The sequence below is a fragment of the Ixodes scapularis genome, unplaced genomic scaffold, assembly GCF_016920785.2.
Source record: "Ixodes scapularis isolate PalLabHiFi unplaced genomic scaffold, ASM1692078v2 PGA_scaffold1__304_contigs__length_218370807, whole genome shotgun sequence".
NCBI classification, from domain to species: Eukaryota; Metazoa; Arthropoda; class Arachnida; order Ixodida; family Ixodidae; genus Ixodes; species Ixodes scapularis.
The window spans coordinates 11,850,802-11,994,980 of record NW_024609846.1 but is presented as its reverse complement, the minus strand read 5'-3'; the positions used below and the strand labels follow the sequence as shown (position 1 = coordinate 11,994,980).

Sequence of the window (144,179 nt, the reverse complement as noted above, 5' to 3'; positions counted from 1 at the left end):
TAATTCGGGCAACCACACCACTTTCCGTCTGACTTTACACAAGACGCAAACATACTGTGATTGTATCACAACATTGAAACGTTTCCAGATTGGCACAAGCAAAGCTGTGTCCTTCAAGATGGCGGCAGATGGTGCTCTTTCATTTAAAGGGTCTATGCACATTTGCAAGTATGGCCACCATCTTGCTCAGTTGGGGTGCGCTTGGGTGCACGACTCAGCAAGGCGTTGTAATTGGATTATGACGTGCCCAAGCACACCTCAACTGAGCAAGATGGCAGTGCCCTGAGGCCATACTTGCAAATGTGTGCAAAACAAACTGAAAACCTATGTTACTAAAACACTCAGTTGGGAAACTCACCCTTGAAACTCGGACCACTCGCATCTACCGAGAAACTAAATACAATAACAGCACCACCCTTTAGCGACGAGTCACATTATGAACGTTCATATTTATTGCTACTGCAAAATGGCACTGCGAGATGGTGCCACCGGCCATTGCGCAACTCGACCTGAACCGATACATGCAGACGTGCAGTTCTTAGGAGTGGTCACTGCGGGAGAAATGGCAGCGCTGCGATAGCCTTTAGTTTAAAGCCCCTCTATCCTGGGAAAGGTGGCACCATTCACTGATGTGTATATGCTCTAGACACGTGCTGCACGCCACTTCTGGGAAGAACATGCCGTCTGAAATCTAGCTCAATGCTGCGCTGTGCTGGCACAATCTTCCCAAGGGCTGCACGCTGCACCAGCCTCTTGCATTGATGCACCTTGCGCTACTTTTAAAACATAAAGGGGCTTTACTTTAGTTTGCTTCTCGAGTATGGAACGAAGCCACTTTTTCAAAGCAGGCTCTACGGCAGTTTCCCAACCGAGTTGTCTCAGTAACGTTTAAAAACTAGAGCGCCTAACTCGATTTATGGGGTGGAAGCCTAATGAGAAAAAGAAATCAATACAAAAAGCATGCGGTTCCAAAAACAAATTACTTGCGAAAATAGCAGCATAAGCTCCTCCAACAAAGCCCTTTACTCTTTCCTGTAGAGCAGAATGAATGCTGGAGAGGAGGCAAGTGAAGAGCAAATAACTTTTATGAGGAGCTCCTCTTGCTCTTGTGTTGACAACTTGCTGTGTCAGTCAACTCGATGCTAAATTTTCGATAAGATAGTTTCTGGTTAAAAGAGGTTCATAGACCCAAATGCGCGAAGGAAGTAAAAATACGGGAAGAACATTACGAAAGCGAGACTAGGGTAAAATAAGGGACAGGACAAACACAAAGTCTCAATGTCTGCCTTGTCCTTTATTTCACCATAGTCTCGATGTTTTTCGAAATTATGCTCAATTTAGACCAGCTCGCTTGCGCACTTCCTTTTTGTTCTAGAAATACATTCCATCAACGAACCATCACTGATCACAGTCTGAAAGCAATATCGTGCGGAGGCTCTCGGACCCGTAAAGGATCAACCGTTTTCTCCCTTTAGCGATATGGCGCAACATCTGAGCCTTCAAATTCACCGTCTATTTACTTCGCAAACCCCGTCTCGAACAAGGTCATCGTGGCAACATGTCTACATGACGCGAGCTTTGTCGGCAACGTCAGACGGTCAGACAGCACCCAGACACTCGCAGAACGACGGATATCGTGCCAAATGAACACTAACCATGTTGAAGATGATCCACCTTACGATGGTGCTCTATATGACACGCGTCAATTTGTAAATGTTCTATGGTTCACAGCACGCTGCGAATCACACGCACGTAAACGTTTCGCGCCATGTTATTCTAGTACACCATAGCCATGTCGTCTTTCGGTGGATGGATGGCTAAAAGATCGTGTGGCTACGGTGCTGTGCTCTTTTTTTTAGTAGACGGTAGCTTGCGCCACCTAGTGAAATATTTTAGTAATCCTCCCTTGACCCTGCGGTCGAGGAGGAAAGACGACGAAGTGATCTGAGCCGGAACGCAAAAGCTTCTTTCTCTGGAATTTTCTATTCTACGCGACTTCGTCGGTCCCTTGGACTTTGGGGTCCACTCGGCCGGCAGGAGCTAGGGCAGCTCCCTGCACAGCAAGAGAAGGGATGCATGCTGGTATGTCTCTTTCTGAAAACGACATATCCATCACGGCAGCACAACACCAGGCCAGCAGCGCACTCGATGAATCCCAGGGGTGCTATGTTGCGATTTTTGCACTCCCAGGAGACTGGGGAGAGGGAAGTGACGTCAACGACACAGCAAACGCAGATTGGGTGTTGATTTCGTTTTCTTCTGTCAACATCCAATCTGCATTTGCTGTGTCGTTGACGTCACTTCCCTCTTCCAAGTCTCCTGGGAGTGCAAAAAGCGCAAGATAGCACCCCAGGACTACAGTCGATCTGTCTGCTCAGAGACCGCCAACATGGAGAGCGAAGATTCCGGGGGCGAATGGCGCAGATCCGGCAGAAAGCGCTGTCGTCCAAAGAACAGCGACTCGTCTCCAGACGTTCCGCAACAACCAAAGAAGCATGATAACACCAGCCTCACCGTCATCTTCGTTCCTGTGAAAGAGGAGACCAGACTTACAGCGCTCAACAGCCTGAAAATTTCCGAAGCCCTTGAGAAGCTCTGCCAAGAGTGCATCATCCAAGTGCGCCCTAACGATCGGCTGAACCTGATCGCTGTTGATGTTCGCAACGGGCAGGCAGCGAAAACTCTACTGAACACTGCAATGCTCTGCGGTGTTCCAGTAAGAGCCTACTCCCCACTGTTAGGGCCCATTTCGTATGGTGTCATCCAAGGCGTCGACGCTGAAATCACAGAAGACGAGATTGCGCGCAATCTTCGCTGAAGACACATGCTGCAAGATTGCCAACGTTCGGAGACTTGGACGCTCCCGCGTCGTGAAGGTCGCCTTCACCAGCACTAAGCTGCCAAGCTACGTGCTTCTAGGGTACGTTCGTTGTCCAGTCTCGCCGTTCACAGACAGACCGTTACAATGCCACAATTGTAACGGATTTGGCCATAAGAAAATCGCCTGCCAACGCCCGAAGGCCTGCTGCCGTTGTGGGCAGCACCATGACGGTACAGGTGCTGAATGTCAGTCCACGACAGTGAAATGCGCCAACTGCAGTGGAAAGCACCAAGCCACATCACATGACTGTCCAAAATGGATTAAAGAGCGTGACATTATAGTGTACTCCAAGAAGAATTCAGTGGGATTCCGCGAAGCGAAGTCAGCCTTAGATCCCCAAAAGAGACAAAAAACTGGCACCGCTGAGATCATAATCCAAGACGAGTCAGAGCCAACGATCTCTAATGCAGCTAGGTGCCAAAAGCTACGCTTCTGTCGTCGCTGAGGACTGTCAGAAAAACATCGTTATCAACCAAGTACCACCGAATGATGTCCCAAGTGATGAAAGGCCAACGTCGTCCACGCAGCAACCTTCCTCGCAGGCGCTTCCAAGGCGTCAGGCAACAAAACAAAGCACTGAAAGGAAAGAAAGCAACGAGACTTCAGGCTTACCCATCGCAACAACACCCGCCTGGGTCTCCATTATCAAGACAGTTGCAAACATATCCCTGGCCATATTGTCTAAATTTGAAGCCTCGTGGGCCCGGGCAATTGCTACAATTTTGCAGGGAATGCTTCCCCTTCTGGTGGCATGCTAGGGGGACCATGGTAACGCAAATGCGCGACACCGTGGGCAGAAGACCTTGAACAAACAAAGAGCTCCAATATCTCGCCAAAAGAATAGCACTCGTCAACAAAGGCGCAGTCCAGTGTTTCATTCCATTCTTCAATGGAACGTAAATGGGCTGCGCACGCGCCTACCAGGGATGCGCGAATCTTTGAAAACTGAGCGTGCTGATGTCCTGGCTCTTCAAGAAACGAATATCGTACCTGGAGAAGAGCGCCTTTCTCCATATGCATGTTCTACCACAGTGCCCCCATAAATCCAAATGATAGGTCACGAGTGGCGATACTTGTACGTGACGATGTATATCATAACCCCATAGACCTTTCAGACTTGAATTCGGCCATGGAGGAGTACTCCGGCGTAATTGTTAGAATAAAAGGATGCGAAACAACGATTGTTTCAGCTTACATCACGCCACACGGTGTCTGGAACACAAAAGTGCTGGAAGAGATTAAAAAGAGAAGCCGCGGTCAGCTTATCATCTGCGGAGATTTTAATGCTCACAACGAGGCTTGGGGTGGTAGACGAACGGACGCCAGAAAACGACAGCTAGAGGCCACCATGGCAGAGATTCAACTTCGAGCTCTAAACGATGGGTCCTCCACATTTCGTAGGAAGGGGCTCAGCCCCACTACTATCGACCTGACTTTGGTGTCCTCCGAAATATTTGGGTTATGGACGGCTCGACCCGACACAGAGGGAAGTGACCACGTGCCTATCAGAGTGACACATCCAACTACAAGCCCCAAAAAAGTGAAAACCTGTAAGGTGACGAACTGGGATTTATTTCGTCAGTATGTTGCTACCGGCATTGAGAGTGGCAACTATGAAGATCTAACATCTTGTATTGCGGAGTGCCTGCGACTTGCCACGCGCTCCGTCACGGTGCCCGTTACATGCCCTGCACCTGACTTGGAATGGCTAAATCTCCGTACAGCCCGAAGACAGGCACAGCGAAGAGCACTTAGCACGGACGCCTTATGGGACTGGACGCGCTACAACCGGATCGACGCTAAATTTAGACGACATACGAAAAAAACTTCAAAGATGGCAATGGAGACGCGGATGCGCATCGCTCGGCGGTGCTGGTGGTGGTAGACGTGCTTGGAGACTCGCTCGAGCCCTCGCCGGCGCGAAAATTCCGCGTCATCCTATTGCAGCTCTTGCAATCGAGTCCGGTTGGCCCATGACAGTGGTGGCGAAGGTATTAGCGGACGAATTTTCGCGGCAGTCATCCACTCCGTTACAGTACCGGGAACAGTTAGGACGACTACCTCCAGTTCCACTCACCGAAGATCAAAATAACGAGGCAATGTTGGCGAGCCAATCCGATTTCACTCATGGCGGAGCTCACTGAAGCCCTTCACAAGTGTAACAAAAAGAGTGCTCCAGGACCGGATGGTATAACCTACCAAGCGCTCCGAAACGTCGGTCCTGCCTACCACCTTGATGTTCTTGAAAAACTGAACCTCGTATGGACAACTGGCATCATTCCTGACGCATGGAAGGAGTCAACTATCGTCCCAATACTCAAACAAGGAAAACCTGCCGCGCTGCCGTCGTCTTACAGACCAGTGTCACTTACAAGTTGTGTAGGCAAACTACTTGAACGGATGGTCCTTCGCCGTCTCACCTGGTTATTGGATAGGATGAAAGTGTTTCCACCAGAACTAGCAGGCTTTCGAGCAAAAAGGTGCACCGGCGATGCCATTGGAGATATTGCGTCAACCCTCGAGGAGGCAAAAGCAACAGGGAAGATGGTACACTGTGTGTTTTTAGACATCAGTCGTGCATTTGACACTCTCCCTCACTTCACCATCATCCACCGGCTGAAGCAACTCGGAATTGGTGGACGGATTCTTTCCTTTATCAAGGCGTTCCTTTCTGGACGAACCACCCGCGTCAAAGTGCCTGAAGCTGTCAGCTCACCACGTCCAACAGACCGAGCAGTTCCTCAAGGCAGCGTGTTGAGCCCCATGCTTTTCAACATAGCGATGGCTACCCTCCCTGGTTGCTTACCAACAGGACACTCCAATCTTCGTACAAGAATGGCCATATACGCGGATGATGTTGCAATTTGGTGCGTCGAACCCTCGAAAAACGCGATCGCAATTCGCAATCGCCTTCAAGTGGCCGTTGATGCCACGGCGCTAATGATATCGAGATTGGGCCTTACCCTCTCAGCTGAAAAAACAGCTTCACTTCTATACCGGCCTGCAGGTCGAGCACCACAAAACGCACTGCAGCTGAAACTTGCTGGGATGCCACTCAGAAGGGTTAGACAGCACACCTATCTCGGAGTTGTCTTGGATGACCGTGTGACTTGGAGGCCAGAAGTTCGTAGGACACTGGGTCGGTGCCGACGGCTCTTGCGAGTCATACGACAACTTGGAGGATGCTCTTGGGGCGCTCCACAACGCGCTCTTCTCCAACTTTATAAGGGTCTCATAATGTCCAGGCTCCTGTACTCGCTCCCTCTTTTAGCCATCGGAAGAGCCCAAATTAGAGAACTCGACACATTCCACCGAATTGCTCTTCGCAGCTGCTTGGGGCTCCCCCCTTCGGCGGAAAATATTGCGACACTTGTGTCTTCCGAGAAATGGCCGCTTTCCCTAAGACTGGAGGAGAGAGCCATGCGCAACATTAGTCGCATGAGTGCTGTACCATATGAGTCTAGCATCCGATCTCACCTTCGGGCTAGACGAAACTCTCACCTGGGGCATTTGATAGTGCAATTCGATCGACAGATTGGAGGACCTGGAGAGTTCCTTCCTTCTTTGCCTCCGCATTCGACACGTCCACCACTGGTGATATGCGAAAGTCTACCTCTTCCGCAGCGAAAAGCAAATGTACTGACAACTGTTGCAAAGTCAGCTGCTCTAGAACGCCTAGATGACGACTACAAGGACTGGCTTCAGGTATATACAGACGCATCCATCAGCAAGGCCAAGAAGACAGCAACAGTTGCAATCACAATTCCAGAAACGGACTTTGATGTTGCTGGACGACTCAACTTTGTGACATCATTAACAACGGCAGAGCTGGTGGCAATTTGGGGAGCACTGGAGTCTATCAAGAACATTACGTTGCCCACTAAGGCTGTAATTTTAACCGACTCTAAATGTGCACTCCAACAGCTCCAACGAACAGATAAACGCACGCCACTACTGGCAAGAGTTGCATTAGAGGCTCGAACAGTGGAGGATCTAGGGTGGACCCTCGCCATGCAGTGGATCCCCTCTCACGTTGGAATTTCCGGCAATGAGCGAGCAGACACACTGGCTGCAAGGGCCCATGACGATCAGGCGCCGACGTTTCTCTTGGACCGATTCAACGAGGCGCATCGATTAATTCATAATGAGCTTCAGCAATTTCATCCGCATCCTGGAGTGGCGATTGGCAAGCCGCCTCCAACGATTCCTCGGAACCTTCTACGTGCCGACGCCTCACTGCTACACAGACTCCGGGCTGGGTGTCCATACACGGGAAAGCGGCTTCACATGATGGGCCGCAAAAAAGACCCCAACTGCCCAGACTGTAAGGATCCAGAAGATTCAGAGCACGCGCTCCTGTTGTGCCCTGCTCATGAAAAACCCAGAAGAACGCTTCTTCAGAGTTACGCCCAAGCAGGACTTGTACATGCCACTGTCAGCGACATATTGAATCCTGAGGGTCACCGGGGGGCGACAGAAAGAGCGTTCCGTGCACTTCTAAGATTTCTTCGAGAAACAGGTCTTGAAGACAGACTTTAACTTTACTAGGGAGTCGGCCAGATGCCGGTAATTGATCACGTTTCCAGCGAATCAGTGACTAGAGAGTTTTAACATAGCGGTGCCGCGTTGCCGTTTCTGTTGCTGCGTTGCCGGGGCAGGGCTGGGGCCGCACCGGGGAAGGAGGAGGGGCGACGTTTTGGCCGGCCGTCATGTGGGTACCGAGCTGGAACAAAAACTCCCGGGCAGTAGGGCACGGAGGAAGGATGGAGCGTTTCCTTGCGGTCGGTTCAAGGTCTGCTCCCGGCGTGGCGGGGACGGTGACATTATTGCGGTGGCGCTTTGCTGAACATTTTATGTCCCTTCTTGAGCCTCTCTGCATAGCACTCACAGTATGCGAAGATTGCCCTTTTTCTCATTCTTTTACTCTCTCCTATTCCCCTTTTCATCCCCTTCCCTAATCCACCAGGTAGTGACTCGCCCCATCAACGGAGGCCCACAATCTCCTGGTGTCCACCCTTTCCCGTCACCCCAGAAATAAACAAACAACCTGCGGTCGATTTAAAGAGCCTGGCCGCTCCTTGAATCACCCAGTACTTAATACCGAAGAATCAAGCAGAATGCAGGGAATGGTGTGCCACGCGCCGCACGTGCCGGCGTCTGCAGCAGTAGCGTTCTAAAGCAAAAGCTAGTGCCACTAGCAAAAGCCTAAAACAAATGGCATCTTGAATGCGCGTTCGTCAACGCTTTATTTCGGTTATTTGCTTTTAATTTTTTTATACGGGGAAGTCGTGCACGTGCGGCGGTGTGAGCGTAGTGTTTTTGTTGACGCACATGAAAAATCCACGGAACCCTAGCCATAAACAGCTTCGCCTGTAAAATCCATCCACACTTCTCCCGCGGAGCGAACGCTGAAGAGGCGAGTGGAGAGGAGGAAATCGCTAATCATAGCGAGCAAAATTAAAGGAGCTGTGCAACGATATTCAATTGAAATGTTTTTCTCTCTACACGAGCTTACTGGCACACCTGGGACTCAAGGATACTCACACGCAACGCCATTGGCCAAGAAACTCCTTTGTTGCGGTGTAATTTCAAGGACAAAAGCGATCATTTTCATTCAACCTCTCCTTTGCAAAATTTGATGACGTAACTCGGGGATCGCAGAGCACCCAAGTGACGATATTTAAATGCGGTTCATAGATTGGACCCGAGCATTGCGTGGGCACTCGACTTAGGCTCGTGAGAATTGCTAGCAGGGACCATGAAATGACCTTTTTACTTTTTCCAGATAACTTTTACATTAAACCGTCAATGTTCACTGAATGCCGAACAGGCATCCGTTTTCGTCTCGGTTTATTAACTTTTACACAAAAAATTATTGAAATATCGACTTTTTCATTCTCTCCAACTGACCGCAAAAGAAGCCGTGACGTAGACCGTTTCCGGAACCGGAAGTTCTCTCGGCAGTAGGAGAATGGGAGTGTTAGCGGCAACGAGTTGGGGTGCGCCGGTAGGTTTTACTGCGCTGATGTCACCGACGTATTTCCTGAATCGGCGCCTCTCATCGCCACATCGCAGCTGAGCGAAATTCAATGAGATATGTTGCGCTACAGCGACAGCATGGGACTAGTCCCATACGCCGGTATGCCTGTTGGGAAGTGCAGCGAGTCTTGTCACCACCCCGTCATTGTTGGCAGAAGGGCCGGCCCGTGTCAGTCGTTTGCAAAGCGACGTAGATGGCGTTTTTCGCGGCCTCGGAGATGCAGGAGCGAGCCGACGTTAAAAAAGATACGTTTGAACTACGAGTGTCAGCAAGAGCCACGTAAATACCTGCTTACACTCGGAGCGGACGCGCGCGCTTGATGGAAGTCTTGTATTCGCGCTGTTGGTAAGCGCTTCGGGACCGTTCTTTTACGATTGCAACTCGATACTGACGCGACACTCGGCAAAGAAAGGTTGGACCGGGGTCGACAGTGACGTGCAGTCTGTCAGAATAAAAATGGCATACCAATAACAAAGTGTACATACCGTGTTACGAAGGCAATCCATACGGCGTTTATTTCAGCTCTATATCACACAAAACAAGAAGATAGAATCGACGAGAGTCCCTTTTCGACGAGTGTTCGTCAACACTGCATCGGAAAACAAGGGGAAGAGATTGACCTCCTCACCTCTTAATCTAGAATTGAGGTCAGTGATCAAACTATAATACGGGAAGGGTCCACAAGGGTCGCGCGGGCGTATTCCATTTAGCACGCCAGCCGGTCGTAGGCAGACGGTCTTGCGACGAAGCAACGCAGCGCCGAGTCGGAATGCCTGCTAGGCCTATACGCTTCGTCGGAGTCGGTGAATCCAGCGTTCTTGTTCGTCGTGGTCTGTTTTAAGTACTGTTTTCTTGCTGCTTGAAGTCGGCACGCGCGGGAAGAACACGTAGAAAAATAAACGTTCAGTCAGTCAGAGTTTTGAGAGGAAGGAAAACAAAGAAAATAAATGTTCGTCGGTCGCCGTCACCCAAGTAACTGGCGGCCCTGCCCTACTGCGCACGCGCAGTAGTTGCTTCGTTTACCACACGATAGATGGCGCTTGGCTCTCAGCATTATCAAATTTGGCAATTTTCGCCACACATCTCTAATTATGCTACAAAATGTGGATCTGAATATTATTTAACAAAACTTTTAGGAAACATTCGCCGGCTATTTATTGTTTACGATCGCGGTGCTGGTGAGGTAGGCTCTTACCCAATAGGCGATGTGGATTCGGCTGACGTGCACCGATTCTGCGTATGCATCGTAGTGAACAGGCGAAGGAAGGAAGGCGCAAAAGAGTCCAGTTTTCTTTTAAAAGTTCTATAGCAAATAATTTTTTTGGGCTCCCTATTTTTGTGTTTTTGTGTTTCTTTTCACACCTTTTACGACGTGCGGTGGATGAAACTCGATTTTAAAATCATTTCATGGTCCCTTTAAATGCGGTTCATAGATTGGACCCGAGCATTGCGTGGGCACTCGACTTAGGCTCGTGAGAATTGCTAGCGCGAGAAGCATTCGGGTAGTGACCCGTGTCCAATCGCTGCAACGACGACAACAGCCGAGCCATAACAATGTCTGGAACTCAGCGCGTGTCCTGCGCTTTGCCAACCCCAGCGCGTGGGAATGATCAACACTGGCGGCATATAATCGGCTCCAGATCACGTGGCCGCTTGTTCTGGCAGCGAGTTGAGGGGGTGAACGCTGCTCGTTTTTCTTAAATTTTTTTCTGGGACTTCTATTGCGTGGGGTGAGAAACGAACGCGTGTTTCATAGGTCATTAACGTTAGGGATCCGTTTTAAGAGGTATTTGTGCACATAACAAAAATTGTTGCACAGCTCCTTTAAGCTCTGGGCACGAGCAATGGTTTATTCAGCAACCACTGCCCAGAGCAAAGACCTCTGGAGCTGTGGTTCATTCACCCCCCCTCCAACACCTCCTAACGTATCCGCAGGCCGGGTTCATCAAGATCCAACACCAACCTAGAATTCCCTGCAGAAAGTAAACAAACCTATAATCCCCAGGCTCCGGAACCGCTCCGAGAAATTTGTAACAACCCCTCATGTTGACAATAATGGATAAACCCCTTCTCTGAAGGATCAGGCAAACAAGAAAACAGAAAACGCGTCCCTAATGTACCCTTCAGTGGCTCTAATGTACCTTCCTCCTCCCGTCTTGAAGATTCTTTAAAAAAAGACAAAAAACACACGTAAGTTTGTTGTTGTTTTTGTTGTTTTTAATGCATTTTATTGGGCAGTGAAGTTGGAATTTGTGTAGCAGTAACCAAAGTCACCAGGGCCTTTTCCCCGTCCGTCATTTTTGAATCTACTTTTTCTCCACCAGCTCTGCGTCACGTGAAGGTCACAACGCTCACCTCATGCGCCACCTGTAAACAAGAGTGACAAGAACAAAAAGGAAGAGGACACGTCCTATCTTCTAGTGACGACTAGTGACGACACGTTTGGGATTAAAAAATTGCGAATGAACAAATTGCGTCTTAACTAATGCCGTAGTATCAGCTAGTAGTATAGAGTAACAACAAAAGAAAACAATAAAACTCGTTTCAATCAATAAATAAATTCTTTTCGGAAGCACAGACGTTTGTCTGCATGCGGGACTTTTTTTTTTTTTTTTAGTTTTATTTTGCTTTGTTTTAGATTTGACGAAAGAGGGCTATGAGAAATTTCTTTGTTTTACCAATTCCGTTCATTTTGCGAGTCTAATTTTTACTCGCATTTTCATAATTTTTCGGAAGACCTCCATTGCTGAACGACCCACTATGAAGTACGTCAACGCGAACCGGCAGGAGCGGTCGTGCCGGCAGAGAGTAACGAAAAGCATTACAAAAATTTCAAAATTAGTTTTTATTTATTTATTTATTCAATTAAAAATTGATTTTTTTTTTCTTTTTAATGAAGGATATTGAAGGTGGCACTTTGTTAGCTGTGGAGTAAAGTTTGGTTTCCCAGGTACTTCGAACTAGCTTGCAAATGGGTCTTGTTCAGGCACGGCCGTGGTTCAGTATCCTTTAAGGCCTGTTCACACATACAGCGGAGCACTAAGTTAGCGCTACGTGAGCGCTCGAAGGAGCGCTCATGTGGCGCTTCATAGCGCGTGGCTTCGTTCTAATATAGCGCGTGATTAGCGCTTCAGTAGCGCTCCAGTAGCGCTTCAGTTGCGCTCCAGTAGCGCCGTGTTAGCGCTTCAGGAGCGCTTCTTGTACCGCGGTGCTGCGGATTAGCGCGTGCACTGCGGTTCCGGTTCCTGTGGTTGGGTGTGCATCAGCAGCACCAATGAGGACATGTGGGATGCTGAAATAGAAATGCGACAAATGATCTTACATACGCGATTAGTGCAGATGTGTGCGGACGGCTTAACGCCAAGAAGAGCCTTCTGGGTGCGCGAAATCTTTCGCCACCAGGATACCGACGGGTACCCGGCGAACCTTGTTCCTAGGCTGAGGGACCGAGACACAGAGCTCTTATGAAGACGATTACTTTTACCTGTGTGTCTTTGAAACCAAAGTCACGCATATGGAATAGAAAGCGATGAGGTCGTACCCAATCGATTAGTTGCTCATAGTCCATGACTCTGAATCGCCTGCCCGACCCTTTGCTTGGAGAGGGGCTCTTTTACTTCCTCTTCTTTCAGTGCCAAAGGAAAAATAACAACAAAGGAATCGCCGTGCACGCGCTAACAAAGCCCTAACAAAGCGCCTCTGTAGCGCTAACAGAGCGCTAACAAAGCGCTTCTGAAGCGCTAACAGTGCGCTACGGAAGCGCTAACCGAGCGCTACATCACGCGCTAGGAAGCGCCACATGAGCGCTCCTTGGAGCGCCCACGTAGCGCTAACTTAGCGCTCCGCTGTATGTGTGAACCGGCCTTTAGTGTTGTGCGAATATTCGAAATTTCGAATGGTCGCTTTAAACATATTACACTATTTGATATCACTTCGAGATGAACGGCGATATTCGTGTTTTTTTAAGTGTTGATCGAGGCGTGTTAGCCCCGTTGAGCGCACTTCTTACCGAGCACAGGTGCACTGCGGAGAAGTAACACCCACGAAAGCGAGCTCCGCGGTTGTGCTTCTCCGCGGTGCACCTGTGCTCGGTAAAAAGCGCACTCAACGGGGTGCGCTGGCCGGCCACTGCGATTGGAAAAAATCACACTTTCAAAGTGGTACGGCGCACGCGCGCGCCTACTATATTTAAAAATAAACTAAAACTTTTTGAATGTGAATGTGAATTTACATTGCAGTAAAATTTTCAAAATTAAACTGTGGCTGTTATGCAAAAGTGCATGTTAGGCAGAGGTGCCCTGATAACTTGCGTCCATAATTTGTGATTATTCTTCTATTCTTTTTTTTTTTTTTTAGATTACAGAAGTAATATTTGCATATATTCACCCCTAGGCTGAGACTGTGGTGGATTCCACGTCCTCGTTGGACCAGTCTCAGGTCTTCCTTTCGCCGTGTGATCAGACTCCAGCCCATACCCACACGCAGAGAGTCAGGTCAGCTGACAAAAGGGAGGCGGCTGATTGTTCCAGCGGGCACGCAGCTCCCACTGCAGTCTCAGCTTAGCGGTGAACGGAGTATAGAAAGATTTGGGGGTAAATCCACTCAATTAGGTATAGCTGGGCATCAATATAGGTTTAATTTTATGCCATATCCTTAAGCAGGGTGTCACATGAGCGATGAAAACGGGGGCCGCGCGGCAGTATCATAGCAACCAGTACTGGTGGTGCTACCATAACAACCAGTACTGGTGGTGCTATTATAGCAACCAGTACTGGCGTCCCTACGTCACTTCCGCGCGGTGCACGCCGCATCACTCGGATCTAGTCAATAGACTTATTGCTATATTACCCAAGCATCGAGGAGAACGCTGGGATTGGTGGTCCACGCGCCACAAGCGCACGCCTTCCCCTAATAAAAGATTCGAAGTGACTAACCAAATTAAAGCGTTGACGAACGCGCGTGCAAGATGAAATTTGTTTTAGGTATTTTCTTTAGAAAAGTTTATACTGCTGAGGCGAGCACGTGCGGTGCGTGGAACACCAATCCCTGCATTCTCCTTGATGCTTAGGTAATATAGCAATAGGAGGTATTCACTGGACGTTATATTTGCGGGGCTTGTTTAGAGCGCATGTTCAGAGGGAAACTCCGCTTCATTTTTTTGATATTTAGAAAAATATGTAGCCCTCTTCAGTATCATATAGAAAGACCCCATGTCAAATATTACGATCTAATTCCGTCTATATATTCAATAAACTGGCCAGCAAACCTTCAAGTGAGCCAAGTCGCCGAAATCTGCCAACTCTAGCGTGCGACGTGAGGCGCAATCGTCAGCGCAGTCAATGCAACGGAGTTGGAGCGGCCAACGTTGAGCCACTACGTCAGAGGTATGACTACGTCATTCTCCCGTTTTGTTTGTTTTTACTTCTCAGAGCAAAATTGAACGATGATGTCATGAGTTTCTCCTCCCGGTGTTGGCTGAACGGCGTCCACGTGATCATCGTAACGCGGATACGCTAGTTTGCGCTGCCCTGCGCGCTTATCGGTCTGTTTCTCCGCTCCCCCTCTCCCCTTCCCCCTCTCCCCCGCGTCATCACCGTCCACGCTATGCGAAGCGACCTGCCCGCGTCGCGTGTCCTGTCCCTCGCCCCCCGAACGTCAGAAGACCACGTGGTTTGACGTGACGTGGCCATGACTCTGACGACACGAGATCAATGTTGCCTGACGCAACCGAAGTTTCGGTTTCGATATCAGCTGATGTTTAAATTAAGATTACACAAATAATATTTCACATTTCGTGAATCCGAAGACGTAGAGTTGTTTAGTAGTGCTTTGCGAAATGGAATCACATGTAAGCCTAAATTTTTCGGAATTTCGGAATTGAGCGGAGTTGCCCTTTAATAGCCTGCTAAGACCGGCAACTCTGATGGTGCTAAATGCACGCTCCAGAAGGACTGCGGAAGCTCGCCGTCAGCACGCGCTCAGCAGCAGCGCACACGGATATGGCCGCCAGTGAATACTCCCTATAGGTCTGTTTAGATAAAGCCGCGCGGTGCGCCTGTGGTGGGCCATTTCGGCGAGCGGCGAATGGCGCGCGGCGCCCAGTTTCACCGCTCATGTGTTCCATGTTTTACTTGTCATATCAATTAAGACATCGGACTTTCTGAGTCGCAGTCAGTATAAATATAGTTAGATTAAAATTAGCTTATAAATGGCAAATGGAAGCTTAGGAACAACCTTCACGAGTGTACTTTAAAGGGACACTGACACCCCCCCCCCCCCCCCAAAAAAAAAAATAATTTTTATTTTTTTGCCAGGCGATCTGTTCTGATGTCAGAAGACTACCCAATCAATATTTTGTTAAGAGGGCGCGGTACCTCTATTTATTCGTCCGTTTCAGCCACCAGATGGCGCGCGGCTCGAAACGTGGTTGAACGCGCAACTTCTAGATGGCGCCAGTATCGAGGTGTGAAAAGGCCCGCGTTATCCGCTGCGTGAAATAAATCCCGAAATGTGCCGTGTTCTCCCGGCGGAGGAAGTTTCTCCTTCCCTCGCGCGCGCTTGGTATGTACGCGCGTCGCGCGGTGGCCGAGTCCGGCCTCTGCGCTGTGTGATGCAGTGGGTGGCGCTCGTTTCTGTTCGGACGTAGGAATAAAAATGCCGGTCCCCTTTTTTACGACGCTCGTTTCTATAGCTTGTTTTTCTTTTTTTATCTCAAGTGACCTACAGTACCGCCTGTTCGAAATCGCCCTTTGCGGTGAGCGATTAAGAGTCAGGTTAGCATTTTATTTGGGTCAGCACTACACGTTCAATGGAGACCTCGGGCGGCGATGTAAATATGCATTGCTCCCCAAAGTGTGTCCAAGGTGCGCAATGACAATTGGAAAGAGTATTGAAGGCGCGCGACCGTCGGTTGGTAAAATACGTGCGTTAGATTCACTTATTCAGTCTAATCATTTTTGCCAACGTCTTTTATCCGTTTCGACAAATGACATGGTCGAGTCTATTGATAACCTTAGCTAGATTGGACGTACGAAGTGTCCGGGCTTTAAATAAATTTGCTTCGTTTATGTGAATGAATAACTGTTTTCTCTATTCCGTGCTCGGTGCTATGCAAAAATCGCTGACATGTCATGGTAGCTCAGTGTGGCGGCGTTTTGCACGCTGACTCGCTATTGCATTCGCTGTGCACAATATGTGTTCAGATGGAATGTGCTAAATCGTATTTCCGATCCATATGATAGGTTTACTTTGCTACAGTGTTAATTATATTTTCCCGATTTAAACTGGTTCGTCCCTGATCTGAGCCTAAGTTCAAATTCGAAGGGCAGACAGACTTAGCGTCGTAACAGCCATAATGCCGCCCACAAAGAAATTAGTAGCATGAAAGAAAAACAAAAGGATACGAGGTGGCTCAGTGTTATAGAAGTAATCAGTGTGCAAGGGATGCCATCGTACGTGTTTTCTTTTTTTTTTTTTTTTAACTCTCCGCATTGCTGGTAAACGCTCAAGGTACCAGCAAAGACAGCGAGCTGGCGTGAAATTTCCATCGAGCGGAAAACGAGTGTCAATTTTATTTCATCATGCGCTTTCATTTTGATATGGCTCAAAATGGGCGCCAAATAGTAACAGGTAAGGCAACAAAATTTAGATGTTAGGTCTGGAGCACCGCCATACTCAGCCGTGTTGGGGGCATCTCTCGCGAGTCAATACGGCAAAGGTATTGCGCGTCGAACTGTACGTGAGAGTTATCCATTTCAGCGAAACCTTGGTTTCGCAAAACTATTGTGGCTCGAGTCGTGGCTTCCAGTACTTGGAAGCCACGAGCGAGAAATAAATGACAGTTGATTTTGAAGGACAATCGCGACGTGGAAACCCATAAAAGAGAGTTCCAATAAGACGAGAGCTTCCCCTTCTCTTCAAGTGCGTGGGTTACGCTCTCAATCCTGCACCTGTGGTAACACTGCAGGCTCCTAAAATCGCTTTGAAAACGTTTCTGATCGCAACAACTTTTTTTTTTTTTTTTTTTTTGTCGAGGCGCTATTTCATTTTTTTTTTCTTTTTGTCTATTTTGATACCCCATGAGCGCTAAAACTACCATAAACTAAAAAAAAAAAAAAAATAGTGGGCATACAATGACAACGCACCCACTGGGACCCGAGTCAAGGCAAGAACAACTAACTGCTAAAAGGGGAAAAAAATCATGTTCGCATACACAGACAGAACGCCTCCATCGAAAGAAATGAATCATGCGCTTGTTCTGCCAGTCTCGTTGTGCGTCTGTCAAAAGCCACAAAGGAGGAAGACAATCAGCGCCTACACCACTCCCCTCCCCCCCCCCTCCCCCTCCCCCCCACCACCACCACCCCTAAAAAGAAAAAAAGAAAGGTTTCTTGGGCGCGCGCGCGGTCGCCCAAGCGATGACCTTGGAAGGGTATGCGATTGTAGCACGTTTGTCCCCCGGTTGTGCCCCTGTCTCAAATGCCACGGTCCGTTTCTCCCAAGTGCCCGTCTTATCTTCCCGAGTATCAACTCCGCAGTGATTCTGAATCATTCCGATGCTTTCCAACGTTGCAAAACTGTTAGACGAATATTTGCACAGAAGTATACACTATTCGCAGAACTATCTAAGGCGCTAAAATTCAAAAGCGCCGTGTTGGATTCGGGAACTCGTGTAGGTTTAGCTCATTGTTGGAACATTCTTATTCGCTCGATGAACTCCACAAAACGTGTAAATATTAGACTGAACTTTCAAGAGAACGATAGTTGTTGTCGGGGTTCCAGGCGACCGGACAGGTCGCAATTATTGGCTGATTAAAAATTTTATTTCATAATCACAATCGTATCATCAAGGGCACGCCATTTCCTCATCACTTCTTCTACGAAAAGAGTTGCTGTATTCGTAGCACACACAGACGGAAACGGTTGAGACTGTGCCCAAATAATATCTTCTTTTGGCAGGTACTGCGCAGCGATTACACACAATGCCTCTAACATAAACATGCTGCTCCACATGTCTATTCACAAGATGCAATACATCGTTCTACCAACTTTGTCGAAATGGGCATGAAAGCGCGTAACCGTCACTTTTTTGAAGTTCTACTTAGAGGTGAAGTGTTTACCGTAAAAAGTCGTTAATTATTTATTTTTTCCGTTCCACTACAAAGCTCGATTCAATTAAATTTTTGTTTTTATATCGTCTCTACAGCGCTTTTACGTCGGTACTTTCGTGTTAAAGGACATCACATAATGTGCGAAAAAAAAGAAAAACGGTAGGATCGATGCTGCATAGCCTTTTTTTTTTTTTTTGTGGACATCAAGAAAAAAAAAAAGATAGTAGTTGTCTTCACTTCGCACTGCATGTTTTAGCACGGAAGTTCCTATTTGGTTATGATGTCTTTACTTTCTTAAAAATTGTATACAGTAATTTAAATTACCGAATTACAAAAACATCGAAATTGTATAATTGCTTTTCGTTGGGACGCCATGACGACAACGACACTCGTGTTCCCTCGTGGTTTTCGCCAGCATTTCTACGATGAATTGCCAGGATCGCGAGATGCAACAGCGTGACACTCCGTCTTCTGTGACGTCATTTGTTGCACTTCGGGACCACTTTTGATGTATGGCCAGCATAAGACGCTAAACACACCAGTCGGAGACGCGCTGCAGGCGCCATAGTACAGCTCCTAAAAATAGCTGTCACGTGCTTTGCTCCGCGACTGTGATTCCCTCACAACAGCTCTGACTGAGGGTTGCCAAATTACGGTGAAACGGAGTATAGACAAAACAGACCGGAAACGAGCTGCCAGCATACGACAGTCAAACTCCAACAAAAAGGATTAGTTTCTTCCCAAGCTGGACGACATTTACCGGGCATCTTTAAAGCTGCGAAGCTCAAAATCACGCGTACTCATAAGATTTTTTTTTTCTCGCGTGTTTGTGATTTTTATGATGTCCTGCAAGCAAGAAAAAAATATACGTATATGGTGAAGTCACTCCGAGGGGGTACCGATAACTGCGAGCCACGAACATGAAGGATTCGCTAACATCCGTCAGGAGTGTGAACGGTAAATCGTCACGCAAACATATTCTCACAAGCTGCAAATATTTATTTGGCTTAGCAAGTAGAATACTAGTATACTAACGACATGTGATTATTGTACACAAGATACCATTTCTCGGTTCTTCAAAACCATTTCCCTAGTCTGAACGGTCGCGCTACGGGCCGCGGCTAGCCGTGCCCTCGATAGACTACGGAGCTGCGTTGTGTCGTCTGCTACTGTACCGCCAACAGGAGAGCGATAGCTCTGTGTGCTCCACAGATGCGTGTTGCGGTATAACTCTGTACGTCTGTCCTAGAGGAAGACAAAAAGATAGGCTCTGTGACCCCCTCCTAAGCTAACAAAAACAAACAGAAGTATACTCGTTTGGACTGAAAGGTTTACAAAATAGTGACCAGGCATTGGAAAAGCATATGTCACAGAACTTGGTTTATGAAATGGCATCATTGTTTCGAGCAAGAAATCACCTGCTCACCACTGGGACGATGAAATCGTCACTATTTATTGCGTCAGGTATATTTGCGCTCATGAAGAAAAATCTGAACACATCCTTCTCCCAAAGTCCTGTGTCGAATAATAAACACTTTTTTAAACATCTATGCACCAATAACTCATTTTTTTTCTACACTTGTATATACACGTTAATTAAACGACGTCAAACCGCATTTTTGATTAGATCTTGATGTCTACACCAACTACATTCATATTTTTTAGGGCTTTATTGAACAATAACTTCAACTATAGTTAATGGAACACGATGGCTCGATCTCAACAAAAACCTCAACGTGCGAAGCTTCCACAGACGGTCGCTTGCGAGTATTCTCAATGTGAGACTTCAGAAGCTTTCGCTTGCCATAGGGAGCTTGCTTTCGACTACAGCACTGCACGGGCCCGGAAAGCGCGGAGCGCGCTGCTGTAGGGAGAGGTTGACTTACAAGATGACGTGTTACGTGGTCACGTAAGATGGCGTCATTTCGTGCAGCGTGATCACGTAAGATCACGTCATTTCGTGTAGCGAGATCATGTAAGATGACGTGTTTGTGTCACGTGATCACGTAAGATGACGTCAGTTCGTATGAACTGACGTCACCTTACGACAACGCCAACATTAGTGCCGTCCGGAACCATTGACCTTAGAAACGCGCCTCTTCGCTTGAAGAGCTGATATGCGTTGATTGTTATTTGTTTCTTTTGCCTACTACAGACCATTCAAAAACTCGCCTTCTGGGTGCCACCAACTTCGTCTACTGGGCTGTAAAGCGCGTTCGAGCGTGCGCAATACCTCTCTAGGCCGAAAGATTGTACACTGAGTATGCGTTCACAGCTCAATGACTTAGGCATTTTTCGTCAAGATAGATGCTCCCACGAGAAGAGCGTAATGAATATGTGAATAGAATTGGAAATTTGAAATGTTCTTGTCCAATCGCATTTTTCTTTGGTTATCAACGCTTTTTAGCGTCATCACAAGACGTTCAACCCATAATACACTGGTGATTAAAAAATAAGCACCGAAAAACATGCACCGATTTTCGCTCAAAAATAAACACCGGAAAAAACATACCGTAATCATTACCCATGTCACCTTTTTGGGTGATATGTGAATTTCCAGAAGAACAGCGAGTTATCACCCTCCCCTAGGAATACCCTGACTACAGAGCAGGCGACCCGTTTTTCCCCGCGTTAGATTGCGGTGACCACGAACCGTACGGAGGTCACAGGACGTCCGTGAAAAATAAAAAGGAGGCGAACAACGATCTACTCTGTGCACGCTTCATTTCCGATTTCCACGACCCCAAGGCCGAAGGACGTTTGTGTGAAGGATAACGATAAAATAAAACTTTGCGTAAAAAAAAAAAGCCCGTTTTTAAAAGAAAAAAAAAAGTAGAAACAAGCACAACGCGTTGACGGACCGCGAAGTTGTGGAACACCTCGCGGTCCGCTTGCCACAGGACGGTTGTCTTCGACCCATAGCTCCAAGGTGAATTTGCCACTTGCGAAAACACGGAGACCTACCCAGCGAGAACCAGGAAGGCAAGACACGCACACTGACGCCTCGGCGTGCAGAATGAAACAGGATACGGGCGCGGAATACGGCCGCGGAAGAACACCTCGCACAGTGCCGATCCGGCCGATCTCCGAACGGACGATTTCGCATTTCGTGGACAGCGAGCGCCACCGCACGGAAGAGAGAGGTACCTTAAAAACGACGAAAACAAGCACCGACACCTTGGTTCTTTATATTTGCTGTAGTTACGGAACAAATCGACTTACATGAATAATTTGAATATTATTCGATTCCGTAATAAATTTAGAAGACACTAAGCGCAATACCTGTTATGTTTGAATTTATATAATTTTGTAAATTCGCTCCGAACGCAAGAGTGCCGAATTAGCCAATTTTGACCATTTTCATGATTTTTTAAAGAATATAATTAAATTTATGATGAAACATTTGTTGCGCTTAGTGTCTCGATAATGACTCAATGTCTTTAAAGCCGAAATTTTCAAGAAGATCCGCGCAGCCTTTATTATGTGAGAATTTGTTTAATTTGGTGAAAAACCTCATGTATTCTCTATGGGGCTCTGAGGTGCGCCCCCTCTCAAGGCGTCACGTATATTTTTTAATAAAGTAAGAAAACGCAACTGATCGAAACCGAAACTGAAACAGGACTGGGGTGGAAGAAGAAATATAGAGGAGGAGAGAGTTGTCGGAAGTCACGTGGCTGTGCAATTTTTTTCTTCTTCAATCAACGTATTTCCAGCTTTTTAGAAGCTGAAGAAAAATGGGCATCATACGTTTGTTTATTTTTAGTATTCAGTGCGTGCTTTCAATGACCCACGACTTTGATTATATTGGTGGTTGTGTCTAAACCATAGACAACGTCACGTGACCACGGAGACGAGAGTGAGCGCGACTCAAATCGGCCAGTTCTCGATCGGCGGTTTTCGGGCGAAAGAAAACGAATTTCGAGCCGCTAATTGGGTTCTGGGTAGTTGGGCTCTCATATATCATGTACAAATAAAAACCTTGGCGAGCATAAATACCCTGTCAGTGTCCCTTTAAGTGCGTCTCCAGGTGGCATTAAAAGTTGTACTTTGCTTGAAGTACATTCTTTGAGTACGCACTTGTACTTTACCTAAAACAATTTTTTTGGTGCTTTTCGAGAAAAAAAACGGGACATCCTCTCAGATTGGTCTTGATAAATTTGTATAACCAAATGATGCTTTGTCAACTCTGAAGAAATACTAAAATTCTACTCTCACCAGGAACGTGATCATATGGCACATTTATTTATTGATTTACCTATTTATTTATTCATACATACTGCAGCCCCGTCGGGGCTATTGCAGGAGCGGGGGGGGGGGGGGGAGGGGAAACTCGTTATGCAATGGGGGCGGCTCTCCCACAGCATATCACTCTCGCTACTTCTCGCTCGGTCAGCGCAAGCGAGGAGGATCCCCTTGGCTTTCCCACGCTCACCATGCGCTCTCGTCCTTGGCTTTCCCAAATCTTCTCAGCTCGAGTATAAGAGTTCACCAACCTCTAGCAAAAAATGTTGTCTCGTCATGTAAAAACGCATTATCGTCTTTCGAGACATCTTCTGGTTATTTCTCCGATTTAGGTAATTGCGGAAACAAATAAGTGCCTTATGAGTTGATTGTGTTAAATACTTCGTCAGCGAGAGCCAAACAACTACTCTGTGGCCACTTGACTTTATCCAATATTCGCCACCATTTTCGAATATACTTGATGCACACCCCCACACCTCGGGCAATGCCTACCAGCTAGTTTAAAAAGAACACTGTAACGGGAATCAAACGGCACCATGAAAGATTGCGTTAAAAAGTACTTGTACAATGTACTTTGAAAGTGCATTGTATTTATAGTACATTACTCAAGTACATTGCACCCAGTGTACTTACTATTTCACTTGCAGTATATATCCTCTCATGTACTTAGTACTTTACTTTAAGTACTTTTAGATGTACTTTGCCCAGAATTGGCAACAGTAATGACAGGCTTGGATAAACTATTTGATATGAACATTCGGCCAAAACCACTATTCGCTTCGAATTCGCTTCAAACTTCTCAAAAATGTGTTATACTAAGCGAAATAAATTTCTCACCTTTAGGTGGTATATTTATTATAGTCAAATTTATGAGTAGGTTTCAGAAGAACTTTTCAAATCTAAAGAAGCCTGATTTTTTTTTTCTTGTATAGTTAGTGAAACAGAAAAACCGTCAGGTTGATGACGCTGCTTCTCACAAATGGCAAAACATAAAGCAAAATGTGAAAGCTTCTTCGAGATGAATATACGAAAGCAAATCTAGCAGATTCCAGCGTGCGTGGCACCATCTGTGAGTAGCAGCATCAACTGAACGGTTTTGGCCGTTTCCTTCCTTTATTAAACATAACCCTCCAGCCCTAATTTGTCATAGGACTTTCTCAGCAATTTGAAGTTCAAACTCCTTCCGCCCATTAGACCCTCAGCACGTCAAACATTTCAGCCCTTCCAACCCTTCAGCCCTACGGACCCTTCAGCCCTTGAAACCATTCAGCTCTTCAGAATTTAGATGCCCGAATGATTGTCAAATAAAGAGTAAAATGCAGTTTAAAAAGTCATTAGAAGTTTATTTTAGACATTGTAGTTTACATGCATGCTGAAACTTAGGAAGAAAATAAGAACCAATGTGAACTGAAATCTGGGTGCAATGCAGCTATAGACAGAAGCAATCAGAAAAATAGTGGCGACCGAATTCTTTGTCGACAAAAACATATTTTCATCTACTCACAATGCCGCTGAGTAACTTCCCGAGATTAACGGTAGTTCAACTCTTAAAGGCGAGCGGGTGCATTACACATATACACACACACACTGTCAGTAACACGTTTAGCAAAAACCACGAACGCGATACCAACACCCGCCATTATGGGCGTCCGGAGGAAAGTTCAAGGGGGGGGGGGGGGGGCACTTGCTCCCACCCCCCTTTCTTGGGATCTCAGGGGCATTGGTGACGAGATACGAGATGTTTCGGTGGAGTACGCTTATTGTTCCTACTTGTGACGAAACGGCCAGGATTGTCAGATGCGAATGGAGAGTTCAATGGTGTGTGTAACAAGCACGGTAGCAGCCCAATACCACCTAGTAGACAAGGCCTGCGCATGACGTTTAGTTAGTAGATCCCCGACCCGCCCCAAGCGGAGAACACCTTGAAGCTTAACGATAGTAGGGGCCATGTCCGAACTACGTCGCAACGGTCGCATTCACTGGCGACCATAGCTGCATCCGCGACTGCCGAGCGCGAGCTGGTAAAGAACTACCACAGTTCATTTGCAACCTGCAAGCGACGCCATCCAGATTGCCGGTCCTAGCAACGTGAGCTCGTTCCAACGTTGGCTGGTTCTGAGCATGATTACTGAAGCAGGCGATGGAGCAGACGATGTCGCAGACGATGTAGCAGACGATGGTGCTCATCCGGGCCACCTAAGGGGCGCTGAGGGGATCTACTAGTGATGACGTTTAGAGGAGGAAACGCGCAGGCCTTATCTTCTAGGTTGTATTGGGCGGCTCCTAATCACCGCGTTCAAAAAGCAACACCATCAAATATGACTATCTGGCATTACTCTTCTTTTCGTCGATGAACGAAGAGTAATACAGATGACTCCGATCGGCCAATATCGGCTCCAACAATAACGCTTTTGAGCCGCAAATTAAAATTGTTCCAATCTAAAAAAATTGCCCCTCCAGCCCACCCTAGTGCCACTAAATAAGCTACGCTTCAGAGTAACGACACTTGGCCATATTGTGTCGTAAAATCATGGTTGCCAGTTATCTGAAGCTTTATCTGAAATCACAGGAAATGCTTTTCCGCCCTCCACAAATGTTTAAACCTTCCGCGACAGAGCAAAGCAATAATACATGACCTTCCTATCACCGAATCTAATGCTGAGGAAGTCGCACTTCTGAATCATGAGGATCGGCCGTAGCGTCTGTTCTGCATACGAGCCAAAATGGCGGCGCCCACAACAATGTCGGGGAACGGAGTGCCGATACTCTAAGCGCAGCTTATTTAGTGGCTCTAGCCCACCCTTTCCCGAGAAAAAATTTCGCGGACGCCCATGCCCGCCACCGCTGAGGAAATCCTGAGCACAGTCATGGTGTCATGTCATGCCTGGTGCCGTCACGATGGCGTCCCCGGCGTTTTTTCACTCGCTGGTCGGGCGTCTGATGAAAGACCTTTCTTATTCGCAAACTCAGCTCCTCTAGGAGATAGATCCCACAAGTGGGTGTGTAGCCGACACTGAGTGACCGTTCGTGGCGGACGTCCGATACAAAAATCGCCAAGCGGCTTCCCCTGCGTATAGATCCTGAAGGGTCATGTGACCTCTCCCACAGACCCGTAGACACTGCTTTGGTAGATCATGTACTTTTTCAGAAAAAATAGTGACAGACCCCACAGGCCACCCAGGAAAGTATGACGGACCTCTCAGATCCTTCAGAAATTCTCGAATAGCACGTCAAGGCCTTTCAGAAATCCAGGTCGGTCCCATAAACAGTTTTTGAATAGCAAAACAAAAAAGCTTTTTCGTTTTAAGTTTTTTTTTCGCTAAAACGTACACTTATAAAATTTGAACATGATAAATGCATCACATAAAGACATCATTGTGAAAAGGTTTACCGCACTCCAAAATATAAACTAGTTTAAAAGGTTTCTTTTCTTTTTTTTTTTTACTTCCAGGTAGCGTTCGAGAACACCCTGTATGTCGGAGACAACAAACATGATTATAAAAAGGTAAAACAACGCTAAGAAAACGAAGGACACGGGGAAGAGATGTACACAGTACAGATACAAGGCGTGTGGACATCTCTTTCTTGCGTCCTTGGTCTTCTTAGCGCTGTTTTACTTAACTATGTATGTACCGAAACTAGCCCAACTTAATCACGCGAATGCCTGTGTTTGTATGCCCACGCACACGGCCCATAAAATGCACACACACACGGATCGCTGGTGTCCTTATTACACCATCGGGTGCCGGCTAAGTGTGAAGTGACGGCAGTACGGCTGTTTTGACAGGAAGGTTCCCAGAGATGCCAGTGAAAAGGGTCGCGCGGTGTCTCGTCGTCGTGAGTTGCCCGTCGATTGAGTCCGTCCGTGCTTGATCCGCCTGACCAGGACTACGCAATAAGCGCTGCTTTTGCAGAGACGCGATCGGCAGAGAGGACGGCGATCGCCGCTTGCAAAAGGGCAGCAGTCTCGCGGAGAGACCCCGATGGTTACCGCTTTATACACCGCTGCTCGTGCGTCATACCAAAAAAGAAACGGTGTCGTTGCAGACATTATATATGACGACTCATTTATCTGCGGGCACGTCTCAAGTCCGTCCCTGTTTGCTTCATACATGCTCCGAACATGTCTGCAGGCAGTTTTTGTATGGACAACGTGGTAGAGGGCAGTCATACAAGGAAAGAAGAAACACGCCTCAGAAAGGTCTCTGCAGGCTGTCTTTTGTAGAATGCAATAGCGGTGTTACCGCGGCTTTAAAGCTGGCAGGGCGGTGGAAGCTACGTGCTAGCCGGACCAATCAACCGCCTCCCTTCCTGACCCCGCTCTATACTTCATCTCACCCTACGATGGACTAAAGGCAGAAGCTACGAACCGCCAGATCCAATCACGAGACAATAAGACATTACGTGGTATTTCGCTTCGATGCACGTATCGGTGCCCGAGTCTTGGATCACTGAGGGGAATGGGCGGACAGGGGTTAGGATCGAGCAATTACTGACTCAACAATTTTACATTGCAAAGAAAGCCACGACGTACTGGGTCTTTGTAGTGTCGAAGCTATAAAGATGACCCAGCGTTTTTTGGATTCGGAGCGTTATTCGTCCAAACCTAATCAGTGCTAAGCGAGTCACAGTTTTGCGTGGAACGTGATTGGACCTGACGGCCCGTTGCTTTGTCTTTAGTCCATCGTAAGAGCGTCTGTGCAGGCGTGACCACATGACAGAAGGTAGACGATTGGTTCAACGAGCACGGTATAGTTTCCACCGCACTATCAGCGTGGGTGAGACTTCTATCTTGCTTGACATTCAAATTGAGGAATGTTGTTTTATTTTGTTTTTCTGAACTCTTTTTTTTTTTGTGTGTGTGTGCACAGTTTGTATTTCTAAAATGTAATTCCTTGTTTGTTCTATTGCTTTTTGTTTTAATTTCACGGGGGAAAATGGGGAGGGGGATTATGAGATTGAGTTAATTTACGGAAAACGAAATTGATGCGGAAGTAACTCAGGGTCATTACGGAGGGTGCGAAATTAATCTTGAATTGAAATAAATTTTCACTGGTTTTAAAAAGCCGCCTCCTTCCCACACACAGGCTCGCATGTTTTTGAGAAAATCGCTTGCTTGTTTGTTTCCGGGGAAAAAAAAAAAGATTTAGTAAGATTTTGATTTAGTAAAGCGAAAACTAAATATTTAGTAAGATTTTGACTTATTAAAGCAAAAACAAAAATATTTAGTAAGATTTAGCAGGTTTGTAATGAAAAATTAGGTAATTTATCTTTCCATTGTTGTAGTATTCATTCTTCTGAAATTGTGAGCGTAGACGGGAAAACGTTCAAAGCGCAACAAAGTTAGTGCCCCATGACGACATCACCTCTTCTTCACAACTGGTTAGGGTGCATAGTGCTTTTTAAAATGCCAGGTGAACGTTTGAAGGACACACACACAGAGACGAACAAAAAGGCAGACACACCGCTGGACTAACAACTATTTTAATGAAATCGTTCTATTTAGTCTACATATTGCGCTAAACGGATTCTTTCTCTTTGCCTCTATATCTGAACCTTCGTCTTCCACTCTTCCTCTTCTTTCATGTGCCTGTCAAGTGTGCGGCTTTTCGCAGGTATACCAGTTCCTTGTGGTGCAGCGCGATTGACGGTGCACTCACGCAATGATCTCCCTTCGAGTCAATAGCAAGGGCCTCGAGGATTTCTCGAGCAATCCTGGTGCGATTTTTCGCCAGGATGCCAATCTTGGCAAGGTTTGGCGCACACAGGAAGGCGCACCCGACAATGGGCCGCGAGGTGCACTGCTGCTGTGATGGCCTTCACCGACGCTGCGTGTTCTCTCGTTCTGTCATTAAAGCACCTTCCTGTTTGTCCAATGTAGCATTTCCTACATGGCAAAGGAATCTGGTACACTTCTTCTTTTGCGCATTCGGTGTATCTGGTCTTATGAGATGTGCTGCAACCTGTTTCTTCGTTGTTGTCCTCCCTGTTGACCTTCCGGCACACGGAGTATACCTTTTGGGGGGCACAGCATATCACCTGTACGCCCTGTCGGCCAGCAATCTTTTTTAGTCGATGGGTGAGCCGGTGGATATAAGGAGGTGCTCGCTTTGTTGTTATTGTTCCACCTCCTTCAGGTTGGCGCTTGATGTTTGCACATATGTTTTCAGAAATCGAAACAAGGAGTGTCCTAGGGTAGCCAGCATCTTGGAGACTGGAGATTTTCGTCGCGAAACTCCGCCGCACTTTATGCTCACATGCATGACCTCCTAAGGGCGGAATTGAGCGCTGTGGTCGCAACTGCTCTTTTCACTTTTCTGTTTTTTTTTTTTTTGTATGTTCGGAGCTAAAAGGAAGAAACCCTTTGCAGGATTTTGGATCTCCAGCACATATGTCTTTTCTTAAGCTCTAAGGAGAGATCCAGGAATTTTATGCAGTTGTTAACGGTGAGTTCATGGGGTGAAGGTAAGATCGGCGCGGCTTTGATCGAAACACGTCATGACTGCTTCTTTACATCCGTTGGTTGCTTCATTAACCTCACAAGGTAGAAAATCATAAACATACCTAAAAATGGCCACTTCTCGGGGATCTTTTAAGTTGTCTTGGATAGCAGAGCCGCATGCTGCGAGCTAGAGATCACAGAGGCAGGGAGCTACCCGGGATCCTATGCAGATACCGCTTCGTTTTACGTACTGCTTATTTTGATGTACTACTGCCGTCGCCTTAAGGTAGATGCTTAGAAGCTCTAAAAAGCTATCTAAAGTTGATGCCGGCCTCATTTTGAAATGATGGAGTGCCCTGCCCCTCGATGGTGTTTTGGACGATGTTCAGGAAGCTTGCAAGCTTCCTGAACATCGTCCAAAACACCATCCTGCAGAAATTTCAAAGCTTAGCTCCCTTCACATGAAAAATAAGACCAAGAAACTGGCCGGTGTCAATAGAAGTCATGTCTGCAGATGATGGAGTTAGCGATGGTTGTAGCTCCCGGTAGGCACAACGAGCAGATGAGATCGCCTTCTGCTTTCTCTGCTTAGAACAAAATGACGTCGCAGTTTACAAGCTAACGCTGCAAGCATGTCCACCGTAGGCCCTGGCAATTTGGTCTCATTTTTCACAGGAAGGAGGCGAAATTCCTTACAATTTCAACAGGTAACATGCACATTCAGTGAATGCTTACACTTTTAGTGTGCAGGCACAAATTTTTCGGGCTCGTTCCGCTGCACTAAGAGCCATTGTAGATGCCTATATATATGCTAGTCATGTAAAATTTCGGCAAATTCTTCAGTGCCAAGATGGTAGTATTTTCTTGTATACCTTCTTGGGATGTGCAATTGTTTTAATTTTCAGTGTTGTGTAGTTCTAGAATAAATACATTTCCACAATGAAAGTGCTAATTTTGTTTCTACAGATAGCTGGTGCAACGTGTTTCGTAAAATGGTGATGTTAGCTGTTAAAGCCTGCCTGAAAGTTCTACGAGTGTTGTTCGCATATCCAGTCTTCGCAGCTTCTTTAACAACAAAGGCTTGCTTTTTTCAAATAAAGGTGTGCGACTTTTCAGATGTACTAAAATATTTAGCTGTGAATGGGAGTGAAAGGTCTGCGGTATTGAACACCTCCCTGCTCTGAAACGACACTTTGCGCAACTTTTCAGAAGAGATACTTTTTCAAACATTTTGCACAATCTGCCTTTTCTGAATAGGAAGCTGTTCAATCCCGCAAACCTTTCGCTCCTATTCACAGCTGAAGGATCTCATTACTAGTAATTTCGGCTCTAAAAGTGTCAAAATTCGTCCACAAAAGGACGAAAATTACTCTTTCGTTACTATAAAATTCATCTCTAAAAGGGTCAAAACTGATTCTCAAAAGGATGAAATTTACTCCCTGATTACTGTAAAATTCATCCCTAAAAGGGTCAAAATTGATCCTCAAAGGGACGAAATGACTCCCCCGTCATTATAAATATCATCCCTATATGTGGCAATTTCGCCCCAAAGGGACGAAATTTAGTCCCCAATAAAAGAAGTTAGTCCCCCAATCACCATTGTTGATCCCCAAAGGGATCAAAGTTACTCCCCCAATTATAAGCACGACGGCGCTCAAGGGACCATAAAGGCCGATTCACACATGCAGCGAAGCGATGATGTAGCGCTGCTCACGTGTCGTCAGCTATTTAATAGGGAGTTTTAGCAGGTCGTTTCCACACGAACGGTTCGCCCTCGAACGCATCCGCGACGCCACTGCGCATGCGCGCGCGAGTCGTTCGGGAAGTCGGGAGGCTCTTCTCGTTCGTTTCTCCCATTCCGGCCGCTGGAGTCGTCACCGGAACGCAGCCAGCACCGTTCACGACTCGGGTAAAAAAAAGATGGCGGTCGGTTCGGCGACCGCCTTTGCCGACCCAGCCGAGCGTTAGGCCTAGGGACAGCGGGAGGCGATTTGCCGTCCTGTTAGTCTGCTTCATTTGAGAGGTTGAACCAAATCATTTCGAGAACTGCTCACAATCGTAAGCGATTGTGAATTCTGTAAACTGCGCATGCTAGTAAATTTTAGCGATCTGCGGGCAGACTAGCTGCCGTGGCGACCGCGAGCAGACGAAATGATTTGGTTCGATGGCACACAACGTTCACGATCGCTCAAGTTCAAGATGAAGGAGACACACCACATACCTTTACGGTCGTTCAGACATTTTTTACTCTATCTAGCTTCGCAGTTCTTGAAATTCCGACCGGCAAATGTTACGTCGGCTGTCTTGTTTACATCAGTCGTACGCCGGAAACACGAGCCGCCACCACGGTGTCCGCCACCTTCGCCACTGATTTGCACATTGCAGAATGCTTCACATGTTTACTAGAAGATGGCGCCACCGTTAAGCAAGATCATCATCATCGTTTACACGGTCGCGCCACTTTCACGATTCGCTAAAGTATGTCAAATTGGACGTACGGTTTCACGGAACGGACCAGCTGTACCGTTCGTGATTTCGGAACCGTGTGCTTGAAAAACGACTCGCTAAAACTCCCTATTGTCTGCCATGAGCAACAGTTTTGACGGTGCGAAACAAAGCTGATGAACGCTTTCGTCAGCACGCGCTGAGCGCGAGGTCAGCGCTTTGCTTGTAGCGCTCCGCTGCATGTGTGAACAGGCCTTAATGAATACCCTGAAGAGTTAAACTTAGTCCCTGATGCCCTGCTGTAGGGATCAAAAGCACTCCTTTTAACGGTTCAAAACTTTGACCTCAAGGGATCAATGGAAAGGGACTAAACAAAAAAGGATGGACTAAACCGGGGTTTTGCCGTGTTTGGGGGATCACTCTCAGTGCCATCGAATTAGTCCCCAAAAACGACGAAGTACTAGTCCTTTTTTTTAAGAGTGTGTATGTGGGAATATGTGTATTATTCAGTTTTAGTTGCTAGTCCAGCGGTGTGTCTGCTTTTTTGGTCGTCTGTGTGTGTGTGTCCTTCAAACGTTCAGCTGGCATTTTAACAAGCATGAACCAACACTCAGCTTCAAGCCGTCACAATGCATACTGCAGTGCTAACGTTTTCCATCTAAGTTACTGCCTCACAAGGACCTAGTTCATTGCACTGGTAGTTTTTTTTTCTTTGTTTCTTATTACAGTTTTTTAACTGCAAAAAAAAAAAAAAAAACTTACGTGAAAAACCAGCGATCGTGTGCCATATGTGTTCGCCATTGGTAGTTTCACTTGGGCGCGGCCATAATCCGATTATGACGGCTTAGCAAGGCGTCGTAATCAGATTATGACGCGCCCAAGCGCACCCCAATGAGAAAGATCTCGGCGCCCTGAGGCCGTACTTGCAGTCTTGGAAAGCGAATACTATTTAAGCAAGATAAAAAGGGATAGAGTTTTGAGGTACTAAGTTTGTTTTGTTTTGTTGTTTTAAGTTTACTCGTACTCAACGCAAAAAAAGCGTTTCAAACTTTGGAGAAAAAAAAAATTGGCATGGCAAAAAGGTAATATACTAACCTGCGCTGTCAGGTACTCAGCACACACTCCTACTAATTAAATGTGAGCGATAACTATGCGAGGATACTCTTCCATGTCGCCTCATCATTCGTTCCGGTTATTTGCGTACCTGAACAAAGCGTCAACGTGGACATAAACGAATTTTTTTTTTCTTCTGATTTGTGTAGTTTCAAGCATAGGCCACGGGATACGGACCACGAAGATAGATTCAGTTAAAACTAACCAACGACCAAATAACCAACCAACTAACGTGGTGGATGCGAGACCAGCCAGAAAGAGGAAAGGTTTCTGGGATTTTTATAAAATACTTGCCTAAACTTCGTAGCAAAATAAGAAAATTGTAGTAAAGTTACGAATTTGGTTCTTCCTGTCTCCTGTCCCCTACCCCCTGTTTCTGTCTCTCCTTAGGAGCGTATACAAAAGGCCAGTGCAAGCGGTTCATCTCACCAGTTTGCATAAGCCCGTATTCTTCGCGCGCTCTCGCATTTACGACGTGCGCGAATGCAACGGAAACTTTAGCGAATGAACGCACTTCCTCCAGATGTCGCCACTAGCGCGCCAAACCTTCTTTTCATCTCTGTGACTCTCAACCGGGCAAAAACACACCCGTGACGTCAACGCTCATAGGGTTTTAAAGCGGACCAAGGGTAAGTGAGAGCTTGCGCGAGTCACGAAAATGAACGCTGCGGGATTGTTTACATCTTCCGCTGCTATGGCCTGTAGCGTGGCGGCCTTGCTTTTCTTTTCTGCTCCGTTTCACCTCGGGACGGACCGTAGCGGACTCTACAAACCATCAGATCCAATCAAATGTTGTATAAGTGTCACGTGACATTAGAAATTACAAAAAAGCTCAAATACGTGCGAGGTGCATGTTACACCTAAAGTTCGGAGCGCTGGATTGGTTGGAACATCTGGTAAGGTCCACAGCGGTCCACCATGAGGTGGAGCGGAGCTACAGGAGGAACGACTCCAACGAGAGGAACCGCTCTCTCTCTCTCCCGGCCGGACGCGGGACGGGCCGTTCAAGTTTGTTATTTGGGTTCGGAGGACCGGCAGATGCGGAGGTGCTCGACTGTGCGCGGCTGTCGCTCTCCGAGGAATCCGCCGTCGGAAGTCCATGATGCCGTCCCGTCGGGCGGTCGTTGACGATCACCTCATCCTGCCGGTCAGGCCGCCGTCCGCCAAGCGATGCCCCGTCTGCAAGGCGTTCGGATCAGAACGGATGCAGGTGAGGAATAACCGCGGGACGTTTCAATTTCTCGCTTTGACAGTTGCACTCTGCATTTCACGGACAGGTACCCCTCTTGCGCAACGACCTCGGACTGGTTTTTTGTTGACATCGAATTTGCGGGCCGCTCATACGTGATTCTGCGAGCGCGATTATTTATGAGGGTGGCACGCGTTTGACTCTCGGAGTGACTCATTCTCCGAGAAGAGAGGGAAAGGGTGGTTGGGGACCCACAGACACTTCGGTATTGTTTAATTGGATCGAACTGGCAGCGCGTCAAATATGTTTACACGGTATACTTCGATACTTACCGCTTACAATTATTCTGAACGCGCCCTTTGCACACTCGCGACGTTTACACATTCGGAACGATTCACAGACTTTGCGCATATTCGCTTGTTTCTTGACGGTGTAATCGTACGAGCCTCGTGCTTGCATCACACAGCGGACTGGACTACCTCCGCGACTTGCAGAGACTTGCAGAGACTTGTTCGCCACAATTAATTATAACGTCCGCGTTCTTTTCTCTCCGGGCCGGTTCTTTGCTCGAAAGACACGAGAAACCCATTGTGCTGGGACCCGTCGTTATGTCCGTGTTGTGTCGGCGGTGCCCGTCAAACCCTCCCAAAACTTAAAAAAAGAAAAAAAATGGGGTACAGATTTGACACTTGGATAGGCAGTGATCATAACAGCAACTCCACAACGTGTGTTGTCTCGCATTGTTTCTTTCCGGTTTCTGCGCGGAAAAACAAATCTGCCACCGGAAGCATTCTTCGTCTAGCCTTTAAACAATTCAAGAGATGATAAACTTTGCAGCGTGTTCGGTTATCACATAAAAGACAAGATTTTCGCTGAAGACATGATGGCAGAATTACTTGCGAACAGGCCTCAAGGATATATGTCGGAAACATGTTTGCTTCGTACATTTGTATGTTTCGAACAGTCTGAGACAGTATCTGCCAGGGTAGAAACCCTGGCAGATACTGCGAGGGAAACCCTGGGCTTGGGGGAAAAGAAAACATGATTTTTTTATTATGTCAGTTTTATTTTATTTATATCAGATTAATGTGATTTAAATCGCCGTAGCCATAAAATAGTGCTTTTTAATCACCATAGACACTCCATTTCTAAACACGACAGATTGATTGATCATACCGTCCGATCACTGAAAACAATTTCTTGCTGGATGATTCCTCGATTTAAATTCAAAACAAATGCTCATCGAGAGAGATTTAAATACAAAACAAACGCACATAGGAAATAATTTGATTCATTTCGTCATAGTAAACCCGATCTGATTTATATAACGATTTAAATCATCTTGATCTTTATTTCCCACCCCGCATCTGCACATTGTCTTTTGTCTGGTGTCTTAGCATGCAGTGCGACGACGGGTTTCGCTGGTTAGGAAGAGGGGCCATGGCGGAATGTCCCTGAACGGAAGAAAGTCTTCGGAGGAAAGACCGACCGACGCAAGGCGCTCAAGGGACAGTCTGTCCTTGTTTTTCGAGCCGCAAGCTGTGCGTGACTTACTTCCGGTCGTGAGACAAGCTGGGCTGTCTCGCGTGACAATGTTGACACCAGCTGCCTGGCCCGTGCAGCCGGCCGCCATATTGGGGAAAATGGGTTCTGGCACAAAGATTCGCCTTTAGTTTTCTCCTTCCCTTTTTTTTTTTTTCTTCTTCTTCTTTTCTTCATCCAACTCCGGAAGACGTTTATGTCGTGCATCTGCAGCCTCATTAGGAGAGAGAGAGTGCGTTTGTGAGAGAGAGAGAGAGAGAGAGAGAGCTAGTAAGGAACGTTGGGGGTTGCACGCAAGCAGGAATATGAGCGCTCTATTCTTTTTTCAATTTCATTTCGTTTTGTTGTCCTCCGTTTAGTGCTCATTCTTTTGGAGAGCAATTAGCTCGCTCGCTGTGTTCTAATGGAATTCGCGGTTGGAGACAAAAATAGCGAGTGTGACCTTGCGTAAGTTCAGACTCTCCGGATGCGCCTAATGATTGTTGGCCGTGAAAGAATTTTTTGTGCATTTCGAGAAGGCGCGACGTACGCAGTTTTTTCTTTTTTTTGTGTGTGTGTGTGTGTGTGGGGGGGGGGGGGGGGAAGATTGATGTGTCGTTGATTTTAGAGTGCCGGTTCAAAACGCGTCACAACTAACACAAACGAGGAGCAAACTTTTTTTTTTTTTTTTTTTTCGAAACTGAATGGCTCTGGTACAAACTACGAGGACGGTGGAATGTCCGCACACGAATAATCAAAATGGGTAACAAAATTTCGTTTTCGACGCTACCGTGTATGAGTAGAATGCGAAAAATCGCCGATGTCCTGTTCTGCACTTTCACGCAGAGTTCATGCATAGATTACGTAGCTTTATTAGCGTCACTATGTAATACGGAATAGTATTTTTTTTTTTTTTTACTTTTCGGATTTGTTTACAGAAAGCCGTGAAAGTTACACTTATCCGGTTTGCGCAGGTGAGTTATACGACCAGGGGGACATTATGTGGATGGATAATGTTTGCGATAAGTCGGCTAACTAATTAAAATTCGTTCATTAACTTTTTAAGTAGTGAAAATAGGCATATGGTTACAATTAGAAACTTACCGAGCGTCATTGAAAACCACTAAGTCAACTCTTTTTAGAACGACTTGAAGCTCGTGCGACACTCGGGGGCGCGCCAAAGTTACCACTCATGAAGCAGGCGCAAAGCTAGCAGTTCCGCCACTGCTACCTTTGCTTTATTATTAATATTAATAATAATAATGGATCCGCCTACTGTCTACTATTGGATCAAAATCACCGAAGTACAAACTACATCATCTTCTGAATACACACATTTTGGCAGACTTGGTAGAAGGATTCCTTACCAGGAAACTTCTAGAAACAAAGAGCGCCATTAGGAAAAACGGGGGGGGGGGGGGGGGGGGGTTAAAACACTAGCAAGTAATTTTAGTATTTAAAAAGCTCATTAGATTACTCTTGCGATCACTTCCCAACAAAAGGTACTCAAATAATAACAAAATTAATCGAAAAAGTAATTGATTAGTTTTAACAACTACCACACAAGCCTGCCCAAAACAACAAGCAGGTCCCCACTTTAATACACAAACACATGCAAAAAAAAGAAAGAAAAAAAGGACGAGAGCAATGCAAACAAAAGAAATCTAGATAGGAACCAACATATACTCAATTCAGAAAATAGCGACAAGCGCTTCGTGTAAACAGCGAATTCGCTGAATAAGTCCATCGGATTGTCAAGATTAAGAAACGACTGTACGCGTGTTAGCGGTGACGAAAAAATACCATGGTATGAACACAAAGTGCACAATCAATTCTAGTCGAAGGAGGTCACATATATAGGACACGAATATTCGTCACCTAAAATCATACTAGTTTCCACGATCCCATTAACTAGCTTGAACAAAAACGTTAGATCACGCTCTACTACTTACTACGGAAGATAAAACAGGAAAATGTTGCGACTCACTTGAGAACGGACACCTCAAGCTCAAAATTTTCCTACTTCGTTTGAGGGAGAGAGAGAGCAGGAGAGAGCCCTGTTTGTAAACAAACAAGCGCCGCGGGGGGTTAACTGCGAACCTCCCTACGTTTTATATCCTTGTCGCTCTTCCTCTTTCTTCGCTGAGGAATGGAGGATACTCCTTGAGACCGGAGACGCCGGCGGGGGACATATTGGTCGGCTTCCGTGCCGCCATCGCCAGACGCGCGCCCACACGTGTCTGCGTCCGCCGAGCACGGAGCACGCTGGAGCGGAAACTCGCCGCGTGGGCGCTCCCTCCCTTCCGCCCACATCTGTTGGAGGGGGGCCCTGCAATGTCCTCGCCGTGGCATTCGATTATAAGGCCCAAACTTCGTAGTCTCGGCATGCGCCGTATAGGAGGGCATTTCCCCTGCCCACCTCGAAGCAGAAGACAGAACGGTGTTGTGTACGGTACCAGGACAAAAGTTCACCCGCTGGGTTTCGGGGTTTCATCCCGCCTACTCCGAGATATCGAGCGACGGCGTGGGTGGCGCAGTCCCGACCGATCAGCTATGGAGTGGGTCGAAAGTTGTCTGGAAGCTGGAACGAAATACCATAGAGGTTCGCCGAAACTACCGAGGAGTCCCGATGTTTCCCTCACCAATCCCCGTATTTCTTCGTCGTTTCTTTGTCCAGAATTGGTTCGCTATTTTAAAGGGCTCTTTGCGCGCATGCGTAATGCCTACCACGGGCTGCTTATTAGATGATCGTGTCACGAGCCGGCGTATACTGATCCCCCGTGGTGATTTTTATAACCCTTTTCGGAGATGTATACCCTCTTGAACACTTAGAAAATGACGGACAAAAATGTGCATGTTTGAAATGCTCGGAGTACTAGCCTGTGGCTCTGTGCGGTGCTGTTGGTGGGAGGGCTGGCAGCGAGCTGTTCTATACCTCCATGGTAACTTTACCCGAATATGCAGTTTCAGACTTGCATGTTGCGGGGCATATAATGTTCCGCCATACTACAGTACCTTCTTCGGACGTTCCAAAATCGGCATGGGTCTCTCGATAAGAAGCCCGTCAAAAAACCAAATTGGTACGCGGTTTAAACCTCATCATTCCAAGTCCACAGATCCACGTGATATCCAAGACCACGAAGAACATTGGAAGATGAAACGATAAAAAAGACGGAATAGCTTCGAGGCTCCGGCACGCCATCTTGCTACTAAACGAGTCCTTCCGAAACGCGAACACCGAAAGCGATTCAGGTATACGCGCGCCTTTCCCCGTCGGCTCCGGGCGCCGCCATTGAGGCCAGGACCGTTAGCCGAGCTTTCCCGTTCACCGATCGTCTTGAATCGCGTTCCTCGCAACGAGGCGGATGTGCCCACGCTGGTCGACCTTCCACACTTACCGAGCGCGCGAACAACGGCTGCTGCAGCGGCATCATGGAAGGGTCAGCGGCGTGTGTGTGTGTACCGTGTGTACGTGATCTCGATCTCTTCTTTCTCTTCCCGCTCGTCGTCTCTGTGCCGGAGCTACTTTTTGTTTGCCATCGTGTCACGATTTCTCACGCCCGACTTCTCTACGCGGATGCCGCGGCACGCCGATAGCGCTGAGTGTACTGTTAGGAAAGCGAGCTCGGTCGAGGAGGGTCAAACGGTTAAACAAGTGCCTCGTGCGTACAGCCCGAGACCACAACAACACTAGGAATGCTGCGAACCTTCCCATGTTCCAGTTCGACCTGCTTCGACTTTTGCGAACTTCTATCTCTAGGTTCGACAAAAAATCGACTAAAATTCAACTTCAAAGCGCTTCTGCGAAAAAAATAAAAGCAATTTGATGTTATTTGGCGGGGAAGAAAACTGCAGTATTTGTTTTGTATAGTAAGCTACATACTTTTGCCTTTATATTGTGTAAACATTTGTACCAGTTTTATAAAACCTAGGTTGATTAAATATTTATTATTTCTTTTAAAAACTTGCGTAAAAGTCGGGCAACACTGTTCATAAGTCGAACTTTGTCGAACCTTTCTAGAACTGTGATGGCTCGCCGAACCAGTCAAACCTTATGGTGCTCGACAAAAGTTCGCCAGATCCCTGCCATATCTTGGACTTTTTCGTCACCGAGAGACCTCCGTCCGCCGTACGCGCGAAAGATTTCGCGGCAGGACGATGGACCTTTCCGTGGCCCTCGTGACTTTCTCACGGAAGGCTTTGGGCTATCCTGTGTGCGTCCTCGGCCGAAGGGCGGGCTGATGGATCGGACTGGTCTCCCTTCCCTCTCCTCCTTGTTCGTCGAAGAGAAAGCGTGGCTTGGGCTTGAGAGACAAGATGCCACCGCGGAATGAATGCCGATGACGCTCGGTCCGGTCCGCGTATTAAAACGAGTTCCTTCGACGAGGCGCTCTTCTTGGAAACTTGCCTGTGGCAAAGGGATCAGCTGCACCCGCCCACTTCTTTGTTGGTGGCTTTCGTTGTTGTTACGATGAGAAGCGGGCACAGAGAATTATGCGTGAGCGAGTAATTAGTTTTTATGGACGGATGTCCAAAACCTTAGTGAGAAGCCGCCAAGTCTGTTTCTCTCGGACGGATTGCGCGCTGATTGATTGCCACATGGATCAAAGTCCGTCGTGGTTTGTGGGGTTGGAGGTTTCCAAGCCACCTCCTCTCTGGTACACTTTGTCGGTATGTGCGTCGATGGTATGCTGCCGATCCACAGCCATATTCAATTTCTTGAATTCTTACGCCGCGCTAAAGTCGTTGAAGGAGTCAGTCAAGGCAGCTGTCATTAGGCTTTTCTAAGAATGCCATCCGCGGCACCATGTCGACTTCATTCTTCTTGTGGCTCTCCCTACAATAAAAACAGCTATCGATCGAAATAACACAGCGTTTGTGTGAATATAGTATTGGCATGTATCCCGCTATTTCCTTTCAGGCATGACATCGATTTGAAAAGTGAGCAGAAGAATAAATCAGAAAGACATGTAGGCCAATAAGTATGCGCAGAAACTGCATTACATGATTACAGCTACGACTACGAGGTACACGCCCTAAAGATTGGCTGTGCGTCTCCTTCTCTACAGAATGTGAAGCGCCATGCAACCGCCGAATCATTGTTCATAATTTATAACTGAGCGCGTTTAGCCTGGGCACCGCGTATACACGGATGAACTCGTTTATAGAGCAGAGAAGCATTTATACGCCTGCTCCGTAGTCTTTGGCATTATGTCAGAAACACGAGTTGAAAGTTCACTGATTTGATGATTGGTTGATGGTTGAAAGGTTAGCCTGGAAGTTTGATTCCCATATAGGTCAGTGGTACACAGGCGCTGGATCACTGATCACACGAAATGTAACGCTCAGTATGAGAAGTGTTCCAAAGCAGATAACATTTCAAAGATGTCTGCTACGCTGAATCTGACAGTGTTCCAAAGCAGGTAACATTTTGATGATATTTCCTACGCTTCGATCGTAATTTGCCAGAACGTGCATCGGTCAGCACTTCGGGAGCTTCGCGAGTAAATTCTTGCGATAATATTTTGGCACTGTAGTAGATAGATTGTTTTAAAACTACATGTTTTTTTTTTTTTTTGTATCCCCCGCGAGGTGTACCAAAGTCCACTTTGTGTAACCGACCTGGAACGTTTTGATCACCGCAGAACCCTGAGCAACGCTTGACCGCCAAGTCATCTTCACAGCAAAAATCTTCTGTATAACCCGTGTTTTTTATTGTAATCTTTTTGTTTGTTTGTGTGTGTGTGTGAACGGCTTTTGATAACGAGCCGCCTTGCGAAACCCCGCATCCATGAAGGATGGTACGGCGCGGTCCCACCACGTAACTCCTGGACATCCGGTCACACCGAGCTTCCGGCGCGCGCGGTAATACGTCTCTGGTCACCGCGCCGCGAGATGTTGGTACGTAACGAGCGCAGGAAGCGGATTCATCATCGAGAGAGCGAGAAGAAATCCGCCGCCGTGCAGAAACAACGACCGCACAGAAAAGCAGGGCGACAAGCAAGGTCCTGCCTGGGCGGGAAAGAAGGGCCCGGTCTGCCGGCCGCAGCCGCTAAGAGCTGCAGCTGCAATTAGCTGCGGACTGCAGAGTTCAGGGACGGGCAAGACAATCGACGCCCAGCCGACCGTGCAATCTCGTCCCCGCGCATGGACCTCGCGGCCCGTCGCTGCCACGGCGACGCCGTCTTTTGCGGTTACCTCAGCAGCGCCGGACATTCTTGCGGATGTACCCTTAGCCCTTGTTAGAAGATCTGGGGTCTTCTTCCACGGTGTTACGGCTCTCAAGGACAGGTCGAGAAATTAAGCGTGCGAAGTAGCTGCGTGTAATGTAATTGTGAAACCGTTTATGGAGATAAAGAGGGTCGCACACAATGGGAATACGAGTACATGCGGAGTGTGAGACACGGACGTGGTACGCGTCCGGAGTTAGTAGTTGACGCTTGTGGTTTCTGAGTAGTAGGTTGCAGAAAGAGGGACTATATATAGTGTGGATGACGAGACTGTGGGACACAGAAGCGAGTAGTTGAGGGATTATCGCTTAGAATAATTCCTTTGGAGAATCTTTCTATCGACTGTATTTCCTCCTGTCCTGTCGCTCGATGTATCCAGCAGTTCCGTATGTGTGCATTGTTATGTGTACGCCCGTATTGTCCCCTGTTCTGACTACACTGTTGTTCGATATACCCGCTAAAAAAAAATTGGGGTGTGTCTATGTTTATACAGCCTAGAACTTATCTGCCTCAACGGGCGACTTGTCTCCCAGCTGTAGATGAGAAAATTTAGCCAGTGCAGTACAACCGCTAGCCTGGGGTCTTTAACATGCACCACGCAGTAGTGATACACGACGGTACGATGCTCATCCAGATTCAAACGGGCAGGATCCCTGGGTTCTACAGCGCGGGCTTTCGCACCACGTTCTCCGAGCTGATGTGCGCAAGCCCACTCGGCCACCGATACCCCAATACTGTTTACATACCACGCATTATGCGAGTTAAAGTGGTTTAATGGTGATGTTCTCTACGTGACCTCGAGGGCTGTAGATTGTCTAAAGGTATGCTAGGTGTCCGCTGGTTAAAGTGGCGTGCATAAAAAATAGTCCCCTAAAGATCTGTTCTCACGGAACGAGCCTCCATCCGGTTTTTGCTGTGAACGAAAAGACAAATATCCGCTTGGCATGCGCGCCTACGGTGAGGCGGATCTGCTGCTGTCCACGATAAGATACCTGCTCTAGATGAGGGGCCACGCAGTCGGAGAAATTAAATTACGGTTTAACGTCATGACGGACACCACTGAAGTTTTGGGGTATACAGCCACCATGGCAGTGGAACTTTTGTCGTGGTATACACATAGTTTGCATGCCAAGCAGTATAAACGGAAAGCACGCATTTCTCATTGTATTAGATGTTACATCCCCCTTTAAATTAGCGCGCTTGTAATTCACCGGTAGGCATGCCGTGATGAACAATCGTTGCTATGAATTCAAAATGGCTCAGCTGACGATTAATGTTGTTGAAAATGTATTTAGTTGGATCTGCGGTTAACGGTGATTTAACAGAATGGATCAGTAAGTGTATTGTAACAGGCGTCATGTACACTTCGCGTCGTGACTTAGGTTGTGAAGCAATTTATGAATGGTGACTATTAGGAAGGAATTCTGCGGAGTTCGGTTCATTGCTTCCGCGCCGGGTGGCTCTGACAGATGGCTTGCGGGAGAATGTATGCGTGCCAGATGTTCATCGGACATTTATATAAAAGACAAATCTATAAATATAATATGACGTAATGCGTTACCCAGCAGCCCATCACCGCGGCAATGATCACGATAAAGTGCACATAGTATCGTATGGAGACGGACGCGGCAAATTGTATTTGTGGCCACAATGAGGTATTGGGTATGCATGCAAGTATAATCAATCGTCGAATCTGCGGTTAATCGTCGATCCGCCTCGCCTGCCGAGATGCGTTCTCACGCCTGCATGTGTACTAGGGCTATGCATTTGATCGGTTTACCTTCCGACTAGTCGATAACCTTTCACCGGGATTGATTTTTTTTAACCGATTCATCGGTTCCATTTTGACAAACAAAGAAGTAAAAAAATCGACGCTGTCGCAACGCAGACGTGGACCTGTACAACCGTATGAAGGTAAACTGTAGGTGAAAGTTTGACTTAAAGTCGACTGTAGGGGCGAGATTTGTAAGACCGAACAAGTAGAGAAGGTCATGCGTGGCCCAGCCACTTGTTAACGCAGTTGGGACTGTTGCCAACAATCCAAGGAGTTCGCTGTTGCCGGAGAATATCAACGAACCTCTTCGCCTCTGCAGCGGCTGAGGTAATAATTATTTCTGATTGTGGGCATATCTTTTGACTCTTCTCAACTACACATCAAGGTTGATTTAAAATCTAAAATTGTGCATTGCGCCCTTTATCATATATTCAGCAAAGGTGACAAGAAGCATTTATTTTTACTTTAAAAAAGTTAAAAAATGGACGAAATCGATTGATCGATTTATTAATCGATTGAAGGGTGTCGATTAATCGGTTTAAACTTATTAATCGACGCCCAACCCAAATATGTGTATTGCTCCTCCCCAGTGCACTCGGAACGATAATCATTTTGATTTCTTTGATGGGCCTCTAGTCATTGAGAAAGGCCAATGGTATTGCGCTCCAGTGTGACCATGCATGTTCGAGTGGCAAAAGGAGTGAATGTTCCTTCTTCGCTACTTCGAGTCCGTGATCATCGAATGGAGACACGGTTCGGCTTCCATAATGGCCAATTTTTATGGTCATGGGCTCGAGTCATCTTATGATCACTCAGCAGCCAATCATATTTCAGCATTAAGCTGATGAGAACGCCCGACAACCGGTCGTGCGAAGTAAAAATAAAATAAAATCATTAATGTAATAAGCTGAGTTATGCGTTTTCTAAGCTCTCAGTGCGAAAACTATAGCACACGAAGGTGTGGGGCTTTGGAAAAGTGATTTTTGTCGCAAATTTACGAAAATGAGTGTAGCTTTCTGCCTTTTCACCGCAGCTTTTAAGCCTCTTCGCGACGGCTTAGTCGGTCGCCGTAAGTCGCCACAAGAGGCTTAAACGCTGGTCTTGTGTCAGTCGCAATATCTTGTTTCAAAAGAAATAGAGTAAGTCAGATTAATTTTATTTAAATCAAAATTATCTTAAGTTACATCACCCTTTCTACAAAACAACAACAAAACAATTTTTTTCATTTTTTATTACATTTTTTTAGGCACGACTTGCAGATTGATTCTTTGATCCACTCAATGATTCAGAGCAGTGTGGAAGAGAAATTTACTGTAAAGTTAATACTTCAAGAAAATTGAAACAGATGCCACTTTTGAGCGTAAATATGCGAAGACTTCGTAAAAATATCTTCCGGATTAGTTCTCCGATAGACAAATGTGTAATAAAAATAAAACATATTTGTGATTATTTATGCGGAGAAGGTTTGATTTAAATAGTCAGAGTAAAACTAGTGAGATTTAAATCACAATTTCATCTTATTTGTGTATATCTACACTGGTAACAATCAATTCAATAATTCCCTGGTGGATAAAGCCGAGGCTTTAACAACATCTGCGCACAGTGCGTGCTATAATAAACATTGCCAGCCCAAGCAGGCGATTGGTGAATGTGACGAACATTGGTGTAGCATAGGCAGCACGGGCCGGCGAAGGAATGCCTTATTGCGTGTCCTGCAAGCCTCCAGCAGCCGGATGAGCGGGCTCCGAAAACGCTGTTGGTACGTAAGCTTCTACGATACACATGTATTGGGGTCACCATCTAATTTAGTAAAAGTAGGAAAATCATTTCATAGGCCCTTTAAGGGAAGACAAGTCACGGGGGCGCTCCGAGTAAGCGACGGACAAATACGCACGTTTAAAAGCATCTCGAAGACGTTTTCGTGGATCGGTGGGGAAAATGTGTAAACGTTGCAAACGCCACCGTGTATTTTGTGTTTTTTTTTTAAATTTGATTTCATTTAATTGGCTCGTAACCTCGCAAAATTTGATGTTTATTTCAACGCCGCGGTGGTACATGACAGGCTTTCCTGTGCATGTGATTGTATTGCATGTACGTTTAGACAGCTGAAAGTTTGTCGACCCGAGTGGCTGTCCGGTGTCTTGAGGAGAAACACAGCCAGTGCTGCCTGGGGTCTTTTAACGTTCATCACGCAGGGGTAAGGATTGAACCCAGAATCCCTGTGCTCTGCAGCAGAAGCTTGCGCTCCACGTATACCTCAAGCATATATGCTTCATTTTCGAATATGTGAACACTTTAGGTCTCTTGTGAACAGGTGCTCGTTTTTTATACATTTCCTTTGCATCATTTTTTTTTTTTTTTTCATTCTCGCTGATTAAAAGTGTTGGAGGTGCGTGCAGGGCCACTTTACTGGGATTATATTGTTTATGAAAACCAACTATACGACGGATCAAGGCCGCCACGCTACGGTATACTTAGCGTGGCGGGAACGATTCCTTCGCAATGGCCGTTTTCCTATCCTCACTCCGACGAGTGTTGTCCAAGTGAAAGTGACAGGTCCGAACAAGGACAGCCCGCAGTAGGTAGCCGAAGACACCGCGACCAAATCCAGAGCTGCACGCCAGGGCCGAGCACGTCTTGGCCGTGTCCAGCGAAGCGTGCAGTCGTCCTAGCGTTGAGTCATCCCAACGTCCAGACTGTTTTATATATATATATGGAGAGAGAGATGTCGCGAACTTCTGTAAAATCTCGAGTTTCGATTGGTTCAACGAACCTTCGATGTTAGCATAATTCGACGAAGTTCGACTCGGGGCCAGCGTTGTCCGACGTGCGCGCAAAAAGTTCGATTTTTGGGGCGAAAAAAATTAATGTATAAAATAGGTTTCTGAAATGACGACCAATTTTCACAGAATATAAAAGTAAGCATATGTTCTTTTAATGCATTTCTTTTACGTGAAGTGTTGGGCCAACATTTTCAACATAGTATATTGCGCTCTTCTGCCAGGTCGTTAGCGCGCTGACGAGTTTCGCGCACGCGCAGAAAAGGCGAGCTTATATCCGTCGAACTTTGTGATAGAAGTTTCGAAAGAGGCGAACCTGGTTGCGAACTCTATCTTCGTGGCATTTTCGCAACATCCCTAGCCCCAACAACAACAGTGTCCGCGTCTGTATCGTCCACACATCACGCGGTGTCGGAACGCTGCGGGAGGGACGCGCGCCGTCATCAAGCGGGCCCTTCTGCCCGTGTCCAGTCACCTGCATCCACCCCTGCGGTCTTCCGCCCAACGGCCGACGCTTTCCCCGCTCTCCGAAGCGACTGCAGCGAAAAAAGGCGCTGAACCGCGAACTCGCTCGACCGAAACGTCCCACCTGTGCGACCAGGGTCGCGCTGTCTGTGGAAGCAGGGAGATACCCGCTGTCCTTCCTTTCATTTTTGCCCTCACGACTGTCGTTCGTGGAGAGGCTGCGCCTGTTCTTCTTTCTGCTATCGGCGTCGAAAGAAACGTGGGGTGGCGCCGACAATCGGCGACGGGCGTACACGGGAGAGGCCGCGGCTGACTGCGCGATCCTAAGTTGTAACCCTTTCGAGCCCCTGCTTGTCACTCGTGTGTCCGCGCTGAAAGCATTCGTGAGGCCGATAATCTTTAAACCTTAAGAAATGTTTTTATTGCGTTTTCCTCGAAAAAACAAAACAAAAAACAACGTATATGCACGCGCACTAAAAAATAAAAAATATAATTGGGAACGTTGTTGGGTTTATCCATAGCCTCCTCTATCCGTATAGAGGAGGCTATGGTTTATCAAGACGCGGACATACTCCCGGGCTAAAAAGCTGACCTTCCGTCGAATAAACGTCTGCGTGTGACTTTTTTTTTTTTTTTTTTTGTGTCTTTTGTTTTATTTGGCGATATTAGTCAGCTAGACAACAAAAGTATGTCCTTACATTCCTCACAAAAAACAAAAACAAAAAAAGTGGTAAACGGCGTGGTCAACTCGTGACTGATTACAGCTTGCGTCTGCAGGACTGTATCGTTAAGTTACTGAAACGACACATCTGATAGTTATTTAGAACACGTTATTTTACACTTCGTCGTGGACAGCTTGAAGCGAAACGGATTTTCGTTTTTAGACTCTGGCCTGCTGCTAAACGAACTCACTGACGGCTGAAGAAATCCACGCTCTTCGACGTTTTTTATCGGCAGCTCCAGCAAATTCATTGGCTGCGTCGCGATGATAGGATGCCCAGTGTTGGCCACGCTTTGGGTGTTTTTAAATTCAAAATCAAATATCACTTTTTTTCTTCTTTCTTTTTTTTTTAGGATGAAAGTGAAGGGAGGTAGAGAAATAAGCAACTCGGGTGTTGCTTCACAAATCCCTGCCTCCCCCCCCCCCCCCCTTTGCAGCAGAGAACCAGCATGATTATGCACAATATTTCCAGTAATGACACAAACACACGCAAATATATAAAGAAGTATAGCTGTTGACCTAAAAAAAAAACGATAAATTAATCTAGGTTTTCGCTATTCACAATAATCATAGAAATCTCATTAACAAATATCAAACGAACATTTTTTTCTAGTTTCACTCGAGACATCTGTTATATATAAATATATATACTATATATATAAAGAACCGGAGTACTATACGTCGCAACTTCCGAGCACCTGACTATCAGAGCAGACGATCTACGTCTTTACCCAAAATACGTCTTCGCCAGGGCGAGTTTTCCCTGTGTCTCACTGATCGTTTCCAGAGCAACGCCGAGCTGCATTCGATTGTGTAGCAGCTGAACCTAGAGAGCAGAACAGGGCATCAGCGTCGCTTTTGTGATATACGGTCCCTGGTCCGTGCGGGGGCGGCGAGCATTATGCGATGAAAATCGCACACTCCGTAGCCCAAACAAAACAGGTAAAGGACGCAGCACGCTATTACAACGCGTTCGAAAAAAAAAAAAAAAAGTAAAGGATAGGAGGCTATCGTGCCATGATGGGATTTGGATGACCCGGCAAAGCCCCGCCTCCTCCCATGTTTGGGGGTCCTGTCGCATGCGGCGACTCTGCCGGTTTACGACAAATTATATACGCGCTACACTATCATCAAAAACGGAGATGGGGCTGTACCGTACTCTATTACTGGCCAACGTATATTGGACACGCCTCGGTGTTTGGGGTGTATACATTGCGAGTGTTTGTTTGGCATTGGTCTTCGTTAGTTCAGCGTTGCAAATTAAACAACCTCCCCTATTTTTTCTCTCTTCTCGTCTTCGGTGTGTTTGTGTCTAGGTCTGTTGAATAACGACCGCGTGTCTTTAATTGCTTCTTGCTCGTGGTGTCATTACCGTTTCTAGATGTGTTCAAATTACACGACGCGGTGGACGTTTGTATACACCCCTCGAGAAGAATCCGACCGACTATGACTAATTTGGCCTCAGCGTCCTATTCCCGACGGTGTTTATTTTATGGATAAATCGAGACTTTTCGGTATTTATTTATTAGCTATGTTGTCGGTGATTTGATTGATTCCTGCGCTATATTGCCGCGTGCAAGGCCGAGCAAGCAGCGCCCGGTTGCGATATTCTAAAAGATTCGCGTTTATTCTTACTCGGAGCGTAACTTTTATCATTTCGCCGTTTTTTGTTCTCGAAAGTGCCTGTTCATTTTCTCCCCGAACGCTCGATGCTCCAATTCCAAACTGGTAACACAGAACATTTCTCGGGGAGTCCGGTACGTATTCAGCGCACAGCTCTTGCAGCGGCGAGGACCCGAAACATGGTTTTCGAACCCTACGAGAAAAGAAGCAGTAGCCCGAGGAACGCGAGAAGCACAAGCGGCCATTCCACCGCTCGAGACAAGTGTGTTTCAACGTCTCGCCGCAGCGGAGCGCCCGTTACGTGCCTCTTGTCTGCTGCTCTACCTTTTCACTTTCGGCGACCGCAACTCGTGGCGATCTGCCAGGCTATACTCCAGCCTTCTGGGCCGAATTTTCGCGATGCCGACGCACGCTGGATAAGGAGCTGCCCGCGAACTTGCCGAGTCAGTCTCGCTCTCGCTTGCTGTTACGCCGCCAAATCACCACCCGCTTTTCTGCTGCCTCGACGCTCGTTCATTATTTTGTTTGGCACGAGTTCGCCCATTAAACCTTTTATTTTCAGTTCACTGTTCATCCTCTCGTCGCCTTCATTCGTGACAATATATAATGTACGATCACCGGTATGAGATAACGTTTGTCCGAAGCGATCACAGATGCGATCAAACATATGAATGAAGGATCTTGATTTGCCATCTTATACTTCTGTTTGACGGGCACTTTGAGGGCCTTCGAATGGTGAACCGAAATTTGGAGAAAAAAAAATGCGGGAGATGTAGGCGGGACGCTACGTACAATACAACACTACTCATAAGGCGATATCTCGAATGGACGGCCTTATTCTTGGAAAAAGAGGTCGAGATTGAACCAGGCCGACGAGGCACGTGACGTCGAGATTTCTCGTTTCCTCCTCTCTTCGCTTCGCCCCCTCAAGGCGGCGAGGCGGAGAAGACGCGAAGCCGTTCCCTCTCCTTCTCGGAGAAACAAGACGTAAACATATCTGTCAAATGCGCATCCTTTTTTTTTTTTTGAAAAATAGGGGGCATTCACTGGACGCCACATTTAAGGGCGATGTTTAGGGCGCATGCTCAGACCGAGCTTACATTAATAGCCTGCTAAGACCGGCAACCTTGATGGTGTGGAATGCAAATAAATAATTGGGTTGTGTGTGCGTTTATACAGCCTAGAACTTGGTCTCACTCACAGGGGCGACGAGTCTCCCAGCTGTAGATGAGGAATTTAGCCAGTGCGGTACAACCGCCTGGGGTCTTTAACGTGCATCACGCAGTAGTGATACACGACCGCACGCAGGTACGATGCTCATCCAGATCGAAACGGGCAGGGGTGGGGCTCGAACCCAGAATCCCTGGGTTCTGCAGCGCGAGCTTTCGCTCCACGTGCTCCGAGCTGGTGTGCGCTAGACCACTCGGCCTCCGATCCCCCTGTGGAATGCACGTTGCAAAAGAACTGTGGAAGCTCGCCGTCAGCACGCGCTCAGCAATCACGCACACAGGTATGGCCGCCAATGAATACTCCCTATAGGGAGTATTCAGTGGCGGCCATATCCGTGTGCGCGGCTGCTGAGCGCGTGCTGACAGCGAGCTTCCGCAGTCCTTCTGGAGCGTGCATTTAGCACCGTTAACGTTGCCGGTCTTAGCAGGCTATTATTGTGAGCTCGTTCTGGGCATGCGCTCTAAACATCCCCCTCAAATATGGTGTCCAGTGAATACCTCATATAGTCTGCTAATACCGACACTCTTGATGGTGCGGAATGCACGTTGCAAAAAAACAGTGGAAGCTCGCCATAAGCAAGCGCTCAGCAGTCGCGCACACAGCTATGGCCGGCAGTGAACACCCCTTAGATATCGCTCTAGGAGTGATGTTTTGGTGTTTGTAGCATCCCGTTCCACCTTTTTGCCGCGTGTTTTGTGGAACCCAGATTTCGGTTCAGCATCCCTTTAGAGCATCGCCTAACTATACACACGCCGAAGCGGCGTGTGCTAGTTAGGCGTGTGTTAGACGAGATCGCGAGCCGATTCGCCGATTATTTAACATAAGAGTTTGTGCCGAAGGTGTTTTTAGTGTCCGTACTACATGTGTATGTTTAAATGTTCACCTAAAGAGCCTTCAGGGCGAACTCTTGGAGTGAATCGGCGAATCAGCTCGCAACCTTGGCTTTGCGCACCCTCGTCGGCGTGCCCTGGCTCGTCGATCCTTTACTTGGGTTTGTGCAGAGTAAAACAGGGCTACGACCTCAACTTAGTCATCGAGTAGACCTGACGTGCCAGTTTGGCCTGTAGTCTTTAGGCCAAAGCTTCACCGAGCAGTTTCGCTTGATCCCTCTTCCGCGTATAAAACACACTTCCTCTTGTCCCCCGAAGGACCAGCAAAAAACAAGAAAGAGGAACACCCCGACAGGGCCATTACGCACCGATATCTCGATGGCATTCCGCGCTGCGTAACACCAATTTCCTGCCCGTTCCTTTTCCATTGTTCCTAGGCAGTGTGTCCCTTTGTTGCCCGTCACAGCGCGGTCCCGCTTCCGGTTCGAGCGGCAACCCTGCCGCACGTCCATCGACTGCGACCCGCTTCTGTCCTTTGCCTTACGACACGGGCGTACGGACGTCCAGTGCTCAGCTTGTGCTGTGGAAGCCACGCCACCCCTCGGACCAATCAGCCGCCTCTCTTCGATCACCTGACCCCGCTGCCCGCGCGTCGTGGGTATGGGCGGAAGGGAGCGTGATCACGTGGCACAAGATCGACGTACGATTGTTCCAACGGGCACTGCACTGTCAGCTTAGGGGTGAACGAAGTCTAGTCGGCTCATGCGTGGCACTGAGATGCTGCGAGCAACGGGACGAGTGCCGCGCTCGAGGAAGGAAGAGATGTCGGGGTTGCCCCCCACGCATGATGCGCGACGTCTTCGGAGCGAGCCGGGAAGCGAATGGGTCCAGATGGTCGCCGCGATTTCGGGACCTCCTCCATTGAATGGGCGGCAACGCACCGCCGCATTGTGCGCGCCGTGTTGACCCGCTTGGGGGAACAGACAGACAAACCTGGCATGTGTCCCTTTTAGTGGTTTTCTTCTTTTTGGCGTGTTTGAATTTTATAGGTGCATGGCGTTCTACATACACGTAACATTCCGATGATCTACGAAGTCCGCACGCGTGCGTGTGTGTGTGTGGGGGGGGGGGGGGGGGTGCATATTCTTTTTCACTTTACGATGGACAGCAGCGGACGCTACGAGCCATTCCAGCCAGGGGTTTATTCAGGATCCTCAACCTGGGGGAAAGGGAGGGGGGGGGGGGGGGGGTTACACATTTTTAGAAGTTGCCTGCTTGCCTTTTCCTTTTATTTTTTTTTTATTTTTTTATGTTGGGTTTAACTAGCGGTCTTCACTGATATTCTACCTTGTTCTTTTAAACCAGTGTTTTTTAGTTGTTGTTTTGTTTGTAATACTTGGTTGTAACTGCTATAATGCTTCGGCGCTGCACGTTATTTTTTTGTAAATAAATAAATAAATAAATTCTAGGGGTTGTAGCTTGGGAGATGTGGAGAGCTTGTCGCTGCGCCCTTCCCGAATGTCACGTGACAGCGACGTAAGGTGACACAGAGTGTAGAGAGGGTCCCGCTACATTCCGTTGGCGTCCTTGGTGTTGTTGCCACGATTGTCGCTGGAGGAGAATTCGGGGACGGGATCGGGGGATCCGGACCAATCTAAAACATATACGGAACGGATAGCCTGTGGAGAGCGGAAAGGGGGGAGGGGGGGGGGGGGATGTCTTTGCTGCACGAGAGCGACGTTGACGAGAAGGTCATCGAAATATTCCCTCCTGGAGTATTCGGTAGGTATATATGTTTAGTTTTGCTTTTCTTCTCTATGGGCGTATGAAAAGGCCGAATTCCTCCGCGTAACGCGCGGTGGGGGACAGGTGCTGGCAGAGATGGGAGGACGGGGCGCGGCACCATCTGCCGGTCGGGACCCAAGCGTTCCCCGCCAACAGCAATGTTACGTCTTACTTTTGCTCTTTTTGCATCCACGAAACATGGCGTTCACCGAACTGTCTAGTCCGCGAAATCAGAGAATGGGCATTTTGTTGATGAAACATCATCACGAAAGAAAGAGAGAAATGCGTTGTTGAAAGGTGGGTCAATGTGCAGGCGGACTGGTGCACTGTCATGCTGAAAAAAAAAAAAAAAACCCGAAACAAGAAAAAAAGAAAAAGAAAAGAAAAGGAGAAAAAAAAGGAGAAACGAGGCAGCGTTTTCAACACAACAGAGAGGGGCAGGAGTGTTCTGGGGCCGCTTGTTGTGTTCGTTCTCTTTTTCGTTTCCTATTGTCTCGGGGTTTCCCCGGTAAAAAAAAAAATCCCGGCGTTGTCTTTCTTTCTTTCATGGAGAGTTGCTTTCATTTATGATGGGATTGAAGTGCATTCATTGTAGACCGTACGTCCCTAGGATACCGTCACGTCTTCCCGTGACCACGCTACAACATTTTCGTCTATGCTAGCGTGCCAACTGACGAGAGCCAGGAATATATGCACAACGCAGGACGTGGATTACTTTTAATCGATTTGCGCGTAATTTGAAGAGATTCTATTCCCTTTATCAAAAGGCTTACCACAACTTCGGTGCAGTCTCTTGTGGCTTGTTTGGTCATGATATGACCGTGATTAAGGCCATGATCACAACGTATGCCGTAATTATCATACAGTTTATTGATATTGTATGTAGAAAAGTCAGTGTTAAAGGGATGCTGAACCGAAATTTGGATTTCAAAAAAACAATGCTGGAGATGTAGGCGGGACGCTACAATCCCTACAACACTACTGGTAAGGCGATATCTCAAATGGACGGCCTTATTTTTGAAAAAATATGTCGAGATTGAACCAGGCCGACGAGGCACGTGACGTCAAGATACCTAGTTTCCTCCTCTCTTCGCTTCGCTCCCTCGAGGCCGCGAGGCGGAGAAGACGCGAGGCCGTTCCCTCTCCTTCTCGGAGAAACATGACGTCAACATTCCTGCCAAATGCGCCTCTTTTTTAGAAAAATACGGTCATCCGTTCGAGATATCGCTGTATGAGTGATGTTTTGGTGTTTGTAGCATCCCGTTGCACGCTCTTGCCGCCTGTTTTGGGGAATCCAGATTTCGGTTCAGCATCTCTTTAAAGGAGTGTCTTTGCAATTAACAAGTTCTTTGAGCCAAGGCTGTCACAATTCGATTGCGTAAAATCATTTCAATCAATGAATCAATCAATGAAATAATGGTTACTTCTGGTGACAACTATACTCCGTTTCACCTTCCGTCCGAGCACAGCGGACGCTAGGAGCCATCCCTGCCAATGCGGCGTCGAGGGAGTGTCATGCGACCTTGAGCTCCCTGTGTCGCCCCGCCCCACCGGCAGGTCACGCGACTTTCTCCCGGCGCTGGATCGGCTGGGATGGCTCGTGGCGTCCACTGCGCTCGGACTGAAGGTGAAACGGAGTATAGTCGACAGGCAATCGAATCCTATTCTTTTTGATCGAAACGATTGTTACAGTAATCGATTTCTCTTCCCTTGTATGAGAACGCGTACAACACACGGTAAGAAAGCAGGAGCGGATGCATAGGAAACCAAATTAAACGCAACACGTAGAGGAAACCGACTGTTCGCTTCTTTTCATTCATCAATTCATTCAATCATTTCATTTATTCTACCTCGAAGGCACCCATAGCTCCAGCCCGTTTCAATCTGGCGTCGTACCGGCGTGCGTTCATGTGTCACTACTGTCTGATGCAAGTTGAAGACCCCTATAGCAGTCGTACCGCACTGGCTTAATTTCTCATCCCCAGCGCAAACCGCCGCGCCATACCTTAAATTAGATAGGCCGACCTTACATGCTTAAACATAAAAATCTAATTTTCCTTTTTTTCTGTTGTTTGTAGACGCCCGAGAGGAAGCCAGTTGAAGGGAGGGTGGGGAGGCACAAAATAGTCAAAAGAAGTTAACCATGTAACAACGTCAAGCGGCGGGGCAGGTGGCGTGCGTCCGCGCGCGTGCCTCCATGTTGTTCGTTGTCTGCTCTTCGAACTCGATTTATATATACCGTCTTGTTTCACCGTCAAGAAGGGCTCTCTTCTGCGTGCGTTTGAGTGTATGTGTGTGTGTGTGTGTGTGTGGGGGGGGGGGGGGGGGGGGTCTTTTTGCCTTTCCTCTGTCTCATGCACAGCGCGGCGGCAAAACACGCAGCGAAAGAGAGCAATCGCCCTGGGGCGTAAGTCGGGACCGGTGGCAGCTGTGCACGGGCCGAGCCACGGCGGCCGACGCGATTTCCAGAACGCTTTCTTTTTGTTTTCGGCGCACGACCGACAACGTCACTCAAGGTTATTGAGCTTTTCTCCTTCTTCTTATTTGTCCAAACTGTGGGCATCTGTTCTCCGAGAGGGCGGCAGAAACACGCGCGTGGATCCCCTGGAATGTAAAGTGTGGAGGAGATAGACAACATCTGCGTAGTCGCGGGCTCCGTGGAGAAGAAGAACAGCTGACGCCGATAATTTGGGGACGGTGTGGGCCACGCGCCAAGCGACGTCCGATGTGACATGGAGAAGTTTCTTTCTTGGTGGGAATTCATTCACCTGCCTGCCTTGGAACCGCGGTACTACTGCGTGGTGCACGTCAAAGACCCCAGGCTAGCGGTTGTACTGCACTGGCTAAATTGCTCATCTGCAGCTGGGAGACTCGTCGCAACTTTGAAATGACTGACTAACTACACGCTGTATGAATATGCACACAACCCCAATTATTTTGGTGCTTAAAACATCCTCCGGCAATCTTTTTTTTTTTTTTTTTTTTGTGATTATCATTAGGTTGTAAAAAAAAACTGCTGACACTACTTTTTTTACGTTTTTGATTGTTTGTTTATTTTAAAACGGGACAAATCGTAGACGCAATCTCGTCCTCATAAACGAAGCAATAGACCGATGTCACCAAGCGAACTGCGCAGGCGCGCGCATTCCGGAAGTGGTGCCGCCGCCATGCTAGTTGTAGTCATCCCTTTCCGGCTTCCCGGTTAGATACGGCTGCGCGTATGTACATCATCATAGATTTGGCACGCCCCGGTATCACATTAATTCTCTTGCATGTTTTTACTTCATAAGATTGTGTTGTTTGTGATGCCTTACTTTCCTCAGCAAGTGCAGAAAAGCTGTTGCAGTCGTCTTATCGCTTTAGAATCACTTTGTCGTCTGCTTCGTCGCCGTCTGCTTCTTCGTCTTCGTGAACGCGTGAGCCCACTGCCGTTCACGGGGTAATCCCACTGCGTCCGCGGAAAAAACAAAACAAAAAAACAACGGCGCCACTACTCAAAGCATTCCGACTCCTCGGACGTCTCAATTACCTTGCAAACAAGTGAACATCTAGTGCAATAGTAAAGAACGAAAAAATTCGAAGGACCATCGGCTTGGAGTAGCACCACGGAACAGCATCAAATGTGATGAAAAACTGAGCTTGGTGGTGCTCAGTCTTGTGCATAACGTTTAATCAGCCATCAACTAAGAGGAGAGCTAAATAGACTTTCTCGGTCAGCGATAGTTTTCTAAAAGTTGTTTCATTCTGGTTGACAGCCTGTGCGACAGAGTACAGATGAACAGCGGCAGAAGCCTGCACACAAAGAACTGATCTACAGAAAGGCCATACCTGACGCGCCGTAATAATTGGCATCTATCGAAAAGAAGCAACCATGCCAGATACCTGAGAGCTTGGGGTGGAGATAATTTCTTCGTGCACAGTTTCTATTCAGTTTTATTTTGTTTGCGCAAGATCCGAACGCTAACAGCCGCCCGACGGGGGAAGCTTTTTTCTGCGGTCTCGACTGGAGCTAGTGCAGAATGGATCAGTAACACCAGCCTAATAGACCACCACAAAATGGATGAGGTTCGTTTGTTACATTTTTGGCGGTAAGTACGTGTTGCACTTCTAAATTGCATTATATAATCTTTTCGCGTTGGTATGGAAAAAAAATGAAGGCTGCTTCCGAAAAAAAGTTGTTTTATATCAAATGGTGCATATCGGGAATCGCTGCTCTCTTTTGGTGATTTTCCTGATTTTTTGAAGCAGAGTTGTGCCTGAAACATGTCGCCGCAATAACAGTTATAAAGACCAAAATACACCGAGTAAGAAGTGTATTAAAAACGGGTTCCGCAAAGCGCGGAGGTGCTATTTGAGATAGACCAACGAATAGGCCGCTACGGAGCAAATGGTCAGAGAGATTCCAGCTTACGGAACACTTCGGCAAGCTGTATGTCTCGTGCCTTGTAATCTTACATATTTTAGCTGACGTGCAATAATTGTATATAAATTATGAAGCAAATCGCGAAACAAATCGTAAAACGCTATTTTTCCTGCCGCTCTGTCCGGCTCTGTCGACCTTTCTTTGCCATGCTTCTTTCTTGCGGGAAGACATAATATCCGAGGCCTTTTTGCCTGGTGCTGTTATTGTAGCTCCGTCAGCTCCGTGGCATACAACATGTGAAACCACCGATTGAAAACCATGAGTCAACACCTGCTAAAAGTCTCGTGCTAACCCGAAAATTTCCAAACGCCGGGCGTACTATGCGCGCCGACGCGGCCGGAAAACTGGGGAGAACTACAGGTACCAGGATGCACCGCGGCAGCGGTGGCGTCGCGCAACTCCTCGTGAGATCGGTCTATTGCGTGCGACAAAAACCCATTTATGTTTAGCTTAAAAAAAAACAAAAAAACAATGCAAACGAAAATTTGCATCATGCCGTCGGAATTGGGCGGACGACACGCGGAAAATGCGAACACGAAACGATAATGCTCTAGATCTGATGTGCAGATAGGCAACACACATTCCTTTAGGTGGTAGACTTATGCCATTTTTACCTGATGGTATACTTTTGTTTTGGGGACGCGACGCATCTTAAAAAAGCAGGAGACGCGCTTGAAGGAGCTGGATGATCGTTCGCTGAAGACAATAGCCCCACAGTCAGTAAACGAATAAGTAAAAAAGAATGACGGTAGCATTAGAGAGAGAGAGAGAGAGTGCAGAATGCGAACCAGAAAGCGCGTTGTGCAATCTGGTGTGGCCCTTCGAAAGAAATATCCATAACAAAAGACGAAGATGGGCTGGGGAGCGGACAACGCTGACGTTTTATTAGTAACTCTATACTCGGTCGCGCGCGTCTTCCCGCATATACGCCTATTATGTTCTATTTCTCGGACCGTGCACTCTTCTCCGTGTGGAAGTTTCGGGCTACTGCGGGCGGTCATTAAAGCGGAAGGGAGGCCCTGCCCGCCATAAAGCTCGAGCGTGCTCGTGTTGGCTCGGCGACTCGGCGGTGGAGGCACGCTCGGCTAGGCTTCACTGTGTGGTCACAATGGACGCGGCGGACTGTGGACGGGCTGGCTAGGGGCAGGAAATGCGCAAGACTGTTTTCACTCTTCGCACGGCTAAAGACGCGTATGAAGCACGGACCGTAACACGGCCCAGGAGTTTCGAAAATCGAAAGGCGAAAAAAGACTTGGGTGGAAGGAAAAATCGTATCTTTAGACCTCCCTGGCGGCTTGGGCAGCAAGGGCGTTTGATAAAATGCGCTCAAGCGCCATTTAAGGATTGCTGGACATCCGGTGTTCAAGCGGCTAACCTTGCGCTTGCGTGTTCCAGCCACCCGAAAACGACACTTGATCTACGTGTGTTGCTCTGAGTCGACGAGGTCCTCGGTCTCCATCACCTTGACGATCATGGGCAACGATGACATGTTCATCTATGTTTATGACTGAAAGCAGAACCGAACGCTCGCTTCCATGTTTTTGCCTGCTACAGATGTCTTCACTTTTGTGTCCTACGAATGCACTACGATTCTCTATCGGTGTCGAATCCACGTTCGCTATTTCTCGTGGTTTACTGCTTCAAATAAATTCATACTTATTGTTGGGAGCCAAGTTGTAGATGTAGTAGGACATACAAAGGTATGTCTGGACCCGAATATACATCTGCACAAACTAAAGCTAAATCCGTTAAAAAAAATTCACAAAAAAAAAAGAAAGCTATCAGTTAGCAGAAGCACGTGCATCATCATCAGTCTTTCATGTGTGCGCTCAATTTTACCCAAAGTAGTCCCGTAAATGCGTAAAAGGACAGCACAACATCGTGTGGCACATCGCGAGCCGCGTTTGCAACAAACTGAACACATGGTACATTTATAAAGTAAACATACCAACTCAGGGAGCCTAATTAAGAGCGGCGTATACACTCTCTCCAAAGGGGCTGAATTCTTTCGCGTAAACATGACAGTCCATGGTTCCGATCGGAGCGTTCAAAAGCGCGCCGCGTATCTGGTATTGCAGGTGCACGCACGGCCGTGCTTCGCGTCTCTCCGCGCGCAGGAAAACTTAGACCAGGACGGGCACCGAGCCTTGGCCCTCTATTTTTAGTCATCTGGCGCCCTCCCATCCAGTTTTCAAGACGGCAAAAACTCGTGCCCATAAGCGCGACCGAGCAACACGACGGGGGGATGAAGGCGCGGGAGTCTCGGTGATTGCTGGCGTCGCTGCTCTCTAATTCCTGGAACCGGGCTCGAAAATAGAAAGCGTCGCTACTGTCCACGTCATCTGCTGCAGCTCTGTCCCGTTCGTTAGGCAGGGAAGCGAGCTGGCGTGAGTAAGCGTTGTTGGGTGTCGATTCATCGCAGCCTCTCTCGCGTTTGAGTTTTACCATTTCGTACTCGGTTCACCCGTAAGCTGACAGTGCTGTGAATGCTACGTGCTCGTTGAACCAGTCATACGCCCGCCTTTCGTCGCGTGATTATGCTCCCGCCACGGGCAGAGAGCGGTGTCAGGCGATGGAAAGGAGGCGGCTGATTGGCCCGGCGTTCGCCTAGCCCCCACCGCACTGTCCGCTTAGGGTGAGCGGAGTATAGGAGAAACTTCCACGCAAGCGTAGATCCTGCCTCGAGTGTGGACGTGTGCCTTTGTTATTAACTCATTGTTTCCATGTGGACCGCGTGTAGGCGATGGCCAGGCGTGCATAGTACTGAAATGGGGCCGACGCAGCGTTATCTTAGTTTGAAGGGTTCTATTTCACTGGCACGGGAGCAGGATCACGCAGGATCAGTACAGTGGCCCAATTTTTTTTTAATATCAAGCGAGCGTCGACCGCCGGGAGGGCCAGCGCTGTGCCGCGGAGAAAAGCGGCGTCACGGGAGAGACTAGGCGCGTGCGGTCAAAGCTCTTTCCATTGCGAGCGTCGTCTGCTAGGCTATTCCGTTGACCGCACACAGCCCCTGTTCATTATCTGCTGGCAAAGCCAACCGACTTTGCAAAGATCTGAACAGCGCTTGCTTTTATTTTCTCTTTTTTTCGATACTGCTCAGGCGTGGCATAAAAGGCGCGTCATCTCGAGTTTAATTTACTTTTTTCATTTCAAGTTTGCGTTTACTTTTGTAAACACCAACAAAAATTAACAATACGGTGACGCGACAAACTGAATGCAACGATGCATTAAACTATACCGCAAAATGCTCTCTCCCGAGAGACTAACGTACAGTGCTAATCAGACTTGTCTATAACGCGCGAGCGTGCGGCTTTCTCCGGGGAGCGCTAGACTGGTGGCATTCGCGGAAACTAAGCTAGTCACGTGGCGCAACATGGAACGACCCGCTCGAGGGGTGTCCTGCCCACTCTATCAGCTGGCGGCGAACGCGGAAGGCTGCCCGCACGCTTTTTACAAGCATCATTGCTCGAACAATAAACAAACTAAAGCACGAAGGTGTATCAATGATGTCGTCATCAAAAAACAAAATATATTATAAACCACTTTACTTTTATCGCTTATCAAGCTGGTAGAGTGGGCCGGGCACCCCTCGAGCGGGCCGTTCCATGTTGCGCCACGTGACTAGCTTCGTTTCCGAGAATGCCACCAGTCCAGCGCTCCCCGGAGAAAGCCGCACGCTCGCGCGTTATAGACAAGTCTGATTAGCACTGTACCTATCACCCTGCATCCCACCTCTTCTTTTGGATTATTTTATTAAAACATCACCACCACCACCCTACGAGCCATCAAACCAATCCAGTGCTTTCACCCTGGCGCGTGACATCGTGCTTCCCCGTGCAGTTGTACCCAACGAGAAGTCCACGTGACACACTTTTAGCGAAGGACTGGCCAAGATGGCCCGTAGTGTCGGCTGTGGTACAATGCAAAGCAAAAACGGAGTATAGACAGGGTTTTCGCCAGGTGTTTTGTATTATCAACTGCGTTGTTGCTGCCGTCACCTAGTCTATGTAGCCAGGTAGTCGCACTTTTCTTAGACCAGCGGGCACGCGCACATTTTTATGTCTCCTCGAGTGAGTATAGAAACACGGGAACGTGTTGTGAGAATGTCGATGAGGCGGCATGACGCAAAGGGATATACCGTAGCAACAACAGTCGTGGTTATACAGGCAGGGAGGGGCGTATATCGGCGATGCACTTCGACATTGCAAGCGCCCTGCCCTCTTTTGCCACGGAGCAGGGGCTTTGTGCGATCAACGGAATAGCCTAGCAGACGACGCTCCCACCAGAAAGGGCTCCGCGGCACGGCGCTGGCTGTCCCGGCGGTCTCGGCGGTCGACGCTCGCTTGATATTATTGAAACAATAGGCCACTGTACTTTTCGAGGTTTTGACTTCGCGCCGGTGGCTTTCACTGTGCTCCAAGTTGTAAATGAAGCGCAGTTCTTCTCGTTTCCACAGCAAGCGCGGTGGTCTAATCTCGTGGCCACAGGGGTGAAGAACTTTTCTGTGCTCTGCTTTGCCTTAGGTTGGAGCTTGGATCGCTTGGGTCGTCTAGGAGTGTGAGGTTGCGGCAATGGAAGCTGCTTAGCCTGTGCGGTAGCTCGAGTTATCAAGAGCTTCGCTACTGATCACTGGCATGATATTTTTTTTTGCCTAATTTCTTGGCAAATCAAGTTTGGCCGCGACAGTGTGACCACAAAAGAACCCCTTCTCCACCGCACACACAAAAAAAAAAAAGAAAAAAAAAAAAAAAAAAAAAACGTGTTTATGCTGTTGATTTTGGCACTGGAGGCCAAGTAGCACCTTTTCGTATTGTGAGCCCGTGTTATACCTTCACTGGCAATGAAACGGAGCGTTTCCTGGTAGTCATGTTCTGGTCTCGGACAGTTTTATACTCGTGTCAGCTGCTTTCGTGCCGCCTCGGCGCACTGCTCTTTCTATTTCCCGTCGGTCACGAGCAACCTTACCTACAAAAAGGCATTTCACACATCGTTTTTTTTTTCTTTTCTTTTTTTTTTTTGTGTGAGCTGTTTTTTTCCTTGTCGAGCATCCACACTCGGATGGAAACGCTACTCCAAGCCCTAATTGTTCCACAAGGTTCATGTAAAGCGGTGACGCGATTAGTGGGATGGTTTGTGCGACCATCCCACTAGGGTTGTTGGTTGTTGCTCCATGGTGCACTCCAAATCAAGGAAACCAAAGCGTCTTTTGTGTAAGGGCTGCAAGCTTCGGGCTACAGGCCCTGAGGTATCCAGATGAGCCCAACATTGCAATCCGATCTTCTGCAAGACTGAACGATCCCCATCGAAATTTTCATACCATCTCAAACTGCAAGAGTAGCGAAGGAAGAAAACTTTTTGTAGTTTTCCGCTCGGATGGTCGTACTGTTGGGGGAAGAGGAGTCGGGAAGGAAGATTAAATGAGAAAAAGAAAGAAGTAAAAGTGGCAAACGCGAAGATTACTAAAGGGACTTTGTCAGAAAGATTGAGACTTAAAGTTTTTACAGATAAAAACCGTAGTGTTTCCTACGGGTCCCGACATTCTTTCCAGCTCTCCGACTGGCGTGACGTACAATAAACTAGAAGACTAAAAGTTTGTCCCGTTTAATAATTCCGTCGTGCGTGTTGCTTGTCGTTACTCACAAAAGACTGCCGCAAGTGTCGGGGGACTTCACTCAGACCCTGATTATGCCATTATCCTTGGGGCAGCCAATCGGTGACATCATGCATCAACCACGAAAACCATAACCCAAAATATGCTTGCGGACAGAAACTCGAGACAGCAGTGCTGGAGGGATCATCACGCAGCCTCAGATTCCTTCGCACGCCGTGGCCGTGAAGCTTTCAACGCTGTCGACCCTTTCCCTGGTCGCCAAAGAAAGACGCGTCTAAAGTTGGGATGCTGCACGCACGCATCGAGATGCCGTGGCGGCGGGGGGAATACAATGAGCTTAACCCCACGAGTAGCTAATTGCCCGACAGGGGCTTCATTATCCAGTCCCCCTCCGTTCCGGTCTCCGTCTCCGCGCACCGTTCCAGTGAGCAAGGAAGGCCGGAAAAACGCAGACAATGGCCGCGCTCTGTGGCGCTCGTCTTCTTTTTCTTAGATTTATTTGCGATGACTATGAACAGAAAAACACGGACAATGGCGGCGGCCGGCCAAATCGGTTCCCGTCCTCGCGATGGTTCGCACAATTCTCAAGGTTGGGTTCCGCTAATGGGTCGCCGCCGTGGGGGGACCTGGGGACTAGTGGGTCTTCGTGGAGGGTGCCGGGACTGGTCTTCTAGCCGGGACCCTCATCATCCGCTCTTGGAAGGGCATGACAATGATGACCGGGTCGCGTATAAGAGATGGAACCAGGGGTGCTATGTTGCGCTTTTTGCACTCCCAGGAGACTTGGAAGAGGGAAGTGACGTCAACGACACAGCAAATGCAGATTGGATGTTGACAGAAGAAAACGAAATCAACACCCAATCTGCGTTTGCTGTGTCGTTGACGTCACTTCCCTCTCCCTAGTCTCCTGGGAGTGCAAAAAGCGCAACATAGCCCCCCAGCACACGGGACGTCGGTCCCCTTCCTTTCGGGACGACAATGGGCCTGACGGAAGCTTTTGGGCTGTGTGCGACTCCTTGCTCATGTCTCAGCCGAGACGATTTTGTCCGCCCGTGCCCTTTTGCCGTGGACCACTATTAGCGTTATTACTTTTTAGTTCTTCGCCAAGCGGGGGAGTCCACTTGAGGCCCAATGGTAGTCAGGTGCGGTGGGTGCTGTGTTTCGCTTTACTACACAGGGTGTGGTGGTACTAGTGTGCCCGTTGGTTTGAAATGTGCCGCAGTAAAATGTCACCGAGGAGAGTGACCCCCTACCTGGTTTCCTCGGGATAGTCAGCAACGCAGGTCAGCTAAACATACCACATGTTGTAAACGCTAGATATTAGGGCACCAGGACGTATAACATGCCCCGATTTACATTTTATGTCGTACTGACCCGTACGCCATAATATATAAAGTGTAATCTGAGTGTCCTCTTTTTAATGTATTAATGGAAGCGAGGTGGAGTTGGAATGATTAAGAACGCAGTATAATGTTAATACCTCTTTGGAGGCCATATTCCCCCATTTATAAGGAGATCGTTTTTTTTTTTACCTGCTAAATCTCACGTAAGGCCACGATGATATCCCAGAGATTTCATCCTGTCCGGGCAATCATAGGACGTAACTAAAAAGAAAATTAAACGTTTATTTTATGCTGCTAACTATGAAAAGGGATACATGGCTATTAAAAGGAATACATGGCTATTTCTGAGCGTACTTCCGAAACATTGCAATGCCCTTGCCGTTGATCTCGGTGAAGTAGGGAAGCTCCCGCTTGAGGGCACTGTAGTAGTCTCGGACTCTGGGATGGGCGTCCAGGCTGTAAGCGGCTACCTGAAACCAGAATACACACGAACCGCGCAGTGGTTATACTGGAGATCCGCATTCGCAAGGGATTAACTAGCGCCTGCCGATCCCGTCTTGCGGTTTCCGGTGGCTTGAGTCGAGTGCTACAACATCTATAACGGTGAAAACAAATAAGCCCCGCTAACAAGCATAAAATACTAAGGTATTGGCGATTCCAGTGAAATCGACGCCGCGTAGCGGCAACGCTGAGAAGCTCAGGAGAGGTCGTTTTGGCTCTGTCGTCTGCTATCTCCGCTTGGTTCTCGTAGGCAGCATAGAAACAAACATCGTTTCTAGTAATTTATTCTATGCTTCCGCAGTGTCATTCCTAGGCAATGATAGAAGGTTTTCACCGTCGAAAAATTGCTATTGCCGTCATATATAACACCGATTTTACGCTGCAGTGCAATAAATTTATGGTGGTCCGCGTGCTGAACGACGAAAAAGACCAGCTTTCGTCCGCCATTTTGCCTGACCATCGCGCCCCCTATAGTTTCTGGAGTCACGAATACAGAGAAGACATCCGTTATCGTTTCTGTTACCGGTACCACAAAACAAAAAACGACAGCTAGCCGTCCCCCCTTCTTGTCACAACTTTTGATAACACTAATTTGAAGAGAAGTGGCATACGTCAACGAAGGACAGAGTGCCTGCGACAGCGATGTCGGCAAGGCTGATCTCGGCGCCAGTCAGGTAGGGCCTGTCGGACAGGAGCTGCCCGATCACTTCCAGGGCGTCGGTCATTCGGGCTTCCGTAGCGGAGTCGTAACTCGTCTTGTGAAGCAGCGTCGGATACTTTTGAAGAGAGAAATGCTCAGATTAAGCCCAGAACAACGCAAGGGAAATGGGTCATGGGACTTCGAATGCTCACGAGGTAGGCAGACATTGTCTTGTAGAGGGTGCCGATATCGAACATCAGGAGATTGTCGATCATTGCGCGCTTCTCGATGTCCCGAGGGTACAAGGAGCTCCCGGCAGCGTACTTGTCGACCAAGTACGTAACGATGGCACGGCTGCGACGGAAGGGCGACGATATAAAGCAGTGTGAGGTGCGCAAATATCGAAGGAACGCCTACCTTTCATACAGGATGATGTTGCCATCGACCATAGTGGGAACAGTGTGAGCGGGGTTAAGCTAGAAAAAAGCAATAATAAGCACAAGCGAATTGAACAGAAGCAACATCCGTTTAGGAACAATTAAGCATGATAAGTGAAGGTTCACTTTTTCAACAAGGCATACAAGTCCAGGGGCACTATGTTGCATGTTTTGGACTCCCACGGCGACTACGGAGAAGGAAGTGACGTCAACAACGCAGCGAATGCAGATTGGATGTTGCCTGATCTCTCATCAATCAACATCCAATCTGCATTTGCTGCGTTGTTGACGTCACTTCCTTCTCCATTGTCGCCGTGGGAGTCCAAAACATAGGTATCGCAACATATATGTACCCCAGATATCGCGTTCCGCTGTGCCCAGATGAAAGAATGAACAGTTATCAAATGCATGAAAGGAAACTTGATGAACGCTCGCCTTACTTTACCTTGAGAAAATCTTTCAATTGAGTATCGCCGGCAGCAATGTCAACCTCTTGGATTGTGAGCGCAATACCGATGTGCTGGGCCACCATCCTGACCACACGACAAGGCACGCTGGGCTCGCAGCTGTACAGTACCACAGACATGACGACAAAGGCGATACCGGACCAACAGCCTTGACCCGACAGACACTTACTTTTATAACAGTCAGTGGTAGCGGAAGTAGTATGCACGCAGGCGCGACGAGCGCGAACAAGTGATTGGCAACATTTCCCGCGTTTATCTCTCGATTTTATTGCTGTCATCGAGACAGCGATACGTTCACTTTCAAGCTGAGTCATCGCCTGCTCGCTCTTTGCGTGTGATTTTGCGCCGAGAGCTTTTTGTCACAGGATGTAAGACCAACGGTTGACTGGTGCAACGAGCACGCAGCTTCCGCGGCACTAAGAGACAGGATATCCACATCTATTTTCGTGTGTCCTAATCTGTTATACAATTTGCTAGACATTAGACGGTAATACATTGTAAAGAGCGAATTGTTTCTCTCCCACGTTATTTTTTGGGATCCGGACATTTAGGACGTTTCAGTGCGGTCTTTTCGGTGCACGGACATTTCGGTGCACGGACATTACGGTGCACGGACTTTTCGGTACACGGACGTTTCGGCGTAAATATGAGTTTCGATTTATTTCCCCAAATTTCAAGAAACCCGACGTAAATTAGCATATATACCAACGGGCTACCATTTGGTTTCCCCACACGGCAGAAGGATTGGAACAAACTGGAAGGCATAAAAAAAAAAAAAAAGGCTTGCATTCAGGGAGCGAGAGGACAAGTCCGATATGTGTCGGCTTGTGGTGCACCCAACACTTATACTCATATCGTCATATACTTGCCGTGTATTCTTCCATAGCTCTACATGGTGCCGTGATTTTCCCCAAAATAAATCATGACTGAAAACATCGCCATTGTTGAGTGTTGTTGTATACACGGGAAGAGGGGATGCCTGCACGTAATGTTAGCCTCCTTGGGCAGAGGCAAGGCTCGCACAGGCGGGGAAAGAGGGTGAGAAAAGAAGGGAAAATCATAGCCACGTTTCCCTCCTCGCGCCACCCAGACGTAGATTTACGTGAATACCGAATATCCCAAATAACGCGCCCTGATTTTTTTATTTATTTTTTTTTCAAAAGTGGATCGTTTTATGCCAACGAAACCAACTGTATGTTGTTAGCAAGCGTCTTGCGAGAGTTGCAGAATTTTTAAATAAGCCTAATTAATAAAACTTTAGGACGAATTACCTAATTTTGTAAGTATTGTATTAAGAAACAAAGTTGAGAAACACACAAACTAGCTGTTTGCAATGTGATCTTTTTCTTTTTTTTTTTTCGGATTAGTAAAAAAAAACCTTGTGAAAGATGACAAAATACCCCGTGATAACGCGCCCGCCCCATCATAAGCTCAATTTCAATTTTCACAAACTTTCTTTATAGGCCGAAAAAAAAATCGCGCAAGACGAATGCAGCGTGCTTTATTACTTCCGCAAGCAAAACCCCTTATGTTCTACATTGGGTTTTTTCAGCGAAAGCTATCAAAAATTGCTAACAATAAGGTCGTTAAAAAAGAAAAAAAAAAAAAAAAATATATATATATATATATATATATATATATATATATATATATATATATATATATTGTAAACCGTCCCCTCCAGGCCGTCGCGCCATCCTTATCTTAATAAAGTGTAACAACAATATATATATATATATATATATATATATATATATATAGATAGATAGATATAAGTTATTTTATAGTCCTGGGAGACGCCAGGATCTGCAAGATAGAAAAAATTGCAATCTAAATAACTAAATTTGCTAATTAACTTTCTAATTAACGACTTTTAGGTGAAGCAACCGGCTCTGATATATTCGTTGCGAAGCTTTGCGCTGTAACCTGGGTGACAAGACAGTTACGTGGAGTGATATCAAATTTCGGAAATCATACCCATACACAGCGCCAAGTTCGTCGGCGAATATCTCCAAGCCGGTTGCTTCTTTTTACTTTCTGTGAATTTCTTTAGCCTGGTGGTGTCCTTTTAAATTCTAATTGCGACATACACCTAAAATTCGCTAATTATAAAGCTAATTAGCACGTTTTAGTTAACTAGATAGTGATTTTTAAACTATTTTTTGCACTTCCTGGCGTTCCCCGCGACTGAAAGTTGGTTTTAAAGAAATATATTTTTAACGACTTTTTTTGTTTAAGAATTTTTGAAAGCTTTCGCTGAAACAACCGTATAAACATCGAAAGAAGTTGACCTCAGATCATGCACTACTGCAATTTTCGCACCACAATTAGTAAACATTTCATCCCATGTAAAATCAATTTACTATTCACACCCCTATACTATTCTGTAATAAGCTACAGATAATCGATTACTCTTTTTTTTTTTTTTTTTTTCACGGTGCGAGGTTATTCAGCACAGCGGAAATGGGCTCCGCAAGAGGCGCCAGCCTACCAGTGAGTTTGGAAAAATGACTAGAGTGTTAGATTGTGGTTGGAGTTTATTTTTCTCTGTCACTCCCTAACCAGGTAGAGAACTGCCAAAAATGACTGCTATGTTGATTTTTTCTTTCTTCACTGGATTAGCGAGTTAGGAGGGTTTTGTATTCAAAGTGCTGAAAGAAACAGCAGAACTACGGCACTGACATCATACAGCTACTCTTTGTAGACCATTTATGCCAGGGATGCACTCTAAAAAAAAAAGGCGTCATCTTAACACTTTTTGGAGTGTAAATGGTTTGTCGCAGAATCCACCCTTTTTTGAGAGTTAGGGTTACTCTTCGAAAGAAGGTGTTGACTTTACTCTTTTAAGAGTAACAAGGAGTTACTCTTGACAAGAGTTACAATTACTCTTCAAAACGAGGTGTTGACTTTACACTTTTGAGAGTAACCAGGAGTTACTCTTGACGAGAGTTAGTGTTACTCTTTTCTAGGGTAAGGGTTACTCCTTGAAATGAGGTGTAAAATCAACACTTTTGAAGAGTAGCATAGACTCCTACAGGTGGTGTTGTACGTACCCTCGAAGCGAATGTTGTGGCTACTCTCTTAGGTGCAAATAGAACAACTCTAATGAGTGGTCAAGGCTACACTCTCGTGCCAAGAGTTATTTTAACTCCCTCGTAAAGGGTAACTTCAGCTCCATAAGAAGTGTTAATTAAGCTCTACGTCAGAGCTAAAAGTACACTCTGTTAGGTGTTACCTTTTCCCTTTCATGTAGTGTGCCTGAACTCTACAGAAGGGCAAACAAAGAGCTTCCAAGACATTGAATCCCTTAAGCAAGGTGTTTATTTCCCTCGAATATGGGCATTTCTTGTTCACAGCTACAACACTCCGCAATGCACGGATGCGAATGTCCGAAGAGAATTCTGCATGTGCTCACAGGACGAAAGGTGTTGCTTGAGCCTTTTCAGAGGGTGCCCATACAGGCCCTCATACAAGGTTGAGTGAAAACAGTAATACGGTGCTCGTTAAAAAAACAGATTTTAATGTACATGTAAAAAAATACACTCATTTAAGATCTCAATCTTCCAGTTTTTAAATTAAATCTAGTACCAAGAATGACTTGGTCTTGTAGGTCAAGCCAATGAAGTTGCCAATCACAGCAAGTGACCAGGATGCTTTTGGACAGCAGGAAATGTCATGGACCCAGTATGGCGCAAGAATGAGCGCAATACCGGCCACAATGTCCGTTACCTCGAAGGAGCAGTCCTCCAGCACCACTGTGAGTGGTGAACTTGAGGCCCCTCCCCTGACTTGCATCACAGGGAAGGCTGGCTGGACATGATCCTCCTCCTGTGAAGAAGAAACATGGGCAATTTGTAGTATTTGAAAGGAAGATAATTACCAAAGAAAGTCTACTCAGTCTCCTCGAGGTAATTACAGCAATTTCAGGGTGTCTAGCAAATTATTATTTTGAAATTCCCCAACTTTTCCAGATTTTCCCTGACAATTTCAGGTGAAATTCCCTGACCTCTGTAGAGGCGGTTCAATATATGAGACCATTACAACACAAGGCATTGAGCATTGAGCACTGTGAGCAAATTTCTAGAACCACGGGTTTTTCGAGTAATTAAGCAACTGCAGTGGTCCCCGGATTCAAACCCAGGACCTCTGCATGACACCCAGGAGTGGTGTCCACTCGGCCACCACATCATGCGCGGCAATATATGTGGCCCCCTCGTGGGCCCAGAAAAATACAACACAATGCAAATAGCACATCAAGTAGCACACCATTAAAGGGACACTTCAGTAAAGTGACAATTTGTAGATGAAAATATTTGTTCATGTTACACCAGCACACAATAAGAGCAACAACACCATATCCTGCCTTTTGCTATAATTTTGGCCTTTCAACTAGCTCAAAGATTGAAGCCTAAACTTTCTTTCCCCACTTCACACCACATTGTCTTTATAAATCGCCAGAATTACCAAATAAGCACGACAGGCTTATTTGCATTTTATTGTATGTATCTCGGTATGCTCGGAGTCTGCTGAGGTAGTGCATGCCTATATAAAACACTGTTGCTTGTTGCTTTATTAGAGCATCTTTTATAGAGGCTGAAGGCATAAGACCAATACTGCCTGTCAGCCCAGCAACAGGTGCAGAGCAAGTGTTTGAACATCTCCTTCACCATATTTAGTCACATTATAATATTTCTTAAATTTTTTTGGCAAACCAAGTTTTTAAACAACTTCATCTTTTTAAAGCTACTCTTCTGATTTCTTTCAATGCTTTTTGTGTGTTCTTCGAGTTGGTGATGATGAATCTCTGTTAAACTGCAGGTTTCTTTTTTTCTACGAGATGCCAGAGAGGCTGCTCTTAGAACAGCCTCCCTGGCTGCTTTTGCTTCACAGGTACCTGCGAGCAGGGTTCCGAGTTACCATGCATACTGAAATTGACATGTGAGCCAGTTTTCACTTCGTTTAAGAGGTTAGAAATTATATCAGAATGGTATACCATACCTTCTCAATGAGAGAAGCTGGTGAATCCTTCAGCAGGGCTGCCAGGCTCTTTACCACCTCCATGGCAGGAGCTGCAAAGAATGAGGTTGCTTAGTTTTCTGATGGTAAGTGTATTCTTATATGGCAATAATTCCTAAAATTCTATGCCAAAACACTATGAAATCAAGGCAATGACCACCACCCCCCGACTGCATAAAAATAAATATCAAGGCTGGGATAAGAAACCCATATGTTTCATTCAACACAGCTCAATGATCACAATAATGCAGAATCCAATCAAGAAAGATATGCCCAACTTTTTTGGACCTAATAAAAAAAACTATGCGTTGCAGAAAGCTGAAAGTTCACACGCTTTAATGTAAAGTCAGCAATATTAAAAATGAGTAAACAGCTTGCTAAGTGTCCTTAGTTAATACCAGCACACTCATTTGCAAGACAATAGACCATTTTCGAAAATCCCAGGAGCCATTCATAGGATATACTTGAATAGTTGACTGGGACTTGCTTTTTTGCCGATTGAACAAGAGTCCGAACCAAACACTTAGGCAGCACTCATGGCTATCTCGCTCAGCCACAACCATCCAAAACCATTAGTACCCCTTCTGACATGAATACCTAAGAGAAAGATAATCCACATCGCTCTCCCTCTCTCTCTATTTTCTCCTTTGTATGCAATGGCAGCCGTAAGTGGTTGCATTTATTTATGGCATCCCCAAGTTATTACCCCCTGACAGTGGCATCGGGACAAGGGTGCAAGGGGAGGGGGCAGTTCCCCGCCCCTTTTTTTTGATATTTGAAACAACTATAGCAGACAATATGGGAGAGAGGGATAGGGCTTAGCTTCCCTGCACATCACCCCTCCACCTTCCAAACGGTAGCAATTTAACTGGCCTCTGCCCACAGTGGCGAAAGACATATCTCTATATTTATACAGACTTTCCCGAAGGGTAGGATGAATGCAATTTCTTAACAACTGGATTTGTCCAAGTGGAATCGTCCAAGTTTTTATAGATTAATTAGTGTGAACAATCTATTGTGTTTCAGAGATGGCTGCCGTATACTATAGTTTATTTTACACCTCTACAAAAAAAAAAAGCTAGCAAATGCATATAACATCTGTTTGGGGAGACCATTGACTAAATGTAATTTCAGCTCTACAAGGAGCTAATTTGCTATAAAGTACCATTTAACCTAAATAAAAAAATAAAAAATTATACATACTAAAATGCACAAATTCTATAAAAAATATATATATATACATATATATATATATAAAAGTAGCCCAACCCAAGAACACACAGGTTGTGATTCGCAAGAGTTAAAATAATTGATAAATGTGCCACATGTCAAAACAAAGAATGCATTATGGCCTCCTTAAGCTCCGCCACAACCGACACTACTAGATAGTCAGCAAGCTGTTCATGTGTGCCACTTCATCATGCAGCTAGCTGCACAATAGATGTGCACTCTAAATTTCTTGGTGCATGTGAATGAACTGGTTGCGCCACTCTGAATGCAGGTGCAGGCACATGCATTGCAAGGTCGAATTTAGAGCTCTTTTTTTCTTTTTTTCAAATAGTAGGAAGGTGAATTTATAAATTGCTTAGGCCTACTTTTGCAACATCATAGTGACCCTCAACCCTTCATCTAGCTTTAAAGGGCCTCTAAAAAAAATTATTTTAAGCAGTTTGGTTGGGACGCGCATGTCAAAAGAATTTTATGCGAAAAAAAATGTTCAGAGCAATGTTGACGGCAAAAGATTGATTTCAAATTATGCGGGCCAAGTCCATGACATGACAGAATGGTCATTTGCTCTTTCCACCTCAACGAGATGGTCATTCGTTCTTTCCACCTCAACGTGAAGGTGAAGCCGATCCGCCTTTCCTCCACACGCCCGAATGCCAAGAGAAAATCAGTTGAAAGGAGGTGACTACTGACTTAATTGCAAGGCACCTCGCGCCATCAATATTTCTGTAAAATAAAATGTTTTTTTTGCTTCAATTTTCTTTGACACGCGTGCCCCAACAAGACTTAAAAAAAATTTTTTTTTTTCAGGTGTTTTTAAGAATTGACAATTACAAACTTGCCATTTAAGTTCACACCTATATTTCTACGTTGATTTGAAAACAAAAAAAGAATGTTTTAAGACTTACGGTATTTGCGGCACAGAAATATGTAGTCATAAATGTACCCATATTACCTCCATATTATTTACAAGTTAAAAATCAAACCGCTAGCCTCCCTCTTCAGCTAACCAGTGTCAAATGTACTACTAAATTAACAGTCCAATAAATACCCTGTTATACGAAAGAACATGACAGTTGAACAGAACATGACATTTGAATGAATCAAGAATTTAAAATAAATCAGTCACATAACAAAAAAACTCGTTGAGTAAAGATAATTCCTGGCAAATACATTCACATATCGCAGTGACGTAACTGACACTTCACTCGCACCCAACAAGCCGAATCTTGGCAAATAAGGACTAACTCAACACTCTGTGGCATTCGGCTTTGGACCTACTGGGAGGACTTTACTACAGCACACATCTACCGCCAAGAAGACAGCCATATTTTAACAGCGAAAATGAAATAAACATGACTTCGAACACAAAAATAACCAATCATAACGTCTCTCACGGACTATTAGAATAAAAAGCACTTACAAATAGCGCTGTACAGGGCCTTTCGCCGTGGATTACACGCTGGACTCGTCGGATATTCCCGGTCAAGAGTTAGACACAATCCAAGCTCATCAGATCCTGACAAAAAGTACATTCACTGTAAAAACAAATTCCGTCAAATTAATAAAAATTGTTAGCTACTTTTTGATGCCGATACAATTAGTGTTGTCTTCCATCACGGTCACAGCATTAACTATCTATTACGTGCATGACAGTAATGAGGCCCCACGGTTTTCCCCGTAACTTGACCTGGGTAGAAGCATGGCAGAAAACTGTAACTCTCAGTCACTGTACTGCATGTGATGCACGGATACGGGTATTGTTCCGGAATCAAAAATTAGCTGCCATGTTGTCTGTAACTTGCGACGGCAAAAAACCACAACTTTCAATCACAGAGTTGCACGTGACGCACGACGACGGGAATCGTTTAAATTAGCTGGCGTGTTGTTCGCACCTTGAAGCAACGGCCAGAGCTTGTTAAACTGCTAGCTGCAGTGACTTAACAAAATGGACGTCTCAGTGAATAAATATAGCATTTTACTAATATAATTATTGTTCACTGAGACGTCCGTTTTATTAGATCATTGCAGCTAGCAGTTCAACAGGCTCTAGCCGTTACTGCAAGGTATGGACAACACGGCAGCTAATTTTTAATGTCTGAATGATTCCCGTTGTCACGCATGACGTGCAGCTCAGTGATTGAGAGTTGCAGCTTTTTGCCGCCGCAAGTTACGGACAACACACCAACTAATTTTTGATGCGGGAACAATTCAAAGTAAATATCTAGCGACCATAAAATCTGATTAGGTTGTGGGCCCAAGTTACTTTCAGGAGTTAACGCCAGCTGCGCTTCCCAGCGGTTAGCAGGTGCTTAAACACTGTTAGAAATTTGAAGCAAGTGCACACAAGATACAGTATTAGGTAAAACATGTTCATACCTTTTTTTCTCAAGAAAATATTAGTGGGCCATTTCCATCTTTCATGTACAAAGCAATCTCTGATTTTCAGAGCAATAAAGTCCATATGAAGAACTACAGATCCTGGAAAAGCAAAACAGAAAATATGGAATGTGATTAGATTATCAACAGAGTGCGATGACAGAATAAATTTCCCAATTTCTGCAAACTATGAGTTAGACGTGAGCGCATTGCAAGAGCCTCAGCTTAACTCTCGCGGGAACTAGACAGCAAAACCAACTTGAGACCTATGCTACGAATTAACAAAGGAAGTCCGAAAATGCCTTCGAAGACAAAATTGCTGCAATCAATGAGTTTCTGCAAGCATGCTGTCACGAGTTACTTTCAGAAGTTACTGCCAACTGTGTCTCTCAAGAGATAATTACACACTGTGGTAGCAAGAAATTTCAAGCAAGCGCACATAAGATGCAGTACGGAGTAAAACCTGTTCATACCTTTATTCTTGAGAAATAATTAGTGGGCCATGTCCAGCTTTCATGTACAAGGCAATCTCTGATTTTCAGAGCAATCAAGTCCATACGGAAAACTACAGAACCTGGAAAAAAAATAAGTGGAATGTGATTAGGTTCTGAACAGAATGCAATGACAAACTAAACCTCCCGATTTCTGCAAACTATGAGTTATACATAAGCGCAGTGCAGGTAACTCAGATTCATTCTGGCAGGCACTAATCAGTGAAACCAACGTGTGACTTATGCTATGAAACCATTTTAACAAGGCAAGTTCGAAAAATACCTTTCAAAATGAAATTTCCACATTCAATGAGTTTCTTCAAGCCTGCTGTCACAAGTTAACTTCAGAGGTTACTGCCAAGTGCACCTCCCAGAGATAGGTGTTCGAACACTGTGTTAGTAAGAAATTGCAAGCAAGTGCACACAAGATGCAGCACTGAGTAAAACATGTTCGTATCTATTCTTGAAAAATAATTACTGCGTTACGTCCAGCTTTCAAGTGGAAGGCAATGTTCGTAACCTGCACAGCAATCAAGTCTATATGAACAACTATAGAACCTCGAAACAAAGAAAAACAAAAAAATGTGGAATGTGGTTAGGTTCTGAACAGAATGCAATGACAAACTAAACCACCCGATACCTGCAAACTATGAGTTGCACGTAAGTGCACTGCAGGTGCCAGTGTGATTTAAGAAAGCTGTAAACCCAGATGAAATCACTTGAAAGGGGCCAGGACACAGAAATTAGGGAAGTTAGAGTATTCATTACATGATAGCCCCATAGGTTACTGGGCATACAGAAAACACTTAAGAATATTTAAAGTTCCAATAATTACAAAAATATATCTTTTAATGTTTCTGATTTTTATCTGCTGACCAGGATACCTGGGTGACCAGGCAATGCCTGAACATCGGACTCTGAGAACACCAAAGCTCATTGCAAGGGACCGCATACTAGCATTTAGCGGTACACTGTCGAGATTGCGGTGCAAACTGCAGGAAACCTATTACATAATGAAGGCAACCTATTACATAATAAAAAACAGACCATCTTGAGTAAGCCAACCTTCACTGACTCCAACGAACAGTGAGATTCATTTTCTGAATCTTGGTTAGCATGTGGAGTGTGCAATGAAGAAGAAGGAAGTGCAAAATCCACGGTGCGCCTTATACCCGAGCGAACATAGTGCCATCTACACACTCCAATGAAAAATCAGTTGTTAGTAAGCACTTATCCTATGTAGTCCTTCCTTTTTGTCCTTTTCCCTTTCGTGCTGTTTTTCACGAAGAAAATTTCGAATCCATGATAAAGTGAGAGAATCAAGATTTAGTGAGGAAAGTTTTGATATTAAATGACAGAGAGATACATGATCGAAAGCCTTAGAGTAATAAAAAAATATCGCATCATACTTGGGAGTTAGTGTTCATATTAACATGAATATCACGGGTGAACTCCAGCAACTGCCTCTAGCATGAATATCTTTTACGAAACCTGTACTGATTTTGGTAGAAAAAGTTGTTAGTAGATTCCAGATGCGATACTACATGAGAAAATATTTTGAGTTCTAACAACTTGCATACAACGCTGGTTAATGATACGAGACGGTAGCTTCCCGCAGAGTGACGATCGCCACTTTTGTAGATTGGAACGACCTTCCCAACCTTCCACTCGGGTGGGATGCAACCAGTGGATGAATGCTGGAAAAGTAGACTGCATATTACTGCGTGCTTAGGGGTAGCCCAGGGGGCACCGCGCCCGACTGCCATGCAGAGGTCCCCGGTTTGAATCCTGGGACCGGCAGATGTCTTTATTTATTCCTAAGACAATGCTTCTAGAAAATTTGAGAAGGCCGTGGTTAATTCTAGAACAGAATGTTCGAGTACAGAATGTTCTAGAAAGGAGAGTGCTATAAAAGAAGCCCCGCGTGGCCTTATGCAATCAGTTATCGCTTGTGCTCGACCCTGTTGTATTGAAGACACTCGACGCCTCCGACGTGCTGTTATTTCCCTTTAATTTTGGCAAAGTTCGCCCCATTAAACATTCATTTTGTTCAGTTTTACTTCGCCTCGTCACCTATTTTTTGTGACAACCCTTGGTATTTTTTAGAATTTTTGTATTAATTGAGTCGACACCAGCCAAGCTGAAAATTTTGAGGTTATCATTAATATCGCAATTTCAGACGGTGTTATAGAAATAGGTTCCATATACCTAAAATCTACATCTGGTACAAAAGGTAAAAAGGAACTATCTCCATCAGTAAAAGTAGACTAAAAGCAATTGTTCAAAACCGTAGGACATTCATTGTCCGAAATAACAGTGCCATCATTGTTCATCAAGAGTATTGAACGGGATGACTGATATGAGGAAATAAGTTTCCAAAACGTTTTTTGGTTATTCTATAATATTGAAGGCAGTTCACAGCTATAAAATTTGTCTTCGAAGAAATGCATACGTTCGATACAGAGTTTGGCCCAAGAGTTATATTTGGTCCAGGCTGCCTCGAAATTCGAGTTTTTGGCTATCTTAAATAGTCTTTTCTTTCTTTTGCCCTAGTTTTTAAAATCTTCCATGTACCAGGGTTTAGTGCTGTCTAACCAAATACGAACGCATAGAACAAAGGCAAGAATTCTAGCAACTTTTGTTTGGAAAGTAACTAGTCATTAACTGTAGAATCAAAAAAATTTACAACATAATTGTCAGAAAATTTCGAGAGAGCTGTGTTAAATTTGGCCATCACTGGGCCACAATACCACTAGCAGACATTAGTTGCTAGAATGACAGCAAGCTGAAGTTTTCAAATAACCAACCCGCAGAAAAAAGATGTTTGAGTGCTCCATCACGGCTGTGCTAGCGTGCCCCGAATGACCGGCATGGGATAGCGGCTTTTGTAGAGGCATCGCAGCTGATGACCAATGTTGGCAGGCTCCTAATGCTCCTAACTTGAAATACACCAGGACGGGTTCTGGGAGCCGCTGTTTTCCCGTGGTTGGCTCGAGAATGATCGGTTCAGTTGCGTCCCATGGTCCGTCCAGCACATGGGCCCGTCATTGCTGGCGATGCTCAGAAGTATAGACTGCAACAAAAATATGTGTAAGTGCTCCATCATGGCTGTGGTAGCGTGTCCCCCCCTCCGATTTCAGCTTTTGGAGCAGGTAATTCTCGTTCATCACCTTGTAAAAAGCGATGCAAGTACTATAGAAAACCCCGCAGTTCCTCAAAGTGCCATAAAAACTATTTTCACTGTGATTATAACACAGACAAATATTTACAGCAAAAAGATTGTTGTTGGAAGTGTTGTAATAGAAGGGGATAGAAAGTAAAAACGCAAAATGCCTTTAAATCTCGATCCATTTACTAAATCAGTTCAGTCTTCGACAACTGTAGGGCAATAAAACTATTTTAACAGAGCGAATAAACTACACGTCGTAACATGCACTTTTCCTTAAAGGGGTGGTGAACCGAAATTTGGATTTCAGAAAACAATGCAGGAGCTGTAGATGGGACGCTACAATCCTTACAACACTACTCGTAAGGCTATATTTCGAAGGGACGGCCGTGTATTTGGAAAAAGAGATCGAGATTGAACGAGGCCAACGAGGGACGTGGAGTCAACGTATCTGGTTCTCTCCTCTCTTCGCTTTGCCCCATCAAGGCGACGAGGCGAGGAAGACGCAAGAAGATTCCCTCTCCTTCTCGACTCTTCTCAAAAAAACAAGACGTCAACATATCTGTCACATGCGCCTCCTTTTTTAAAAAAATATGGTTGAGATATCGCTATATGGGTGATCTTTTCGTGTTTGTAGCATCCCGTTGCACGCTTCTGCTGCCGTGTTTTGTGGAATCCAGATTTCGGTTCAGCATCCCTTTAAAATGCAAATATAGCGAGGAAGAGTCATACGAGTGTTCCTCAAGTAATCGGGGCCACTGAAACAATGATTGACACCTCACTTCCTCCCATGCAAAGCATCAATAACCATTTCAGCCAAGGGGAAGCAATTATAAAGGGAAAGTAAAAGTTGAACACTTATCTCGGAAAGTGGATACTTTTCGCTCAAGCACATAATTTAATAGTTGCTTTTACGTAGGGAAATATAAGCGAGTAACTTGGTGTTCCTTAATTTCATAAAAGGACAAAATTGTTTCCGTCTATGGCAGTGCTCTCTCAGGTCACCGTGGGACAGAGGTGGTTTGTGTACCTCAGTCCTATTTATTATCGAGCGGTAACACATCATATCCGCTGAAAGTATTTAATAAATCATAGCGGCCAAAGCAGGTGGCACGTCATCGTCTGCTTCCAGCCAGCATCTAATGATGTTGTTGGCGCCATCCTGCGGTATGTTATGCAAGCACGGTCGTCGTTCGCCCGCTAGGCCTACCGCGAAACGAACGAACTACCGGTCTCTATGACAATTGCCGGATCACGCATCCCCACTTGCTCGCTGCAGCGCGAGTGCGGCCACCGAACAACCATCTTGCACATTGAAAAATTGTTTTTGGAACGTGGTGGAGGATGGCGGCAGCTAGCTGAAGACATGTTTTCTACTTGTTTGTCGTCATTTGCCAAACAAGTTTTTTAAAACCCTGTGTAAGCCGTGAAACTTGCCGTTGAGAAAACGTGGAAATTTTTACGGCAGCAGAGTGCCACAGGAAAAAGGCACAACTTGTCGAAAGCACGTTTCACCGGTCTAGCAGCGTGATCAAAGCTTCCCTGGCCCACAAAAGCACTGCGTCTCTGCGCCTTCGCATGCTCGGATGACAATAAAGAATCGACGTGTAAATGTGTTTTACGAGTGCGATGTGTGTAAAGCCATATGTGCTTCTGGAGCAGCATTTTACTTTACCCCGACGACTGTACAGGGTGTCACAAAAGAAAATTTACACGGTCCTTTTTACTGCAAAAATCAACTAGGCATCATCGAACGCTCATTCTCTGCCGAAAGATAGAGCTAGAGGTCACAACCGGATGGCAAAGTTTCAGCCCGATCCGATAACTTAATCAAAAGTTATAAGCGATTTTTTGAAAATTTCAATGGGCAAATGGCCGCCGACAGAGTTTTCAAACACATGAGGCTCTATGGCACCAGAAACCGAAAACGGGCAAAAATGGGCTCCATTTTCCCATTGAAATTTTCAGAAAATCACTTATAACTTTTGATTAAGTTATCGGATCAGGCTGAAACTTTGGCATCTGGCTGTGACCTCTGGCTCTACCTTTGGGCGGAGAATGAGCGTTCGGCGATGCCTAGTTTATTTTTGCAGTAAAAAAGACTGTGTAAATTTTCTTTTGTGACACCCTGTATTTGTAACTTCCGGCACTTGCGGTCCAGAAAGAGCTTGATCCAGGGGCCAGTGGCAACGAACGAGGAGGGGAAGGTACACATCATGATACTGTTAGCGCGAACACAACATCGGCACATTTTACTTCCAATTAGTATTAGCGAGCACGAAATGTTTTTGCTTACATTATATGAGCTCTTTCCGTAGCAATGATAACTTCAATGACATCCCTTGGTTTCAAAGAGAAAAACTGGAAAAACCAGCGATTACTTGTTCGCACAAACTGTGTCGCACTCAGTACGTCTTTTTTCGTTGTTAGACTATTTACAGAATATTGTGCACGATAGCTCCTCATCACTGATTAGTGCTGAACCATTATAAACCTACTTTATTGCACTTGACGTTTGAGCGCGACTCTCCTAATTGTGATTGGCCACAAGGGACTGCACACGACCGTATGGGTCGCGCTTCAAAAATTTTAATTCTCGCTGTCTTGTAGTTTTGCCTTCGAAAACCAAACTTGCTCCACAGCGTTGCTCTATTTGTGCTGCCATGTGATCCATTAGAGGAGATATGGAACATGGTTAATAGTGCATAAGAGCAACCGTCCATATTGTTTTCCCCCTTTATTCAAAGCAACTTGCCGGAACAGCTGGACGACCCAGAACTCCGTGCCCGATATATGATGCCCAAAAACATCTACGCGCGACACACCTTCAAAACTTTGCCGCGGCGCCGATTCTTGATCGGTATCCAAGCGCGCGAAGGCAGAGAGACGCAGCGCTTCGGCGTGCCAAGGAAGCTTTGATCACGCCGCGGTAAACTTGATTTCGACGAATTGCGCCTTTTTCCTACGGCACTGCGCTTCCGTAAACCTTTTGACGTGTTCTCAACGGCAAGCCTCACGGCTTACACAGGGTTTTAAATAACTTTTTCAGCGAATACCGACGAACGAGTAAAACACGTAACTTCAGCACGCTGCCGCCAGCCTCCGCAACGCTCCAAAAAGGCAATTTTTCGACATGTAACATGACCGTCTGGTGGCCGCATTCGCGGAGCGGGGATGCACGATGTGAAACGAACACACCACTGCCTAAGACAATAACTTTTTTTTTTTTTTTTTACATAGATAAGTAGACTAAAGAAAACATGACATCCTCTCTTTAAATTTCAGCACGCGAGAGCGCCCATCGTAATTATTCAATGCGTGCGGTTCAGCGTTTTCGATTTCTTCCGTTCTTCTTACGGCGCCGGAAAGCGAAAAGGTACGAACAAAAAGTGTTTGGAAGAAACCAGAGCAAACCGAACTCCCATGGATATGAGCCCTTGTCCTGGACACATCAATCGAGTCGAGTCTCATGCGGGGATGCGTTGCCCTCGTGCAACTGAGTGGGGAAAGCAGAAGCAACAAGGTTGAGCGCGTTTTCTGACACAACACGCGCTATCGCGTTAAGTTACGCGTCTTTCATTCCTTCTGCACTTCGACTATCTCTCAAGGCGCATGCGAAAATGAGCTACTTACCTTTTAAGTGCGGTTGAATGGTGACAAGAGGTCGCGGCAACGAAGTCACGGAAGAGCTGCCGTCGGCGAGCCTACGCAGCGGTGTCGACGGTGCGCCCAGTAAACATCACGTGACAGACGTCTTCGTCCGCGAGCTGAGTGCGCCGGCTTTCGGGTAGGCCTCCCTACGCCGCTCCGATGGCGAAATGCCCTAAAGCAAAGAGATCTCGCCTCGACGGCGTCGGCGTTTTGCCGCGCGCGCCCGAGCGCGCCTCTCAACGCTTTCGTCTCTTTTTTTTTTTTTTTTAGTGTGTGTGTTTTGCGTGCTGGGCTCCGTCACTCCTAGGCTGAAAGTGTAGAGGAAGCTAAGGGGTGCCCGGTGAACTAATCGCACGTCTGTCTTTAACCACGTGATCACGCTCCCTCCTGTAACCACGCGCAGAGAGCGAGGCAGGTGGTCCTGGTGATAACTGGTCCGGTGGGCGCTTAGCTCGCTCGACACTGTCAGCTTAGAAATGAAGGGAGTCCTCCTTCAAGGACGAGTCCTCTTCGCTTGCAAAGAAGAGATTAGAAGAGATTGGTGATGGTGTAGGGCAGTGTGGGGAAAACGGGAGGGGAACTGTTCTCTCATCACCCTCTCTCGCCCTTTCCCAGGGAAAGAACGAGTGCTTGCACTAGGCCGAGCGACCTTGTAAGCATTCCGTTTTGAGGCCGTCGGTGCGTGCGCCTTCCCTTCCCCCCCCCCCCCCCCCCCCCCCCTTCCGTGCGGGAGAAGGGCGCTCGAATTCTTTCGTTTGTCTCTGTTGGTATTTGCTTGCCGGGTATCCAAAAAACCAATGTGGTAGAGATTGCTTAAACATGACAGCTCTAGAGCAAGAAGACAAAAAGAGTCTGGCAGACACGACGCTCCGAACTCAGCTTGAAGCCTAATGTCAAAATTAAAAAGAGAATGATAAATCAAATGTCTCCCAAAGAAAAAAAAAACAAAAGAGGCAGTATGATTTTCAAGAAAATCGTCAGCCACTTTCGCGTTGCCTCGGAGCACCAGCGAAGCTAACTAGGTTATGCCTCAAAATAAACAAAACAACAAAACATGTCCACCAAAAAAAAAAAAGGAACATGCACGCAAACATGTGGATTGCGCCAGATCGGTAGTCTAAAATACCAACCACATGTGGGCGATCGTACGGGTGTAGCATTATAGCCTCACGTGCAGAATCCCTGTGCGAGCTTCAACCAGCATTGTTCCATGTCTTAACCTAATATGTTGAGGGTCTACAAATGACGGCATGATTACGTTACACACGCTCGCGTGCACACTTACTGTCTCTTAATTAAAAGCAGAAGGCTCAACCGTCACGGTGAGGACCCGGCCGTATGATCTGGGGATTCGAGTCATGGGCTTCTGATCAAGCTAGCCTTTTAAAGGCGGGGCTGAAGGGTGGGGTGTCAGTCGTGGGGCATTTGGCAACTTCTTTGTGCTCGCTTCTTTTTTTTTTTTTTTTTTGCGTTTTGCGTTTTGCAGCTGACGTTATTTCCGGCTAAACTCTAAACCAAACACGACGTTATCGTCTGCTATCAGTGCCTTGGTGCCATGTTGGAGCGTAAAGTCATAGAGCCGTCCTTGTATAACCACGCTTCAGAATATGATCTTGTCCTGTCAATCGCAACGGGGTTCTTCACTGGACACGAAATGGAGTTCATAAACCCGTAGTTAGAGCACGAAGCTTTTCTCTCGAGGTCGTAAAGTCAACATAATAATCTGGAGCGAAAGGTCCCATGCATTTGGTCGCGACGGAATGACGAGGCATTGACGCAGACATCGGCAGCCCCATTTGGCGGCCCCGATGAGCCCATATCGAGACATTTCTTATCGTAGTTTTCGGTTTCCAGAAACAAAGATATGGTCTTCATATCAAGATCGGCAATAAAATAAAATAAATTCTTCATTAACCCTTTGCTCATGTGTAGTCATAAAAGGATGTACTTTTATCCGAGTCTCTGAAAACAAGTGCTGAGGTTTCGTACGGGTCATCGAAAAGCTTTTGTCCGGCAGAGCTCTTGTTCGGGATTCATGGATTCATCAGTGACGATGTTTACATCGCCCGCACGGATTATAGTCACGTGACCTTGTGACTATTATATGGAGCGCTATTTCCACTGTGGTTACGTGGTGGCTCCAATCTGTTGTATGGTTACAGACGACCGACCGGCGGACCGTTACGGACGCGTAAAGTGCGCAGGGCTCGCTCATAAATGCTATCGCAAAGCAAGCTATGTTGTGAAACGACACAACGCTCGTTTTGATGAAACCGTCGATGGGACAGCGCAGTGTCGACGAGACGATTTTGTCGATGAAGCATCCTCCAACAAACTGATTGCCATAGCGGATCAAACACGTCGATAAAACCCATTTTCCGGATTGCTAGTTGGAGGGGTTAATTATCATATGATATACGTAATACCGAGGCAAGAGAGAGCGGGTGCACTGCTGAACGAATGCCCCCAATAAACAAGAGCTCACGCGTTGAAAGCATCCGCCACAGTAAATATATTCAAACCAACATGTCCGAAAAAAAAAAAAAAGTACATTGGAGAGTGTTTACCATTTTACAGCGATAGCTCTTCGAATCTCTAAAACCCGCGAACGGTTCCACTTGCCAATTCACTACAACAACAGATCTCAGCTTAATATTTGAACGATTAACTGCCGTAAAATACCAACCTTTGAAAGACTAATCGAAAATTATTCATTCAGTTATTAGCGCACCATTCCCGCGGATATTTATTTGTTCTATTTATTTATAAAATGCCTACAGTGAGCAGAGGGCATTATTTTAGGGATTAATTTCGTACATAAACTATCAAATTGTCACAGATAGAGAAACACAGCGTCCGACTACATAAAAGTCCAGTTGCCAAAAAAAAAAAAAAAAAAAAAAAACAGGAATAATAAAAAGGAACACGATGCATCAAGAGCACAGCACTCAAATGTCACGCCAATATGGCACTATACAGGTATCACTGGTGACCGGTATTCTCGGAGATCACTCCAATCACGAATCAATTTTTGGGGAAAAAAGAACAAATAGAAGATTATTCAAACAATTACAATCTGTTTCTAAAAGTGGTAGCTTACGTTAAAAGTACTTACGCTACTTTCGCGAGCACTCTGCTCGTGAAATAGATGCGGGTGGCTTCCAGCTTTTCTCCTGCACTTCAAAATACTACTACAACACCAAAATATATTTCCGCGCAAATGCTGCACGTGCCCGAGGCTTGTCCTTAAACAGCGAAGGCTACCGGCACGAAAGTGCAGCCTTCAGAGGTGTTTTCGCGGAATGACCGCTTGCGCTAGAAATTTCTGTTTCAAAGGGAGGATTTCGCGCTAGCCCGCGCGAGTCGCTGACTGGTTGGAGCTAGGAGCACGAGGAGCGCAAGCTCATTCCGCAGAACGTGCTATGAACACCAGGAATACTTCGTCTCAACTCAGCATGGACCATTGTTGGTCACACGTGCTAAAAGCGCGAGCTAATTGTTTTGGATGACGCCTCGGCGGGCACACGAGCGATCGCGGATGCACAAGCACTGAAACAGCATCTGCGGTTCATTCGGAGGTGAAACTAAGTATAGCGCGTGATGCACGTTAACGACCTCAGGTTAGCGGTCGTGCTGCACTAGCTACGCGTGTCTCATGTACAGCGTGAACCAGTGTCGCAAATCTTGAAAGGCAGACCGACTTCACGCCGAATAATCTCTCACGAACAGTTTGACCTTTGAATCGAGTGTACACCAACTCATTGCGTGTAAACAAGCACGCGTTTGCACACAAGAGCTCCGCGCACGACGCGCTGCATGTACCCATTTCCCGAAGTGTGAAGCGTTCGGCCATGCTCCGTTCAACAGGCTGCACCACCGCCTAAGCGCGACGTCATAGATTTGGTGTAGGTGGGACTCTTGTTTAATTAACGATTCACTCTGGCACATTGACTGTAATTTCGCTCTCATTTGCTTTGAAATAATGTTTTCATCCGAAATACTATCTATAGATTACGAATGACGAGTCACTGATCATTTATACGCCAGGCGAGCACGGGATGGCGGCCCCTCTCATTGGAAATGCACCGGTGATTTTGGCACGGGTGTTTATTTCAAATTTATAATATAAGCAGTCCTGACCTGTCCTATCAAAAAGATGTTTGCTTTTCTTGGCAGCAATGACAGCAGGGTTGCACAGAAGCATATATGCATTTAAGCACGTCCCTTATTATAGGGAAAATTTTATCGAGAAAAGTAATTAAGGTAAATTAACGTAAGGTTCTTTTGTATAAAAATAAAAAAAAAATTCTGCCATATAAGTGCACACGTTAGTACTTAAATGATTGTGTTGTTACCCATGAAGCGCGCGAGAAAGACCTTCTTGAGAAAAAATGTGAAGCAGATACTTTTATAAATATATTAATTAATTCATTTATGTATTTTCCGTGTTCACAAACATAACAAACAAATTATCGTTGTCCTATATATTTATGCATAATTGCGCTTGGAATACCTACTATCAATGACACATTCATAGTAATAAATGATAATGTAGTGATTGCGCAGGCGAGCTGGTGGATGTTAACCATTTTGTTCTTAGCCCGAGACTGAGGCAGGAAAAGAGGAAAGTTTCAAAGTAGAAGAAAAATGAACAGTCGAGGACACGTCTTCGACTGTTCATTTTTGTTCTACTTTGAAACTTTCCTCTTTTCCTGCCTCAGTCTCGGGCTAAGAACAAAATGGTTAACATTCATAGTGTCACTAAATCTTAGTTCTGTGGAGATGCCAAAACGGTATTCGGTCATATATTCCGAAACCGTTCGTGAAATCAAAAACAGAATTAAAAATAAAAAAAAAAAAAAATTATGGCAGCGCTACTCTTCCTAGGCCCCATCGTTTGCAAGGCATCCGTTCTAAAGTTCCGGGAAGCTTGCTCGTGGGCAAAACGATCTTGTTGCTTTCAAGGTTGGAGGTTTCGCGCGCAGAAAGTGATGTCAGGCGATAACAGGCCGGAAATTGATTGTAGAGGTGAGCTCTTATTTCGTTCATCTCTAGGTTGACAATGCGGTGAAGCTAAGCGTTAGCCAACCATTCAGTGGCCTGACTCCTATCGCTTGATTTCGCTCGCCTCGCGTGTGTATGCGGAGAAGGGGTGATCACGTGGTGCGAGACTGACAGTCAAACGGTCTAACAAGCACGTAGTTTCCACCGCGCTGTCAGCTTACGGGGGATAAAGTCCCCGATCCATGACTAAAGGCTTTGTGTGGCAACTGAGGACAGCGTGTGCGTCCGAAGGCGGTAATCCAGGGAATCCGGACTCAACGGGCGCCTCGCTCGTTCCTTGCGCACCTTGCACCCAGCTTGCACTAATGCTCCATACAAAAAAAAAAAAAAAAAAAAAAAGAAAAAAATATTAACGAACTTTAGTGTCCGCAGCATGCCCATTCCACACCAACTTTTTTGTGTTTATTTATTTGTTTTTTCGAAGTTTTTTTTAAGTTTTTTCGTGAAACTATTTGCGTCGTAAAAGAGCTGGTTGGTCGGTGCTGGTTTGTTGTCGATTCGGTAACTAACAAACACAGGAGACCAAATTATAGTTCACAATCTTTCCACATCATGACTTTCAGCTGGCTGGATTGGTACCAAGACGAAGCTTATAAGTAAATTTGGCTGTCTCGAAAAGACAGATTTATTTATCTTCTAAATTCCTCTAAATTTATTTACTCTCTAATTTCCTCTGGGTCCTCTAAATTTCCGCTTGCGACACTTCCCTCACTTCCGAAGCACTTCGATGGTGAAAAATTTTTTGTAAATCGGATTTCTTTAGCTTACGGATGCGGCAGGCTATGCTTCTCGGGACGCGCTGACCCACGTCTTCTGTACAGCCCATTTAGGGCCTTCGGATTGCACTCCAATGCGTGCTTAGAGTGCCATCGGACGTGGGCACTTGAACGCTTGGCAAGAGTACCACGGCACTCTAGACAGAGGCTTTTTCAAAGGCCATGCTAGATGGAGGAAGCTACCGCTAGTTACAGAACATACAGACAATTTCGCTCATTCATTTCAACTGAGCTTCTGTCGTCCGTGTTTCGTACCTCGGGAACATTGAACATAAGAAGCTTAGCATACTTTTTAACGTATCGTAGGGCGACATAGAGCAGTCTACGTTCTTCCCAAAATAATTGAGCTATCGCTTGCTGTGTAGAATCAACTGAACGTAAGGTGAACCCGTCAATGGCAGTTTAAATGTGGCTCTGTTGGACAGCGAAATAAGACTTCTGTAATACACACTAATGTATCTATATTTAAAGCCAGTGAGATCCGTACCACAAATATCGATATCTGGAATGCTACACGGTGCTTCCGCTGTACATTAGGAACTGTTTGATGAACAGCGGAAAAGAGCAGCGATCTCGAATGTTCCCTTATATCGAAAATTTTCCTGTCAAGGGAGCTTCGGAGAGCGAGGTTAAAACAGTTAAAGGATGTAGCAAACTGTGCAGAGTTAAAGGTTTAACCCCCCAGAGCTTTTCTTGAACAGAGCAGAAGACTGATCGACTCCCGCGCTTCGGAAAATAAGATGTAAAGATTGAAAAAAGGTAGAAGTCAAGCCAGGTTTATTTAATGACTCAAAAAAAGACCGCATAACAAGTTTGGAAATCATCGCTAACAACTTTTCCAAACGCTCTGGCTCCATCGTTTATTTTCTCCACGGCGGTGAAAATAAGGGAGCCCCTAGTGTCACGTACCATAAACCTGGCTTGCCGCCATGTATAGGTTTTTTGAACCTATACATGGCTTCGAAACGAACGCCGTGTTTAGGGCGACGCTTTATGAAATGGTCGTCACGTGGCGTATGCAATAGACCGCGCGAAGCCGACCTCTTCTGTCACGGAGGGAGGTTTTCCTCTTTGCTTGCTTTTAATGCGAATGTGGAAAAAATACTTTTTTTATACATATACCTGTTCCTACGATCAGTGAGGTCGGGCTCAGCAGTAACTTGAAACGACCCCCCCAAAAATATAGCAATGCCCCAAAAACATCTCTGGGCTACATAACAACCCTAGGCACTTATGTAACGAAACATAATCGCACACGCGCGTCAGCATCCGCTCATACACCCGTTTACACACTGATCTATATGTTTATTGTTTAATATATCTGTCTAGCAAAAACATTAATTGCCTATTGCTTGGATAAAGGAGTGTCCCCCGCTCCAATGATCTTCCTGCCGCAGGTAATAATTAAGTTAATAAATACTGAAATATAAACCCGTCAAGGCAGGCTGTACCAACGCATTTATTAAAACATCCTTGCACCATCTCCCCCCCCCCCCCCCCAAAAAAAAAAAGAAAGAATAAAAGAAAAAAAGAAAAGCGGATAGGAAAAAAAGGTTTCCCCGAGAAAACGAAAAAAATACCTGCGCCGAACAGCGTCGAACTTGCGCCGAACCCATAGCGGCGCCATCTATCGACAGCCCGTGATATCGCGAGGAGAAACTAACTCTCGTTACAGTTACTCTCAAGGTCGAGGGAGGGTTAAGGTAGAGTATCATCGAAAGAAGCGGTCGGGAAAGAGTAACTTCCATGCAGATAGAGTTAAAGGAGAGTAAGTTAGAGCACTTACTCTCCCTTGACACCTTTTTTTTTTAGAGTGTGGCCAAGCTGCAGCTCTCGTGGCTCCTATAGTAAGAAACCTCAATATAACAGGCAAGAAGAAGCGGTGGCCGGTTTGCGAGACACCAACGCAATCGAAGTTTTTTGTCGGTGACACTTCAGCAAAGAAACATTTCCTCAATATAACAGGCAAGAAGCGGTGGCCGGTTTGCGAGACACCATCGCAATCGAAGTTTTTAGTCTAGTAAGTCGGTGACACTTCAGCATCCCAAAAATTGGGGTATACACCTGCTATGATTTGCTATCGTTTGTACGTTTAATTTTGTGGACCCAAATGCGCATATTGTGCTTCTTAGCGAGCGATTTTAAATTTGTAAACAATCCTTAGTGAAAATTGGATAGAACAAATTAATCAATCACCTGAATTTGCCGGGCCATGTCCGACAATTAAAGAATTCATGAAAATGTCTGATTTTTCTTCGAGCAGAAATTCCGATGTGACAGTCAGTTGCTGATTTGCTCGTCAGCAACTGTCGAGTCACACTTGGATGGAAGCGCCGGTATCAGCAAACTGAATGTAGCTAAAATACTAGACCTACTGCTAAATTCCCCAAGCAACAAGGAGAATGCAGGGATTGGTGTGGCCTCAGCAGTGGTAACTTTTCTAAAGCAAATACCTAAAACAAATTTCATCTTGCACGCGCGTTCGTCAACGCTTTATTTGGGTTATTTACTTCGAATCTTTTATACGGGGAAGGCGTGCGCGTGCGGCGCGTGGAACACCAATCCCTGCATTCTCCTTTGGTGCTTGGGTAATTTAGCAATAGCTCTATAGACGCTTTGCAGCAGCTGTGCATGGACGCCGCCATAACTGACCTTCAGTTTTTGTTTCTTCTTATTCCGTTTATTTCACTTCATCATTACCATAGCAGGCCGGGTTATTGCTATATAAGATTCAACTGTGTCCTTTTCTAAAGCATCGGCCTTTGTAGAGGATCTTCAACTACCGTTTCAGTTGCTCGGCATCTCGGTAAGACAAGAGAAGGTCAGCAATGGCGGCTGTAATTTGGCGCGTGTGTAAAGCGTCTATAGGGAGTATTCACTGGCGGCCATAGCTGTGTGCGCGAATGCTGAGCGTGTGCTGATGGCGAGCTTCCACAGTTCTTTTGCAGCGTGCATTCTACACCATCAAGATTGCCTGTCTCAGCAGCTTAGTAATACGAGTTCGTTCTGAGCATGCGCTCTAAATAGCACCCACAAATATGGCGTCCAATGAATACTGCATATTGTGCGGCGCTTTGGAATGCAAGTGTGCGCGCGTGCACAGCTAAGACAGCACGTCATTCACTCTGGTGAATGCAAAACCTTTTTGTACAACAGCCTCCACAGATCCGGAAAAAAAAAAAAAAAGAATTAGAGAGGCGTTGATTAGCCCTGACGCACGCCGTTCAAGCTAAGCTACAGGCTTGTTTTAGAACATTTTTTTTTAACACAAAAAGCAACTTTGAGGCGCTGTTATTAATTAGATTACTCACAAAAACGCCATAAACGTTTCTTTGATAAATAAACCGTTTTTAATCGGCATAAATGCGCACTAACATAGCCACTCCGTGCTTTGACATGGCGCTTCGTCTGCTCACATCCCACCAGCTCCGTCACAGGAGGGCGTCCGCGAGGTGGCGCCACCACATCTCGGGTCTCTTAAGCGTGCATTCATGTCTTCTAAGATAATCAGTTCCCGATTCGAGCCAATTTCTCCAACATCCTTTGATATACACGCCAAGTGCCGTGTGTTCAGCGTTGCCAGATTGATGGTGGATTCCGCCACCTTCTCCGGGGACGAACACCGTGACGTTGCACTTTCGACACTACTTGCCGATGTTTCCTCGCAATCGCGATTGCTTTGCCTTTGAATCGCTTCAGTGTCCTCGTCTCGCGTCGCTTGTGCCAGCTTCTCCAATGAATAGCTGCGTGGGTGCGCCAGAATTTGCCTCTGCAAGGGGCCAAGGACGAAAGGGTGCGCGCTTCGGGGGACAGCGACGGCGCACTGCCGGCGACGTTTTCCGTCTGCCTGCTTGATGATGGCGACACCCCCTGTTTACAGACGGTCGCAGCTTATGATTACTCGTCTCAGACGTAAGAAAGGAATGTCTGGAGGTTTTGATTGCGTGTATAGGAAAGGGATGAAAACACAGACGACGCGTCCATATCCTTGTTTTGTGTTTAAAACTTTCAGGAATTTAATACGTTATCTTGGTTCTTTCTATGTGTGAAAAATAAGGCAAGCTGATTCTTTTTTGTAAATACTAATTGTTTTGTTGTAGAGCATTAAAGAAAACAGCGTTCTTTGTCAGTCTTCTTTTACTGCACACGTGTTGTTGCGCTGTTTGTACTTTTAAGGAGCTGGTTAATAACTTAATGCAGAATAAAATGAACAGTAAGAAAACCCAGAAGGTGCAAATGCAATAAAGAAAGCACAAGTGGTGTAATAAGATACACGATTCACGAAAGAAAAGGTGCACAAGCGAAATGAAACCCAAATTAATCTGTCCTCGTAAAGTCTATTTTTTTTTTTTTTTTTACGTTTGACATGTTTATTTTCATATCAATGTTTTGTTGCGAGCAATCAGAAAACATTTGATATTCCCGATTCATTCAATGCCGTCAATACGCCTTAATGAAAGTCCATCTAAACGCTTCATAGGTTGCTTGGTTGGTTGGGACAGTTCAGCACGTCTATTCCGATAATCAAGCCCGTTGCCAACGCAGATGCCAAATAATACACACACAACATATATGAAACGTATGAAAATCAGTAGGAGGCTCTCTTTGGTTAGAAAGTTCAGTTTTATCATCGAGCTTCTTACATAATTTGTCACTTTTTTATTGTCTGTTTAATGTTTATAGTACTATTTAATATTCTTAGTTGACGCTAAAATTCAAGCAGGGCAGTGAGCCGGTCACTCGATTAAACATCATCGCTCGATCAAATTATCCCCCGATCAAACTGGCCTGGCACCCAGTAACCGATCAACCCCGTAGACAATTTTCAATCCTCAATCAAAAAAATAATAAATAAAAAACATGATGATACAACATTGAGTTGTTTATAAAAATAAAAATTAAAAAAATAAAGCTCAGAGAGAGGATTGGAGATGTAATCAGACTTACCAAGATGGCTGTTACGTCCGCGGGAGGAGAGACGAACGTGCGAAATGCACGTACCCTCAATTCCCACGTCACTAGATTCCCGGCTTGGGCCTGTTCTTCGGAATGACCGTTGCAACAGCGACTTACGGCGAACGCAGACGCGCGCGTCGCGAATGGGCGCGTTCAGTAGCGGCCCCGGAGTCAAGGAGTCACTGACTCCTTCCACTGGACGGCCAAAAGTCACTTCCGGTGCACGTAACTCCGGGGCTTCGGAGTCAAGCTCCGAAGCACCGAGTCTGGAGACGGTGCACGTGGAGTCAAAGGAGCTAAAATGACGTAATTTCCTGACTGGTGACGATTTCCGGCGCTAAAAGAGGAAAAAACAAACAATATGGCGGGTTAAGCTGCTTCGGTTCTGTCGCGGGTGCGCGGTTTGCTCGCTTTTGTTAATGAAAAGTGCTCAAGGTAAGACGAATAACGCGTTCGAATATCTTTTTCAGGTAAGGCTCTTTCGGAAAATGCATTGGACCGTATTTTGTTTGGTCTGAATATGCTAATAAACAACGCAAACGTTCATTTGACGCCGTGTCTTGATCACCGTTGTACGGAAACTCGGTAATATTGACGATAGTCCTGTCCGTGCTCAACAGAGCAAAACAGGGTATGAACGCGACTTTGGAAGCCGGTTGGACACTCACGCAGAGCATGATACCGATTAATGTTTTGTTTGCGTAGCTAAATCGGGGTGCACGTTGGCTGAGGCTCGCTTCGGCCGACAAAACCTTGATCGCCGAGCGCGGCCGAACTTCCCGTGTGTACACGAATACATTTTATAGGAAGTTCGTTACGAAGGGTAGAACAAACTTATGGCCGTATAAAAGTATCGCAACCGGCGGGATAGATTCGCTGAGCTCTGTATTTTGCGTGTGCTGACGACGATTTTTGTCGGCTTTTATAACAGTAGCTGCCTTTGCACCGCCAAGCGAAGGGCTCGATCGCGTTGCATCGCTTCGAACAGCAGCGCTGATGTGTACAATCACCCGCTTTTTCTTCAACGACATTGTAAAGACTTCAATACCGGCGTCAAATAAAAGCGATCGTGCTCGCCATCGTCTGCTTCCAGTTTATTCGGAGACCGTCTGGCACAGGGGAGGAAGCGGAAGTTGCGTAGAGCAGGTTTGGAACCGCGGGGTTTTTTTTGCCGTTCAGTAGGCGCTCCGATGACTCCAACTCGAGGCACTCCGTTCGGGGGCAAGGGAGGCGCTACTGAACGCGCCCAATGCGGGCTCCCGTATATTGGGTCTCTTGACCCGCCACGAGGGAAAGACCAGTCTTTTCGCGCGCTCCTTTGTTAGTGTATGGTCGCCGGAACGGATACGCCGACGGAGCAACATTCTCCTTCCCTCTCCACGGAGTTTTATCTGTAGATTCGCTTAATATGCTACGCTTCGAGGTAATGATACTTCAGCTATTGCATTGCATTTCGTTGCATTGGATTTCATCGGCTTCCCCCTTGTAGTAGTGAACACGAAACCTTGAGGTCTGGATCTAGCCAGTTGGCTCCTCTGCCACTTCCATCTGCTGCCGTCTCTTCCGTCTGAGGCTGGCGCTTAAAACCATTGTTTCCAGTGATCCTAAGCTTTATCGGAAATAGCAGGAAACATTTTTCGGTCCATCACAATTGTTAAATCAGAGCACTGAATAAAACGATAGTGCCTGAGCTTCCCGACACTGGTTCAGGAAGTCGCATTGGGGAGTTTTAGGATAGGATCGCTCCGACACCTCCAATAAAGATACCCGACACTCCATCGACGCCTTTGTGCATGCATCGTATCGTTATTATCGGAGGTATCGAAACGATATATTAAAACGCTCTTTTCAAATCGTGCGCCGCTCTGCACAAAGCACCGAAATGGCGTCGTCCACAAGAAAACGGGGCAATGGATTGACGATACTCCAAATAGGTCGATTGCTTCTGTGCAGAGCTTTGCAGAATCTCTACGAAGTTCATTTTTATGTGCTGCTGTAATCCGGTAAGAGAACAGAGCTTTGACATGTCATCCGGTTTATCAGAGATGCTGCGTGCATTGCTGACGGTGGGCATGCGAAACGAAAACTCTGTCGTCCATTTCCTCTCGCAACTCCGCAAAGAAAGACTGCCGAGTTTCTTGCAACGGGAGCAGCGGGTTTGTTGAAATAACACGCGACGACAACTGTCGCCATCATCGCGCATATCTGTCCCCTCCTCTAAACACAATCACATCAGTAAATATTAAATGGTTCGCTGGTAGATTAAAAGCGACCAGCGCCCCACACTCGCGATTTCATTAGTTTTAGCACTGCCAGCGGAATATTTTCCGAAATTCTTTTCCGATGACTCCGATAACGATACTCTGCCGCCGCCTTTGTGCATGCAAGGTGTCGGGGGCTATCGAAACGATCTACGAAAACTCTCTAATAACGTTTTAGTTGTATTTCCTTTTGGTGTGCACCCACGTTCATTTGTACCTCGAGCTCACGCGTCGAATGCCCTATTACCTGTCGAAACGTCTCGAAAATCGAACTCTGATGCTCTATATTTGCCACTAGGTTGTTTTTAAACGGAACTCGCCATCGCAATTTACTTTCTTTTGCCGCCGTGCGTGGTGATGCTGGGGCGTGCTATCGGAAGACAATAAATGGCGGCTAACAACATAATTAGGGATGTCGCGAACCACCCTAGGTTCGATTTCGAAAGGTTTCGATATTTGCGAAGCGAACTAAGGTTCGATTTCGAAAAATTTCGATATTTTCGTACCGACCGAGGTTCGATTTCGAAAAATTCGCAACTTTTGTCCACAGCGGAGCTTCGAATTCGAAAATTTCGAAGCTTTCACGGTTTCTAAAATTTCGAATTCGAATATTTCAAATATTTTTTTACTTCAGGTTCGATAAATTCGAAGATTTCGAAATTCTTTGTAAAAAAAATTCGAAAACTTCGAACGCTTCGAATTTTTATAGACATGAAGTTCGAACAATTCGAAGATTTCGAATTTCTTTTGGCTTAAAGTTCGAAAGTTTCGATTCTCTTTTAACGCTACATTCAAAAAAAAAAAAAAAAAAAAAGTTTCGAAGATTTTGAATTTTTTTTTAATCCAAGTTTTCAAAGTTTGAAGTCCGATTTTCAAGTTTTTCTACAGTTTCAGTTTCAAATAACGTTTTCACGACTCACTTGTTTTCACAAAATCAAGTTTAGAAAAGTTAGGGTGTGATATCTAGATTCTGCGAAGTTGGTAAGACGACGAGTGTCCCGGACGTGCCACTGCAGAATTGTGACCGCCAGCCCCCCGGGGGGGAAGGGGGGGGGGGGGGGTCTTTATCACGCAGTAGTGATTGCACGAACACACTGTTTTACGAGACTCATCCAGGTCGAAACGGCCAGGGGCGAGCAGGAGGTTGAGGCTCAGAAAAACCTGAAGCCCCCCCCCCCCGGGGGGGGGGGGGCGGGGGGGGGGGGGGGGGGGGGGGCTTAGTCTCCTTCTCCTTTTTGCAGGTATTTCGGACTGTTAAAGAAAACAATACGGGGAAAGAGGGCGTGGTCGAGCTTATTTTAATCTGAAATTATTTATGCATATGTATAGCTACTGTCGCTCTTCACTGCATAAAAGGTTGCATAGATGGTCACTGTTAGAAACTCGTTGTCAGAAGGCACTGCTCGTCACATGCTTAGTGGTTCGGAAGTTCAAAGCTGTCTTTTCGACCTAAACACCTGTGCCGATAGTAACAAAAGAAAAAAAAAGAATAAATGCGGGAATAAAAAGCAGGAGAAAAAAAAAACTATCAAGAATTCGTCGGAAGTGTTCTATTCGTGCATATTCAGAGGTTCAGAACTTCGAAACAAGTTTCTTTTACCAAAATGTGTACAGGCTGAAAGAAACACGTCCCAGGAACGTGAAGCGAAAAAAAAAAAAGTTTTCTTTTAATGACGTGTTGAACTTGAACACTACTAGAGATCTTCTGCAATGAGTTAATTTATTCCTTAACGTGAAAAAACAATAAATATATTATTTTGTATTCTGCAGATGGCAATGATATGTACTGTCTGTGGTGCTAATTTAAATGCGATACCTCAAACAACTTAGACGAAAATAAATATCAAGTTTAGGTCATAATTGCATGCAGATACATGTTTGGACATTTCTTCGAAACTCACGTTGAATAACAATAATCACATCTTAAGACGGCACTTACCTAGGCTATACATAGATCATTCTTAAAAAAGTATAACATATCTACCATAAATAGCTCCGGCTGCAGCGTGCTTCAAATCTGGCACAAACGATAATCGTCAAAAACCCGTCGTCCGTCCTCGCCCCTTCGGGGATTTATTTCTTTAAACCTAAGCATGCCAGAACATTGAAATAAATGACATTGTCTTTCGTAAGGAACGCAGCACCGCGTGTAAAAGTTCGAGAAAAAAAATTACGAATGTACCCCACTCCTTGAAATCAAATGAAACCGGCCGCCGGTCTTTCGAAGTTCGACGAACGTCGAACTTTTACCCCAAAAGTTCGAAGTTCGTCGAACTTCTGACTTTTCAAAAATCGAAAGTTCGAAACTTTTCGAATTTTCTTGATAAATAAGTTCGAAAGTTCGAAATTTATCGAATTTTTTGGTCAGTCAAGTTCGAAAGTTCGACAAGCATCGAACCTTGCAGCGCAATAAATTCGAAAGTTCGAAAAAGATCGAATTTTTTAGCGTAATAAGTTCGACGGTTCGAAAAGCGTCGAACTTCTTAGCTTAACAAGTTCGAAAATTCGACCTCCGTCGAATTTTACGATATAGACAATTCGAAAAATCGAAATCTTTCGAACCTTTCGAACCGCTTGATTCAATCATCGAAACTTCGATTCGAAAAAAGTTCGCGGCATCCCTAAACATAATGGAGGAAAAGAGCGGATACGAGAGCTAGGATTGTACTTGCAAGGTGCTTTCTTCGCACGATAACTCGTAAAAGGAAAGCAGGTTGCGGAGCTTCGTGGTACGCCCAACTGGTACCTCATATAAATATTTAATTGGAAAAGAAAAAAAAAAAATAGACATGACACTCACGATGACTGTCCTTATCTGAAAACATGGCACATTGTTTTCCAGTTCCCCGCACATTCTCCCGCCAACATGACACGCGAAAATGCGCGGGTTCGTGAAGGAAACGACCAAGCTCACGGAAGGGAGTAAGCTTCAGGCATGTTTCTGGCCGATTATTTTCCCCGGTAAATTTAGCGAGGAAAATGACGTCACGTGACCTATGGACAAATTCAGTTTTTCCGCTAAATTTAGCGAAAAAATTGACGTCCCCGCTATATTATATTATTACTAGATGCCATAATTAAATATTAATTACTACAAAAAGAAGTTCTGCACTTTGTTGGAAACGTTCATTTCTTAGCCCACACAGCTCTATTTTCACGATATAAAATTATAAACATACATCGATTTTATGAGTACCTTTTGATTCGGTCATTTCGTTTTTCTTCCCCTGAATGTATTAGTTTTCTAAAACAAACACCAGGATTGCTCAAAAACATGCCTGCCATCAGCACCCGCTACTCCGAGGAATGGAAAGTGTCTCCGTTTTGTACGAACTACAGTTACCAGTCTATTAAAATCTACCTTCATTGCTAAACAAATATCATGCACATGACGTGCTCATTTATAATATAAACCTTAAATCATTGTACCTAATTTATGTATACAATTTTTATGTAAACCTGTGAAACCTAGCTCATTTATGTACGTATTCTACTTGTTGCCTGTTGCTCTGCAGTTATTTTTGTATCCCCGTACATGTCTGCCAGAGTGCACGGGGCCCGGACCTCGTCAAGTCCACATGCGTTGACTTTTTGTCTGTGGCTCCGGCGTCTATAACCTGTACAGATGCAAAAATAAAACTTATTATTATATTTAGTGGGGAAATCGACATCACATGACTTGATGTCATGTCACCTCAACACCAATTCAGTTTTCCTGCTAAATATAGCGGGGGAAATGACATCACATAAATTCATGTCCCCCCTTAGATTTAGCGAAAAAATTGAGCTCACATGATTTGAACACAAAGTCAGTTTCCCCGCTAAGTTAAGCGGAAAAAAATGACGCCACACGAGTTTCCCCGCTACATTTAGCAAGGAAAATGACATCACATGGCTTGATGTCACGTGACTTACACATAAATTCAGCTTACCCGCCAGCGGGAAAATTGACACGTGACCTGTCACGGCTTTTCCAATTATGTCCGCGGCTAATCGCTTAATTAGACAGCAACATAGTTGGTTCTGACCAAATGTTTTTGTCTCAAAATTATATAAACTAAATATTACAAAAAAAAAAAAAAAAAACGAAATAGCATGAGCATTACCATGCCATCAGAAACGCGTTTTTCGACTATGTCGAGAGGTACACATACATATAAGCACAATGATAATTTTGTGAAACAGCAGCAACAACTACTAGTACTACTACTGCTGCTGCTACTATACTTATACCCAGACAGCCCATGTCTAAGGGCCTCTTCTTGAACGAACAAATAAAAGGTTCCTCCAGCGACACTGTCCATTACCTGACCTGCACCTCTCTTTCCTGTTTCCAGCATGCCAGCCAGTGTCCCCTGGAGCCTGTGTACTGCGAGAACAAGTGCGGGGCCAAGGTGTCCCGCAGGCTCCTGCAGGAGCACCGCGCCAATGACTGCGCCAAGCGGCTTGTGCCCTGCCCTTACTGCCGCAAGGAGTTTGTCTTCGATACGCTTAAGGTGTGGATGCATGCTGACCATAGCCTTCTGACCTAAATTGCTGAATAACATTGGTTAAAGTGGGCTGGAAGTGCTTGGAAGTGCAGTTCTGATACAGTTAACATTACTGACAATGTATTGTCTGAGCTAAATTAAAATAATTTGTCTTGCTTGTGTACTTTATTACAAAATACACAATAGGAATAAAGTGCTTGACCATGGTTTCCTGAAGGGATGGCAACTGATACCTTTTAGAGCGCAGCTCTTAGGTGCCCATTTCTGGGCTTGAGCGGCGACGGCAATGGCGACGCCGTAACCGCGCGTTGTATTATGGGACGTTTCCCATAATAATGTCACATGTGACGTCAGGTGTGAAGTCACGAGTGATGTCACGAAGGTCACTTGTGAAGGTCACAACGAAGGTCATGACCTTTACAGTGAAGGTCACAACGAAGTCACCTTTACAGTGAAGGTCACGACATTCACGAGCGACATCACGGGGGAGGGGGAGGAGAATGGAGGAGGGAGAGAGGGAGGGTCATACCTTCTCCTCCTCCTCCTCCTCAGGAGCTGCGCTCTAATTCGGCATTCAAGGGAATTGTTTCATATTTTCAATGTCCTTCTCTCCCAAACGGGTATCAAGCCTCAAGCTCTTGAAAGGTGAAGGAGGTGGGGAAATGCGACAGAAGGAAGTGAGCAAAAGCAGCAAAAAAGTCAAAAAGTGAAGTGTCACAAATAAATTAAGCATCTCCATAATACTGAAAATGAAAGTATTGCCGTAAAGTTTATGGAGAAAGTGTCTGTATATATTAACAGATTATTTTTACAGTGCAAGATGAAGTGTATAGACCATTGTGAAGTCCAGCAGCTGTGTGTTCAAGGCATTGCCGATTCTTTTGCTGCACAAAAACCATACTATTACCAGAATACCGTTACTTTTACATCACCTTGTATGCCATTCCGTGCATTCCGCCTTCCAGAATGACATAGTGTCCATAGAAACTGGGACAGGTAGCGTAAAATATTCTTAATTAAAAACAGACATAGCCTTGACTTTCTAATGATGTTTTGATAATTTCTCAATAATAGGCACACAACCATCTAAATTCACACCAAGTGTTTTAGTTGAAAACAACACTTCCACATTTGGTTCTTCTGTCGTAAAATATGTTTTGGTTGGTTTTATGAACTTTCAAATTTCCTTCACAGAAAAGCATAGCTTTGACTACATGTAGTACAACTGGATTAATTATCTTTGCTTTTGTAAGCTCTCCTGAGTAGTCACTCCTTTCTTCCTATTCTGCAGTCATCCATTGTTTTCTCAATTTAAGTGCAAAGTAGTATATCATCTCCAATCACAGAACAGCATCCTCAAGTGTCACTTTCATTTTTGGTTCTCTAATGTTGTAGACTATATGTTTTGGTTTTGTGAACTCCCAGAATAGACCCTTTCCGGAATTCAGTCTGGCCACTTTGATCATTATCATCATCATCTGAAAATGGCATATGTGCTATACACTCCGTGCGGGAACTATAGGGGGCGCTTTGAAAAACGCGCGTAGCGCCGCTAGCGGAGGAACTGGCGTTCGACAGCGAGGCGCGCTCAGCAGCCTGCGGCGCCTTTTCGCGTGCGAAGCTGTGGTGGCGGAAGCGCGCATGGGCGGAACTTTTGCTTTTTAAGCCGATAAGTTGAGCATGACGTTGCATGAGTGCTGGGGCAGATTTAAGAAGGGCATTTAGCTGTTCTCCGCTTCTTATATATTAAGTTTGAATCGTCAGTAGGGATAATTTCTCTAGTTGCGGTTGAAAAAGGGGTTTGGGCAATTTTCCGAAAAGCAAGATGGCCGCCACCATAATTGCTCTCAGTGGGAAATTTGTTTCGCTCGTCGCTGTAAAGTTGGTGGGTAGATGATATTTGGAGGCGAGTGAGATGTTCACTAAATTCGTGCACTAAATGGGCCAAGTTTTATTAAGACAGCAAGTGTGAAAGTTATGGTTCGAACGAATAAAGTAATAAAGCTGTCAGGAATATCCCATAATGGACCCAAAATGTTGTGTTATAACCGGGCTGTGCGAATTGCAGATTTAGACACGCAGGTTTTTGGACATGACCGTAACTTGACACAACAGTTATAATAGCAAAAATAGGTGGCATAGGAAAACCAGGTGGAAATTTAGTTTGGGCGGCGTAACTGAATGGGAAACGGTTTTGACTGTGAAAAGGCTGTCAAGAGAATACCACTTGCCGTGGGAGATGGAGACTTTACAGGTAGGAAGGGACTAGTGCACTGTACTTCCACTTGAAACAACTTTACGGAAGGTGGCTTCCAAACCGAGAAAACTAAGTTGCCGGCCAACACACGGTTTGGCTGTCAAAGGCTTTTGCGGTGAGCTGTTATGTAGTAATCTGGTTGTGCGAGGTGCTGATTTTCGGCACACAGGTACTTCGACAACGTAACTTGACAAAACACTTATTATACCTAAAAGAGATGCCATAGTTTAACCAGGTGGAAATATTTTTGGCCGGCGTAACTAAATGGGAACCGTTTTTGACCGTCAAATGCTGCCAAGAGAATACCACTCATCATGGCCGGAAGGTGCACACTTTACAGGTAGGAAGGGACCAGTGAACGGTACTTCCAGTTTGAACAACTTTGCTATAGGTGGCTCTAAAGCCGAGAAAAAAAGATTGTTGTCTTCAAGACTCGGGGTGTCAGCGTTTCCACATCCAAAAGGAGGCTGATCAAAAAAGAAAGCACACCACATAAACTTTCAGTGTCTAACATCGATTGTCCAGAGAGTCCAAGTTTCGTTGTAGTTTTCCTTAGATTCATATTTGTCACTTTTTGTACCATTCGAATCTTTCTTCATGAAGTACAGACTGCGTGCCATACTGGTCCGGAAATATCATCGACACGTACGATGGGGACGGAACTTCTTTCGAGGGCATTCCTTCAACGAAATTCGCACCTCATACCCACGAGTGTGGAATGGCATTTCAGTTCGAGCTGAGATATGTTGGAGTTACTGGTAAGAAGACAAACGCAGAGCGCAAAGCGGCCATGTAGAATATGTCAGCAGTGCCGACATAGTGGTAGACATGATCGGGAGACCAAATTTCTCGCGTCGTACGGCATGGGTCCATCGCGGTCGCTGTCCCACAAAACGTCGTCGAGGTGAAAAACTGTGAAACTTCGTCCCCACGAGATACGACGCATAACTATTGGAGCACTTAACGACACAGCAGTTCATGCTGTCAACCCAGCGCAACCGCAACGCTCCGACTTCAATGCGTACCAACGTACGCGGCGCGGTTTCGTTTCGGTGGGCTCTCACTGCCTACCTTCGGTAACGGCCGCGCGGCGGCGCGCCGGTCGCGTCGCACGGAGTGTATACTAATGGCGGCCTTCTGTTTACTGATGAAGGAAGAAGTTGAAGATAATCCTAAGCAGATGATTCGAGGCCTATACATGCTAGATGTTAGCGCGGCGTGAAGCAGGAATTGGACGCAAGAGCTGCGTAAGCGTTCATTTCTAACTCGGTCCCAGTCAATCTGTTAGTAGCACTCACTCGGCTTCAAAGCCCCTTGATGTATAGAACTCTATCAAGGCGTCTATGTGGGTTGGCGCTTCGTTCCAACTGGCTGGATTTGTTTCGCCATCGACACTAAAAGAGATTGAAAAATAATTGTAGTGAAGTACACTTTCTCGTTTACCGTTGACCTTCAAGTGACGGTGCCCCATAAAATACTGCAGACCACAGGTTCATTGCCGCCATTAGTATAGTAAAAGATAAACTGCCATTTGAGTCACCAGATGGCACTGAATTCCGGAAAGGGTCTATTGCTCAACAAAGAAGTGGTATTTTGACTGCATCTAACACAACTGGCTTATTGCTGTCTTTGCTTGAGTCGGCGCTCCTGAACTGCTGCTTCTTCCGATTCTGCAGCCGTCCGTTGTTTTCTCATTGCAAAGTGGCTCTCTGCTCACAGAATCACATCCCCAAGTGTCCTCGCTACCTGGTCCAGTGCCACCAGTGCGAGACTGCCAAGATCCCCAGGGAGGATCTGGAGCACCACCTCAAGGACCACTGTCCGGCAGCCGCCGTGGGATGCGTCTTCAAGGACCTTGGCTGCAAGTTCAAGGTCAGGGGAACGCCCCTCCTTCTGACCGCCGACCAATCCTGGGTTAGCTGCGAGTGCATCCTCAACATGGCCGTTCGCGGCACCAGAGCAAGCATGTCTGTCTCTGAAGGGGCATGCGGACACTTAAAAATTGGGAAGCACTTATAGATCACTTATCAGCTACAAACTTCTGGTACATACATAAATTTGGCCTCAAAAACAATAGTTAAAAATATGTAGCTCTGAATACAAAGGCTGACAAAGAATGGCCTGATTGCCAGATGCAGAGCCTGCAAAACGCACAAGGGATCAAGAGATGCAAGTGAAGAACAGGGTCAGTGTATGACACTATTAATGTGCCACTTTTAGTACTGAAACAGAGTAATCTACATAAAATTTAGTAGAAGACCCACTAAATCTTCCAAATTAGAAATGACTGGTCAAAGATTTACTTTTAGTGTATTTATAAACAAGCTAAGGGACATTAAGGTGGTTGACAGTAGACATTTTTTGTTTACTTTCGTACCCAGTCAAGTGGGTTCCATATCTGGTATGTGAGACGAAAAAATAATAAAACATTTCAACCCGGAATATGCGAAAAAACATAGATGAGGCAAAACAAAAATGTTTGACAATCGCGCTGCTTTCGTTGAACACCTTCCAGCGGCATGGTGGTATCAAATCGATGTTCTAACACGTACCAGAGGTGCTGACCTTCAAGATGGTTGCGCCCTCGTGGAAAAGAAAAAGAAAAGCACCTAGCTAAATCATTCCCTCTCTCTCTCTAACCTGCAGGGCTCCCAGTTTGCCTTAGACCAACACCTTGACGAGAGCAGCAAGAACCACCTGAGCCTCCTGTGCGGCCTGGTCTCCAGGCAGCAGCAGCAGATCTCTGCCCTGCGCAGCGCCCTCCACGGCCTTGCGGCCAACACCACAGGCACCCTGCTGTGGAAGATCTCGGACTACAGCAACAAGATGGCCGACGCCAAGGCCCAGGACGGGGGCCTCGAGATCTGCAGCCCGCCCTTCAGCACCAGCCCTTACGGCTACCGCCTCATGGCCACCCTCTTCCTCAACGGAAACGGGTCGGGGGAGTCCAGTCACCTCTCCGTCTACATCAAGCTCCTGCCCGGAGAGTATGACTCGCTGCTGCCGTGGCCCTTCTCGCACACAGTGTCCTTCACGCTACTCGACCAGCCGTCCGTCCCGGAGAAGGCGTGCAACATCGTGGAGAGCTTTGTGCCCGACCCGACCTGGAAGAACTTCCAGCGGCCCAGCCGCGAGCCCGACACCCTCGGGTTCGGCTTCCCGCGGTTCGTGTCGCACGAGATGCTCAAGAAGTGCCACTACGTGCGGGACAACACGCTCTTCATCAAGGTCACCGTGGACGAGAGCAAGATCATTGCAGTCTGAAGTTACGTGAACCGTTCGCTGCAGGTGTGAAGGGCGGTCTGCTGTTTCGCGGGTCGCTTGGCGAATGTGGATGTGCCGGCGATCGGGCGGTGGGGCTTGTCCACACCCATTGTAGGGTGTTACCATTTGCAAGCTTACTTGTCTCGGTTACGCCGTTTTAGGAACTCCGGGGATGGTGCCCATTGCAAGCTTCACTTCTGAACCTGTTGCACAAGGGATGTGCTGGCACTGAAGCCCCACAAACGTTTTTCACAGAGCGACCGCGAAAAGAACAGCTTACTTTGTAGGTAGAGCAGTTTAAAGCGTGAAGACGACAGTACAAGTATCTTATGAGAACAGTGGAAGGAGTCCAACATGGTAATACATGTTGCAAAGTGTCATTTAAGATTTCTTGAATAACTTGTGTTGGTGTACCTTGTAGGCTGGTCTTGTTACGCATTTTAGAGCAGATCCAGAGGCAATATTTTGGCTGCGGTAGACCGGATCGTTGGCAACCAATGACACTGGTGAGATATAATTAGAGGTGTTCCGGGACTGTAGCCGGACAATATTAACACAAATAGAAGAACCTCTCAGGAATAATGCACTCGCACCGAAAAAAATGTTTTTAATTAATGACTGAATTCTGGATAATGCTCTTCGAGAGTGACTCTGGGTTTATCAGGGAATTTATGAAGATCCCAGTTTCACATTCTGGATTCAAAGGATCCAGCAGGGCTTGAGACTCCATGCCCAAAACAGCAATGTCCACTCAGTACAACTTTTTAATGTTGTACAAAATGTTTAGATCATCGGAAGTGCTTAGAGAAAGAGACTGCTCTGCACTTCTGTTACTCTGTCAGCATTGTATTCAGATCATTAAGCATTAGTTAATCGCAGCAGGTGTGTACATGTTTTAGTCATGTTGAGTCAGTGTTTTGCCCACATTCGTTTCATATGCCATTGAGTTTCATCTGGCTGAGGGCAACAGCTTGCAGAGTCTCCTAATTTTATAAAATATCAAACTTTCATTCAAAGTAACCTGATCATTAATACAAGTTGTCAGTTCGCAAGCCCTAAGCTCATTGCAACATTTCTGAAACAGATGTCTGGCTCACAATCACAGCACTCTCTCGGCATTAATCAAATTTTGCACTTTATTGTACAAGATGCAAATGATATATCAAACATAAAATACATAAAGCTGTGCTTCTTCCTCTGTCTTTTGAGCATAACATACTCTCACGATGCCAAAGTGCCCATAACACTTCTATTTATATTTTAAGTCATAGAGAGCGCTCCCACTGAGATTGCTTTACCTCCTTTACTTTTCATTACGAGAGGATGATATATCTTCTAATATAATGCTTTAATGCTTTTATGCATTGTAAATAGTATTCGTCACCAATTCCCTGATGACATCCATCATTTTGCTGCTACTAGTCACAAGTCATAAACGTGGAGTCTTCCTTTTACCTACGATACTAGTACGTACAGTGTGTTTTGACGTGTACGCTCATTTCAGCCACAATAAAGGTGCTGCATTTTCAATCTTACCTCTGTTTCACTAACACAAAAGCTTTCCTTGATGCTACACTTTATTACCCATAAACATTTCTTGGTGGCTCTGTGTGGCCGATTCTCAACAACAAACATACACATACTAGCAGTCCTGCTGTGCTGGTATGGCAAAAAAACACTTCCGAGTGGGAGGCTGCTAAATACCAGTATTTCCCACTATACAATGCATAAAACAACAATTGAACAAGCACAATCCAGGCACTGCATTTCTGCTAAGGATGATACTAAAATGTTTTTTTTTTTTATAGCACTCTATCGCTTGATGCAAACCATTCAAAAATCAGTGCCATCAATATGTTATACTACAAGTATATTCATTTATTTATTTATTTCCTCTAACCTTTGAGATCTGTATCAGCAAGGGCATTACAGAAGGTACAACACTCATAAGAGAAAGTGGTTAAACAAAACAAAAACAAAATATAAGTAAAGTTATTCCCTTAAGATGCTAAAAGAAAAAAAGTAAAATAATAAACTGCCCACGAAGATCACGGTACCATTTCATCTCACTCATAGTAACCCTATCACACTTCTTTCCCTCTTCCCGTTTGCTCGGTTGTACTCGACACAAAGCAGCCAGTATTCCTATCTTACACCCACCGACATCACAGTCAAGCAGTATGGATCCACGTGCCATCGCAGCAAGTTTACAGCTTCAAAACCCTTGCACATACTCGGTAAGACCCCGTTTCTCATCTCATACAGCCACAAGTTCTCAGCTCCTATAGGACAACAATGTGTTCGAACCCTTTCTTGCTACACCCAGGGATGAGACCCGCGCTCAAACGATGCCGTACTCCTTGAGCAGGTTGTTGGCGATGACCAAGCGCTGCACTTCGCTGGTGCCCTCGTAGATCTCGGTGATCCGCGCGTCTCGGTAGTGGCGCTCCGCGGGCATGTCCGTCACGTACCCCATGCCCCCCAGTATCTGAATGGCCTGGGAAAGCATGTCGTACAAGGCGTCAGGGGGGTGCCCCTGCTGATGGCAGTGCGCTGGGGCTACCAGTGCAGCGATTTCGTGCCAAACATAGATCATTGGGTATCAGCCTCGAAGGATAGGTTGACAGACATTTACACACTAATTGGACCTCACCTACGTGGAAACATAGTAAAAGCCATACAAGTAGTAGTAGTTTTAAAGGGAAGCTCGAAGCGCTTTAAAAAAAGACACAAGTTAAGAGCCTTCTGCTTCCCCATTTAGGTTATCGTGCCGAGATTGAATAGGATTTAGTGCAAAACGCTTTTAAACCAGGTGGCAATTGCCAAAGGGCATGTGGCAAACCTCTCTGCACCTGTTATGTGTCAGAGCTTCGCGACGTCCCAGTTAAAATTTCCGAGTCGGCTGAAAGTCAAGCAAAGGCCATCCGACACTAGGGGCGGATTCGTGGGTCCTGCTTGGGAGGGAGGGCAAAGGGTATTTGGCTGGGGGGCTCTGCAGAAAGATCCGACGTCGTGGACGGATGTGATGACACGGGCAATGCGTTGCCAAGACCCATTTAATTCATCTAATGTTTGCCATTTCACCAAAAAAAAAAAACCTTTCCTCCTGAAAAAAAAGAAAAAAATGCCAGTGTTTGTCATATATTTTATTTAAACAAGTTGCTCCCAGGGGCTCAGGGAAGGACAATCGCACCGTAGCACCTGCCCTTAAAGGGACACCGACATGGTATTTATGGTCGCCGAGGTTTTTAGTCGTACGTGACATATGATAGAGAGCCCAACTACCCAGAACAGAATTTGCGGCTCGAAATTCGGTTTCTTTCCGCCCGAAAACCGGTGATCGAGAACTGGCCAGTTCGAGTCGCGCTCACTCTCTTTTTTGTGGCCACGGGCCGTTTTCTAAGGTTTCGATGCGACCACCAAATTTATTCAAAGTCGTGGGTCATTGAAGGCACACATTCAATATTAAAGATATAAAAAAAAATATGAAAACCACTTTTTGCGGCTTCCAAAAAGCTGCAAATACGTTGATTGAAAAAAAAAAGGTAGCGGAAGCACTCTGCACGTTCACCGCATAATTCTCAACATGGCGTCGTTTCGCGTATCGTGGGACTAGCGGATGGCAGCGGACGACGAGCGTATTCATCCCATACGACATGCCCGACCAGCAAGCCGATTGCACGAAGACGTCGCCGAGCCTTCGTCCCTTCTCGTGGCTGAAGACATTGCTCGCTCAAGCGTCAAGCACGAAGTGCGTGCTTCGAGTTGAATACGCACGCGTACGGTTTCTTTTTGAGGTGCGAATGTGGCTTATGCATGGTGCTGCCCGACTTCAAGCCGGGAGTGCATGTACTGAAGGGAAACCGGCAGCAAACTTCCGACACGCAGTCTACCGGCTGCATTACTATGCATGAAAGAGTTCCTACAGTAGCTTAGTGGAAAGACGTCCGCTTCACACGCAGCGGGCACGGGTTCAATCTCTGGTGTGGGTGTACCATTTTTTTTTGTCATGCATTTTGCGATGTTTACATTTCTTTTTTTTACAATTATCACTGAAAAAAACAATTGTTGCGGACAGTACGTCGCTGAACTAAATAGTATGGGATTCCAATTTTGACACCTGCGAACTCAATGTAGTCACTTCCCCCAAAATGCATGGAGCATGTGAATCGGGTTAGCATCCGCTTTCCGAACTTCGCGTAACTGTTCTACAGGAATGGCAGCCAGCCATTGATCCCGACCCTTTGATCTTTCGAAAACTTGTGCACTCTGCTGCACAGTGCCACTTTCAGATGCAGGTAGGGTGACCACCTGTCCCGCGACTCGCGGGACTGTCCCGCATTGAGGGCTCGTGTCCCGCGTCCCGCGAGAAATTCCCAAATCTTCAAAATGTTCCGCATTTCACACTGTCATAAAATTCACTCCGCATTTCATGGTGCTGCCACAACAACGCGGCAAAAGGAATCGCGGAGGTCGCTGGTAATCGTGTGAATCGAAATGGTACGTCATTTTCTACCCAAGCATTGCGGGAAGCGACTGTCGTTCTTGTAGGAGCACGATGTGCATGCGCCGTTGCGCCTCTCCACTTGATGGCAAAATACTGTTTTGTAAGAAAAATTGCCCGCGTTTATATATAAAATATCGTAATTATTTTCAAATCGCTGTGTCAATGCGAAAGGGTTGCTGTGGATTTTTTGTTACCGAAGCAGCCACACTTCCAACAGTCGAAAAAAAACATAATCTTTGTTAAAAATTTGTGTAGGACCATGTTGATAAAAGTAAGCGTTGACAAGAAACAATAACCCGAAAAATATTTACTGTTTCTTATTTCCATTTGATGCATTGAGTTCTGATACAGCCGATTTTTATGTTTTCAACTTCGACACATTTAACAATATATTTGACATAAAAAATATATCACTGGAAGTGATATTTATTTGAGCTTCAAGTGGATAAACAACACCGGACAATATGTGTGTTAACAGAGCCTCGGGTCGTTGTAGGCATGTTAATAAATTGGCAGAAGTTATTCCTGTGTACAAGGGAGGTGGAGAAACAATAATCCATAACTACAGAAAAATTTCCATTGTTCTCATCGTTTCTAAAATTTATGAATGCGTAATCAATGACAGGTTAACTAGCTCTTTTCAGAGGCATAATTACTAACAGGCAATACGGTTTTCAGAAGCATAAATCCATGGAGCAAGCACATTAGGAAATTAAAGACAAAATTGTAGAAAACATAAAAAGTAAATTGCTCACGCTCAGCTTGATTCTAGATTTAAAAAAGGCGTTCAACATTGTTCAACACGACATCTTACTGAAAAAATACTAGAGAAATATGGCATAAGAGGTAGTACTAAAACTAACTGAAAATTATTTAATAAATCGTTTCCAGTAAATTTCCATTAACCACATAACATGTAATACTATGAAAATCCAGCACGGTGTCCCTCAGGGCTCTATCTCAGTTTCTTTACTATTCCTAGTTTATGTGAATGATATTATGATGATATCAGTTTCCCCCTAGCTGATAATGTATGCGCATGATACAAATGTCTTTTTTACTGGAGTTACCAAAGAGTTCCTAGAAATTGCTGCAAATGCCTACCTCCTTAAGCTATCAAATTGGTTATGAATAAATTGATTGAAACTAAATGCATGTAAAACTAAAAGTATAATTTTCAAGCCAGCCAGTAAGCGAGACAATAGCCCTATTAACATCAAATTTGAAGAAACAATACTCGAGCAAGTGGCTGAACAAAAGTTTCTAGGCGTCTGGTCTAGTGAAGAACTCTCGTGGTCTACGCATGTCAATAAATCTAAAATCAGAGCTTTCTCAAATCAGTGGTATAATAATATAAAACTTAATATCCATTTAATTAAAAATGATGTTATAATATTGCTTGTTTTATTCTTAGATCGGTAATGGAATACTAGTGTGGGGAACTAAAATTACATAAAAAATAACAAACTAATTATTATAAAGAAAAAAAGTTACCGTAAAAGTATTGGGCAAGCGCCCACTCAAAATTTAGAGATAATCGCGAAACAAAGGGGGATGGGCGCTTGTCCGGTCATCAATTTCGCATATGAATGTACTGTGCATATTTTCTCAGATCTTAGAAATTTGGATATGGGCGGATGCGCAGTATTCTACGGTATTCATATCTGCAAAAATTATAAAGGCGATATAAAAAAAACTTAGCACCACACCACTCTTCGTTCAAAATAATATGTTAAAGGGAAACCAAATAGATCACTTCAAATTAATCCAATGGATACACCGAAACAAGCTTTACTAGATTCCCGCACCGAGTTCCTCTCTACATGCCTTGCATAGGAACCATGTGCCTTACCTGATGCGAAACGTAGGTGGCTGCTTCTGAAGCCGCAAGTTTGGCCATGGCAGCTTCCTGAGGGGAGTACACAACAAATTCATTAGCTGCTGCAAAACTAGATCCTGCGCTATGTTTCATTACCAAAGACCCATCTGTAAAAAAACAAACAATAACCTTACTTGAGTCAAAACGAAAGAACACTTACATACAGGTATGGGGAACATCACAACCGACTTTCCTAAGGTGGCAGAAGAGACAGCTATACTGCACTTGGATGTCCATGACAAACTAGAGTCAGTGGTCATCGCCATTTGTTTTTTTGCTGGTTTGTAGCCTATTATGTACTTTCAGGTTTTATATATTTAATTATTTATCTAGAAGGGCGACAATGCAGTTAGTGTTTGTATGCTGCCATCTTTCAAAAAGTTGTAGCAATGCAATTTTCTCTAACTATTCCCAGCCTCAATACAAGGTGTTTGAGGGTGCATCCCTCCAGGAAAGCTTTAAAACACGATTTGACAAGCTGTTAATACTCTGACCGTATTTGGTTTCCAAACAAATATTTGATAGCAGCAGCTCCTGGTAGATTTCCCAAGTGGATGCTAGAATGATCTCTCAGTTCCTGCTGTCAACTAACCGCAGCTGAGAAAAAGACAAGAGACCTTTGTAAACTTCAGCCCGGCGTCCTTCAACATGGCAGCCCTCCACGTCAGCAGACGAGCACTTTGTAGCCTCACTTCCATGTCTGCCAATTTCATCTGGAAGGAATGTGTAACATTACAGAAGGTAGCCTCCCGACATCAAAAAGGCACCAGAAGTCGACCAGACGGTGCAGACAGTTAATTCGACATGCAAACAAAGAGCACTCCATCTGTGCATGCGATGGCCCTCGGAACATGGCCCCACATTTAAAAAAAGCCCCATCAATTACCGTATTTTTGCGATTCTAAGCACCCCCCCCCCCCCCCCCCCCCCCATTTCAAACATAAACGCCTGAAAAAAAGTTTGCATGCGAAAGTAAGCACCCCCTCCCAACAAGAAATTTGTGATCGGAGACACCGGCATCGCCAAGCGCCGGATGAAGCTGCGTCGCGATTCTCGCTACGCACTCGGGCTGATCGGCAATGCCGATGAGACCCCTGTGTACATAGACATGCCAAGGACGTGCACCGTGAACCCAGTAGGCGCCCGAGCAGTGCGTACGACTGGCTATGAGAAGCAAAGGGTGACCGTAATGCTGTGCATCACAGCTGACGGTCGGAAACTTCCACCCTACATCATCCTCAAAACACTAGTCGCGAAAGCAACTAGTCAACGGTGGTGCAAACTGAAGGCAAGCGGGCTACTCTCGAGTCTTTATTTATTTCCCTTAGAAAATTTATTCTTTCATTTTGATTATATTAAATTCATATTTCTTGTGCAAATTTCGTATTTTCGGGGCATATTCCGAATCTAAGCACCCCCCCCTTTGAACATCGCGGGTGTGAAAAAAAGGGAGTGTTTAGAATCGAGTAAATACGGTACTGGGAGACAGAAATGCTTGGCCTCAAACTGAAACACAGTGTATGCTCATGTAAGATGTGGCAGGTTCTAGATTAGATGCTCGGGGTTGCAAGACCTGGCTTTAGCCTTTGAACAGATAAATCTCTAAAAGGCCTTTTTGAAGGCATTTATGCATGTCTAGATTTTTGCGGACACAACCTATAAGGACCCAATAACCAAGAAAAATATTTGCGACTCGAAATCCTGCTTTTTTTTGCCGCAAGGAAATAGCCGGTTGAGAACCAGCTGCTCAAGGCTTCCCTCACTTTCTCGTCCCGAATCCCGTGACATAATGACAGAGAACATGAAATATCCGGGAAGTCTTAAACCATCTGTGGCACATATCCACATCAACAAAATAAAAAATAAAATCCATAAAACATAACCTAAACCCAAACATATTCAACAGAAGTCTGTTCGGCTGGGTTAAACCTCCTCACATTAAACATTAAATGTAATTGTTTTCAACAGTCTGGTTGGGACACCCAAATCAAGAAAAATATAATTTTTTTAGAAAACAAATTACTTTTTAGGGCAATATTGACGGCGAGAGATTTAACTGAAATTCAGCGTGCAAAGTCCATGACGTCACGGGCCATTCCGGAATGACCATCTCCGTCATTCGCTCTTTCCACCTCAACGTGAAGGCGAAATCGATCCCCCTCTCCTCCATGCACCTGAAATGCTGAGAGAGAAAACAGGTGGAAAGGAAGTAACTGCTGACTGAATCGCATCTCGCGCTGTCAATGTTGCTTTAAAAAAAAATTAATTTTTTGACATGTCCCAACCAGACTGTTAAGAAAAAACTTTTTCTTTTTTTCTTTTCAGCTTTTTTTTTAAGGACTTGGTAGGTAGCTACTTTCATTTATCATAAAAGATGACTCTTTTAGAGAAATGTCGAACACATAGTTGCAGGAAGTGAGATAGCCACAGTGGCTCCCGAAGTCTCAGATGTGACAATCCTTCACAATGGTGCCTTAGGTCCAGTTTGATTTTGCATGCTTTACTCAGCAAATATATGCAACTGCAGAAAAAAGCTTTGGATGGTGTCTTGATGAGCTCTTCGTGAAAAGCTGTATTATCCTTTTAGGGTAATAGCGTCTGTTTAAACGCAGCAATTCAGCTGAAGTCTGCACATTTCCCCGTGACGTGTGCCAAGGTGACACAAAAAAGCGAGGACCAAGCAGAAGCATGTCTGATCAGCTGTTCTAAACCCTCCCACTTCGGAACGTAATGCAACTTAGTCATTGGACTTATTTAAGCACATTTTGCTTAGGGTCAAAGGCACACTGAAGATGCTTTCTATTTTGATGGCTCTAACTTGATTTGCTTGCTCCGACGATTAGAAACCTACAAGTGTGACCTGCTCCTATATATAAAATTGCACTAAAAGTAAGACATTCAACAATGACACAATCCAAACTACCACACTTCGTAGTACAGGCTGAGGAGAAAAATAAAACTCCCCAATCGTTTAGCACGTTGAGTCCACTGTGATGCCTGCTGAGGATCGATACAATTACTATATAAGCTATGATCATTTCAATATGTTTACTTTGGAGCACAGTCTCTTTTCAGCAGCAAACACACTGTTTGTACTCATAGCTCTGCCAATTTCATTGACAACCTCTTAGGATGGCCATTTGTCGAGACGTGAGGGAAGTCATAAATGCATACAACCTTGCGCTAACGAACTAAATAGTGCAACGATTTGATTCCGAAGTCAACGAAGCCAGCGATAGTGTGTGAATAACCCACCGAAAGAGAGCGCAAGGTACCCACAAACGCCTACTTAGAGGTCCACTGAACTTCCAAGGCACACCTTGAGTGACGAGCGATATCTCAATATGCTTCTATTTCGGATGTTGACCCTGAACACAAGTATGTTTCGGAATGACAAAAAGTGAGTCTCGTAAGTTATAGTGCTAAACGCTTCTTTTAATTCTTTTTTCTGAAGCAAGTTTACCTTCTGGCATACGAGTCTCATGCAGGCTGTTAAAACCTTTTGAATGTTTTTCGGCAGTTTAGTGTGCCCGTAGATCGTTCGCACCTCCTCCGCTTCGAAGACTGACTTAGAGAGGCCGTCCCCTGCCCACCTGTATTGCCTGGAAAGAGTAGAGGCTCTGGCCAAAGGACTGCCTCTTGCCGGAGTACTCCAGGGCACACTCCAGGGCCGCCTGACCGATCCCCAGGGCCTGGCCGGCAATGCCAATGCGTCCGGAGTCCAGCACGCTCTGCAACGAGGGTGCTGCCCCTGACGGTCTATGATGGAAGACGGAATGCGCGACCAAACACGACGGCAAGGAGAAAAACTGGACTGAACGCGGCCTTTCTTAAGTTTATAAAGGGAAGCCCCCGTGGTTCTCTGAGCTGCCCAAACTTAACACATTTTCAGAATACCCACGCTTTACTCCTCCTGGTGTGCTATTTATTGCCTCAAAATTTTAAATAGCTATCAAGAAAACATCAAATGAACGTTATGCAAAAAGAAAAAAAAAGCTTAAATTCTCCCGTGCTTTCAGTAAAACAACGTTGCACGTTGCCCAACTTGCAAGTCGAGCGGGCAATTTAAAATACACTATGATTTGCAAATTTTTTCTTGTTCCACCAATGTGAGTTTATAATTGCCTTTCCTTTCCTGCCGTCGAACTTCTCATAACTTGTTGGAAACAAGCTGCACTGCCCCCCTATTATAACATCTGACGTCATGCTTTCGGCACTGCCACTGAAGCCTCTCGGCATCTTAGACTACTAAATAGTGGTGTGCAACTCGTACAAAGGAGCGAATTATAGACTGAAAAACATGGTGCGCGTCCTATCCAGGCGCTCAAGTACCATGGCGATCTTGAAGCCCATGCCCTCGTCCCCGAGCCGGTACTCCTTCGGGATGAGGCAGTCTTCGAAGATGAGGTAGGACGTGGACGAGGCCCGGATCCCCAGCTTCTCCTCCTTCTTGCCCAGGGTCAGCCCCTGGGTCGGCATCGGAACCAGGAAGGCCGAGATGCCCTTGTGCTTCTTGGACTTGTCCACTGTCGCCATCACCTGTTGGGCGACCACAGCTCCCGTCACGCCTTCATCTTGGAACTCACTCTCATTTGTGCTCGTCGAAAAAATTTCTGCAGCTTCTTTGTTGTTTTGAGCGTCGGATACGGGAAACTTACCGGAGATTGTCGGACACCGTCCAACAAACGACGGGAAAGCACGGGGCCAAAGTTTGCGAAGGAGGCAAAATAGACAACACGCAGTCCTTGGTAGCCCGACGACAGAGGCGGTGACCCACTACTGTTGGTGACGGGTTAAGAATGCAGTAGATGCTCTGCCTTCAACGCGAGCTTTCTGCCTTCGATAACACTTCATTGCATGTGCAGCCAAAGGCTGGTGGAAGGCGACGAGCGCACAACGAAGGCGGAGGACGATTGGGGAGAAGCCACAGTGCAAGAATTTGGGTTCTGGCTAAATGGTTATGCTGACATGTGAGCTCCTAACAGGGTATACTATTACTATAATATATGGTTCTCATTAGAGACATTGGTGTTTCAAGCTATAAGGAATATTCTAGTGTGCAAATATTCGAATTTTCAAATAGTAGTTTAGAATAATACGCTTTTTTGTATTTGCTTCAAGATGAACTGCAATATTCATATTTTTCAAAATGTTGATTTGGCAAGTTAGCCCAATTAAAAAGACACTGAACATAGGAGAAAAACGCTTTTTTCCTACCTGGTTGGGTCAGGCAAACCTCAAAAGAAATGTTAGTCAAAAATTTTTTTTTTCTTTGCCCAATAGTTATGCCACAATAGGAATTTTTCGGTTTACGGGCAAAACCGAAACTGTTATTAATCCTTATTCTTTGATATGTGCCTTTCCTAAAGTTTTCGAGATTCTTATGTTTGCCCGAATGTCTCACTACTTCCGGCACAGACTAAGTGATACCCAGCATAGTTTCCTAAAGGTTTGTTCGGTGGAAACAAACCTGTGTTCGTTCCTTTACTATTCTGTGCCGTTTGTCCTAAATCGCGATCAATTTGACACTTGGACATGTCGAAGGTGTCGACAGAGTAAACCACAAGTTGCTTCTGCATACTATGGTGTTTCACCTGCACTCACCGGGTGGTTTCAGTGTTATCTTACCGAGCGTAAAAACAGAGTTTTTCTGATGTCTTTGTTCCTTTGTCGGTGTCCCTCAGGGGTCTAGCCTGGGACCAATATTGTTCCTTATTTTTATTAATGATATCAAATTGCGCGTGAAGAATTCTTGGTTGTTGCTATTTGCCGATGACTTGAAGCTATCTTTTAATGTTTGGTCCCTCAATGACTGCGCACCTTTACAAGACAATGTGTCATGCACGCTTCAGTGGTGCTCGGCAAATGTTTCGTTAACCAATCCCGATAAAACCTAAGTGCTATCAATGTGCAGAAACAGGGAGTCGATTTTAAATACCCACGTTCTTGGTTTTCACTACCATTTTGCGTGTGTCTATGGTTTGCAATCTTGGCGCTTTTTTTGATAATCGCCTTTCTTTTCCCTACCATGTCTCTCAAATTGTTGCATAAGGTGTAATATTGCGGGGCTTCATTTGTCGTTTGACCAAAGACATTTTTAATTCATGGTGCACTATTCGCTTATTTTGCAGTCTAATTCATTCTCGGCTTGAGTTTGCGAGTGTTGTGTGGAATTCTATCACGGCAACCAATGCATTGCAAATTGCAAAAATTCAGAAGAGGTTTATTCGAATCGTTTATGATTGTTATTTTAGACAAAGGTGTTTTTATGACTATGCATACATAGTCAAGACTCTCGGCTTACCTTGCTTTTCACTTCCTAATCATATTGTTTTCTTATATACGTGTTGTTCACATTGTACAGACGTATGTGCCCCACATCAAGACTTCAGTCGTTCTGGGGCATGGAATATTAAAGTATGTATGTATGTACCCTTAAGGGATGATGATGATAGCATTTGTACAGAACTAGTGTGCGCTTGGAGGTCCAGCAAAATCAAAGCAGACACTACTTGGGTACAAATGCTATCATCATCATCCCCTAGAGGTACAGTTTCGGTTTCGCCCGCAAATCGAAAAATTCGTATTGTAACCTACATTGGGCGAAAATATTTTTTAATTTTTTTTTTTTTCAATGAGTATTTGTTTTGAAATTTGCCTGTCCTGACTAGGTAGGAAAAATCTTTTTCCCCTAGGTTTAGTGTTTTATTTTAAAGGCTTCTTACTGTACAATGGTGCACTGCGGGGCAACAACACCCGCGAAGCTCACTTCCGCGGGTGTGTCGTTTCTGCAGTACACCGGTGCTTGTCAAGAAATACACTCAACAGGGCTTAACCTGCCGCGACCAACACTTTGAAAAGTACAAATATTGCAGCCGTGTGCTTAGGAGGAAAGCTCATTTTCAAAGTGGGATGGTGCACATGCATGCCTGGTGTATTTATTAAAAAGAAACGGAACCTTCGTGAATGTTAATATCTACATTGCAGCAAACTTTTCACAATAAAATTGGCATGCACGAATAAATGTTAAGAAGAGATGCCCTGACAACTTCTGTTAATCATACGTGAATGAACAAAACATATCTGCATAGAAAGTGCAATTCACTTATAACGATACCACATATGACGATGTACTGCTCTTTCTATTCTCTATAACGAAACTCTAGGAACTGATCAGTTTCCAGAGTTTCTAGAATAGAAACGATCAGTTTCATGTCCAGATACAATGACGATCGGTTATAACGATCGATTTTTCGGGTTTTATTCTCATTATCGTTACAGGTGGATTGCACTGTAGCAAGAATATTTATAAACCCCCTTGATTAGGAATAGCTGGGCATCTCTACAGGTTTAACATTATGTCAAATGTCTCATTTATTTGCCATCCCAATGTAAGCATTAGACTTTTGAAGGCCACAGTCAATAAATATACTAGTTAGATTAAAATTAACTTAGCTTAGAAATAAATAAGTGGAAGCTTGGCAACAACTTCCAGAAGTTCAGCTGGGTTTTCGTTTAAGCATGCTGCAAGAGTGAAAGACTTAGAGAAACTATTCGATATTCGATTCGAAAATATTCGGTCAAGACCACCTTTCGCTTCAAACTCAAAATCCGCTATTAGCACATGACCAGCATATACACTTTAAGTTTCACAAACAATGTCTGATGAAAACAAAAAATTGAGTGACATCCAGATGGTATGCAAAACAATTTGTTGTGAAAAGGAAACCAGTTTAAAGAAAAGCTTTTCCAATATAACACAGTTATCAATCACAGTGGTTCAGCTAGGGTGTTCGGGCAACGTTACTAACAGCAAAAACAAAATAGATGCAGACTGGCCTCATGCCTGAAAACGTACCAGCTGCTTTCTACCTCCAATGCTTACTGTGCTATAACTGTTGTTGCCCTGCAATAGGTATTTCTCTTCCTAGCTGTTTTCTCCCAGCACTGATTTCTGGTAGCTCCTGGCCAACGTCACTCATGTGCCGTTTTATTAAAGAAAGTTTAGTTCATATGATTGCAAGCATAAACCAGTCTCTTTCCGGGCAGAGAGGGTTCCATACCACGGCAGCCTCTCCCTCGTGAGCCGAAGTAATCCAAGCTTTGGTTCCATTGATCCGGTAGTGGTCTCCTTCCAGTACCGCTGTCGTGGAGGCTGCTCCAGCGTCACTACCGTTCCCTGGAAGTGGCACGAGTGCAGGCAGTTCACCTCAGTTTCAAACAGGACTAGAACGAGTGACCACAACAGCACAACCACCAAACCTAAAGATGCCCTCCAGGCGGTTCTTTCTTCGTCCCGTGCTGTCCTGTTCAAAGTGACATTTGCATGTTTCTCCCACAGCGATGTCTACGCCATTGAAATGAACATGAGTCACGAGAAGCTGTAATCCCAATAAGCTCGCGTTTTTCTGGGCAAGTGTGTTGAAAATCCCCCAAAAATGAATAAAACCTGCATTCTGTGGGTTCTACACTTTATAGTTGTAACTCAGACATGAAAAAAATAATGATCCAATTATACTCGAGAAAACCAATTCCATTTAAAAAATCGGGTGCCTGGATTTCAGCTTCTGAAAAATTTGGTCCCTGGATCAGCATTTTTTAAACAATGAGTATTACTTAAAAGCTAAATAAGTTTCTGTTAGATAGATAGCTTTAGAGCATGTCATGTCTGAAGCCATCAACAACATGGTCGAAGTTACTAAGTTTTGAGTACTATGTACAATCTTATTTGAGGTTAAGGGAAAATTCAACACTGCATTGCTAATACACGAAAGATGGGCAAATAAAGCAGAAGAGAACAAATATACACTAAAAAATAACTATTAACATAACTTCCAGTCATACATCAAAACAAATAGAAGTTTAACAATAACTTAAATCACTCGAGAAACTGTCTGGAAATCCATTACAAATGTTCTAAACCCGACAAATAGCTTGACGAGTGCCAACAAGCAGCAAGACAACTTTTTAATGAAAAACTGACAGTGTTGATAAGGTTCATTTACACACGAAAGAAGAAACAGATAGAACAGAGCACAGAACACAACATCTTTCATCTAGCAACGATTAAGAATGAAAAAGACCGACCTCCTTTACCAAAGGTGTCAACAAATCTTGCAAGAGAGGGGAAAAGATTGGTGAAGGAAAGGGAAATGCCAGAAAGAAAGCGAGAATAAAATAAAATAAAATAATTCTGTTTGGATAATGAGATTACAAGCTTAAAAAAAAACTAGCATCAAGATAACCAATACTCATTTTTTAAACTTTGAAAGAGCTTAATGTAAAATCACAGGAACTCTTTTGGGTGTTCAATGCCCAAACTACATGATCGTTATCCGACTACTCTGCCGCCTCTTGGAGATATTCGATACCTGTGTTAACAAAAATTTTTGTTAACACAGGTTACAATTTGGGAAGCAACAGGACAGCACCTGGTTTGCCTATTGTGGTTTGGATCTAAGAACAATGAAGAATGATGCGGGCAGTTAGGTAGAGGCAAACTTCACAATCAGTGAGCACATGGGGCATACGAGGCTGTCGCTGAAACGTACCAGGCTCTGAGAGGGCAAAGCAGCCAACCCTCTCCCCAGTGGTGAATGGACGAATAAACTTCTCCTTCTGTGCTTCGGAGCCATACTTAAGGACGGCACCCAGGAACAGGGACTGCAGAGAACCAACCACACCAAGGATAAAGAAGCGAGAAGAACTGCTAAACAGGCAATGACACCACCAAAGAATAATTCTTCTTTTCACGCTGAACACTAGATTATGAGGTCAAGACACCGCCGAGCAAGCTTTTTGCTGCGGTGTCACGTCTCAGATTGACAACTATTAACAAGTTCACACCGAAGCCACAGACTCACCGCGAGGTACTGTGGGGAGTCACTTCTCACGACAATGTGCTCAGGGTTTCTTTAAGTCAATGCATTTTTGGTGCTTAAGCTTGTTATAAAGATTACACTTCATCACACTTTGTCAGTGAACATTATGCCTTTGGGTCTGTTCCAACATACACCACAGTGCTATTAGTGACCTTGTTGCCCTGACTTTGTATTAATTAGTGATACAGTGCTGGCTTGTCGCCACATCAGTGTTAAGTTATGTTCAAGTCAGCGCTGCAGTAGTGCTGCAATGTATCCGAGAACCGGCCTTAAGATGCCGACAACCTCAAAACTATTTTCTGCAGTGTTTTGTCACTACACGCGACCATGGAGAAGGGAGAAAAGGCCTGGACGTTGGATTCTCGAGCGGTGATTTCTGTGCACAAAAAAGCCGGATTTCAGGTCGCAAATATTTTTTGCCGCATAGGCAGGCCCCAATTAATTGTGTTTCGGTAAAAATATTACCAAGCACAAATGCTATCCGTTAGTGTTTCCTTAAAACCAGCCACAAGTAACTCGGGCCAGTGCCACACCATACTTTTTTATGTTTGTCGACCTGAGGCTCGTAAAGATCCTTAAGGTACCCAACGATAACTTCTCGTTAGTATCAAAGCAGACATACTGCCGCAGCTGGTGCTCAAATAAGTCCATTTGTGCTTCGGTTGGATGATTTCTTTGGGATTAACAGTGTTCCGTAAAATCTGGTCAGTCTTTACGAAGTGCTTTCTACGCTGCGTCATTATGTGCTACATTTAACCTCGATCGGTGCGCCGGCTCGTTTTATAAATTTAGGCATACAGGCATTACTCAAAGCGTCTCTTTCTGCACCAATCGTTTGCAAGACGCATTGTACATGCAGGCATTTCCTGAACTCAACCTTGGTATCTGAGGTTCAATTACATTTTATGTGCCATACCCGCAATAATCTGACAAAAAAGTCTGCAGCATTTAAAGTATTGCCAGCCGCATGTTGACCCACTAATCGCCACGTGCGGAATGGCATCTCACGACCAGCTTTTCGAAAGCTCTCAATGACACGATTGTGGCGCAGCTGGCACAAGCGACGCAAGAAGCCGGTGGAGTGCGTAGAGAGTGGCAGGTGCCAACGCAAATAGGGCCATTTCCCCCTTCCCTCTATTATGTCAACGTTTCCCCATTCCGCATTTGCCATCCCGCCCCACCGATGCCGCGTCGGGAATGCACACAACGTACGAGTTGCGTTTCGTCTAAGCACCATCCTTCACTGACGAATAAGCCCGGAGAAGAGGGCCACTCACATTGTTGACGCTCATGACGACCCCAGTAGAGGCGCATCCGCGGCTGATCTCCTCCATGCCGATGGCATATGCCAGATAGTCGAGTCCCGCGCCTCCGAGCTCCGTCGGCACGGCCACCGCCATCAGCCCCATCTCGCCGAGCCTGCGGATCTGGGGGAAAGTGCGAGGCAAATCGGCGTGGGCCGCGAATCGACGACGCTAAGTCCCGTCACCCGATCCGACGGGTTCACCCAAAGTCGTCCAACCGCCACCTTTATATTATTTTGTCCTCTCGGTCTCGACTGGGTTTTCGTTGTGAGATTGTGGCACAACTACCGTAAAATCCCGAGCGAGCGCCAACTCAAAATCTGGAGGCAATCGTGTAAAACTGGGGGATGGGCGCTCCTTACATCAAGAGTGCGTAAAGATATGTCTTTCGCACATTTTTCGAATGTTACAAAACTGAGGGGTGGGCGCTCATTGGGGCATGGGCGGATGCTCGGTATTTTACAGTTTAAGAATTCAGGAGATGCCCCGACTCTAGGGCGAGCATTCTGCCTTTGAGAATGCTTCGTTGCATACACAGCCAAAGCCCAGCGGAGGGCAACGAGCACGTGCTGGATGCAGAGCTTCTTCCGAATTATTAGCCTGTCACACACTACAGTCGAGCCCAGTTATATCACACCCGGGTATTTCGAATTATTGTTTATATTAAACAGTCCAAACACCCCTTGAAAATCCCATGTAATAGTATAGGAGCGTTGTTTTTCTGTATCGAAATCCCATAATGGGGACACTCGATATAGCGAATGAAGCACCGCTGCCAGTCACCAGTCACCGCTGCCAGTCGCTTCTCCCGCGGCTGGATTGCTGGATTGCACTGGGGTTGAGCACATAGCTTGCGTTGCAGGGCTGGCAGACCACCAAGCCACCATACGTGCACGGGGATACGCAGCAAAAGAGAAGTTGTAAAAAAAAAAAAGAAAAAGTGGAGGATGGCAAAAACAGGGGGAAGGACACGCACACGAACGTCGGGAGGGCAGGGATTGCTTGCTGTTGGAATGGTAGCGGGCGCTCTTTGTCCGAACACCGTTGTTGCTGCACTGCAGAGGGAAAAAAGTGCATTTTTAAACAGCCTAATTGGGACAAGCATGTCACAAAACAATTTTTCCGCCAAAAACAATATTTTTTACAGCAATACTTATTGCGCAAGACTGATTTTAGTTATCGGCTATTTCGTCCGTTTTAAATCGCGCGCCACAAAGTTGGTATTACATGTCACGTTGTGGCTGCAATATGTCACGGAGTGACATATAACAGCCACTCCGCGTGTGTCGAAAGAGCGAGAGTTTCAAATGTGGAGAAGTTGTGACTCCGACTAAATTACGTCCTGTGGTGTAAATATTGCTAGCAAAAATTTATTTTTTCGCGGAAGATTTGTTTTGTGACATGCTTGTCCCATTTAGGCTGTTTAAAAATACTTTTTTACCTTTGCAGTTACACTTTAACGAAAAAATAACATAGGCAAAAGAAAAAAAGTTTTTCCTAAAGGGATTGTTTGGTCTAAACCGGAAGTAATTAAGTTTTTGCGCTCGTTAGGTCTAGGGAGCCTTCATATAGACCAGGGGTGACCAAGCTGCGGCTCGCGAGCCGCTTGCGGCTTTTCGCGTGTTAAGGTGGGGCTCGCGGCTTCCTTCCCTACCCCCCCCTCTCCCGCCTCCATCCCAATCACACGAGCACTTCCCCAAAAAGAGAAATGAAATGCGTTTCAAATCGAAAGACAAGTTACGATTTGGTAGTCTTGTGCTACTGCTACCTTACGCACAGTTGTACTGCTTCTGACTCAGATAGATTGAAACTAGTTAGAGTTTCATTTATTGCTCTGGACAAAGCACAAATGGGAACAGCAGTGACTGCAATCCCATGCTTAGACAGTTCTCTGTCGTGACCCAGAAATACGGCATCGCTGGCTCGAGTCCTCAACAGACGTCGACGATGGTGTTTTAAGTTTGTTAATTATCATAACCTAGGAAGGAGACCGGTGTGGCCTCTCTTGAGAATCGCTGACTCAGTGTAGTACGGGAGCTTATGTGAATTGTCCCGGATGTATCATTGTTGCGATCATATCCAATCAGAAAGACAAAGTTCTAACTAATTATGGATCCTCCTGGTTTTTTACGCGATATTTGCTACAACCTCGGGGCAGTAAACAGGAGGCCCCTCAGCCGGCTGTTGGTCAGCATGGCTCGTGGACAGAAAGGGCAGCCTTGGGCATGCCTTATCACGAAACAATTGGACACGAACACTGCATCGGGGTTCGTCAAGGCAACCGGAGATTCGCGCTTGGAATCGGATCCAATGATCGCATTCATGGGCCTTCTCGAAGTTGCGGAACTTCCGCATGAGATGGTGCCACCTGTTGGACCGAGCGTCACTGCCCAGTATATGTACAGCAATAAGTAAGGTACAGTCGGCACAGAATGAAACGCGAACAGTGGGTGCATGGTTTTCGCTAGATGCTGCACCACCTGAACCAGATGGGAGCTGCAAGAAGATGGCTCCTCCTTCGACGTGTTAGACTCTTGCTAAGTGCATCCAAACCTTCGGTGTTGCATCTCTAGGTGACTCAGCTTTGGTCGAAAACCATGCGCTCCTTGTTCGCGTTTCATTCCGTGCCGACTGTACACAGTAATGAGATCGTAAATCCAGATAAATCCAAACTGATGAAAAATTTTACAGGTGAGTCTTCTTTAGTTTTCCATTTTTATTCAATTTTAACTAAAAATGTGGACCCCTTACAAGGGTATCAGATGAGTGTATCGAGACTGCAAAACAAGGTTACGAAGACAAAATAAACATACAGTACAAACAGAGAAACACACATACTTTCTGTTCCAACTAAAAACAGCGTTTAATTTTCACGAGCCGACAGCTCGGCCAGATGTCAAAAGAAGGAGAGGAAAGAAGAGAAGGATGTTTTTCACTTTCCCTCCTTCAACAGCTGGACTGGGATCCCATCAAGATTTTTTTTTTTTATTAAATGTTGCCAGTCGCAATAAGAGCATGTGTTGTCCCATTTGTCCTGTACATCACATCCATTCTATCTTTGTGCCTTCACTTTAAACGAGACAGTAAAAAAAAATGCTCGCTATAAAGAAAAAAACTAATGTAAAGGTAAGAGAATGAAAGAAAAAATAGTAACAGAAGGAAGCGTAGAATGCAGCCCTACAACCGCCAAAGAACTTGAAGTTTCAAAACGAGCTCTCCAATGAAGCAACGAGTGCCAACTTCCGTGTAAAGTTTACAATTGCTAGAGCCTCCAGAGAACATCATTAACACCCCCCAAAGCATTAACAGTAAAACCGGTTCTGGTAGCTGTTTGTCCACTTGTTTAACATTTTGTTCACTCCCATATTTGTGATAGTCCTCAAAGAACGTTCCTGCGAACAAGCTACAGTCATGTTTCGTTGATATGAATGCCTCCGTTCCCAAAAAGAGTCATCCATAGAGTGAGCCATTCATAACGACGAATCAGGCCCAAACACAAACTGAGAAGTGGAGAGGGGAGTTCCTTTCTTCTTTCTTCTCCAACCCAAGCAGTTGGAGAAGAGGGGAAGAATGAACTCCTTCCTCTCTTCCTTTTGGAGATTCGTGTTGTCCTGCCCTTCCGCTTCCCTACTCTCCAGGGTTAAAAAGTGTCGGCAGGAACTCCCCTCATATCCGGACCCTTTTTTGCGTGTACCAGACGTTGCTTTGGCACCCCAAAGCATTTCCCGTCTGCCAAGTTCCGGCGAAACGGCATTTGGGAGAAATGAGCTTTGTGGGTCCCACAAGCTTCTCTCCCGTTTCCCTAACAGTGACAACGTCCACAGTGAGGTGACTTAGCTGCTGTAGAGTTCATCCTTCTTTGTTCCCGGCTGTACGTCGTACACGATCTCGAGCAACAATAGACTGCGAGCAGTAACGACCCCTTTTACGTAAAAGGCAAGACAAAAACACCTTTCGTGCCCAGCTCTTATCGCAAAACCGGGTGCACTGTGACCTCTTGGGTTTACTGCTATCTCAAGAAACTTTTTGGACCTTCTCTTTCTTTTTTTAACTGGGGCACTGGCATCTATATTAATAATACAAGAATGCCTGTATTTACCCAGTTTGTCTCCGAAATAGCTGTACATGGTCCGGACAGCGGGTTTCCATATTAATGGGGCAAAACTACACGGTGAAAGATCAGTCGCTGAAAATTTCGTCCGTATTAGCGGGGTTCCGCGTTAACGAGACGAGACTGTACTAGGTCTATGCTCGATCTGCCGAGTTATTCACAGAAACAACCTGCGCATTTGACATGTTCCAACCCTCTTCAGGGCAGAGAGTGGCTACTATCTTGCGGCAAATGTCGCGAAAACTCAACTAATTAAAATGCTCTAGCGCTCCTGCACCGCCAGTGCAAAAATCAAACGCAGCTTTGAACTTGAGTACCAATATCACCCGTAAAAGACGAGGATTGAGCATTTGTCGTCTTTAGTAAACCCCTGACTTGCCCCAAGTGAAAACCGCACTGAATCTTGATGAGAGCACGTGGCAAAGCAGCAGACTGGTACTTCGGCTTCGACAAGCTCTATGTGCTAGTTTTGAAACACTGCCATACCACAAAGTGATTATAATGTATGCTAGAGGTTCAACTGGCGCTTAGTGTCCTGTCGCAAATTGAAGCAGACAGCAACCAGTCGAAAATTGACTTCTGGTAATGCCTTTCTATGGGGAAAAATGAAAGCATTTTCTCCCTGCATTCTATTATGGGAGCAAATATCCCAATAATTCGTACGTACTAGGTAGCTTTGAATATTTCTCAGTCAGGCAGACGAAATTATTGGTCAGTTATGTCATTTTTCTCTCAGATTCATTGCATTAGAAACAGTGCTAAAACGGCTTCGTGCATGCATTTATGTGCACTGTCGCACGCTGTTAGCGCGAACACAACGTCGGCGCTTTTCAGCATGGGAGATATGCGTTCCAAACAAACGAAGGACACCTGGAAAACGAAGAGAGTTGACAAGAACTATGTAGTAACACTGGATCAGTAATTCCCAGTGCATGTACAGTCAAAATAATTTGAAGGCCACATAAAATAGTCCAATTTTCATTAAGTAAGTACTGCTTTATTCCTTCTGCACTGTGTGAAGATGCTTCTTCTACATTCAAAACATCACTTGCATGCTCGAAATCTTTGAGAACAGGTGCCCGATAAAAGCTGTTTGGCATGCACAGAAAATAATAAAAAGAGACACCTTTCATAGCCCATATACTTCATTCTTTACATTTTGAATGCTTTTAAAGGGGTTATGAAACAATATCGCGTTGGAATGTTCATGACTTTGCAGAGGTGTGGCTGGTGCTAGCTTGGTCCAAGTATACTGGCACAGACCACCACCGATTCGGAAGCTTGTTTTGTCACGGTCAAATTGCGAGGATAAAAGGGGACGATTTCTTTCAATTTTGCCTTTGCAAAGCTTGATGACGTAATTGTGGGATAAAAACCACCCGCCCAAGAGAACTGCATGAGAACTCGACTTTGGCTCGTAACGATCAATGCCTCGGCGGACACTCAGGTAGTGGGTTGTGCCCAACCACTGCGGTGATAAGAATAGCCGAACACTAACAAAGCCTGGAGCTCAGCAAATGTTTTCTACTTTGCCAACCCCGGCTCATGGCTATGATTAATGTTGGCAACATAGGGCAGGCCCCGGGTCACGTGGCCGCTTGTTCTGGCTCCGAGATGAGGGGATGAAAGATGCTCACATTTCTCTTATTTTTCTAGGCGACTGCCATTGCCTAGAAAGAAGAGCTGAGGCAAGTTTATGCAGTTATTAATGTTAGAGAGCGATTCCAAGTAGTATTTAGTGAAAGTAGAAACATTGTTTCATGGCTCTTTTAACCACTTGTAAATATGCAAGATGGGTTCATTTTCATATAGTGACAGTCCTTGCATATTAGCAATACATAAGCATCACAGGAATGCCGGCGAGTCTTGAACATACTCTACATTCCTTTCGATAGTTATTTTTCTGAGAATCGGCGCTTGTTTTTACATACCAGCGAAGTTTAACATTGTTCACTGGTAAAGAAAAATGCTGTAACTAAAGCAATTACACATTTACAATGCTTATAAAGGTAAATACTATTTGGTACAACCCAAATAACAAAAGTGCTTCATGTTATTTTCTGGCAAAGAGACAAAATGTATGTGCGTTTTCCCATAGGAATGCACAGGAGCACAGCAAAAGTAGACTGGTTGCTGTCTGCTTAAATTTTCCTCCCGGAAGTCGCATAGACACTAGCACCAGTTGAACCTCTAGCATACTTTATAACAACTCTATAACTCTATGTGCCAGAAGCACTCTTCGGTGACACAGATGTGAGCTAGGTGATGCTTTATGGATCCAATAGCGATGACAACGAAGAAGCCAAGTAAAGGGCCTTGCCTTCTCGGCGGTATTGGTCGTACAACACCTGCCAGGCTGATCTGCGACCGAGTCGGCCCACTAACACTGATTCAAACGTTCTTACGAGACATTCAGACAGTCAGACGCTCCACCTATAGTCACTCAAAGGGAGACTCATTTGAAGACAGGGCCCATCTCAAATCACGGGCAGCGTTTGCAATTTAGTGGCTGACGCCTCCTGCGCCGATTGATTGCAAGTGCGCGGGTGCCGCATTGTTGGGTGGCAAAGAGAAAAGCGGCTGGAAAGGTCGAGGCGTTTGCAGACGATCGACGCTTTCGTCGCCTCCTTGCAGCTCGTGGTGAAAACGCGGCCAGTGAACCACATGACCCCGATCGAGCAGGTGAGAACTCTCCGTAACCTAGGCTCCCTAATCACGTGTATTTAAAGGGTACCACTACCTGTACTTAGTTATACTCTTACGCTGACAGTGCAGTGGAGGCTACACGTGCTCGTTGGACCAGTGGCGTCTATCTTTCGTCGTGTTATCGTGCTCTCGCCATATACATGTACAAAGAGCGGGGCGAGGTGACGAAAGAAAGGCGGTCGATTGGCTTGGCAAGTACGAAGGCCCCACTCTGCCGCAAGCTTAAAAAGCTAGTGCAGCAATATTAATGTTTAAAGAATTTGCAGCTCACATTTTTTATCTCGTTTATCTTGGCACAAGTGAAAGAAAATGTGCCACCTCTTACTGAAATACTGAAAGAACACATTTTTTTCCCGATCTGTAGTTGAGCGTGGCGGTCGTTGGAACTGCGGCGCGACGTCATTTGGGGTGCACAGGTTTTTGTGGCACCATCCGTCGGAAGTCAACATAATCATTTCCTTTCCCTCACTACCCTCTCCATCTCTTTCGTGGCGAACCGTCTTTTGTCTCAATCGCTCGCCATGACCTTCAACGATGCATTCGGGTGCGGTACTCAGCCGAATCGCATCTTGGAAAGTCAACAATCGTGGAAGGAAGGCTAGGGCCCCGAAGGTAGAACCAAATGCGGTAATCTGAGCGACGTCACAGTGTGCCTCAATCACGAGACTGTACAAGGAGGGGGGGGTACCCCAACCTTCAATTTGTTTAATTTGTCTTCTAAAAGTTAGAGCACACAAAAAAAAAATTGATTTTTTTATTTTATAGGTAACATAAAACGATTCTCAGATTAATTGGCCCAAGTCGGAAAATCGTTGCACTGGTTTAGTCACCTGCTCTCGAGGGTACCGATGCTCCCGGTCCAGTGTGCCTGCAATGGGCTTGAGCTCCTTCTCGGCAAACTCCCGGCAGGTCTTCTGCAGCATCTCGTGCGTGTCTGGCAGGCGGGCATACAGGGTCCGAACACACTGCCATCTTGTCCGAATGGGCCCTGCACAGAAGTCACACAACGCTCCCGTCATGCCCGTCGACGGGGGATCAGTATCTGAGTGGATCACTGCGCCGCAGTTCGGATCGTGCGGAGCGAAAGCTCGCGCTGCAGAACCCAGGCATCCCTGGTTCAATCCCTACCCTCACCCGTTTTGATCTCAACGAGCATCGTACCGGCATATGATTGGGTACCACTACTGTGAGATGCGGTGCGTCGAAGACTCCAGGCTAGTGGCGATACTGCACCGGCTAAATTTTTCACCTAGGACGTAAGCCGGCGTCGCCACACCTCAAAGGCAGACCGACCCTATATGTATAAATAAAAATGTCAATTTTTTTTCGTCGATTTGTTTTTGTTTTTCTTGACAGAACTCGGGTGTCTTCATGTGCGCTTTGCTTAGGGCGATGACATCTAACCATTTTGTTCCGAACACTTATTTTTATTTTTTGTTTCAAACCACGTGAAGAGCACACTCGTGGTGCCAAATGTGCTATGGCGACAAATAAAATGCTTAGATGGGCCAGTTGGTACATCATGGGATATAATTCAGTTGAGAGTGCACCCTGTGTCATTGTTATTCTACTCTTCGTCCATGTTCCTTCAGCACTTATTTCCCATGACTAAGGCGACATTTTGTTTTCCGTAATTTCTTTGTATTTTTTCTGCGAGTGCATGCTGTCGGCATTGGGTACTTTAAATGATGGCATCACTCTAAACACAAGGACACTGGGGCACCCTCAAGACGACCATGGAACTTTTCCAAGAAGAGTTCTGCTCATGTGCAAGCCCTCCTCACCCAGCAGAGGAAGCTCGAGTTATGATCGGTGGTCGGAAGCTTAAGTGGCGGAAGCTCTGTGGGGAGGTGTCTGTATATTTTCTGCAACCTCCGCGACTGATGTGATGCTGTTGTGCTCGAAATGAGCGCCATGTAGCTATACATTGTAACGTCACTTTGTGCAAACCAATCTCCTCGAAAAGAAACACTCTTTTTACTTAAAAGTGGTATTTTTGTGATCAAAGAAATTAGTGTAGGCAAGAACGAGCAGTTGGCATGCAGCTCGGTGTTCTTTCCGTGGAGCTCGACAGTGGTGCAAGCCGCTGCCCAGCAGACCAATATCACTAAGTGTTCCACACATGTGTGAAACAGCCAAGACTTTAGTTTACAAGAAGCAGGGGGCAGTGCACGAGCCAGCTCATATTTTCTCGTGTTCTACACGTGCAGAGCTTCAGACAGGTTGCCGCACGTGCAGAAAGACTAAACTTCTCTCGATGCATTGCAGCAGCAGTGGCGTAACGGAACTGGCTGGTGGGATTGGTCTATTAGAAATTAGATTGTATACATCCATTCATTTATCCGATCCCACTGAATGATACACCGTGTCACTAGTTGCGTGCAATACAAGCAAAGGCAACGCTAGGCGAGGGGACAAGGGGCAAGCATTATGAAGGCTAGGGAGGAGGAGAGAAACCTCTTCTCCTATTTAACATTCCTAGTGCTCTCCCTTTCTCATTCATTCATGTCATTTATCACCTTAAGGGCACGTGAAGGGCATTACATAAAGGGGGGGGGGGGGGGGGGGTATTCAAGATTTATACAATACAGAAAATGCAAATACATAAAAAACACAAAAGGAAACTAAAAAAAACTTAACACACTTAACACCACTCAGGACTGCTCATAATTACACAAACCATAAAACTAGTAATAAGAAAAATGAAGTTTAATACAAGATAGAGAATTATTCGGGTCCAGAGTGGTGACAATGGATGATGGGAGGTTATTTCAGTCGATAATGGCTTGAGGAAGGAATGATAGATTAAATGTGTTCGTAAAGCCTGAAATATGTTTGATGGCACGTGTGTTGTCAAGGCACGATGATGTTCGGTGGGGGGTGATAGCAACTAATTTTTAAGGTCTGGAATGTGGTAGTAGATTTTATGAGGGCAAAGCTGAGAGACTTTCCTGCGGAGCTGCAAAGAGGACATTGTTAGTTGGCTTTTTAAGGCGGAAACACTGAGTGGAGGAGCATAGGTAGACAAGATGAATCGGGCAGCCCGGTTTTGAATGTAAATTTGATGGGGATTCCAGATGGTAGCGGCATATTCTAATTTAGGTCCGACGTATGTGTCATACGCCAGGAGGTGCAGATCGCAGGCTACGTCTTATTAGTCCAAGGGTTCCCCACTCACCACTCGCTCTCCATTGTCCCCCTCTCCCATCCTGCCTTTCTAGTGCTCGTCCTTTCTCTCTTCACCTGGCATTGCTTTCACCTGCACCGCACACAACTAGTGACACGGAGGATATTTTATGGGCCTGCCACTTGGTGCTGTCTTTATGTGGAAATCGATAAACGGTGAAAAAGTAATTCCAGCTTGCAAGATTATCTTTACCGAAGTTCAGACTTCGGTAGACTTAGTGCTCAGCTTTCGACTCTATCCTCAGAAGTGCGGTATGAGCTCTGCTGCCCTCCACCCAGTGTTGTACGGAACGGCGTTCTAAGGAACGGCGTTCCTGGAACGCGTTCCTTTTAGGAGTAACGAAGGAACGCCGCCGTTCCATTTTGCATCGCTGGAACTGGAACGGGAACGCGTTACATTTTTACTGGAACGGAAAGAGTAACGGCGTTCCTTTTTTTCGTCCAGTGGGGTCATTTTTATTTTATTTCTAACAGGGAAACTATGAAAGTACAAAAACAATATCTTTACGAAGTGCAGGATCTCGTTAACTTTTTGGCTACTAATCTTACAAATTATTTTGTGTGGTCCTCGCTCGCTAACAGTTAAGGGTGCAGGACAGCTGGTGAGCATTGATTCTTTTTTGAGTGCCCGAAACTGCGTTACAAAACGCAAAACTTTTAGTAGTAGGAAAAGAAAAAGAAGGAGGGTTGTTTTCAACTCAGTTACTTTCTTTGGTTCCACGAATTCTTCTACACCCAGAAATCGTATTCCGACTAAAGCAATTCCTGAAGTTCAATAACGAGACCTACAATTACAAGATCACAGATTGCCAGTTATCGGACTTACCCTTGTATCCCGAACATTGGTTACTTAAAAGATAAACAAAAAATAACCTTTATTCCTTCTCTTGTCCCCCACCTTCAAACTGAACAGCAAATCCAATTTTCACAATGAAGTATTTGTAGCTTTCAAGACTGACTTTCCAAAAGCCCTACCCTCTCCTTTACTTGCTTGTCTTGCGAACAGCAACATCGAGAAGCAACTGTTAAGTTCTAACAGGGGAGTCTGTTAAATTGAAACGTGTGAGGTTGTTGTAAAACGCTCGTGCAATCTTGGGTAAAAGTACATTTGGCTCGTCTGAATTGTCCACTACAGACATGGATATGGTTAATAGCTGAGATTTTTAACATGGATATATCAACTAATGAAACCCTGCTACCGCGTGTTTTCTTCTCCGGGTGCCCTTCCATCGCGACATACAAACTCGTATGTTGACTATTAACGGGATAGATAAAAAAATAAGAAAACTCTGCTTGATTTAACTAAATATGGTAATTAGCAAAAAATACAAATGTAACGTATATGTAACGATACGCTCCATTTTTTTAAACTGTAACGGGAACGAGTTCCTTTCTCACAGATGGAACTTGTAACGGGAACGCGTCCCAAAAATCAGAAGGAACGAGGAACGAGCTTTCGTTCCTTTTTTTGAGGAACGTGTACAACACTGCCTCCACCGCAGTGAAATAGCTAGAACAAACCAAGTTATGATGAATCTGGTCCTACAGGGCTGCGAAAATGTACACAGTGAACTTTCATTTCTTTCTACGGTATAGGACGATAACATTTTTTTTTTCCTCGATATTTTAAGATGACGTAGCAACGGTTTACTATGTATCGCGAGTAAAGCTATACGCACTCCGGAGTGCGCTTCGGACGGAAATGGCTATACGCACTCCGCTTCTCTCGTATAAAGAGTCGACACAACGTGTTTTCTAAGCGGTGCCATGGCATAGGGGTTAGGGTGTCCGCTTCACACGCAAGTGGACGCGGGTTCGATCCGCGGTGGGCTTACTCTTTTTTCTTTTTTTTTTCTCCAACATTTTGTTTTGTCGAGGCATTTGGCGATATTTACGACATTTCCTTTTTTTACAATAAACAGTAAAAAAAAAAAAAAAAAAAAAAAAATCGAATGTTGTCGAGAAACTTCGCAGAACTAAATGGTATCGGACTCCCTTTCCGGAGGTGCGATCGGGGACAGCGGGGCTTGGATTGCCGGCTGGACGCCGCGAAGCGGCGTGTACTGGTTACGCTTTGTAATTAGCAGCCGATACTGTCGCCGCGAAGCGGCGTGAACGCAGGCGGGGGGCTGTGTTAACGAGCGCCCCAGTGATTCACGCGCCGTTCGAATTGGTGGCCCGAGCGGCATGATCTCTCGGAGGAGTGCGTATAGCCATTTCCGCGCGAAGCGCACTCCGGAGTGCGTATAGCTTTACTCATGTATCGCACAAACGTGCTTTGCATGTTTAGCCAACGCCATGTCACACATTAAATGCGAGCAAAACGTAAAAAGCGAACAGTTAACGACAAGAATTCCCCATTTTTATCGGCGCCGTTCCTAGATCGTTGTTGACGTCTCTTCCGCATGCTATCTGCGTAAAGTGCACTTCTCCGGCGTAGTCCGCGTCAAACTTACCAGATCGGCGTTTTAGGGCCGTGGCAATGACCCTATGCATCAGGGTCGTCGACATAGTGACAGTACCTTACGCGAAAACGCCCGAACACTGTGGAAACAACTCGATAGCAAAAAGTTTAGCTTCGCGTTCAGAAATCTGCGTCGAGTACGAGCAGAAGAGGTCGAGTAACCGGCGGTTTTCACAACGTTGGTCTTCTCCGCATGACATGACTTGATTGACTGGATTACAATAAATATGCAAATTCATAAGCTAAGTGAACATTAATATTTGATTACCGCTATAAAATATTCACACAAAAATATTTAATTAAAAGCCCTACAGAAATTAAACCATTAATCTCTATGTCTATCTGTCATAGAGATGCGGCTCTGGTAACATTCCATTTAGCGCTCTGGGCGGCACCATTTTGTTCGACAGCAGGAAGTTCAGCGCACAGTAGGGATGCCGCGAACTTTTTTCGAACCGAAGTTTCGACTATCGATTCAAGCAATTCAAAAGCTTCGAAAGATTTCGAATTTTCGAAAATTCAACAGAAGTCGAATTTTCCGACTTGTTAAACTAAGAAGTTCGACGCTTTTCAAACCATCAAACTTATGACGCTAAAAAAAGTCGATCCCCTTCGAACTTTCGACCTAATTACGCTACAAAATTCGATGCTTGTCGAACTTTCGAATTTGATAGACCAACAAATCGATATTTTTCGAACTTTCGACCTTTTTGCACTAAAAAGTTCGAAGTTTTTCGAACTTACGAATTTTCTACGCTAAGCAATTCCATAATTTTCGCACTTTCGAACTTATTTATCAAGAGAATTCTAAAAGTTTCGAACTTTCGAATCCTAGAATGTCAAACGTTCGACGAACTTCGCACTTTTAGGGTAAAAGTTCGACGTTCGTCGAACTTCGAAAGACCGGCGGACGGTTTCATTTGAATTCAAGTAGTGAGGTACATTCGTAATTTTTTTTTCTCGAATTTTTCCATGCGGTGCTGCGTTCCTTACGAAAGACAATGCCGTTTATTGCAATGCTCTGGCATGCTTAGTTTTAAAATAATGAATTCCCGAAGGGGCGAAAAAGGACGACGGTTTTTTGACGATTGTCGTTTGTGCCATATTTGAAGCGCGCTTCAGTGGAAGATATTTATGGTAGAGATGTTAAACCTTTTAAGATTGATCCATGTATAGCTTTGGTAGGTGTCGTCTTAAGATGTGATTATTGTTATTCAAGATAAGTTTTGAAGAAATGTCCAAACATGTATCTACGGGTAATTAAGCCCTAAACTTGTTTTTTTTTTTTTTTTTTCGTCTAAGCTGCAGAATACAAAATAATGTATTTATTGTTTTTGCACGTTAAGGAATGAATTAACTCATGGGAGAAGATATCTAATATTGTTCAACTTCAGCACGTCATTAAAAAATAAACATTTGTTTTTTCGCTTCACGTTCTTGGGACGTGTTTCTTTTAGCCATAGAGATCAGTGCTTTTAGCCCACTGATCTCAATGACAATTGCTGGATCGCGCTTGCCGCTCCCGCAAATGAAGCCACCGGACGCAACCCCGCTGGGATACGATTTCCCGTTTTGCTAGCCTTTTGCTGCGGTTTTCCAGCGTGCTGTAGACACGTTTTCTACTCGTTCGTCGTCATTCGCCGAGGAAGTTTTTTGAGACTCTGTGTATTGTCGAGACTTGCCGTCGTGAACACGTCGAAAATTTTACGAAAGCGCAGTGTCGCAGGAAAAAGGCACAACTCGTCGAAAGCAAGGGTCTGGCGACGTGTTCCAAGCTTCCTTGGCACGCCAAAGACGCTTTGACTAGCAGACGTAAAGCAGACGACGTTAACTGCGCCAACCCGCCGACGCCGTTAAAGAGTGAGGAGTCTCGCCGCACACGAAAGGATGGAAAAAGTATTTGGGAGGGAACTTGCGGACACTAACCACCCTCACTCTCGGTTCTTAGCAAACAGACCTCGGCGCCTCGGGACACCTCGCCAGTGAGTCCTTTGACTTCCCTCCTTGATGCGCGTCTGCTAGTTGTTAGATAAAAACAACTTACCGCTCGAGTTATTTCGTACTGCCCTCTCTGAAAGGCGAAGCGAGCTCGCTCGTAAAGACCTGCACTTCCGAAAGTCGCAGGTAAGATAAGACAGACGCAGACGACGTTGCGAGCAGACGACGTTGTTGTTGTTGTAAGCGTTGAAATGAAAGGAGCAGACGACGCTCAGATAGGGGGTCGCGATCAGCCAATCAGGGCTCGGCGTTCTGACGTCACTGCTACTTCCTTTCTCATGCGCAGAAGACGAAAATGAGCCCACTTGCAAACTCTCGCTCGTGGCTGCCGTTGTGAAGTAGTTCGCGTTGTTAGAATAGTCGTGGCTACTCCAAAATCAGCCTATAGCTCTCTGTTGTTCGATTTCAGTAAATGATCAACTAGCATATCTTTTTTCCGTTACTTAAATAGCAGTTAAGTCAGCCGGCAGTACTACCCTCAACTACTGCGTGTATTGCGGCAGGAGAGCATGTTTTTACTTATTATTTCAGACCTCCACTCATGGTCGCTAAAGGCCTACAAGTACGAACTTTGCATAGTAAAAGAGTTACAGCAACCGGATTTACTTTTCGCCGGAGAGACCGGCCAATCTGACACAGTTTTCCCTTTCTTTTTTTCTTTTTTTTTTTTTTGCACGCAGGTAACAGCGCGATTGGACCCTGTTAAGCTTAGTTCACATGCAGCGGTTTTGGCCCTAGAGCGGCGCGATTTCTGCCGTCGCGGCGCTCTGGCCAGCACCAGCAATTCAGTGGCACGAGCGCCGCGACGGCAGAAATCGCGCCACTCAGGGCCAAAACCGCTGCATGTGAACTAGGCTTTAGTCTTTTTATCTACAGGGTGAAACAAGGAGACGCCAGGCTCTTTAAATCGACCGGAAAATTCGGTTTCTTAACCTATCGTGCTACGACGTTTTGCAGCGTTGCCCACAGATGGTGCATTTCTCTTTTGTAAAATTTGCGAAGAGCGAACTTACCTGAGGAAAAAGTAAAGAAAGAAAAAGGCTTAGCTCCTATGGAAACGCAGCGACGCCACCGGTTTGCAAACAACACGGCGCCGTTTCGCACGGGAGGCAAGAGATGGCGCAAGCGGTCGCGACGCCAACTGCCGCCAACGAACGAGCAGACGACGCCGAGAGCCGGCCCTTTTGAAGCCAAGGAACTGCAGTTCCTTGCTGTTACCGCGCCTGTCTTTTTTGTTTCTGCGACTGTCGCCGCCTGCGGAACGCGCGCCGCTTTTGAGTCGAAAAGATCGTCTGCTAAAAAGGCCTGCACTCGGCGCCGTATGCTCGTTCGTTGGTGTAAAGCCCCTTGATGAAGGCCTTTTTTACAAGTACCGCCAACCATTGTTGTGGAAACGCGCGAGACACGTGCCGCGAGCGCGTGCTCCGCCGCCATTCGCTTCCAAGGGCCGCTCATTTCAGTGCTGCACCGCCATTTGCTTCCAAGGGCCGCTCGAGGCATGGGCCTCGTGCACTCGCGCATTTGACGCTACTTGCAAGACACGTAAACACATCGAGGGGCTTTACGTTGGTGGCGTTTGTTGCGCCATCTCTTGTCTCCCGTGCGAAACGGCGCCGTGTTATCTGCAGACCGGTGGCGTCGCTGCGGGAAAAAAGACGACAAAGTGATCTGAGCCGGAACGCAAAAGCTTCTATCTCTGGAATTTGCTATTCTACGCGACTTCGTCGGTCCCTTGGACTTTGGGGGTCTACTCGGACGGCAGGAGCTAGGGCAGCTAGCTCCCTGCACAGCAAGAAAAGGGATGCATGCTGGTATGTCTCTTTCCGAAAACGACATATCCATCACGGCAGCACAACACCAGGCCAGCAGCGCACTCGATGAATCCCAGGACTGCAGTCGATCTGTCTGCTCAGAGACCGCCAACATGGAGAGCGAAGATTCCGGAGGCGAATGGCGCAGATCCGGCAGAAAGCGCTGTCGTCCAAAGAACAGCGACTCGTCTCCAGACGTTCCGCAACAACCAAAGAAGCAAGATAACACCAGCCTCACTGTCATCTTCGTTCCTGTGAATGAAGAGACTAGACTTACAGCGCTCAACAGCCTGAAAATTTCCGAAGCCCTTGAGAAGCTCTGCCAAGAGTGCATCATCCAAGTGCGCCCCAACGATCGGCTGAACCTGATCGCTGTTGATGTTCGCAACGGGCAGGCAGCGAAAACTCTACTGAACACTGCAATACTCTGCGGTGTTCCAGTAAGAACCTACTCCCCACTGTCAGGGCCCATTTCGTACGGTGTCATCCAAGGCGTCGACGTTGAAATCACAGAAGACGATATTGCGCGCAATCTTCGCGCTGAAGACGCATGCTGCAAGATTGCCAACGTTCGGAGACTTGGACGCTCCCGCGTCGTGAAGGTCGCCTTCTCCAGCACTAAGCTGCCAAGCTACGTGCTTCTAGGGCACGTTCGCTATCCAGTCTCACCGTTCACAGACAGACCGTTACAATGTCACAATTGTAACGGATTTGGCCATAAGAAAATCGCCTGCCAACGTCCGAAGGCCTGCTGCCGTTGTGGGCAACACCATGACGGGACGGGTGCTGAATGTCAGTCCACGACAGTGAAATGCGCCAACTGCAGTGGAAAGCACCAAGCCACATCACATGACTGTCCAAAATGGATTAAAGAGCGTGACATTATAGTGTACTCAAAGAAGAATTCAGTGGGATTCCGCGAAGCGAAGTCAGCCTTAGATCCCCAAAAGAGACAAAAAACTGGCACCGCTGAGATCATAATGCAAGACGAATCAGAGCCAACGATCTCTAATGCAGGCGCCAAAAGCTACGCTTCTGTCGTAGCTGAGGACTGCCAGAAAAAAACCGTTATCAACAAAGTACCACCGAATGATGTCCCAAGTGATGAAAGGCCAACGTCGTCCACGCAGCAACCTTCCTCGCAGGCGCCTCCAAGGCGTCAGGCAACAAAACGAAGCACTGAAAGGAAAGAAAGCGACGAGACTTCAGGCTTACCCATCGCAACAACACCCGCCTGGGTCTCCATTATCAAGACAGTTGTAAACATATCCCTGGCAATATTGTCTAAATTTGAAGCCTCGTGGGCCCGGGCAATTGTTACAATTTTGCAGGCAATGCTTCCCCTTCTGGGGGCATGCTAGGGGGACCAAGTAACTCAAATGCGCGACACCATGGGCAGAAGACCCTGAACAGACAAAGAGCTCCAATATCTCGCCAAAAGAATAGCACTCGTCAACAAAGGCGCAGTCCATTGTTTCCTTCCATTCTTCAATGGAACGTAAATGGGCTGCGCACGCGCCTACCAGGGATGCGCGAATCTTTGAAAACTGAGCGTGCTGACGTCTTGGCTCTTCAAGAAACGAATGTCGTACCTGGAGAAGAGCGCCTTTCTCCATATGTGTTTTACCACAGTGCCCCCATAAATCCAAATGATAGGTCACGAGTGGCGATACTTGTACGTGACGATGTATATCATAACCCCATAGACCTTTCGGACTTGAATTCGGCCATGGAGGAGTACTCCGGCGTAATTGTTAGAATAAAAGGATGCGAAACAACGATTGTTTCAGCTTACATCACGCCACACGGAGTCTGCAGCACAAAAGTGTTGGAAGAGATTAAAAAGAGAAGCCGCGGTCAGCTTATCATCTGCGGAGATTTTAATGCTCACAACGAGGCGTGGGGTGGTAGACGAACGGACGCCAGAGGACGACAGCTAGAGGCTACCATGGCAGAGATTCAACTCCGAGCTCTAAACGATGGATCCTCCACGTTTCGTAGGAAGGGGCTCAGCCCCACTACTATCGACCTGACTTTGGTGTCCTCCGAAATATTTGGGTTATGGACGGCTCGACCCGACACAGAGGGAAGTGACCACGTGCCTATCAGAGTGACACATCCAACTACAAGCCCCAAAAATGTAAAAACCTGTAAGGTTACGAACTGGGATTTATTTCGTCAGTATGTTGCTACCGCCATTGAAAGTGGCAACTATGAAGATCTAACATCTTGTATTGCGGAGTGCCTGCGACTTGCCACGCGCTCTGTCACGGTGCCCGTTACATGCCCTGCACCTGACTTGGAATGGCTAAATCTCCGCGCAGCCCGAAGACAGGCACAGCGAAGGGCACTTAGCACGGACGCCTCATGGGACTGGACGCGCTACAACCGGATCGACGCTAAATTTAGACGACATACGAAAAAACTTCAAAGATGGCAATGGAGACACGGATGCGCATCGCTCGGCGGTGCTGGTGGTGGTAGACGTGCTTGGAGACTCGCTCGAGCCCTCGCCGGCGCGAAAATTCCGCGTCATCCTATTGCAGCTCTTGCAATCGAGTCCGGTTGGCCCATGACAGTGGTGGCGGAAGTATTAGCGGACGAATTTTCGCGGCAGTCATCCACTCCGTTACAGTACCGGGAACAGTTAGGACGACTACCTCCAGTTCCACTCACCGAAGATCAAAATAACGAGGCAATGTTGGCGAGCCAATCCGATTTCACTCTGGCGGAGCTTACTGAAGCCCTTCACAAGTGTAACAAAAAGAGCGCTCCAGGACCGGATGGTATAACCTACCAAGCGCTCCGAAACGTCGATCCTGCCTACCACCTTGATGTTCTTGAAAAACTGAACCTCGTATGGACAACCGGCATCATTCCTGACGCATGGAAGGAGTCAACTATCGTCCCAATACTCAAACAAGGAAAACCTGCCGCGCTGCCGTCGTCCTACAGACCAGTGTCACTTACAAGTTGTGTAGGCAAACTACTTGAACGGATGGTCCTTCGCCGTCTCACCTGGTTATTGGATAGGATGAAAGCGTTTCCACCAGAACTAGCAGGCTTTCGAGCAAAAAGGTGCACCGGCGATGCCATTGGAGATATTGCGTCAACCCTCGAGGAGGCAAAAGCAACAGGGAAGATGGTACACTGTGTGTTTTTAGACATCAGTCGAGCATTTGACACTCTCCCTCACTTCACCATCATCCACCGGCTGAAGCAACTCGGAATTGGTGGACGGATTCTTTCCTTTATCAAGGCGTTCCTTTCTGGACGAACCATCCGCGTCAAAGTGCCTGAAGCTGTTAGCTCACCACGTCCAACAGACCGAGGAGTTCCTCAAGGCAGCGTGTTGAGCCCCATGCTTTTCAACATAGCGATGGCTACCCTCCCTGGTTGCTTACCAACAGGACACTCCAATCTCCGTACAAGAATGGCCATATACGCGGATGATGTTGCAATTTGGTGCGTCGGACCCTCGAAGAACGCGATCGCGATTCGCAATCGCCTTCAAGTGGCTGTTGATGCCACGGCGCTAATGATATCGAGATTGGGCCTTACCCTCTCAGCTGAAAAAACAGCTTCACTTCTATACCGGCCTGCAGGTCGAGCACCACAAAACGCACTGCAGCTGAAACTTGCTGGGATGCCACTCAGAAGGGTTAGACAGCACACCTATCTCGGAGTTGTCTTGGATGACCGCGTGACTTGGAGGCCCGAAGTTCGTAGGACACTGGGTCGATGCCGACGGCTCTTGCGAGTCATACGACACCTTGGTGGATGCTCTTGGGGCGCTCCACAACGCGCTCTTCTCCAACTTTATAAGGGTCTCATAATGTCCAGGCTCCTGTACTCGCTCCCTCTTTTAGCCATAGGAAGAGCCCAAATTAGAGAACTTGACACATTCCACCGAATCGCTCTTCGCAGCTGCTTGGGGCTCCCCCCTTCGGCGGAAAATATTGCAACACTTGTGTCTTCCGAGGAATGGCCGCTTTCCCTAAGACTGGAAGAGAGAGCCATGCGCAACATTAGTCGCATGAGTGCTGTACCCAATGAGTCTAGCATCCGATCTCACCTTCGGGCTAGACGAAACTCTCACCTGGGGCATCTGATAGTGCAATTCGATCGACAGATTGGAGGACCTGGAGAGTTCCTTCCTTCTTTGCCTCCGCATTCGACACGTCCACCACTGGTGATATGCGAAAGTCTACCTCTTCCGCAGCGAAAAGCAAATATACTGACAACTGTTGCAAAGTCAGCTGCTCTAGAACGCCTAGATGACGACTACAAGGACTGGCTTCAGGTATATACACACGCATCCATCAGCAAGGCCAAGAAGACAGCAACAGTTGCAATCACAATTCCAGAAATGGACTTTGATGTTGCTGGACGACTCAACTTTGTGACGTCATCAACAACGGCAGAGCTGGTGGCAATTTGGGGAGCACTTGAGTCTATCAAGAACATTACGTTGCCCACTAAGGCTGTAATTTTAACCGACTCTAAATGTGCACTCCAACAGCTCCAACGAACAGATAAACGCACGCCACTACTGGCAAGAGTTGCATTAGAGGCTCGAACAGTGGAGGATCTAGGGTGGACCCTCGCCATGCAGTGATCCCCTCTCCCGTTGGAATTTCCGGCAATGAGCGAGCAGACACATTGGCTGCAAGGGCCCATGATGATCAGGCGCCGACGTTTCTCTTGGACCGATTCAACGAGGCGCATCGATTAATTCATGTTGAACTTCAGCAATTTCATCCACATCCTGGAGTGGCGATTGGCAAGCCGCCTCCAACGATTCCTCGGAACCTTCTACGTGCCGACGCCTCGCTGCTACACAGACTCCGGGCTGGGTGTCCATACACGGGAAAGCGGCTTCACAAGATGGGCCGCAAAAAAGACCCCAACTGCCCAGACTGTGGGGATCCAGAAGATTCGGAGCACGCGCTCCTGTTGTGCCCTGCTCATGAAGAACCCAGAAGAACGCTCCTTCAGAGATACGCCCAAGCAGGACTTGTACATGCCACTGTCAGCGACATATTGAATCCTGAGGGTCACCGGGGGGCGACAGAAAGAGCGTTCCGTGCACTTCTGAGATTCCTTCGAGAAACAGGTCTTGAAGACAGACTTTGACTTTACTAGGGAGTCGGCCAGACGCCGGTAATTGATCACGTTTCCAGCGAATCAGTGACTAGAGAGTTTTAACATAGCGGTGCCGCGGTGCCGTTTCTGTTGCTGCGTTGCCGGGGCAGGGCTGGGGCCGCACCGGAGAAGGAGGAGGGGCGACGTTTTGGCCGACCGTCATGTGGTATACCGAGCTGGAACAAAAACTCCCGGGCAGTAGGGCACGGAGGAAGGATGGAGCGTTTCCTTGCGGTCGGTTCAAGGTCTGCTCCCGGCGTGGCGGGGACGGTGACATTATTGCGGTGGCGCTTTGCTGAACATTTTATGTCCCTTCTTGAGCCTCTCTGCATAGCACTCACAG

At 45.9% G+C, this 144,179-nt stretch overlaps 5 protein-coding genes and 1 long non-coding RNA gene across 8 annotated transcripts in view; 2 read left to right on the top strand and 4 right to left on the bottom strand.

The window, feature by feature from the left end:
* LOC8025839 (replication factor C subunit 1) overlaps positions 1 to 1,819 on the bottom strand; it is a 53,917-nt gene extending 52,098 nt beyond the window's left edge. The window contains exon 1 of one of the 2 annotated variants that reach the window (XM_040205891.2): positions 1,656 to 1,819. In XM_040205891.2, the coding sequence (XP_040061825.1) occupies positions 1,656 to 1,658 (3 nt within the window). In that variant the 5' untranslated portion in view covers positions 1,659 to 1,819. The remainder of the gene's footprint in view (positions 1 to 1,655) is intronic. The other variant, XM_040205890.2, reaches the window with a different exon arrangement.
* A 31,446-nt stretch (positions 1,820 to 33,265) lies between these two features.
* On the top strand, positions 33,266 to 106,374 carry LOC120836810 (TNF receptor-associated factor 4). 2 transcript variants are annotated; one of them, XM_040205885.3, is made up of 4 exons: positions 33,266 to 33,483; positions 99,171 to 99,329; positions 103,300 to 103,494; positions 104,227 to 106,374. In XM_040205885.3, exons 1-4 carry the CDS (start codon positions 33,373 to 33,375, stop codon positions 104,842 to 104,844), a joined length of 1,083 nt encoding a protein of 360 aa, XP_040061819.1. In that variant the 5' UTR covers positions 33,266 to 33,372; the 3' UTR covers positions 104,845 to 106,374. The 2 variants fall into 2 exon arrangements, with proteins under 2 accessions (XP_040061819.1, XP_040061820.1); XM_040205886.3 differs by having other exon boundaries at positions 33,267 to 33,483; positions 103,300 to 103,452.
* LOC120836812 (glutathione S-transferase 1-1-like) lies at positions 65,098 to 65,539 on the bottom strand. The gene is made up of 2 exons (XM_040205887.3): positions 65,360 to 65,539; positions 65,098 to 65,296 (listed from the first exon to the last, which is right to left on the bottom strand). The coding sequence occupies exons 1-2, from the start codon at positions 65,389 to 65,391 to the stop codon at positions 65,098 to 65,100; spliced, it is 231 nt and encodes a 76-aa protein (XP_040061821.1). The 5' UTR covers positions 65,392 to 65,539.
* LOC115329234 lies at positions 69,552 to 73,552 on the bottom strand. The gene is made up of 3 exons (XR_006077754.1): positions 73,513 to 73,552; positions 70,845 to 70,915; positions 69,552 to 69,674 (listed from the first exon to the last, which is right to left on the bottom strand). It is a non-coding gene; the product is annotated as an uncharacterized LOC115329234 (long non-coding RNA).
* A 34-nt stretch (positions 106,375 to 106,408) lies between the features above and the next one.
* Positions 106,409 to 135,226, bottom strand: LOC8025842 (short-chain specific acyl-CoA dehydrogenase, mitochondrial). The gene is made up of 10 exons (XM_040205884.3): positions 134,875 to 135,226; positions 130,063 to 130,220; positions 122,389 to 122,538; positions 120,782 to 120,893; positions 119,294 to 119,409; positions 115,563 to 115,769; positions 114,824 to 114,961; positions 111,848 to 111,943; positions 111,204 to 111,260; positions 106,409 to 107,341 (listed from the first exon to the last, which is right to left on the bottom strand). The coding sequence occupies exons 1-10, from the start codon at positions 134,927 to 134,929 to the stop codon at positions 107,186 to 107,188; spliced, it is 1,245 nt and encodes a 414-aa protein (XP_040061818.1). The 5' UTR covers positions 134,930 to 135,226; the 3' UTR covers positions 106,409 to 107,185.
* Positions 135,227 to 138,804: 3,578 nt separating this feature from the next.
* Positions 138,805 to 140,052, top strand: LOC120836814. The gene has a single exon (XM_040205888.1). The coding sequence runs from the start codon at positions 138,805 to 138,807 to the stop codon at positions 140,050 to 140,052; it is 1,248 nt and encodes a 415-aa protein (XP_040061822.1).
* The last annotated feature ends 4,127 nt before the right edge of the window (positions 140,053 to 144,179 follow it).

What these genes read in the sequence shown, in the direction of transcription:
- LOC120836814 (XM_040205888.1), top strand. Translation starts at nt 138,805, where the DNA reads ATGGAGAGCGAAGATTCCGGAGGCGAATGGCGCAGATCCGGCAGAAAG.
- LOC120836810 (XM_040205885.3), top strand. Translation starts at nt 33,373, where the DNA reads ATGATGCCGTCCCGTCGGGCGGTCGTTGACGATCACCTCATCCTGCCG. An exon ending in TCGGATCAGAACGGATGCAG is followed by an intron (nt 33,484 to 99,170) that starts GTGAGGAATAAC and finishes TCCTGTTTCCAG; the next exon opens with CATGCCAGCCAGTGTCCCCT. An exon ending in TGACCGCCGACCAATCCTGG is followed by an intron (nt 103,495 to 104,226) that starts GTTAGCTGCGAG and finishes TCTAACCTGCAG; the next exon opens with GGCTCCCAGTTTGCCTTAGA.
- LOC120836812 (XM_040205887.3), bottom strand. Translation starts at nt 65,391, where the DNA reads ATGGTCGATGGCAACATCATCCTGTATGAAAG. An exon ending in AACATCATCCTGTATGAAAG is followed by an intron (nt 65,297 to 65,359) that starts GTAGGCGTTCCT and finishes CTTCCGTCGCAG; the next exon opens with CCGTGCCATCGTTACGTACT.
- LOC8025842 (XM_040205884.3), bottom strand. Translation starts at nt 134,929, where the DNA reads ATGTCGACGACCCTGATGCATAGGGTCATTGCCACGGCCCTAAAACGC. An exon ending in CTTTGCCCTCTCAGAGCCTG is followed by an intron (nt 119,410 to 120,781) that starts GTACGTTTCAGC and finishes TGCCACTTCCAG; the next exon opens with GGAACGGTAGTGACGCTGGA. An exon ending in ACTCTTTCCAGGCAATACAG is followed by an intron (nt 111,944 to 114,823) that starts GTGGGCAGGGGA and finishes CATTCCTTCCAG; the next exon opens with ATGAAATTGGCAGACATGGA.